The sequence below is a fragment of the Camarhynchus parvulus genome, chromosome 5 (assembly GCF_901933205.1).
Source record: "Camarhynchus parvulus chromosome 5, STF_HiC, whole genome shotgun sequence".
In the NCBI taxonomy this organism is placed as follows: Eukaryota; Metazoa; Chordata; class Aves; order Passeriformes; family Thraupidae; genus Camarhynchus; species Camarhynchus parvulus.
Window position 1 is genome coordinate 51222017 of NC_044575.1, and position 118271 is coordinate 51340287.

At 42.9% G+C, this 118271-nt stretch overlaps 2 protein-coding genes across 6 annotated transcripts in view; both read left to right on the top strand.

Moving 5' to 3' along the window:
- The first annotated feature begins 25360 nt into the window (after window positions 1-25360).
- TRAF3 (TNF receptor associated factor 3) lies at window positions 25361-95094 on the top strand. Of its 5 annotated transcripts, XM_030949276.1 has the most exons (13): window positions 25361-25489; window positions 25725-25859; window positions 26461-26516; window positions 60811-61067; window positions 64241-64292; window positions 66515-66619; window positions 67450-67617; window positions 71817-71897; window positions 74559-74633; window positions 76425-76517; window positions 80918-81058; window positions 85945-86119; window positions 87332-95094. In XM_030949276.1, exons 4-13 carry the CDS (start codon window positions 60826-60828, stop codon window positions 87901-87903), a joined length of 1704 nt encoding a protein of 567 aa, XP_030805136.1. In that variant the 5' UTR covers window positions 25361-25489; window positions 25725-25859; window positions 26461-26516; window positions 60811-60825; the 3' UTR covers window positions 87904-95094. The 5 variants fall into 5 exon arrangements, with proteins under 5 accessions (XP_030805136.1, XP_030805139.1, XP_030805140.1 ...); XM_030949279.1 differs by lacking the exon at window positions 26461-26516; XM_030949278.1 differs by lacking the exons at window positions 25361-25489; window positions 25725-25859; window positions 26461-26516 and adding exons at window positions 45407-45594; window positions 46430-46573.
- A 5602-nt stretch (window positions 95095-100696) lies between these two features.
- Window positions 100697-118271, top strand: part of AMN (amnion associated transmembrane protein) — a 21028-nt gene continuing 3453 nt past the window's right edge. Inside the window, exons 1-9 of the mRNA XM_030950006.1 lie at window positions 100697-100865; window positions 102878-102996; window positions 103106-103150; window positions 112396-112483; window positions 113961-114196; window positions 115672-115809; window positions 115889-115997; window positions 117054-117136; window positions 118001-118187. Of these exons, the coding sequence (XP_030805866.1) occupies window positions 100823-100865; window positions 102878-102996; window positions 103106-103150; window positions 112396-112483; window positions 113961-114196; window positions 115672-115809; window positions 115889-115997; window positions 117054-117136; window positions 118001-118187 (1048 nt within the window). The 5' untranslated portion in view covers window positions 100697-100822. The remainder of the gene's footprint in view (window positions 100866-102877; window positions 102997-103105; window positions 103151-112395; window positions 112484-113960; window positions 114197-115671; window positions 115810-115888; window positions 115998-117053; window positions 117137-118000; window positions 118188-118271) is intronic.

A 118271-nucleotide genomic window follows, 5' to 3' on the forward strand; every position in this document is an offset into this window, starting at 1 on the left:
CAAGGTCTGATGTCCATGAGCTGGAATGGTCCAGAGCATGTGTGCCCTGCATGGGTGAGTGTAGCCCTGTGTGCTGGAGAGCACTGATGCAGCCTCTGAGATAGAACTCACTGCTCTTCTTGCTTCAGGATACACAGGCAAGAGGGGCCAAGCCCAGGTTGTTGAGAAATGTCACCAAATCACAGAGTGGAACAAAAGGAAAGGCTTATCCTGAGGATACTGGCACAGGCAGCCCCCCCAGCATGGGGTGTTACTCCTCCACAGGGTTTCACCCAAACAAAAGGGACCCATTTCTTTTCAGGCACTGAAATCAATTAAAAATAAACAAATAAAAAAAGGTACGAAGGTGTTTTTTTACATTGGAACTTTAAAGCAAGGAAGAAAATCCCTCCATTCAAAAAATAAATCCAGACACAATTCCCAAGGTGGGAGTTACAACAGAAGCTATTTTCCGTTAGCAGCATTCACGGCAGAATTCCCTTTATTGCAGTGTAATGGCCACAGCACACAGTGCACTGGCACAAATGACTTAGTTCAGACAGAAATAAAACTTGTATTCTGAATGTCTTCTAAAGTCATCTGTTGGTTTTGTGCCATCTCCTTTCTTATTTCATCTCCTGCTTTACTTGTAGGAAGAAGAAAAAGACCCCACTCAATGAGCAGGGGTGTGTGTACCTGTGTCCAGTGAGAAATCCCCATTCATAGAGACAGGACTCTGACCCCCAGCAAAGACTGGCAGCCTTTGCTAATGATGAAAGGATGTTTCCAGTTTCAGCACCACACTGCTTTTACTCAAAATAATTAAAATGTCTCTATTTTTCTTGTGTATTCACTGGATAGGTTTGACCACATCACCTGTATAATTGGTTTTGCTGCTACTTTCATGTAAAATCAGCTGGTTTTTTCCCCTTGTAGCTCTGTGTAGATCTTTTCTAGAGCAAGAAGGAAGCTGAGAAAGCAACTGCAGTTATATATCCAGAAAAGCATGCAGTGGAGAGAAAAGGGCCAGGTGTAGCACAAGAAACTGTCTGCATTTTCTACCACAATCCCAACACCAGGCTGAAAATATCCCATGGCATTTACAAGCATCTTAAAATAAATGGGAAAAAACCCCCCACAATATGAAGATTTTCTTGCCTTTATTCAGACTTCTGTCAGTTCAGAAAAACTGCATGTTCATGCTATTCATGCTAATTATTATTCCTGAAACAAAACCCACATAGCACAGTGTTGAGAATTTTTTTTTTCTTTGGGATGTCTTTTGTGGTGAGCATTGTGTTTGCCTCTACAACACATTTTTCTATTTGTTTTCATGTCGTTTCATAACTCCTACCAAAAAAAAAATCCAACTCAAAACAAAATGAATCCAACCAAATCAAAAACCTCCCCCAGAAACACCAAAAACTTTTGATTGATAGCTTAGCACAAATCCATACTTCCTTCTACACTATTTTTCACAGTACAAATGATATGCACAGCTCATCCACTGGTGCAGCCCTGCAGCTTGAAAGGTGTTTGCTGTATTATCTCACTTAGATAATTATGTAGGCACTGGTGAACATCACTTTGAAACAGTCAATAGAGTAAGGTGAAAACCTGAATTATCTTTGTTTTCACACATTTTGGAAGGCTGATAGAAAACTCAAGCAGCAGCACCGAGAGGAGCATTGTACGTGCACATTTAGCTGTGAAGAGTTGCCTCAGCTCAGCTCTGTGGAGCCCACAGGAGCAGTTATGAGACCAGATGTTTTTCTCATTCATTAAACATGCTGGCCAGCATGTAATTCTGAGCAGAAAAATGCTGGGATTGCTGGAGCTACAAGACCTCTTTGTGATGTGAGCTCTGGTTTTACACCTGATCCTGCTGTGTGCAAGGGCTGCAGGGCTGCCCAGTTGGACATGGGGGGTGTGAGCTGGAAATAAACCCCAAATCCAAGGCACAACTGCACACACCTGCCAGCCCCCAGGAGAAAGGGTGAATTTCTGCTCCCACTGAATCTGGTAAGAGTCTGCTCATTAACTTCAGTGTGCTTTACTTTGCCTGTCTGGTTGCTTGGCTCCAAACTCCACATTTTTTATGTCTTGAGCAAAAAGAGTGTTCCTGCAGCTGTTGGTAGTAATAAGTCTCTTCAAATCAGTCACTGGGGAAGAACTTCACTCATTTGTACAAACAAAGCCAATGTAATGCAGGGATGTCAAAAAGCAACCATGGCTGGCACCTGCAGGGAGGCTGAAAAAGTCAATTCAGGATGACTTTAGAGCTGCAGTTCTGTATTGACTTCCAAAGAGTCTTCCCTGCATGTGAATGGTGGGGTTTAGCCAGGAAAATGCTGGAGCCAGCTAGAGGAAAATGCAGTTATAAGTGATGATTATAGATAAGGAGTGTCTCTCAGGACCCCCCTTGCTTTGTGGTCCAGGAGTTGTTTAGACTGGAAAGCAAACAGCATGTAGAGTAAGACATGGTTTTAGACTTCAATTTTCTTTTAAAGATGGCCAATTGTAACACTTCATAGAGATGCCGCAACATCTATGTTTGGTTGGTTGTGGTTTTTTTGTTTTGTTTTGTTTTGTTTTGTTTTGTTTTGTTTTGTTTTGTTTTTTCCCCAAGGGTGAATTTTATTTTTCTTGGAACAATTGAGTTTGGTAGCTTTCTAAGGAAATTAGGCCCAGATATTTTTTCTGCACTTATGAATGGTAACTAAACTAATGTTGCTGGCACTGTGAGGGCTGCTGCTGAGTCAAAGGACAGCAAAGGTTCCTGTGCTTGCCAGCAAAGCTCCCTCTGGGCTGAGTCTGGCTTGGCAAAGAGGGTTCCATGTGGCCCTATATATTTTTATGTATACCTGTACATATCTATATCTATCTCTCTATATCTATTAATGTAGTCTTGTGCGTGTGTATACCTATAGGAAGACAGGAGTTTTTAAAAAAAAAAGCTCTCAAGGAAATTAGCCACTTACCGAGTCACAATGGGCTCTGCTAATTCAGAAACATTTTCATTTAAAAATACTTGTGTTATTTAGAACAAATATTTCCCATGAGATCCAGATTCAGAAGGATTCTCTCAATAGACTGTGTATTTTTTAGGAGCATGGAGGGCATGGAAGGTGAGGTTAAGTTATCAGAAGCATCAACAACACAATATATGAGCATTGAACTGAGTATTTCAAGAGTGGATTGAATTTTTTGCTGGGTTCATGCCTTGCTGAACTGTTTTCACTGGTACCATGATGAAAACCTGCCCTTCTGCCCATATTTTGAATGTGGAACAGAAAGAGCTCTGAGCGTTTCTTGTCAATAAGGATGAATTCTGGGATGGTAACAGGGAATTTTTCCTAGTACATGATGTATGAGGGAAGAGGCAATTAGTTTACCAGCTTCGTGCACTTTGACCCTTTTACACATACTAAGTGGTTTGATGGTAGTTTGAGGATAGCATTAGGATCATCTGTTAGTCACATTTCAAGTTAATTAACCAGCCAATCTGCTCACACTGGAAGGGGCTCGTGTATGATTATGAGTCACCCAGTTGGGTAACTGATATTTGTTTATTTTTAGGCAGACTATGAGGCACCCAGACACTATGGCAATGGGTTCCAGATCAGTACTTTAAATATATGAAATATACTTTGGTGATTTGGACCTTGCAGATGAGAGGAGTGTCTGCTTTCTCACAACCTCTCCCTTTGTGGAAGATGAGGTCACGCTCATCACATGAAGACAAATTCCTTATCCTAAGTATAGTTAAGGCTCATTCCTGAAATATACAGAAAGCATTATTTTGGGATGGATCTGTATGTACTCTTGCAGTCCTTGGTAGGCCTTGTATGTCTAAGTGAAAAAGTTGGTCTTACCTGTGTAGTTGCATAAAATTGTGTGGCAGTGCGTTAATAGTATCCAAATTTTTTTGTGCTTTGGACCTTTATTCTTGAAACGTGGTGCTGAAAGTGTGGGTCCATGAACGTATGAGAGGTTAGCAAAAGTCAGGCAAAGAAAGTACAGTAGGATTTGGGAACCGAGGTGGGGTCTTGGGTGCTGTTGAGACAAGTTGCCTGCCTTTGGAGGCATTAATGAGTGCATCAAACTCCTTTACACACTAAATTAGGCTCCTGTCCTTTCCCACCCCAGAGCCACCAGCTTCTCGCTGCCGCCTTAAATGGATTTGTGGCCAGCTCAGACCCATTTATTCTTGTGCCAATGCTGACTTTCCTTCAGCAGCTTTTCTTATAGGGCACATCCCAATTTCTTTTGTCAAGGACAGGAGGAAAATTTTTCTTGTCTGCATTAATGCATGAGGAATTTGGAAACAGAAGGAAGGCTTTGTCTAATAAGGACTTTTCCAGGGGCTGGTGCCTCCCCCTCAAAAGGAGTAAGTACTTTTGTTAGTTTCACTTTCCTTTCCTCAACTTTTGCCTCCTCCATCCTTTTCTCTATCTCATATTTCTCCCACTGGCCTCCTGTTTTGTTTTGTGTGGCACCTGGCATGTGCATTCCCTGTCCCTTCTGTTCCTTTGCTGCGGGTGGGTGATGGGTTCAGACACAAACCCTGGGGTAAGGCAGGTAATGCCCATCTCCTCTGTGAGGAGGGACAGCAGTGGAGAGAAATGTGGCACAGGATTCATGGAATGTTATTTGCTTTTGGTTCTGGGGAAAGCGTGGGGTAGGGGGACATCAACGTCACCCATTCCTCTGCAGAAGTGACTTTGGACCGAGCAGGATGACAGGAAGAAAGACAGACAGAGTGAAACGAGACCTGGCATCTTGTTCACATTGCTGGAGACCGTGAATCCCAAACATTTATCTGTGGATATGAGATATAGAGCATTAATTAAACTGTGTAAACAACCATTTATTCATTCTTACACTGAACAAAAACAATGTTAAAAATACAAATTTAAGGCATAAATACACAAAAGGGCAGTTCTAAATTAAGTCAACTATTTGCCTAATGCAATTCTTATAAAAATTACACTTCTACAGAAGGATACCTAATTCCCAGCATGTAATTTTTCTCTGCACCAGGCTACAGAGTATTTTGTGTAAGTAGTCACTTAATTAGTAATGACTTCTTTTAACTATTACAAAGATGATTTCCATATTTTATTAGTATTTGTTTTAGCATTGTAACTACATAAGCACAGTCTTCTCTTCTTCTGGAAGCAGCTGCATTTTCATTTTCCTGAAATGGGTTCTTTTAGGATCTTTCCTTGAAATTATTTTGCTCTATACATTTCATATTTGATCACTTCTGCAATGAAATTTAATGAGTTTTCCTTATAACAGTTTCCAGTGCAATGGTCCTGCAGCATCATGATTCTGGTAAATGCAGTGAGGAGAGGAGACTTTAACATAAACTCTTTCTACATTGTGGTTGCAAGAGGACTTGAAGGAAAATTTTGATAATTACGGTGAAATTAAAGCGAGGTGATATTGTGCATGATATCAGACTCTGAGGCACCTTCTCACAGCAGTTTCACCCCAGCTGTGGTGACATGGAATCACATGAAGGAGGTTTTAGTACTGGAAAGGGGTTTCCTGTGAGCCACGGGGGCCTGGCAATGTCAGTGGGATGGGAGAAGCCTTCTGGCTCCTGGCTTGAGCCAGCAGCACACATCTCATGCTATTACAAACAGCCAATTAAATCAGCAGCGCTTTAATAAACAATTTAAAAATATCAGACGTAGCAAAACAAACCTGGGGATGACAGAAACAGTGTTGTTTTTAGAGGTGGCAGAGAACAGAACATCCTTTTATTGGAAACACTACATGTCCAAGAGGAAAGCTGCTCCTTTGCAGTGTCTCAGCTTCCCCAGACACTGCTCACACAGTCTCAAGCAGTGCTGACCCATGTGCCAATTTGTGTTTGTAGAAGCATGGACTTCCCAGCTCCCCCAGGGATATTCTGTCACCTAAATAAAAATTCCTCTTGCAATTCTTTCATGTGAAGGCTAAAAATATTTGGTAATAACCTAAGAAATAAGTAATTTAGACAGAAAAAGAAGGGTTTTTAGTGACCCACAAGCAGTTGTTAAGTTTGAATGTTAGTGGCACATATCATGCCTGTGCCTTGCCTTGTGATCTGTTTTTTAGCTGATGACCAAGAAGTAGGTAGCTGCCATGGTTTCCACCTTGGCAGCTGCAGCTCTGGGCTGGGTTTGGCCACTGATGTGTGAGAAAGGACCACTTCTGGCTGTGTTGATGATTGAGTAGTTTGAAAACATGCTGATGACTCCTTATTTCATAAAGGAACGAGCCAGCCCTCACCGCAAAATCCTGAACATCCCAAACACAGCACAGTGTGAAATAATTTCCCCAAAGTAACCTTCCAAAGTTAAGATGCAGATAAGTCTGACTGAGGGGTGAGAAATGAAGAGACTTAAAGTGGATATTTCCATGGAAGAGCAAGAAATTAACTAAAAGGGGTTGATGTCTTTCTGTGAGTGTTGGCCATTGAACTCCCAGTATCACAGGCATCACCTCTGGGGGCTTGGGGAGAATCTAGAGAGACCAATACATATACTTTAGTCTCTAGATAACTTTTGTCACCATCATATTTTCTGGAAAAATCCCTTCACCGGATTTCTCTCCTGGGAAGCTGAGAAGCCTCAGAGAAAAAGGAAAACAATATGATCTCATTTGCTTCTCCCGTGTTTTGCTGCTTTGGAATGTGGTTTGGAGATTGTTTGTCCAACAGGTGATTGTTTCATTGGTTTCATGTGAATTGTTTTTACTTATTGGGCAATCAGGGGCCAAGCTGTGTCGGACTCTGAGGAGAGAGTCACGAGTTTTTCTTTAGTATCTTTTAGCTTTCTGTCTGTATCCTTTCTGTACTCTTTAGTGTAGTTTAGTATAGTATTCTTTAATATAACATAGTATCATAAAATAATAACAGCCTTCTGAGAACATGGAGTCAGATTCATAATTCCTCCCTTTCTTGGGGGACCTGAGAAAACACAACAACTTTAATTCTTGGACTCTACACTTTGAAAAAAATGCATTAAAAAGTATTAGGTAATGATTTAGTTTTGTCAAGGACTACTGGTTCAATTCTTGGGCTGGTGTGGTCCTTGCCTACCTCTGTGTTCCTCAGCTTTAACAATCCTTCAGCTCTGAGGCACCTCTTGGAGCCATGACCAGGTTATTACAAAAAATGATGGATCCAAAGCAAAACAAAGACCTGGCTGACTCATGAAAATTTACAGGGAGTGGGGGCAAATGTCTGTTTAGCTCTGTTTCAGTTCTGTTGGCATAAAGTTAAGATGTATAGAATGTCCTGGAGGATGAGTCCTTTGGGTGGCTTCATGCAGGTGTGCCACTGAGTGCTGCAGAAAGCCTGTCTGCTTTTCTTTGCTCCTGACCCTTCTGCCCCACCAGCCTCAGCACCATCCCCATTGTCAGCTGCCTCACCTGGACACTGGGCCCTGCTCAGACTCCCCTGTCCACCTGGGGAGGTATTTTAATCCTCCTTCCTTCGCAGGAAAGAGGCAAGAGTACAATAAAAATCAAATCTCTTCACTGGGCAAATATTCGACTCACTGGCCTCTGCAGGTTATTTCTGTTTAATAAAATGCAGCAGAGGAGGATTTCCTAGGAGACTTTCTGCTTCACTTCACACTGCAGGGTCAATATTTTAACAACTTATTTTTCCTTGCATTTGTACTCTTAGAGTAACTGTTTGTGCTGGGATGGGACTGACACCACTGAAATGCAGGGAGAGAGGAGTTGGCAGCTGTGACCCTCAGCCTGTCATACAAAACCACCATGAACAAAATGCCCCAAGCACAGGCTCCAGCCATGGGCAGTGGGGACTTTCTTGGGTGCTTCTAAATGCAGCAGTTTTAAGAGTCCACAACATTAAATTATAGCAGAACTAACTGTGGTTGAATAGAGAGGGGTGAAAATGTGAAAATCAACAGATATAAGGTATTTGGGGTTACCCAGGGCTGAACTCAGTCCCTCCACAAGATTAAAAAAAAAAATAAAAGTAATGAAATTATTAAAAAAACACAGAATTGATTAGCACAAAAGGCCTGTTGTCATGGACTCAGGGTTCTGTAGATTCACATGGCAAACTAAGAGGTGATTAATAAAGGCTAAATAATGAGCGAGTGAAATTTCTGCCCACATTGGGCTTGCAGTGGGCACTGGGTGAAGTAAACATTTCTGGGGGAGTTGTTAACTCTCAGGTCTGCCCTGCCCAGCATTTCTCAAACGCCAAAAACAACAAAGTTATTAAAATGGGTGTCATCTACTTTATCTTAGAAAAGTTATGTAGTTAGGGAAATTGAAGGAAAGGATCTAGCCAGTATCTTCATTGTTGGGTTTCAGTTTCTTACCTCTCCCTGTTTCCTCTTCTCTGTCTGCTTGTCCCCTATTTCAGAGTGTGGATTAGGCAGCCAAGATGGCATTTTTGTTAGAGTGCTGCAAGGGTGCTCAGGAAGGCTGAGCAGGGCCCTGATCAGCCCAATGCTGGTACCAATCATCTCAGAGGAAATGGTGAGAGTGCGAGCTGTGCCCTTTCTTTCACAACGAGATGGGAGGGGAAGAGTCAGCACCACAACAGCTGCTCTCTTCTCTGTTTCTGCACCTCTTCCCTCTTGCCCTCCATTTCTGTGCTCATCTTTTATTTTAGCTCTGGAGAAACAAAGGAGAACAACATCTCCTGTGGCCCATTTAAAATAACCTTTTCCCTTTTTGCCAGAATGGACAGTTGTTGTCACCTCTGGTACCTTACAAGAGCCAGTCAGAGAGTGACTTTCCCTGGGAGTAGGTCATCCTGTAAGCAGGAAAAATAATGAAGCCTGTTTCTCTGCAGATCTATGTTCCTATCATGGAAAGGGCAGTATTGACTTTTAAGTTAATTATACTCAAATCTACTGTTATCTCTGCATAAAGCATGTCATGCCCTGCAACTTCCATGTTCTTCAGCCACTCTGCCTTCCTGACCTCCCCACAGCTGCTCTGCTGCCTTCAGCCTTTCATCCTCCTTTCCATCTTCTCTGCACTTTTCAGCCTCTGTGTTTTTCTGCTGCTCCAGGTTTCTCTTGAGATTGTCTTGTCATTTCCTCCTCCTTTTTAACCCATCCCTTCCCCTGACTTGAACCTTCTCTTTGAGGGGCTGTGTGAGCTGCTGCTGACAGCATAAATAACAGCAGGGCTGTGGTTGAGCAGTCACAACTCCCAGCACTTGGGGAGCTCCAGGGAAACAGGGCAATGCCTCACCCCACTCCTCCACAATCAGTGAGCTCTCAAGGTCTCTCACATCCCATTAACCACTCTCCAGAACTTGCTGTGCTCCAGAGACGGGACCTACCAACAGCCCATCTCCACTGTTGACCATCCATCCAGTGCCCACAATCCAGCCAGGGAATGTCCTTTTCCTGCTGCCTGGCACTGTGCAGCTCTTTCCCACTGTTGTCTTATATACATTTACAACAATACTTCTACATTACATTATCGCAGTTACATTACTACAACATCTATCTCTTCTTGTCGAGGTGGTCACAACACAAAGACCTCAAATGTCCCATTATTGCTAGTTGGTGGCTCACCTACTTCCAGGTGTCTTGATTGGAGGAAATCAGGTCCAGACCTCCTTGTGGCTTCCACCTGCCACTCTCAGCTACACCAACACCGCCTCCCCCACTCCGTCCCAGTGGGTCACAGTTGCCCTATACATTTTGCAGCAATACTTATACATTACAATAAACACTACAACAACAGTACACAGTCCATTGCCTCCAGGGGCTTCTCCTGAAGCACACAGCCAGAAGCATCTGCAGCTAGTCCAGCAGCAATCCAATGAAGGATATTGCTGCTAAACTGCTACAGAGCCCTGGCATGCCCACAGGCTTCAGAGTCCCCTGGTCTTTGCAGCAGCCTCCTCCTGGTGCAGCCCTCTCCTACAGTCTTCTTCTGGCTCTTGCAATCTTCTGACTCTTACTCTGACTCCACCCTTAATTGGTTCTTAATTGGCCCCAGCTGCAACTCATTGGGGGATAAGATTACATACTGTGCCCCCTTACAATTCTCCCTACATCCCACAGCTCTAGGCAGCACAGGGCTCACCCCAGCGCTCCACAGCAGGGACAGTTCCTAACACTGGTACCAGGGCTTACATGACACAGCAGCTAAAGGTGGAAGAACTGAGCCACAGCTGCGCCCTGCTATTCAATCAGCCCTTTGCACTGTGCAGTGCACTTCCTCAGTGGCTGCTATCTCTTATTATACATTTTTAATTGATTAATTTTTCATCCTTATCCTAAGGTCGCACGTTCATGGCAGTCATTGTCAGCACCCTGTGTTCATTTCATGTAAAGCTATATTTAGACATTTCCTGGATGACATATCCCTAATCTACAGTATCCTTTTATGGCTCATATTAAGTCAGATTTCAGACCTTTAGGCCAGGCTTGGGTTAGTCCTTGACTGGACCACAAGGTGGGCTGCTCAGGAGAAGCTTGTTGGTCCCACCAGTGTGACACAGTTACACAGCTACATGAGGCTTCCTGCCTTTTTCACACTGTTTTTGGCATTGCAACATCCTGCCCTATTCCCCTCCTATTGCTATGCCTGTCCATGGCATGCTGCCCAAGGTGGCTGTGAGGATCCTGTCTTTGGCCTTCCCTGAGCAGCACCACAGTGGCTGCTGTGGATGGCATGGGTCGATGCACTGCTGTACTCACCATGGCACTGTGCTTCCCCTTTGCTTTGCCCTTACAACATTCCACACATAATTCACCCCTGACACCCCACTCCCTCCCCTCTCCCCCAAGGATTTTAAAGCAAAGTGATATTCTAGAAATAGAGTGACAGGAGCGAAATCATTAGAGGTCAACTTGGGAAAGTCCAAACCATGGTCTCTGCTTCCTGGCCACTATTTTTTATAAATCCTGTAAAAATTAATTTAAGCCTGAAGGACTTTACTTTCTATTAAGTGCTCTTGAAATTGGCTAATGGGGGAAAGAAGATTGAAGGGTGAGAGTTGTGAATTTCCCAGCTGATCTCACAAGCTTTATTTCTATAGGAAATCGGTATAAAATGCGAAAGGGAGCAAGTCACGTTAAAATAACAGCTGTACTTGATCCTTCACATATCTGATGCTTTTAATGCTTTCTCTCCCTTCCAATACATTGAGGGGGGCACACAGGGCCGAGATGCTCTGCCTGAAGCCTCAGACTTCATTTGCCAAGCTGAAGTTGGGTTAGCACATTGGAGCCTCTGGGGCTGTGCCTTGCATCAGAAGCAGCACAGCTCGTTCTGGTCCCAGCCCTGCTCCTGTCAGTCGCTGCTCTACGTGATGGGGGGTGACACGTGCAGGGAAACAGGGCCTCTTCCAGAATATGTGAAAAGCTAGGTTTGACATAAGATTAAATCAATAAGGCGAAGATGGATGAGCATTCATTACCTGTATTACGGAGGAGATGGTTTTAAGAGAAGGGAAAGTTTACCTTAGGACATTCACTCCCCTCCCCTTTGTTATACAGCTGCTTGTCTGTCAGTCCTTTGGCTGTCACGGTTGGGAGTGTGTGTTTCAAGGTGAACTGTTGCTTATTTCAGTTTGCCTTAATATGTTGCTTGGCAAACCGAGGTAGTTCAGGAGATGATTGGTGAGCAATGAGACAAGCACGCAGCAGGGACAGGCTGGACAGCTGGGATGACTTCAGCCTCAGTCCAGAGCTGATCCTATCATTTAAAGGGCAGGATTGGGTCAAAAGGAAAAGGGATGCTAAAGGAAGAAGAATGAATAAGGGAGAGAAAGAGAGAGTTTCAAAGGCTGTGATACAGTAGTCACCATAGTGATGATGAGGGAGGGAGGCAGAAGAGAGGGCAAAGTCAGTTGACAGTGAAGACATTCAAGGTTTAAAAGGCAGCCTGCTGCCTTTGTGCATGTCTGGGAACCCTAAAGACTGGACAGGCTCCACCTGGCATCTGCAAGCCTTTCTGCTGCTATTGGTTTAAATCTGTAAAGATTCGTTTCAAGTTATTATTTGGATCATCATTTAAGAGCTACATTAACTTTAGTTAAAGAATATTCTCTTTTGATACAAGTGACTCTTGGCTAAACTTGACCAATTTGCAGTGAGATTGGTACAGGGAAAAAATTCCTTGTGGCCTCCTTCCTGTCTTTACTAGTGCCTTGAGTTGCTAATGCATTTTTTTCTGTAAAGGGTGTATTGCCCTTTACAGGCAATCAGGTATTGATGGGGTAATTAGAACACTGAAGGATGGATTGCCCTGCTGATGGGGTAATTAGAACATTGCTGCACACCAGCCCCAGGAGGATCTGCAGGTCTGTGGCAGACCCCTTGGTCCCTCAGTGCATGGGGATGGCAAGGTAACATCAGAAGAAGATCCCAAAACCACTATACTGAGATGCCAAAACTAGGAGGCACAGAAAAGAGGAGACATCCTTGGATATACATTACCACTTTAGAATAAACTGCATCAGTTTAAGACATGATCATCCCTTCAGCTGTTTGAGTTGCTCATGTCTCTGCCCGGGGTTACCATTGTCACATCCCAGCAGCTCACCTGAGCACTCCTCACCTGCCCCAGGGCAAGGCTGGACCAGCCCACCACTGAGGCAGGCCAGTCATGGCAACTCTGCCAGCCCTGCTAAGGGACAGCAGCAGTTTTCAGGCCAGCAGTTGCAGCTGAAGGACAAGGACATTCCTTACGCTGCCACAGTTATATTTGCAAGAGGCCACCTGACCAAAGCTCTAAATCCATCCCTTCTCATGGGAGAGCCATTGACTGCACACCACCAGGCAGTGCCTGCCTCCTTTCAGAATTCAAACTGCAGCCTGGTGCCTGAAACTTTGCTTTATTGTGTTAGACTGTTGTTTGTGCTGTTTGTGTGTCAGCTGCTGGAGATGACACAAGAGGCAGGGGTTGGAGCCCTTGACAAAGAGATCCATTCACCTCCTGTCGATCAGCAGAGCGTTGAGGCAGAGCTGGAACTGTGCTACAAGGGAAGATCCTGAAGGCCTTTCAAAGCTTTTATCTGTTGCACGAACTAATTAGAGATTCTTGAGGGACAACAAAGGGGAGAATAATTGTTCTAGATATTACAGTACCTATCTCTGAGTCTCAGCATCCCAGGCCATCCCTATTAATTTAGCTAGTCATGCCAAGACTTGTTCAGTCTTTGTCTTCTCAGAACTTTATTCCAGACAGCAGGGTTTCTCTGAACTGTGGCGAACGAGACACATATAAGATTAGAGACAAAAATCAGTCTTATTCCAGTTATTACTGAAATACTCCAAGGGCACAAGAATTTGACACTGGTTATTAGGTGTGTTATTGCCATCCCTTTGAAGGCTTCAGGTTATGCTGTATTTACTGAGACCCTTTTACTTGCACCTGTGTCTTTTAATGCTTCATGGTAAAATCATCTGGTGTTGTCTTTTTTTCTCTCTTTCTTTAGAAATTAAGTGAATTTTAGATTTTCAAACCTGTTTTCTTTGACCTTCTTCAACGAGAAAAGGTTTTTGACTATGCCATGATAAGTCTGGGGATTTTTGGGTTTTTGCCTAATTTTTAAGGGTATAGAATGGACCGAGTCTGGATTTACTTCCTGTTAAATAAATACCCTCACCTCAATATTCCCATTTCATTTGGGCTGTAAAATCAAGCCTACTGTTGCAGAAAAAAAAGGTGTCAAGCCAAATTATCCCCATTCCTTTGCTCTCTTCAGCAGATCACAACATTTTAGAATTCTTGATTCTTGAACTCTGCAGTTCTAGACAGATTTCATGTTTCCTGGACCGTCCTATAAATATCTTAAAACGTGCAGGTGAAGTGCACTGCATGATGGACAATGAAACTGTGAACTTGAATCAACAGACAAACACACTGTCTCTTCCTCCTGCATGGTTTTTTATCATGTTTCAATACTTTGTGTTATTTGTAGTTTTCATGCACCAACAAAGGTTCAGACTGCAGCATGGTTGTCTCCAATAACCCATCCCTGGGTGTTTATTTTGGCAAAGGTGTCACAAGGAGAGCTGGTGTGGGGCACAGGCTTAGAGGTGACAGAGATATAAAGGGAAAGGGAAATTGTACAAGTGCAAGGGAGGAAAAACAGGAATGAACATGATTAAAAGATGGCTGGTCTTTGGTGCAAAGGCATTGACAGTGTAGAAAGAGACCAGTAGTTGGATGGAAAATCAAGAGTTGGAGGTTATAATGAGAGAGAGATTGGGATGAGGATGGGATCCCTGAGAAATGGAGAGTGAAGTTAAAACAACAGGAAAAATGAGCAGCATGAGAGGAAGTAAGGTCCCTTTTAGGGGATGCCCATCAAGATGTGCCCCCATCAGGGCATGGAAAAGCATCCAGGCTGCTGAGCCTCACTGTTCTGCTGTGGCTAGACAGCAGTGATGCTGGGGTGGCAGGAGAGGAGCTCTTCCTCCAGAGCACCCAGCATTGCAGCTCTGTGAGCAGCTCTCTCTTAGGTCAAGGAGTAGAAGGCTGTGGAGTGGATGTAAAGAGTCTGTTCTGTCTGAGCATAAGAATATGAATTACTCTGGATGACACAATTAAAAAAAAAAAAAAGAAAAAATGAAAAAAGGAAAAAAAAAAAGCAGTCGTCATTCTCCTTGCCCTCAACCCAAAATAGAAATCCACATGAACAAGTGACAATGAGGTTGAAGTTCAGGTGATTCAGAAATTCAGATGACTCAGAAACATGTCAGAATAAAGACAGTGTTATGATGCAGTCCTTAGTGGGATACTATTCTTTCTGAAGAACTTGAATTTCTTTGATCTACAACACGGACAGAGGACCTCTTAGTAATTGTGTTTTATCTGCAGCATTTAATGTGTGGTGCCCTACATATTTATCTTGTGTTATCCAGGCTTGTTTGAAAAGCCATCTGTTTCCTCCTAAGTAAGGGTACTATATATTTGTTTTTCTCTGGTACATACTTTTTCCTGTCCTTTGAATCTCACCTGGATGATTCTCTTAGGCAGTAAACAGGATTTTAAAAGAGAGTTTGAGGGATAGGTGCTCTTGGCTTTGGAGGATTTGAGAGTAACCATGTAAGACCTCTATTCCTCTTACTTTTTGTCAGTGATGTGCTAGCTCAAGTCCTAAAATTTTCTCTCTAGTACTCATCACTGCTGCTCTTGAGGGCTTCACAAACACTCAATTGATCTTCATATCAGCCTGGCAAGGGTTTCACTTTGCTCTGTTATTTTTGGGAAAAGTTAGGTGGGGTTTTAGAAATAAATTTCATTATCCATCTTTCAACTTTGATTATAGGGTGCATCTATCCAAGCAAAGACCTTGCCAACAGCATTCTGCTAGCAAAATGGATAGCACCTTCTGGTTATGAATTAGAGGACTGCAAGTAGGACTCCTGGATAGTGTTTCTTCTGCAGGTTGCATGCTTTCTGCTTCTCATTGAAGGTGTTTGAAGCACAGCATGTTAAACTCTTTGCAATCCTGGATTCCTTACTAGCTGAGTGTGCAAATACCCACTTTTCACCTACTTTCTGTAGGGCTTGGTTTCTGTAGCACCAAGTTCCTCTTTAAGGACAAAGTGAAATACAGATCTGGAAGGCAGGAGTCCCTCTTGCTGCATGCTTCATATCCAAATCTCTTACTCAGAGAGGTAGCAGATGCTGCGGAAAAAATATGATTGCATCATTAAGGGCTTCAGAATACACATTCAGAAGCAGGGCAGAAGGGATATCAGACAAGCTGAAGTTGTACACACAGGCTTAATATTAGTGCTTCCTCAGTCCCCCAGTCACATTGTTGTTACTAGATTTAGATATAAGTGGTGGAAGTAGAAATGGGATGACAAATACACTTAGCAGAACTGATATCAATTCACTGCAAAATATATAAGTTGTGAACAATAAAGTCAGATTATTTTTGCTGGATTTACTCTGAGTTTACCCTAGTGTAACCCAGAACAGACTGTGGTCCAGTGGGTATGAGAGAAGTGAGACTTTAAAGAAATAAATCTTACCTATTTCAAGTTTTATTAGCTTCTATTTCCATTGTGCCTTTCAATTTTTATATTTGTCTTATACTGGAGCTTGCCTAGATGAAAGCTTTAGTCTTCATTGTGTTACACAGTTTTTGTAAAGGGTAGATGATGTTTTTAAAAAGCTGAGAATAGACAATACATGTAATTGTTTATAGTGAAGTTAGTTTTGGCTCAATTTAGTCTTTAGCGTGACAAAGAATTCTATCCAAGAGCATAATGAATCTATATGGTATTGCCAAGCAGAATAATATAAAAATAATGAGTCAGATCTTTAAAAAAAAGTAAGAAAGGGACTTCTAGTTATAATGTTTAGGAGAGAATATATCTATCTTCAATTAATTTTGCTTTGCCTTCTGATTCCTCAGCCTTTGCAGTATGTGCAGTTTATATTTTTATGCTTCTGTCTATAACCATGAGAGCAGAGAAATTACTGCCTTTTTGTTTAAATGAAAGAAAAATGGGAGTTTTTACATAATCACATCATTCCAAGGGATGGTACTTTGAGGAAAAAGCCTCAAATATCACAAAACTTACAATAAGAATTGTAAGAATTGGCAATTTGTAGTTCCTCAGATGTGTTTGAGGTTTAGAAATGCCCTTCTTATAAATAAAGAACTTCCTGAGGTCTATAAAAGATGCAAAGCTATATTTTAGCAGCAATACCATTGGAAATAACTTCTCTTTCTGCAGGGAAAGATGCAGATTGCCACCTTCTCTCTCCCTAGCCACTGAAATGGGAGGCCCAGCTAATGAAAAATAGTTCTGTTCTCAGCTGAGTTGACAGAGTTACCACAGTATGGACTGGGAGTAACTCCAAGAAAGTGAGTGCAAATACCACAGCTTTCCACTTTGGACCTCAGACCAGAATAAGATCAGAGTTTCCTGATACCTGGGGAAGCTGGAGGAGGGAGGGATACTGGGTTTTAGCTTTATGACTGTGTAGTATCTTAAACAGCCCAGGAGAGGTTTGGAGCTTCTTTCCACTCTGGATTGTGTTGGTGTCAGACCGCAGCAATGGCACAAAGACAAATTAGCATTCCCTAGGTAAGAATGAGGCCAAAGAAGAATTTGCTTTTTGTGGCTTTTCATTCAGTGCAAAGATGACATAAGATTTTGTGCATTTTAAGTTGCATCTGTCTGCAACAGAGGAGCATTTAATTCAGGATGTGAAAGCATTTTTCTTAGCAGCTGGAGCAGACACTGAGGACTGAACTCAGGAAAATAGCACAGGATCAGAAAAAGGCTCTTATCTCTCTGGGATACAAACTAGGAAGGATGAAAAAGAGAAGGACCTGGGAACTGCTGTGGTGTGACCCAGGGAATGGTGAAGTCCCATTGGCTCAGCTCCCTAAGGCTCCTGAGAGTTCAGCTATTCTGTTGGAGGCTGAAAACAGCAGCTCCTTGTCCTCAAACCCACTGACAACATTTGCCTGCTATTATTAAAGTGAGAGGGTTGTCCTTAGAATATTCTGGGGCTCCCTCAGCTCCATCTGCTAAAATTACAAGAGTGTCTGGGCTTGCCTGCAGTTTGACAACAGGTTCTGTTCTATTATTATCTGTTCTTACGAGCAAATAAATGCAAAATTCATTTTGATTTGAAAAGAATCCTTGTTTTCTACACTGGCAGCAGATTACTAAATTTGTCCTGTAAGCTGAGCTCTCCTTAAATCTGCTGCTGCTCCAAGGGTTCTTTGGGGGGCTGCAGCCTAAGGAACCTTTCTGAGTTTCAAGGGCAGCTAGACAAAGTGTCAGCCCCTCTGCCCATTTGTCAGCAGGGAGACGCCTGTGACTGAGACACATCCCATGGCCACAGCAGATCACCCCTGCTGAGAGAAGGAGCTCATTTATTTACTGAGGAAAATCTTCCAGCCAGTTTTGTTGGGCTTACTCCTTTCCAATCATCTGAAGGCTCCAAGGGAATTTTTCTAATACTTCTAGCTCAGACCTTTGCAGAATCTTAGCTGGTATTTCACCACTTCCAACACAGCATCTGGAAGAGCAGGAAGGGCTCCTTCTCTGGGGGACATGGCTCTTGTGTGGGTTGGTGCCAACAGAACTTGGCTCTTATCCCCCAGTACCTCTGCAGTGGGATTGTAGAAGACTATATACAATAATTGAAGACACAGTATCCAACAAGTGGACCCAAAAATCTGAACAGTCCCTCCTGATTAAGAAACTCAAAGTAGTTCCCTTAGCAGGCCAGCTCTCTTCCCAATGTTGCACACGAAAGACTCACAGCTCCTGAGTCATTGCTGCCTCATGCTAATCATTGGAACTGGGTTCTTTCTAGCTCTTGTTAATTACTGTCTAGCTTATATATAACCCTCTCATATTGCAATCACAGAGATAGTAAAGATTATGCAAATGCTGATTAGGGTGTAATGCACCTTGCAGAGCATTCATCATAACCAGTTAAGAAGGGAGAAGAAGGGAAGCTTGATTCATAGGGGCTAGGCTGAAATTGTCCTGAGAGCACTTGGATTTTACTTTTTTTACTTGAAAACTGAGCATATTTGATATAGAGAATGCTGGAACTCAACAAGGAAAATATTTGAATATAATCATGCTTCCCTGAAGATCCATTTAAACTAGATACCTGCCCTTGGGTTTTAACAATGCAGTATGTGGGGGTTGCTAAGACAGCCAGTTGTTTTCAACCCAAGACAGCCACTCTCTTCCCAATACCACCTGGAGCACTTTTAGTCACTTGGTTCATATGCACAGGTTGGAAACCTCCCCAACCCCTGTGGTAAAAAATTATAGATGAAAGTGAAATCATTCTAAATATCACCCAGTGAATATGCTGATGTCTCCTAACTCTCAAGACCCAGGTGGATAAACAGAATCCAGCTCAGAGGTGTCTTCAGACCAACAGCTGGATAATTATTGCTTCTCTAGTTACCTCATTTTATGCATGCTGTCATGAGACAGAATGAATGGTACCTGGGAAACTGTAAATCTGAATTACCATTTTCCTATTCAAGGTGAGAAAATTGCTAAAAACAGTGGGGAAAACTGTGGAGTCACTAGAAGCAGATCAACAAGGGACTACAGGCTTTGAGGTAAAAGCCAGAGAAGGACTTTCTGCTGTCCTACAGGCGTGCACATCTTGAATACCACAGTGTGGATCCACTAGAGGGCTGGATGGATGCTAAGACAAAGGAAACCACTGTGACAAGGGAAGTGTTTTCCTCCAGGCTTCTAAAACAACTGCTCTTTATATGGTGATTATCCTCACTGGATACTCTTCAGGAATCTGCCAGGGCAGCAAACACAGAGGTTCCATCCTGTGTAATCTCTTCAGTACTGAAGTCTGGCTGGTCTGCCTGTGTCAGGCTGAATGTGAATTCAGGACAGAGTACTTCAGGCTTTGGAAATGCACCTTTTATAGGCAGTTTACTTACAACAAAAGAACATCCAGAGGCTCAAACAACCTTCCAGAATACTCTAAAATATCCCTTTAGAACTGCCTAGAGCACTGTCAATAAAAGGGAGGGTGAAAAATCCTCTCAGACCCGTTCTGATGCTCTGACAGCACTGGGAGTAAGGCACAGAGCTAAGCTGGCAGCCAGGAAAATTATGATACAGTGACCACTTCCCAATCATCTCAAATGCTCAAATTATTCCTAAGCCTGATTCTCACAGGTTGTTTGGTGTTCCCATGACTACATGCAGAAAAGGTGAAAGCAGAAGTAGTTACATCACTCTGAAGAAAGAGCTACTATTGATTACTGAAGAAGAGCCTGTAACAATTTCTACAGTAATGAAAGACTCTCAGAAAATATACCAACCTGGTCTTTCTGACAATGTTAGGTAAGGCTTTTTCTCTGGTATGATTAGATTCTGAGATTCTTGATGGACAAAAGATCCTAGGAATATCAGGATAACCTAAAGATGTTTCATCCAGAAGATGAGGGCATCTGAATAAATCAATACAGCTGTTATATTCATGTCAGCCTTTTACTTTGCCAGCTTTCAACAGAATCCTTGCAGTTGCTAGTTACAAACTAGCATAATAACTGACACTTTATGTCTGGAGAAATCTTTTGGACCAAATCCTTCTTCCTGATAAAGCTTCTTTGTGCTGCTCTGAAGGCACAAAGCAGCCTTTAAGATGCCTTTATCAGTTATATTCAGATTCAGCTGTCACAGGGAAATCTCCATATGGTGGAGGGCTGATCTTGCTGAGTTTGCACTCTTCCCACCACAGCTCTGATTTTGCAGCCATACTGAGAGGCAGAGGCATGGCTGAGGCATTGCTGTGCCCTAGTAACTCCCTGCTGTGGAGCTGTATCTTGTCTCTTTTTCCAGGCACAGCTTTGAGTTCACATGAACCACTTTGGCCTCTTTGGGAACCCACTGACATGCCCTCCAAAAGTTCATTTCACTCCAAAGTCAGTTTGGCATGGGTACAATGGTAGTCTTGATTATAGGGGAGCCTGGGGACCTCAATATATTTTTAATAGTCTCAACAGGAAAGCCCTAAGATTACTAAGACACAATTGTGTTATGCCATACTAATATTCCTTGTCAAGTAGCTCTATAAGTTGACTTGGGAATTAAAATTAACTTGAAAGAAAAGAAAAGAAAAATGTTACATAGCAAATGCAGAAAGGCATCTATAACTTACTTCTGGAAGAGTTGGGAAATGTTTCACCTTAAATGCTTGTCATCTGGAAAACCATCACTTTTTAGGAAATTAAAGTAGAAAATCATAGCTTGGGCTGGGGGAATTTTTTTCCCCTAAACAAATGGGCTATCACATTAGACATTATTGCTTAGTAGCAGTTGAAATAAACCCTAGGGAACCCCCATCTCATGTATGGGATGCAACAAATGGATGTGTAGTGCCACAATACAGGTCCTCATGGGCATTGCTTCAGCAATAAGAAAAGAATATAAATGTAATGATTTTATTATTCTGTTAATAAGCATCTTCAGTCCAGAGCAAAGAATGAGGAAGCTGCAAGTCAAGAAACTGCCTCAGTGCCAGAAATGTAGAAACTCCTGCTCCTGCTAAGTGTTGCTCAGATCCACAATAGGTATTGATTAGAAAAAAAGTCATAACCACCTTCTGCAGAAACTGTGGAGAAGCCATGTGAAGCACACAAACCACGACATTTAAGAGTTAGCATTCCATACAGAAGCAGTGCCAAATTGCACCTGAAACAGCAGGGTTAATAAGGATGCACTGTACCATTCCAAATTACAAATGTTCAGCTGAATGACTGTTAATTGCAATAAGCAAATTCACACAAGAAACAATGGTTTGCTGCCCTCTTTCCCTCTCTCAGGTTTGCTTCCAGAATTAAAAATAACCTGTTGATGCCACCTCTGGGAAGAAGGACTGGGAATGATCCCCCTTCTACAAACATATAATGGCCATTTTGTTTAGGAGATCTCAGAGCAATAACTTTTCTGCATCCCCACTCATCAAGAGTCACCAAACCCTTTTTGGTAAGAGGTAATAAAATTAAGTACTGCAGTAATAAAAAAGGTGAAACCTCTCAAGCACAATATCAGAGAGGACTATAACCAGTACCCATGCAACAAGATATTTACCAAAAGATCTCCCAGAAGATTCTGAGAAGGTGGCAAGGGGAACACAAGGCAGTTCTTTGCCAGGCTCACCTGAGGGAAAAGGTTTTGTGGTGACACAAATCTGGCAATCACAGTATAACTGTGAGCAAGATCCACCACAAACCACCTGATGACTTAATGTCACCAACCTTTTCTGCATCCTGTCTCTGACTAATTTCCAGTGCCTCAGAGGCAGTTGAAAAAAAACCTCACAAGCCAAATGTAGATGGGGCAGAGGACCATAAGTAGGCCTGGAACTCAGGAATGATTACTGCACAATGTCAAAGGTCAGCAGCTCAGCTGCTTCAGATCCCCTTTGGACATAACAAAGCATCATGCCCTGATAGAAAACCAGGTAGGTGTTTGTTCCTGAAGTTTGTTTGCTCTTGGAATGGTTAGAAAGCTTTTCAATCTAAGTATACTCATGACCAATTTATGACCATGCATCACTGTTTTAACATTAATTTAAATGATACTCTTTCCTTGATATTTACTGCCTGAATCACACTATTTTGGCTTAATTTGGCTAGTTGAGGAAGCTAAGTTTGCTTGCTTGCAGCTCCCATTCAAGAATAGATACTCTGCTCCTTGTCACCCCAGTATTCCTCTTCTGCACCTGTGGCAACCTGAGTCAATCTTTTCTGATCCTAAGTCACCAGAACTGGACACAATTTTCCAAGCAAGGTTCCTCAGCTCTACTGTGTAAAGCCTTATTAATACTTCCCTCTCTCTACTAAAAATACCATGCTTTGTGCATCATAGACTCAAGTGAGTCTTTTCCATAGCCATTCTGCTGGCAGCTCACAGTCATTTTTCATGGAGGAACTCACCCCCATAGCAAGGTCAGAGCAGCAGACCCAAGGCTACCAGCATCACCACCCTCCTTCTTTCAACTATCCTGTTTTAGGCACAGGGTATTGCTTCTAGCCTTTTTAACCTTGAATGAATGCTTGCTTTGGCAATTGTTATTTGCTGCTTCTCCTGATATCTCTAAGTAAAAATCATCATTGGGTCCATCCATCATGTCAGCCTCAGGAATTTTCCCCATTCCTCTAAGCTTGCTGTTCTGCAATTCCAAGTCTTAGCCAAATATCTGCATTTGTCCCTCTTGCAGTTTAACTTCAGCTGGATTAGTTTGTGATCACTCAGTTCATGATCAGTTTCAACACTCTGGCCTTCTACAAGGTCCTTGCTGCTTATTAATACCAGTCCTAAAATAGCATCCTCTCTCATGGACTGTTTGCCTGAGAAATCGAGTTTCTACAACACTCCAGAACATTTAAGCCCTACCAGTTCCCAGTGGTACCTTCCAGTCTGTAGCTGAGAAATTAGTTTCCCATAATCACATGCCATTTGCTCTTCCATGCCTTCCAAATAGTTTTTGGAGATAAGTATCCCTGTCCAAGTTTGTAAGGGATTATCACTATTCTCTCAGTGGATTTTTTAAATTCTTTCCTCTCAGGTGATTTTCCAATGTAATGCACTATTATTTTACTTCTTCAAACAATTTACTAAAATACAGAGCTACTCCATGGTCTTTACTATAATTTCTGGTGTTTTAAGTAGCTACCCTTTCAACAACTATATTTTAAATAATACTGCCAAGCAGAAGTGTTCAGCATATCACAGCAGCCTTGAGACAACACTTTAAGCCCCAGAGGAAACATTGCTTATAACACAGAATTCCAAACCAATTAAAGACTAAACAGTGGTGACATATCTTGCTGTAATAATTGTATAAGAAATCTCTAAAATTTTGGAGTTGCAATATGGAAAAAGAAAAAAAAACCACCAAAGCAATTGAAATGCTAGGTATTTCATCAAATCATCACTTTATCCCTTCGTCAACAGACATTTTTTCAAACGTGGAGAGGCTTCTGACATCTTTAAATGGTATAAGATTTTGTTTCCTCTCTTTGGGGAAGAATACATCAGCATAGCTGCTAGAGCTACAGGCAATGGAATGCTATTATGTTTTCTCCATTTTTTCTTTTTTTTTTAGGGCAAAACGAGAGGACACATATACAACAGCAAAAAGAGTGGCAAAGGAGAAAATTGCAGGTTTGTCTCTGATAGAAACTTATTTGCAGCCCTGCTTCTGGAGAAATCCTGGCTTGGTGCACAATCCTTTCTGCTGGTCCAGAGCCAAGCAGTCTTGAACAAGTGATGAGAACATGTAAGACATCCGTCTGAGACTGTCTTTCTGATGGCAGGTTCACGGCATCGTTTCAAAAGCCGCAGTTGTCTTGACAGCTAAGCCAGGCTTTGACTGGGGACAGCAGCAAAGGCGGGAGAGAGGGGGAAAGAGAGAAAGCACAGAAGTGGGATGAGGAGAAAAACAGCGCACAGGAGGGAATTAGCAGTGCGGCCAGGCTTCGTGATTTAGCGGCTGGTGAGGACAGTGCCGGAGCTGGAGATGTTTAGGTTTGCAGGGCAGCGTGGCGTGGGCGGCACGGAGAGCCGGGGGAGATGAACAGCGAGGAGGGTCAGGATGGATTTCGGGACGCGCGGAGATGCTGCAAGCGGCAACTATGACGCAAAGCTTGTCCGTTCAGGATCACGCATCCAACTGTTCCTCCCTAGTGATCCCTCGATAAACAACGTCCAAAAAGGACGGTGACCTCATCCCACTGAAATTAGCCAAACACCACACATTTCTCCGTGTTCAGCTCTGCACATTCCTCACAGCTGCGGCTCTCCCGGCTGCCAGCCCCATCGCTGCACCCAGGGCTCCGAAGGCCCCTGTGGGGCAACTCCTCCAGCCCACCATGGACCAAGGGTCCGGCTAAGCCCCCATCCCCAGCTCCGGCTGGGCATTCCCGGCTCCGGCTGAGCCCCCGCGCCGCTTCTGCGCCAGAGCCGCTCTCCCCCTCCCTCCTTTCCCTCCCTCCCTGCCCGCAGCCCGGTGAGGCGGCGGGAACACGACACGCCACGACAGCCAACGATGCCCCGTGTAAAAGCGTGACCGCCGGTACTGGCGGAACACATGCCCCGGTCGGGACACGCTGCGGAGCTAGCGGAGCACGACGCAGGCATATATTTCACCTGGCTGCCGGGAGCGACAGGTTCTACGGGCTGCCAGCGCCGCCCCTTTCCCCGGTGGCCTGCGGAGGGGACGCGGGTGCTGCTCGCACCCCCGGGGCGCCGGGCAGGGAACACCTGCACCCCCTGCCCGCCGCCGGGACGCGGGGCTGGCACCTACGGCCGGCGGCTGCCGGGGCGCCCCGACCGGCCTGTCCCGGGGGCGAGCGGCTCTGGCTCGCTGCTCTTTCCTGATCTCTTCCAGACCCTTCTCCCGCTCCCAACTGCTGTTTTCGCTCCCTCCCATTCTTCCCAGTGGCATTTTCTTTGTTTGATAAACGCTGTTGTGTTCGAGGCGCCTCTTTGAGCGGGATAGGCAAGGGAAGCGAGCGGCTCGCCCGGAGCTCCGCGTCCCGGCGCCATCCCCCGCGCCCTTCTTCCCCCAGGGCCCAGCGGCAGCGCCCGCCCTCCGGCCGAGCCCCCACGGCTCCGCCGGCACCACGCCGGCCCGGAGCGGGACGCGCCGTCCCTCGCAGCCCAGCCCGCGCCTCCTCCCCCGGGCGCGGGGCCCCTTTGCCCGAGTCGTGCCCGCGGGAGGAGGGGGACAGCAGCATCAGGTGCAGCCGGGGCCAGCGGCCAGGGCAAGCCCGGCCCCCAGCTGCCGCCTGCGCGCTGAGCGGCTGTGCCGGGCCCGCCCTCGGTAATTGGGAGGAGCCGGGAGAGCAGCGGGCTTCGCCGGGGATTTCCAGCCCGAGCGGGCGGGAGAGGAAGTGCGGGGCGGGGGGAGACGGCGCACAGCGGTCGGGACTTTCCGCCGGGCTGGCGGTCGCCTTCGCCCGGCTCCAGCTGCCGCCCGCCGCCCCGCTCCCCGCACACGCTCGCAGGTAGGGCGGCCGCGGGGCTCGGCTCGGCTCGGCTGGGCGGCGGAGAAGGAGGAGGAGGGAGGGCGGGAGCTTCGCTGCCGCCGTGGCGGCGGCTCCCGCGCGGGGCTCCGGCACCGGCCGCGCTCGCCTGCCCGCACTCGGGCGCTCCGGGCAGGGGGACGGGGCCGGGCGGGCGGCGGGAGCCGGGGGCGCTCCGGCGGGGGCACTGAGCGCTGACCGAGGCATCTGCTGCCAGGCAGGGGCCGAGCGCGCTGCACCCGCAGCCCGTGCCGGGACCTCGGCGGCGGCCGGTGCCCGGGGACAGATCAGCCTGCGGCGGAGCGGCGCGGACTCTCCTGCCCGGACGCACTCGCACTCCAGGGCTTTGCAGGTGCTCCTTTTCGCTTACTTATTCCTGCCTCCCCCTTCCCTCCCTTGCTCCTGTCGCTCTTTGCCCCGCTCCCCGCGGTGCGTGTGCCTGTGCGGAGAGCGGAGGGAGGCGAGGCCGGAGCGGAGCCGGGAGCCGCGGCGGCGCTTGCGGCGTTTGATGTGTCGTTTGAATGCAGAAGGCTCGCTCGCTCCTGGCTCCCTCCATATGCAGTGCTGGGGGCGGGCCGACGGCCTTTAAAGGGGCATTGCCGGCAGCGCCGCGCCTGGCGCGGAGCGCGGTCCCGGCTGCGCGTCCCCCCGGCTGCCGCTGCGGCGGAGCCCCCGCCGCTCCCCGGCCATGGGGCTGCGCCCGGACCCGCCGGAGCTGCCCCTCAGCGGCACGCAAGGAGTTCTATTTTCGCAAAGTCCGGCTGCCTGCACCGGCGCTGAGCTATCCCCGGCTGCCTGCCGTGAGCGGAAAGAAAAGTGTTTTGTTTTCACGCCATTCATTTCATGCGCTGATTCGCGACGCCGCGTTTTAGCGCGTTGAATGAATCGCCGTGTTGTAGGTCCGAAAAAAATCATGAATGTTTAAAAGTTTATACTGAGTCATTCCTCTGCAGATTAACCTATGACTGGCTCATAATCTGAGACCTGCAGTGGCTTGTAAAATAGGAAGGTAAGGCATTTATGTATTGATTTATTTGTGTCTTTTGAGTGCCTGAGATCTGAATTACCTGTAGAAAAACAGGAGAAATTGTATTAATGTTAAGAGGCATAATCTCATGTTCTGCCGATCAGAGCTTGTGTGTGACGTGACAGACTGTATGTGCTCCTCCGCGTGGATCTTTACCATGCATTAGGGCATCTTTCATCTTTTGCCGTTTCTGTAGTAGTAAAATGTGGGAAGTTCCAGTGATACAATTTGAAATATGCTGTCTCTGGGTCTGTTACTGCTCTGGCTTGTTGAGATCTGAGCCATATATACTTTATATTGTAATTTACGTGTTTTCCATTTCTTGAGTAGAACGGTGTGTTTTTCCTTGCAGATTTGTCCCATAGGATGCACGTAGCATTATTGAGCACTATTCTGGACTTGCATTCACAGACTGGAAAGGAGTTTAGTGCATGATGCAAAGGTGTACTAGCAGTGTCTAGCTTAGACAAATGAAATAGTATAATTTGAAGTAGGTAGTAGTAAAAATCTGCATTTAAAATGGCTATTGACTTGCCTCAAAGCCTGGATTAAAAGGCTGCATTGATGGTTGTTCAGAACTGGAGAGACCATGCCATATACGCCATGCTGTCCTTTTAAATGAGCCATTGGCTCATACCACATATGGATTGAGGTCTAAATGCTATTTGTGGTGATTAGGGAGAGGGCTATTCATTTAAGGTGAGAAATACTTGAACATTTGGACGGAATCAGTTTTTTATGGCTGCACTGGGAAGCCCCTTGTCATAGAGCTTGGTAACGGAAACATTGATGTATCATGAGCTTGGGCATTGCAAGCAGGCAGCACTAGGGGGTTTTAAAAGTTGGGTTGTTCCAGCACAAGAATGGTAGGTGTTTTACTGAAATATGACTTGGTGAGTTGCTTCTAATAATAGCTGGACCTAGAGTATAGAATCATAAAGTGCATTCAGTATCAGCGCAAATTAATTCTAATCCAAAGGGGGTGCTAAATGACTCAGTCTTTAGGCTTTCCTGAAGTCCTCCTGTAATTAAGTTTGATTTTATACGAATTTTGAGAAACCATTCTTGCATGGGTTCAGAGAATTTGAGTATCGTGTAAGCATATTTACGGTTGCTGCATCAGCATTAGTGACCAAAGATTATTTATGAAGTCTTATTAGTCCATGTTAACACAGTTTGTCTTTTAAATGATCTTGGGATCATGTTGTATTTTAGGTCTTTACATTGTTCTTGTCCATAATGAATGCTTAAGGAGAGAAGAGGAGTGGCTTCTTGGTACTGAAGTCCAGCTGTTCTATAGTAGATATGGCAATGCTGAAAACACAAAAAGCCAAAAACCTTGATTTTTGATTGATAAGCAGCTGATCATAGTTCTTCTTCAGATGAAAAGGCAGTTTAAAAATAAGAATGACTTGAATCTACTCCAATACCCTAAACTGGCCTTGTATGAATAGGTACTGTAAAAATACAACATTCTGATCTCTTATCTCTTAGATGATGTAATTACTGGATTTTATTAGAGTTTTTTAATAATGATAGTGTTTCTTAGTTGAAGGTGCTGCATCTTATGATATGTGAAGATTGCTCATTAGATATTGGTTTCTGGTATCTGTATACTGGTGCACAGTTCCTTTAAAGAACTACCAAGGATTGAGTTTGTGTGTGTTTGTTTGTTTTTTTCAGCTGTGGATACTTTCTGAATAGAATGCTTATATTTGAAACCTCCTTGAATTTTTGGTGTTTGGCTCATGAACACGTGAAGTGGTGGGAGAAATTGGAGATTTCAAAATGAAATATGGGTAAAAGAAGCCAAGGGAGGGAGAGTTGTGTGGTTTTGTGCAGCAGAATAAAGGTGGATTATGGCACAAGAGGGAGTGCTGTACTTGCACCAGGTTTTATCTTAAACTTTTTAACCTATGGTGGTGAAATGGTGGTGTAGAAACTAAGTAGCAAAGGGCTGGCAGAGAGAATATAACTGGTTTCCCAGTTCTGCCTGCTGGAATCCCATGCCCTCAGAAATGGGTAATTTAAGGTGAGTATGTTTAGTTTTGACAAATCACAAATGTTTCATTTTTTCGGTCTTTTTTCTTATGGCAGGAGGAGGGACTAGAGAATTGGGAGAAAAAGGGAGTCACCTTATAATGAGCTATCATTAGGTGCCCACAATGTAGGAAGATGTGTTCTCTCTCTTTTTGTAATGGGAAAGAAGAGAAAATGAAATAAATGCAAAAAAGCTCTCAGGATATCTAAAGGAAGTAAGGAAAGTATCCACTGGAAACATCTTAGAACTTAAGGAGAAAATGAAGCAAAAGGTGATTTGGTATTGAGAATTCCATATGTGTGTGAGAGAGGGAGAGATATTTACACAGTCTTTGAGGGGGTGTTTGTTTTCTTCATGTAGATCTTCTCTTCTGGAGCCCTCACGGAAAAATATCGTTGCCACTGTGACTTCAAATTGGTACTGACTGTTGGCTTTGTAACTAGGTTAACAGGACGAGTGTCTCTAAAATTATATACAACAACTGTAGGTCACTAATCCTCTCCACCCCCAAAAAATGTTAAGCCTTTGATTCCCATGCTGTTGTTCTTCCCCGCTGCTTTGCTCTGCATGTATAAAATGTGATTTCAGTAGAATTTCAAGTTCTGCTGTTCATCCAGTCAAGGCAACCTGGGAAGCAAAGTCTCAACATGTTTGTGTGTGCAGAAGCTCAGTATTGTGTGTGTGTGATGGATTCCATCCCCTGCTCACTTCTACCGAAATTTGGGGTGTTGTGTACTTGGGCATCAAGATTTGAATTTTTGCTGGTTGCAGGCTATAGAATCTCAGTGGGCATAGCAGGAACGCCTCAAGTTGGAATATTTCATAATTCTGGTATTATTTTATATAGTTTCATAAAATGTTGATTTGTAAAACAGTTTTCTTTGATGTAGAGGAAACATTCTGTAGATTATTTGCCATGATAAAAGTTGCTACTAATTCTGTAGTAATTTAAATGCTCTGAAGTGAATCTTTTCATGCACAAATAGTAAATGCTTCTCAATAATATTTGTAAAAGAAGTCATGAGTCTTTCATTTTACACTGTTTTAGTGATGACTGTATGGTAGCTCCTAATTAGAAAAAATTAACATTTGGAGTAATAATGGACTTTTGTCTCATGTTTTGGTTTCTGCATTAATATGAAAAACATATTTTTGTAGATAAAGTAAGATATGTACATGGAAGACAAGCTCAAAATGCCATGAGTCTTTACAGCATTCTTAGATGTCTAGGAAAACAAGTAATTTGGATTTCATCTGGCTTGAAAAGTGTGTTGCAGATGCTAGTGTAAGATAAGTGCCTTCCTGGCTGCCGCTTTGTTCCTGCAAGCTTTGACATCTATCAAGAAGGAGAAGATGGTCCACTGCAGGTGCCAGTGTAAAACCAGGAGACCTGGAGGCTGGGCTTTGGTTTTCTGGCATTCCTGTAGATGTGTGTACTGAGGCCTTCCAGTTAGGGCCAAACCAGCAAGGGGCTTTGATGTTGAAGTGCTGAGTGATGTGACATCATGTCCTAGTCCCAGGGGCAGAAGGGGGATTCCAGTCCAAGTTTCCTACTTCCCTGGGGAGCATTCTCATCATCAAACCACAGGCCAGTTGAGAGTAGTGTCACTTCCTTCTCTTGAAGCTTTTTGCCATGCCAGGAAAAATCAAAACTCAGTGTGCCTAAGAAACAGAGTGAGAGGAAGCATGATGTCTCAGTCAAGTGGTTAGTACTTTTGTTAGGATTAGCAGGATGAGTAAAGACTTAGAGTCTGCTGATGCTTCATCCACTGTTTTGTTTATTGTTTTCTCATGCATTTGAACTTGATGTTCTTCCTGAGGTTATCAACCTTGTCAGGATGTTTCCTTAAGTGTGGAATATGTGCTGGGAAAGAAAAGAGAAACCTGGGTGTTGTGCAGGTTTAGGTGGTAGTTATTTTGAGAACTGGGGTTCTGAAAATAACTTTGATGCAGCTAGTGGCTTGTTTTGTGTCTAGCTTCTTGCTCCATATGCAGACCATTTTCCATCTGTAATAACATGGGAATAGCGGTACTTTCTATGATCTGAGGACATAAAAATGATGAGGTGCTGAGACCCAGCAGGGCAGTGCAAGCGTCATCTGTTGATAAAGTGAGTGAATTGCAAGTGCTGAGTGGAGGCATCCAGTCCTGGCTCTCTGCAGAGCTGTGCCATCCTGCACTGTCAGCATCGTGAGACAGGAAACAGCTCTTGCTTTGCTCTTCCATTGATGCCCACAGCAAACATGCAGTGCTCTATGAGGCTGAGTGTACAGGACAGAATTTTTTCAGTGGTAGTTGTTCCCATGCTTGTACTTGTTCCTGGCTTTCTCCTTTGAATGTTCTAGAAAAGTAACGTTTTTTTTTTTTACTTATTTTATGGAGCCAGCTTGCATGGTACTTGTGCCACTTTGCTGCAGCAAATCTCAGCTCATAAACCAAATTTTAGCAATGTGAATGGATTTTGTTTTGTAACCTCATCTCTGTACATGTGAGAGATAATTACAGCAATTATTAGAGGTTTTTATAATGAAGATCTTGTGTGCTGCACCAGATTGACTGTGCCCACTCTGTGTCTTTACGCAGAGAGGAACCTTGTGAGAGTGGGTTGCTTGGTGTGTTGAGGCTTGTAAATTAATGACTCGCAGATGTAAGTCTTGATTTTTGCACAGGAAGTATAACTTCATAATTTTCATTTAACTTGTTCTTGTTTTAATCTCCTTCAAACCATCCCAAGTGACTCCTCTTCCTGCATTTAAGCTCTTCAGTTACCAATGGATTGCTCTTGTCCATGCTGTGCTTCTCTTCCATCATGTTTTTCCAAACAGTATAAATGCTCTTAATTTCTCCAGCTGGTCCTTCTGATTCTTAGAAGTGACTTATTTTGACCTGCTTTCAATCAGATTTCTTGCAATTTTGGAGTTGCTAGTGGCTGACTTTTATTCCAAGGTGGTTTCGTCCTTGCACTTGAGTAAAGTAACTGCAGTCTCCCCTTTACTTCCATTTCTGTAATTCTTTTTTTTCTTGAAATACCTGTTTCCAGGATTGTACCTATTTTCACACTGGCAAGTGATTTCTGTCTGCAGAATCCACTTTTCTTTGACCTCTCTGTAGCTACCTGCTTCTGTGATTCCCTCTCTGCCCCACCTCCCACTCCAGGTGAATTAATGTGCTCTTCTCTTCCAGGTCACCAAAGATACACTGCAGTGTACCCTACTGTTGTCTGAAGTACCTAGGTCTGTGATTCTACACTTGCTCTTATTCCATCCTTTGCACTGTCCTCTTTTCTGTTCATCTCAAGGATGTTGTGCTTGGGAATGTTTTTGTCATTCCAGCTGTTGTGGTTGAACTTGGTTAGGATACCAGTTCCATATTCAGTAGATGAAGGTAAAAATGCTTGTGGTTGTAAAATGCCATGTCCTCAAAATGTTACCATTTGGTAGTTTGAGTAGGAGGAGGTTGGATGCCTAAATAAACAAAGACTGCTGAGTTGCATGTGTGCCTCTCTAGCAGTTTTGGACTCCTTTGATGCAGTAGTATTTTCATTGCGTTCTCCAATTTAATATTTTGGTGGGGAGCAGGGAATAAAGGATTTGTGCTAACTTCATTTGAAATTAACGGCATGCAGTATCCCTTGAAGTCAGTAGTATCCTGTTCTCTGTCAGGAGCTGAATCATGTTTCTATCTACAGAACCTGAGCATGCTATAGTTCAGATTAGCAAATACATCTCACTACTCACCCATGGTGTCAATATGTGATGGAAATGCCAATGAATCCTCTGCTGTAGTTCAGCTAGTAGATATTGCTGTTGTGTTGCTCATACTGTTTGGTAGGTGGTTTCTGTAGCAGTTTGGTTTTGAGCCTGGACAGAAGAATTCTCTTGCAATGTCTAGGAAGATAAAGCAAGTTTATTATTGTTTGAGTATTGAATTTCATCAGATATTTTTCACTAGTTGGCACCATAAATTTCCCCTATTCCTCTTTCCTTCTTGCAAATTCCTGAGAACTGCAGTTTCATTTTGAAAAGGATTGTTTAGACATGCAACTTTCAGTATTTTAGCCAGTAAGATCTTTAGGGAGTTTTGGGGGATTTACTCTTTTGGTAGTTTGTGTGGTTTGGTTGATGTTTGGTGTTTTTTTGTTATTGTTGTGTCGAGGTTTTTTTGTTTGGTTGGTTTTATCTGTGCTTTTGTTTGCTTTCTAAAGACAGATTTAGGACAAGCAAATAAATATCTACCCACTGCATTCTGTGTATTTTTGCAGAGGAGATGTTCTCAAAATAAATGAGAAAGAAGCTTGGAATTATCCTGTTTGTGTAAATAAAGCTTTTAGTACATGTAGCCAAAGTATGATGCTGTAATTTTGCAGAATTAATGACTAAGATTTTGGTGGTGTTTTTGTTTGTTTTTGTTTTTTTTATATGAACTCTCAGTATATTAGTTGACTGTTTTGAGACGAGCTTGGGCAGACAGACTTTGAAAATCCTCTGAGCCATACATAAAAAGGCAGTTATTCCAGAACAAGTGTCCCTGTGCTGAGTTAATTGGAAAAGTTCAATGTAGTTGAACCCTTACTTACAGTGTTGTGATTTATATAATGAACATGGAGGACAAAAGGCAGTGAAGAAAAACTGACTTCTTATGTGTCCAGTTATACATAAGTTCTGTCATGTCTGTTGGCAAGAGATAAATGATGGATGTTTACAGCAGGCATCATGCTGCACACTTTATTGATGCTTATGGTAAATTACTGCACATCTCCCGTAGGGTGTTTTGTAGCAGAATTGCAGCCTGAAGATGTCTGGGAATGCATAACTTCATAACATCATCTTAGGTTGGGGTTTGTCAGTGTTCTATACACTTCAGAGATAGTGACATCTCCGTTTTCCTTTCTGAGGGCAAGTTGAAACATGCCTAAGGTAGGTGGAACTGCTGCACAGTTATTGTTGTTTGGGGTTTTTTATAAGTTTCTAACTAAAATCTTCCTAAAATCTTATCTCCTGGTTAAACAAAGGTCTTGTGTACTTTAGAAATTTCTGTATGAATGTTATGTGGATGTGTGCAGAAAAAAGGACCGTGATTGTCTGTGGAGAAATGGTTTGGCTTCTCTTGTAGCTAATCTGATTTTATAGGTAATGATTAGGCCATGTGCTAAATTACCAGTTGTTAACACTTCCAAACTCAAATATTTGTCACATTAAAGAAGGGGGAAAATTGGTGAGCTCTCCATTAGGTGGTGCTGCTGGGATTGAAATATTTATATACCCAACAGAAGCTGGCTTCTGCCTAGAATTCTTTCCATGTCTCTATTTTTCTTTTTAAGGTCTTATCTTTATTAAAATAAACTTTTCAAAGGCAGGAATACTTGCTAAGGTGTGGGTTTTTTTCAGTTTGAAGTGATTAGATAAAATACCAAAAAGACAGGCTGTCATCATGGGAAGGAGGTATGGAAGGAATCAATCATATGCTTTTTGTGTGGGGGATTTAGATTTTAGCAGCTACCTCTGTTGTAGCTCTCATCTGTGCAAGTGTTGACTCCATTATGTTCCTACCCTGCTGCCATGTAGATGGGGGTACTGTAGCATTAAAGAACTGCAGTCTCAAGAAATATTTGATTTAAAAATCCCAAAATTGATTAGACTATTACAGCAAAAACGCTCTTGTGAATCTTTTGAGTTCCTATGATCTCCTTTACCCTGTCTACTAGCATTTCATTTTAAAGAGCGGTGTTGTAACTTAAGCACATCATGGTGGTATTTCTTTGCTTAAGCCCTGACTGACTACTGGCTTTAGAAAAACCTAAGGGAACAAAGATGGTGCCTGCACACAAAGGCACTGGGTACCATCATAAATGCTGTAGGTGTGAAGTTGATGCTCAAAAAGTATGAGATATGGCTAAACTCTTTATGTGCCAGTTCTACACAGGACTTGGTGTCTGGAATTGTACTAAGCCCCTGTGATTAGACCCTTGACTCTCTCTGCAGTAGTTAGAGCTGAGATACAAACTAAAGTAAAAGTGAATTTGTTCAGTACTCCTTGCTGATGGATTGCTTCAGAGATAACAGAATGAGGTTGCTGAGGTCTCTGAATTCTCCCACACTGCAGGGCTGTAAGTAGAAAAAAACCCCAAACTTAATTTTTAGAAATGGTGTTGGCCAAGAGCAACCAAGTTAGTCACATTGGGTTCTCTTTTCATTACAGGTAGAAGTATTTTTAGTGTGATTTACAGAATCAAGGTACCTATAACCAGCTAGCAAAAAATGTTCAGTAGCATTAAAAAGCACTGAGCAAGAAATGCAAGAGATGCATTTTTTCATAAGAAACTGAGACTAATCCTATTTTCTTTCTTTTGAAGGAGATGTAGCATAGCAAAAATCCACTTCTTAGAATTAGAAAGTTTAAATTATTTCAGATCTAGCAGCTGGAAGCCTAGCTTAACAGTCTTGACCTGAGTTTAACAGCTGATGAAGTGGTGTGAGAGAGCCAGTGGGTGTCACATGCTCTCTTTCTGTTTTCAAAGAGAAATAGAGAAGTTTGCAAAAATCTTGGTTGGCTTTCTAACCTTGGCCAGGATTAAAATGTCTGATTGTCAGATGCTGTTAGTTCCTCAAAATATAACAGTAACTAATATAACAGGTTCAAGTAATAGGCAGGGGGATGATTCTTCTTGATCTTAATAATTTATTTTGGAATAACTCAGTGTGATAAGTGGAAAATGGACAAATTGTTGTGTGAGAGAACTTGGCCGTTAGTGTTTTATCAGTTTGCTAATAATAACTTAGAGCTGGCTAATAATAACCCTTAAAGGGGCAATTAGAAGATAGCAGCTGTGATGTCCAGCCATTCGACATCGTATCAAATGTGAACTTGTCATTCCTTGGTTATGTGATTGGCTTGGTGAGTGTGGCCAAAGCTGAAGGTGGAAACCAATCGGGAATGAAGAAAATTGTGCTTGGTCACCTTGAATAGAAAGCCTTGATTCTGACATTGTCCAGGATGGTGTATGGAGAGAAGGCTAATAGTATTCTGCACTGTCTTAGTAGATACATTAAAATTAACAAAACCCAGCCTTTCTTCCTCCATCCTGCCTTGACTTTCAAGTGGTTAGGAGACTGACCCTGTTTACAGGCTAAGATTCGGCAATTAACATGATTTGTCACTGCATTTTGCTGTGCTCCAGATTGGCATCCAACAGCATATCCTATGTCATGTTGATCAGAGAGGACGTGGTCAGGGCAGGGAAGAAGTGACAACATATTGTAGTGCATTGAGGTTGTGTCTTGTTTATTTTTAGGTGAAGAAGGTAGTGAGGGGAGGCCTAGGGGAAGTGATAAGAGCAGGGTTGTGATACACCCACCAAACATGAGTGGGATGGTATATTTCTGCTAAAAAAAAAGTAGTAAATAAATGATCAAATACAAGATTTTGCATAAATGAAGGATTTTATTTGCACAGGTATTTTTTGAGAAATGAGTACATGTCCCATGCACAAGAATTTATTGATGAGCAGGAAAGGGAAAGCTCTTGGTAATAAATATGGATGGCTGTCCTGAGTTACTGAATGACATGCTAGAGCCTGATGTTAAGACTAGATGCAATGTGTCAGGCTTGATGCTGTTACTGACACCAAAATGAAATCATGTATCTTCATCACTCAGAGTCAGCTCAGAGCTGCAGAGTACTGGAACTCACTTCCTACCTTTAAACCTAGTTTAAATCGCTGCTGAACATGAGTTCTATGTTATATGATGTTGTGAAGTGAACTGTAAAAACCATGATTTTGTCATGATTTTAGGTTTGGATTTGGTTTTGTCTTGTTTTGGTTTTTTTCACTACTGCAAGCACAGTAAATTTCAAGGAAGAGGTGGGAAGGCCAAATAAAGATGTACCAATATCTTAATGTTGTAGTCAGTTACCAGGGCTCAAGCATCAGAGCCTATTGCCAAGTATTACATACATTAAATAAGACAAAAACAAGCGCATTTAATGAGTGTTTTAATAACATTTCTGTATGGCCTTATTCCCTGTTAGAGCTCTATGAGCCCATATGATGCATTCCTTTAACTGATGTCTCTTTGTTCTTCTAGTCTCTACTCATTTTCCTGTAAATAGAAATATTTTAAAGAAAGCTTTAATGTTCAGATACAAGTGACTTTTGAGGTGATGTTTCCCTACAGCTACATTACTTATCCAGATGTTCACTGCAAGAGTAGAGAGGCTGGTGTACAATGGCTGTAAATTAATACAGAAGAGTTCAGCTTCCATTGTTCTAAGATGATGTAGGCTATTAATCTGTTTTCACTAATTAGGGTAAGTGGTGACTTGGGGTCATTCTTCCTGCAGATACCCACTGTGGTCAATCACTCCTCTTTGACAGTACCACAGCTTTGCTGTGACTGTGGCAGAACTAGTTAGACAATCCAGACTAACTTTGGGAAAGCAGGCAGTGTGAGAATTGAAATGAGGCTGGTGAATTTTCAGCATTATGTTAGCTGATAGAACTGATCTACTGCTGATACCAATAAGGGAGAAATGCCTGAGGGGGAATAGATGTTGGAGTATTCCATGTGTTAAACCAGTGACCACTGCCTGCAATCTGCCCAGATGTAGTTGTTTCTGGTGGCTGTCTAAACACAGAGAGGCTTCAGGGCTGTTTCCAGTGTGTACTCAGGCTTGGGGGTAGTTGGACTGGAGGTGTGAAGTCTGGGGAGCCAGTGTGGCATACAGGGCACTTTGTGTGCAGGCAGAGCACTGTAGAAAGACACAAGTGTCCATTACAGAGTTAGGAGTCTTTCAGGTGTGGAGTGGTGTTCTGCCTGCTTTCATCATCTCCTTTTTCTCATTCACCACAGGCTTAGAGCAGGAGCTGTTCTATAGACTGGAACACAGCTGTTTGTTGCTGCTGCAAGGATTTGTTTTTCTAATTCATCCTTTATCTCTGCTCTAGGTTTTTTATTAGTATTTTATTTCTTTTGTGATTGTTTTGTTTGGAGATTTTTTTACTAATTTGCACTGGGAATTTTTTGTTTCAGATTACTGTAGTGAGATTCTTCCCTGTACCATGTGCAGATACAGCATTAGAAAAGAATTACTGAAGCTTCTCTGCCATTATGTTCCTATCTGAATCGAGGCAATGGGTTTTATGGTGTTACCTTAGCTTATAAGAGTAGCTCCAAGGGTTCTGAGCTCTGTAGGGCCATCTTGCAAAGTAGCAGATTAAGCTTGCTCCAGCATGATTTCCAGATGTTTAACATTGTAGGAAAAGCTGTGCTTGCTCTTGAGATTTGAGTGGAAGACCTGAGGCAGACACACAAAGCCTGTTTTTTTCTGGCTGTAGTTTTTTAGTAAGGCCAATCAGGAGTGCAGCCTGCCAGTTCATGGAGGGTGAGGACTTTCATCCATGTGTGGATAAAGATGGGGAAGTCCATGTAAGTGCAGCACTGTCAAGACTGGCCAGAAGAGCCTGGTTGCAGGTGAGGAACAGTGTTCACTATCCCAGGAAACAGCCGTGCTGCTGTTTGCTCTCCATGTGAACTGATGGACACATAAGGAACTGTGCTGAGGACTCAAGAGAATGCTTTGGTAATTACCACATACTGCTTTTTACTTGAGCAGTGCAGCAGCATTGCTGATCTTGGTCTGTGTTGCAGGCATAGAATTTAGGCCTTCAGATGAATGAGTGCATCAGCAGATGACAGAAGGGAGCATGCTTTCTGTTTTCTGTTCTGCATGTGCTTTTTTGTCTTTCCCCATAATTACAGTTGGGTCTCTTGGGCAGTGGAGGCAGCCCCCATCACTAGGTTTCAATTTAAAAAGAAGCTATAGAGACCCTTATATCAATTACTTGAGTCAGAAGACCTTTCTCATTCATTCTTCTGTTACCATCAACTGGCTTTTGCTGGCAAATACATAGGTAAATTGTTTATGAGAAGAAAAATGAGATGGGATGTCTTGATATACTGTGGGGGGATGAGAATGTTTCAGTAGGAGAGAATACTTTAGAAAGGATTTGCATCACCAAAAGCAGATAAAAAAATAAGAACTATAGAAACAGTTGTTCATATATTGCATTATGGAGTGCCAGCACTAAGGGTTGGCTGAATATGAACTTAATTTTCTGAATTTGAGCTTCTGATCATGTGTCCCTCTGAATGCTTTGTGGCCTGCTAGGAAAGTTGTTTTGCACTGTTGTGGTAATAGAATTATGCTACTACAGTACTAAAAGAAATGTGATCTCTGTGCTTTTGAAATTTAACACATAGGCTTTAGTTTATGAGTAGCTTGGTAATTTAAAGTCTCTTTTAGAGCTCTGATCCTGATACTTGTGCCTGTATGATCCATGACATTAATTAAAAAATATTTATTCAATTTCCAACTTCCAAAAAGTTGTGTGATGAAAATGCTTACTATTAAGTATCATTCAAAATATTTTAAAAGCAGCAACTAAAATATAATTTGCATTTTTAAACTGGTAATTTTTTAGCAGATTAAGAGGAATAATGTAATCTGTGCAATGTTTTGAATTTACTTTTTGGTTTTTAAAGATAATCCTTAAGCTGTTATCAGCCTTCATTCAAGCTACATTAGTCTGAGTAAACTGGATTTTATACTGTAGTGGTGTTGCAGCATGTTTTTCCTTGTTAAAAGAAGGAAGGAACTCCTTTCAGTTTTTTATTGACTGATGATTCTTGGCTCTCTTATTAGCTTTTACAAGTAAAGTGAAAATGGAAGAGCTAAGATGGTATCATGCTTTCTTGTAAATACCTTCTGACTGGCTCACTAATTTTCTACAAGAGTAAAACTGGTTCCTTAAACTACTTCAGTTCTTAGTGTCACAGCTCAGAAATGGCAACAACGTGCTAACCAAGGTTTTGTGCTGGGTAATACATTTTAATGCCATTTGACGGTAGTCTAAAAGCTACCTCTGTTTCCAGTGTTCACATTTCCATGCTTTAATATCAGAGTGTCTTTCCTGTGCTGAGAAGGTTGAAGAGCGGTAGAGCTGTGTTGTGAAATGGAGTGTCATCTCAGATAGTTTCTTTTCTTGGTTTTGGTTTAGGTTAACAGAAGTATCTTTACATCTTTGGTTTCTGGAAATTTAAGAACACTGTGAACCTCTGGCCAATAAAAATTTTCCCATTATGTAAAACATTCTCGTAGATATTGACTCACTGATGGCTTCCTCCATGAAGTAAACAGACTTTTGCAATGAATTTTCTAGTGAACTAGTAGGTTTCAGTGTGCAGCTTTTTGATTTGCTGTAGTTTGTTATGGTTTAGTGCAGCCTTTACCTACTATTTTTCTTTTTTTGCCTTCAGGCTTGTGAGAATTGTTTCTGTGTATTAATAGGAGATGCTTGAAACCGACTTGACTTGTTTGTTTCCCAGCAGGAAAGCCTAAGTGCTTAGGCTTTAACTGAATCAAGACCAGCTCTCAGCAGTGGGAAACAATATATTAATCTATCGGAGCACAGACTGCAGGCTTGTGTGTCACTGGGGTTTGTGGTGGGAATTTTTTTCATGTAAACAGGTAGGTAGGAACGATTCTTCTGCTGTGTATGTTTTTGATATGTATGTTGAGAAACCTCATGACAGTTGTGTGAGTTGGGGTTTTTTTTGGTGGGATTTTTGGGTTGTTTTTTTGTTTTTTTTTTTTTAGTATTAGTATCATTGCATGACACCGTAAAGTACCTCATTCTCCTTTGCGTTTTCACATCTTTAAGTTCATGATATTTATTTAACAAATCATCTTCAGTGCCTGGGTTTGGTTTGGTTATGAATGAAGGTGATACCTCAAAAGTCAGAACAAGTTTCATTCTCATTTCTGTAAATAAACCCTCTTGTAGCATTGTTCTGTCTCGTTGTGTGCCTTGCACACAATCACAATGGACTTTTTGGCAAGTTCTGCATTCTGCCTGATGGACTTAAGTTGCATGATAGTATATGGAGGCTGGGTTTTTTTTGTTTCATCAGTTGTACTTGCAAGGAAGGTAAGCAAATTATTATCTCCATTTCACAAAAAAATCTTCCCCTCAGATGTTTTATTTCAAATAGATTAAAAATATGATTAGAACTCATAGGTGGTAACCAGCTTCCTCAGTCAGCCGCAGCCTAATTTGGAAAACTGCATTTAACCTTACTTGCAAGAAGAGAAAATGTCTTGAATCCTTTAGAACAGTACCTTAAATATGTTTGGGGTTGTGCTTTCCTTCCTTGTTCCACTCTGCTTTTTTCTGGAGTTTAAAAACAAATTATGCTTCTAAAAAAAAGTTAGTCCTGTTTTCCTTCAGTTTAAGCTTTAAATTAGGAATGGATAAAAGAAGTGAAACGTGCTCCTTTCAACCTCTTGAAGTGAACATAGGAAATTCTTCAGTCTTTCAGGTGAGTGCTGGAGGTTGTGGCTTTGCAGAGGAGCAGCAGGTGATGCTCTGGGACTACTCTGGGGCTTTTTCCTCAGAACAGGTATAGCTTTATAAAGCTAGAAGGTAGAGAGGCTCTTTCAAAATTCTCTGTGGAAAGGGATAAAAATTAGGCTACACTATTACTAGACCATATGTTAAGTACTGTGACTAAGAACTTCTTGTTGGTAATAAATTATGTGAATTAATGATGGTGTTTATATACAGAAGTTCATGTTCTTGTCACAATAAGTTTTTTTGTAGGTTCACATAACAGTATAACAAGTCCTTTTTAGGTTGTGATCTAGAAGTAGCATCTGAAGGATGCAGGAAGAGGAAGTAGTCTGCTGGAATAGTTGAACACTCTTTTGGCCTTTTCTCTTTCTCTTTTACTCTCCCACACAGGACCATGAACAGTTTATGAAGCAGACTTGTTATCTTTCTGTAGGACTTTTTTTTCCCTTGGCCATGTCTTCTAAGTTGGTGCTAGGTGTTTGGTGGAATTTTCCTAAGAAATCTTGTGTGCCTCCATGCTGGTATGTGAATGCCTGCCAGAAAGCAACTAGGCTACACATAGGTGTCTTGAAGTAATTTTACTGTCCTGAAGCAAAACAGGTTAGAAAGTGTTAGGGTGCTAGTCTTAGACTAACTGCAGAAACCAAAAAATAATTAAAGATCTTATTTTCCTATTTATGTTTGGTTTTTAGGTGAAAGGGATATTTTTAGTCCTTCTTCTTCCCAACTTTATCAAGATATAATTGTTTTTGTGTTCCTTATTTCTAGTTATTTTTTCACTTTTGACAGTTCCCAGCTTAAGACTGGAGCCCTATTATACAAGGTAATACATGTGAAGAGATGGGAACTTGGTAGGTGACCAGGTAAGATCAGAGAAGGGGGATCTGTTGCTCAACAAAGGAGAATAGAAATATACAGAAGTGCATTAAGTCACACAGAAAGTCTCTAAGTCTCTTTTCTGATTTTGTTCTTCTGTTTCAAAGCTAACAGGCCTCTCTTTCCCCTTTTCACATTTGTGATTATGATTTTAAAATGTTGTATGTTGTGTGGTCTGCAAACCAAGGAAGGGATTTGAAGCTGAAGATGACCTTTAGTGGTGAATTCTTTTCAGTAGATAAAAATTGGAAATAAAACCAACTAAAACTTTATTTGGGAGCCTAAACTGGGTATATATTATCCACTAGAGGAATGTCAATGTTAACTAAGCCATGTTAGAAGAAGAATTGTAAAATCAATGTTTCAGTGCATGGGAACTCAGGAGAGCCTGCAAAGAGTAAGCAAAGGACTTGTGCACAGCTTTGAGAAGTTAATCTCCCATCTGTTGGTGGGGGAGTGGGTAGTAGTTGTTTTCATTCTATCTGAGTCTATACCTATGTTGCCCATTATATTGGCATTTTAAGGGAAAGGAAAACCTTCACACATGCCCCTAAAACCAGCCAGCCTTAGCACTGCTTCGAGCCAGACCCCCAAAGGATGCATCTCCCTCCAAACTCTCCCATTTCCTTTGTGCTCATGCCCATATAACACGCTCTGATTGCTGCTACTGCCCCTCTCCTGGGGGCTGCACAGGAGGTGGGGAGGTGCCAGAGGGCTGTGGAGGTTTCTGAGCTTTCCATGTCATTGCCAGCAGGTGCTCAGCCCTGCCTGATGTTCCAGTGAGGCTGAACCAGAGGAGTCTGGGCAGGATGCTCCCCCAAGGAGGACCTGGATCTCCAGGAATAATGGGTTGCTGATGGTAGGCAGCTGGGATGAGCTAAAAGATCTGGCCTTGAGCCTGGCTCTGCAGGATGCAGAAGGAAGGAGGGGTGGAAAGCAGTGATGAGCGTATTGTTTCAAATGAGCCAACAACAGGCTGGTTGACACTGAGGGCTCTTTGTGCTCCCTTTGCTCTTAAACAGCTGTGGAGGGGGATGGAGGTAACTCAAATTAGAGATTAGACTTCCAGTGTCCAGAGAGGCAGTGGGCATAAATTAAGAATAAAAAAGATAAAATTTCATCTGAATACAAGAAAAGCTTTTGGCTGGGGGTGTGCTCGAACACTGCAACAGGCTGCCCACTGTGGTGGTAGTGTCACTCTCTGCAAATCCTCAAAACCCAATGGGTGACTGTGCTGGGCAGCTCTGCCTGACCCTGCCTGGGCGGAGGGGGCTGGCCTGGATGGTCTGTAGATGTCCCTTCCAACCCCACTGCTTCTGTGAAAGCTTCTTTAATATTTGGATGCATTCTTTTGCTGCTGTTGTGGAACACTTGGGGAATAATTACAAATGCCCCTGCTGGGCACTTGTCTCACAAAAACTGCTGTTGTGTAATCACGGCAGTTTTAATTGTATAGGGAAAGCATCCAAGTGCTAAGTAGTTAATTGACTAAACTCCCCAGTTTAACAACCAAAGCAAAAAAAAATCCACCAGTGTCTCCCCCTTCCCTGAACTGAGAAAACACCAAAACATCCTAAACCTTACAAGACATTTTGATTTTAATCCCTTAAAATATTACGGTTATGAGGATTAAAGGTAGCTTTATTATAACAAAATTGTTTATTTTCCCCTCATTCACTCCAGTTTTTCCACAAAGTGCTAGCCTCAAATTATCCTGTGAAAAATGAAATAAAAAGCAGACAGGAACATGAGGAGGAGCAGCAGAGAAAATGCTAAGTGGTCCCACCAAACTCTGCAGTTTTTGCCTTCCAGCCCACGACTAGGAAGTCATGAGATGATCTGAAAGAACTTTGCTGTAGCTGTGTTTCTTTGCTGGGCTCTTTCAGCCCTCCCCCGATTGCATTTTGCACAGCCCTCAGAAAGACTGCAGTGCAGTAGTTGGCAAAGAGGGACTTACTAGGAGGGAAAATCAAGCTGTGATGGCTCCTCTTGCAGTGTGGTGTTGCTGAGATCTGCATTTTGGAGGAGGTAATGAATGGTTGCTGTTGGGTTTCCAATTCAGAAGTCTGGATGCTTGCAAAAAAAAGGATGTGGATAAGTTTCCATTAAATGTCTCTAGATGTGCATGGCATGCTGGACAGCCACTAAGCTTATTGATGCAGTAGTTTGGGTTTTCTTCTTGATACAAAACACCTGCAGTTTCTGCCTAATACTTTGTTTTTAATCCTCTGTGCTCAGACAGTGGAGAATAAGGTAAGGTACTTTTTGTTGACTAACATATAAAGGATAATGGAAGTAATTTCTATATGTTGTAGCATGCAACAATAACTGTGCTTGTTGGAAAGTAAAAGTTTTGATTGCCTTTTTTATTGCTTGTAATTCATTGAAATTCTTTGTAATAATTTCCCTGAATTATCTAGTGTATTCAAGTTGAGAAACAGTTATGTGTACTTCATTAGTATTAAAAGATTCTTTTTTAGTCAGTTTTCACTTTGTTTTTCCAATATAATACGGAATTATTTTCAAGATCAATTATTTTCAATTGTTCTGAGAATGTTCCTTTTTTATGTTAATCTTAGGAGCTAAATCCCCAGTCCTTTCTATGTCTTACCAATATCTTTGGATTTTTTTTTTAATGCCAAATTTTTAGGGGCGTAGCACTGTCATAATGCTGCTGTTCAGCTGTGGAGTGCACTTGTTTAGTAAGAATGAAATAAGAATTAAGGCACTTTGTAGGCACCTTATTCTCTGTGGTTTGGAAGGGGTTGGTTGATGTCTTGGGAGGGAAAGGAGAGGCTGAAAGTACAAAACTCCCTGCATTAAGTTTGGATTTATACCTAAGAATACAAAGGAGCAGTGGCCCAGGGTCATTGATATGATTGGTGGCTGAAGTCAATATCTGAGCTAAGAGTTTTAGAACTTCAGTTTTTTGCTGAGTTAATATGTAAATGTTTAGTACAGAAATTTGTGCTACTTTCATGACACCTGTAGGTATAATGGGCTGACTTGTAATTTATATACTGCTTTGGTGGGGAAGGCATACAGTTGCAGATCTCCTTTTTCTTTGAGTAAGCATTTATTCTTAGAGTTTTCTGTAAATCTCAGTGCTGGGCTATTTCTCCAGGTACTGTGTTTCTAGAATGAGCCAGATTGAGCTTTCATTGGCCTGTGTGTGTTTTGCCAGAATCTGTAACCACTCATTAGCACGTTACTTACTATGATTGTGGTCCAGAGTAGCATTGCTGCTACTTTGTTAGCAGCAGTAGCCTTTCCTTTCCACTTCCTGAGGACCAAAGGTGAATTGTAACACATGACCAAGATCAAAAAAAAATCAGCCGCAAAACCCCAGTTTTGTAGCTGTGCAAGTTTGTGGCATTCCTCCTTTGTGGCTATCTTGGTCTCGTGTTACAAAGTCCCGCACTTCAGCTGTGGCAAGGGGAGCGAAATCCCGGCGCGTGTAGGTTCAGGTAAGCATTTCTGTGACACTGTGACCTTCCGTAGCCAGCTGTGTGACTGCTGAGGCCGAGCTGTGTGGCTGCTGAGGCCCATCGGTGTGACTGTGGCTGCTGAGGCCCATCCTGTCCCCAGCTGTGTGCAGGATGGCAGCGGGGAGCGCGCTGCCCGGCCGGGCCCTCGCTGCCGGCCTGCCCCGGCCCGCCCGCCAACGTCGCTGCCCTGGCACCGCGGAGTAACCGCCCGGCGTGGCCACAGTGCCCTCCTGGACTCGGGGCTAGGTGGGTGCAGAGTGCACTGGCAAGAGTTGAACTGCTGAAATTCCTGTGAAATTATGTGCTTTGGCTCTGTATTGTACCTGGCCAGGTGAGGTTGCTGCTGTGTGCCCTCAAAATTTGGCCTTGATGCGTAAGGTGAGAGATCCAAGGCTGTGGGGATGTCAGACTTTGTGTGGTGGTGACCTGGGCATTGTGGAGCATTTGTTGAACCTTACTGTCACGTTGAAGAATGCACATAGATATTGATGAAGATTTCTATTAATTATGCTCTTGGACCATTTTCTTCTTTTTCTCTGTGCTTGTAAAAATTCCAGGATCAAACAAACTTCCCCAAACTAAGTTGCTTACTTGTAATGACCTTTTGGAATATTGTGGGGTGTTCTATTCTGCGGAACACTTAATTACTTTCCCAGAATTGAGCTGGTGTTTTCAAATGGAATTTGTCAGACTTCCCAAGAAAATGGCACTGCTTTGGAGGTTTTCTATAGTCTGTAATGACCTGCAGTGTATCTGGGTGGAGAAGTTTTGGTGTGTGCGTGAAAGCAAGAAATTACAGCTGTGATTTTTTAACTGTGCATGCCCTCTTTTAATGCTATTTTGTTGAGTCATTTGTGAGCAGTAGTGGAGAAGAAGAAAACAATAGTTTAAAAATCATGTTGATATGCTTTGTGTACTGTTCTTTGTTATTTATGTTATGCATAGGTTATTTTTAAAGCTCATCATTAAGAATTAGTTTGATGGTGTAATGAAACTAAAGAAGTAACTTGATGGATTCTGAGAAACCTGTTACAGTGTTTTTGAATGAAGGTAATGTAACTCAAACTCTTTCTTTCTTCAGGGCAAAGAAAGAAACCAGGCAGACTGTAGCAAAGCTCCCTTTATTGGCAGGAGTAAAGAGAGCCCTATCAGAGCATTGAGAAAGCCTATTCTTCTTTCTTCTCAAGCCGCGGATCAAATGAGATTCAAATAAAACGAAGGAAATGTAAGCAATCAGAGAGTCTTCCAAATTTGGGGGAGGTGTGGGAAGAAGAGAAGTATATAGATTTGATCAAGAAAGCTGCTGCATTGACTTTGGAAATCAAGAGCTTTTATTTAAGCTAACAACTCTGTTTTTAATATTATAGTTTCTTCAGTTGTCTGTGAAGGAGAATTGTTACCTATAATTTCCAGACTGATAGAGAGTTTACCTGTTAGCAGGTAATTAGGGAAGAGATTAGAAAAAGCAATAAGAACAGAAGCTGGGCAAAGAACTGTGAAGGATTTCAACTTTTATGCCATTCTGGCAGCATCTGTGGTACTGAAGAGGTATTTAAATGGGAAATGTCCTGTAACCTGTTCTTAAGGTGAACCTTTTCTAAAGGTTAGAGCCTAAGAAAATACATACATTTATTGGAATTGTGTTACTGTGAGTTTCGACACTCACCTTTAAACTTCTAATGCTTGTCACTTGACTTGTGTGTTACCTGAAATTGTATTCACATATATGGCTTGTTCTTCAGTGGCAGTGCCACTGCTTTCTGTGGCTCTGATATGGTAAAACCCTTCCTTTTGTTTTTTTGGCTGCTGGGAAAATTCTCACATTTGTCAAGCATGAAAAATTGATGGCATTGGATAAACTCTGAAGGAGAATTATAATTTTATATACTTCCTCTCAAAGGTTTCTTTTCCTTGTGTTGGAATGCATGGCTGAACTGGGCTGCACTCAATCCAAACTTCATAAGCTTGCTAGGTACTGGTTAGGAGACAAATTGCTGTTACATTTATTAAGGATATAATGATTTTTTTTTCCTCCTAAAGCCTGAATATTTGTAGAAGAGAACATTTTACCTAAGCAGTCTTACTACTGCCATGAAGTAGGTGCTTGGAAATCTACTTTCCTTTGGTTTTAATTCTAGTCATGCACATAATATTTCCTCCTCTACTTCAAAAATGCAATACAGTTTTTTGTGAGAATGAGCAGTTATTTTGATGACCTTGGTCTGAATTTTTATGTGCAATCCTTTCAGCAATTCATCATTGCACTGCTGATAGGATGAAAAATAGATTTTTACAATATATTCTCCTGGCATCTGTGGTGTTGATTTTTTTTTTGTAGTCCATTAAAGTAAACCTTGAATGTGGTAGTGGAGAGCTTGATTGAAATTACTGGTCAAAACTGAGCAGGTGAGAGAAAAAAGGGGCTATATAAAGGAAAGTGTATGAATACAAAAAGTTTGTACTAAGAGAGATTATCTCTTATGTGCCTATTACATTCAGTTTAGGCCACTTTTAAAAATAAAATTATCTGGAGATGGTTTTAAAAAACTGGGTGATGACATATCATTAGAGATGTAAAATTTTCTTGTGGGAAGTGAGAGGATAATTTAGGATTGTCCTCTCTCAGCTGAACTTAAGATACCATGGATTTGCCTTATTACAGTTGTTGCCAGTCCTCTGTGTTGTGTTAGTGCACTGATGAAGTCCCTTATTTCACTGAGATACAGAGGCTGTTTGGATTGATAACAAAACTCATCCTTGTTCCAAAGTGGAGTAGCCTTCACTGTAACTAATCTCAGCTATCACCAGCACAGCTGTCAGTGAATAAGTATAACTCTGGTGCAGTCGATACCCTGGAGAATAAATTAGCAAAGTAGTAAGACCATATAAAGATAAAAATGCAGTGTGAGTTTACATATACCTAGTTTAATGATTTTCTTTTTTTCCCCCTGAATAAGTGTCTTGGAAAATGGAAAATTGTTTTTAAAAGCCCCAGTACAAAGAAAACCCACTTTTTGACACTGATGCTTGTCTAACCTGTAGAACTCACTGTTCTGATATAACACTAAGAATTTTTTACTCTTGGCCTCAAAATAATTGCTTGTCAATTTAGCAGATGTATAGAGGAAATGGGAATCATGCTTAACAGAATCTTTGGAGTTACCTTTCCCCCCCCTCTTTTTCTCCCCTCTTGCCTATCCACTAGTGTATTGTAGATACTGTATAATGATGGAGAAGAGTTCCAGGAACTGGATTGAGCCTGGCTTGATGGATCAACATTATAACATTTTTAATGTATTTTGTGACTTTATGCTAAATTGCAGGAAGTGCATTTATATATATTCTGAATTGGATTAAGTTTGACACTCCTTTGGGATCTTCTAAAGGCAGCCATAAAAGAACTTCCAAAACAGTGGGAAGCAGGTTGAAGAAAGAAAGGATTCTTCTCAGAAGCATTTATAATGTTAAGGTGGTAGTTCTCCTTATGTAGAGAGATGTAGATTTGTCTTTAATATTACACCTAGTGTTTTCAGGTCCTGAAATTGCTTCCTAAGATAACAAAGGATTGGTGTACAGTTTAGTTGGTAAGTATCATGTTGAAAAAAAAAGAATCTCTTATGGCTGCTAAGAAGTATGGGCGAGTTATTTCTTTTTATCCAGACTTCTAGAAGGGTTTAGAGTAGTGACAAATCTCACTAGAAGTGTCCAAAAATAATACTTCCTACTGATGTAGAACACTTCAGGCCAGGGATGGTATAAAAGGTAAGCAATGTTTTGCTTATTATACGCTTTAGGGAGAAATAAAGTGATGAAGTCTTAAAATCACGTACAAATTTTGTAGAATTGGTGGGGAAAAAATCTAAATCACTGCTGTAATATTGGAAGCTTCATTGCCTAGATACAAGTTATTTGCAGGAAGTGGGAATCAGCACTCTTTCCTCTGAAGTGTCATTAGCAGTGCAAGATCCTGTAAGCTCTAATCTTAGGATGTAAACCCCTTACTCTGTCAGTGAGTGTCCTCTGCATACTTTTAAATCTGGCATTTGCTCCATTTGTAAATTATTCTTTCCATTCTGCATATCTAATCTGTGCCTATGTGAATCTTTATAACAAGCAGATAATTCTTTATGAGCATAAATTTTCCAAGGAATCTGAGTATTCTCATTTAGTTTCTAGAGTAACACCTGGAGGCTTTCAGGTTGGAATTTTGAAAAATAAAAGTGCATGTTTAAAGGTTAGATTGCCATTAATGCATTAAACAGAATTGCTTTATTAAGTATTTATTTGGTAGAAGTGAACATGATTTCATTAATATTAACTAAAGAAGCCCTCAGGCTATAAGCACGCAAAAAGCATTTTCAGCTAAAACTGTCAACTTTGTATTCCAAATCTGGAGACACATCTCTTTAAGGCCTTGTGGATGGTGTGGAATGCACCACTTTTAATGTGCTTCTGAAGCAGCAGCAGTACTGTACAATTTTATCAGAAGGTTCTTTGAAAGGTTGCTATTGCTTGTGTTCGACTTTTTTGGCTGTGTAACAGTGATAAACACTTGGTTCTGGGTAATAATGTGAAGTTCAGTCAGAAAAATTTATAAGTTACTTTTACAACCTCCTTTCTAGGTATGTTGAAGAAGGATAACATCCTCATTGATTTTTGTTAATTCTCTTAATCCAGTACAAGGGAAACCTTCAAAGGGACCTGGGGTTTTTTGGTCCTTAGTCATGTCCTGTGTGACCCAGGTCTGTAAAGGTGGCTTGTTCTCAAGATGTCAATGATATTTATTGATCTGAAACCTCCAGAACTGCAGTTGGTGTAAATAAAACATTTTAGGTTGGCACGACAAAATAATACCATAGTTTGTTATCTGGCAAAGTAATCACAAAGAAGAGGTAGAAACTGTGAGAGAAATGAGGAAATTGCATGTAGGCTCCAGGTAAAAGAGTCTTTTAATGACACTTTACAGTTGGAATAATGAGCACTGTCATACACCAGCAGGCACTTGTGTCTTACATGCACTTGGCTTCCAGTAACACATTCCTAAAGTCTGTTAACTACAGGAGGAACCAACCTGCTCCTTCCTTTCTTACATTGCTGGGAAACACGTTTTGTGAATCTAAATTTTCAGTTAGGGAAAGCACAGCTTTCTCCATGAACACCTTAATAAAGGTAAAAAATGCTTTAGATAGCAGTGAATGAGAAGCTGGGATTATGAATGCTGTGCCGAGTCTGGGTAAAGGGTCTGTGACTTTCTCCTGAAAACTCAACCTCAGTAATACTTTTTTACTAGAGCAGTAGAAACTGAAGTTTCTAGTATAACTAGAAGTTCTAGCACGAGTGGTTTAGAGGGTTTTAAATTTTTTTAATGTATTTTTTTTTCTTCTTCTAGATTCTGTTTGCAAATTTTGGGTTTGGTGGTTGGGGGTTTTTTTCCATCTAATATAAAAATCTTAACAAAACTCCCACTTTTCTCCCAAACCCTAAGGTGTTGGTCATAGATAATACAATCTAACATTGTAGTGTACAGTGTAGACATTGAAATGATTGAAGTTAAACCTGCTATAACTTCATTAAATAAGTTTTTCCCCCTCACATTCTGATAAATAATAAAATATAGGCAAATGAAAAGAGAGTTACTGTTATTCTCTTTTTTCCTTTTCCTTCCTGATTAAGAAGCATTGGGTTCAGACAAAGCTGAAGACATCATATCAAATGGTGGGAAATTTCACTCAGGATTAGTGAGAGGTTGAATTCTGTGCATGAGTAAATGTCTTCCATGCAGTTTAGTGTTCAGTAAAATATTCTGATGTCACATGCTGTGTTAATTTCTAGAGTTTGATTAGTATTTGGGGCAGTATTTCTTTCTTACCTGTGTTCATGGTATGCTGTGTTCACTGGGATAAAATGGAAGAGCAGGAAATGTTTTATGAGAGTGAGTTAATTTCCATGAAAGACAGGTTAGATAGAATTTTTTTGCATTTTGGATGTAGGCTTAGAAAATTTAGTTAGAGTGGAACAAACTTCATGTGGAAGTGAGAGACTGTGGTTTTGAGTTTTCTGGTATGGTCATGTCTATTTGCACAGCACTTCATTTCAGTGTTGAGTTCAAAAAGTGCTGAGCCATACTTGAAGTTGCATTCTCTTTCATTTACCAGATTCCTCTAAACTCTGCTGTGTTCAGAATTTCCTGGGAGGACTATCTTTCTTAAAGATAAGCTGCATTTTAAAATTAATTAAGTTGTATTTTGTAGGTATTCTTGAGAAGGCAGTTTTGCAGTAATTATTTATAATAAGCTTCTTGAAGTGCTTTGGTTTTTTTCTTTTTATTTGCTGGTCTCTGCCACCTTTGCCTTCACATACTTTCTTCTAATTGTAGAAGATAAGGTACTACCTCTTTTTTTTTTCCTCTGCTGAGATTTCAAGGCTGGATTCATTAAGAGACAGCACAGACTCACTCTGTCAGGAATTGGCAATGCAGAAATATTCTTCATGCATTTGGCAGACAGCAATGTAGATAGGTAGACTCTGATTTGAGGAATATCTTCTGCTGTTCTGATAGACTTGAAATTTTGTTAGATTTAAAGCCGAGGATCTCTTTGACTAACAAAGTAAAAGAATAACACTGATCAATAGGTCTTGGTTCAAGAACGAAGAAAAGGTTGACAAAAATACTGCAGTAATTTTTTGATCTCTGCTTGGTGATTTCAGAGATGAAGAGACTTTGTCTTAAGTTGCTATAATTGATAAGCAACTTGTTACTGATTATTCATGCAGCAGATTTTTCTTGAAGGCACACCTTGGGAGGAAAAGGGGGCTGGACTAGGTCACTAGAGGATGAGCCATCATTTTCTAGGACTGCATGCCAGGGTGAAAATGACTGGGACATGCTCTTTGCCTTTACCCTTGTTGATCCTTGCTGGGGTTTGTTGTTGCCCAGTCACAGCAGGCAGAAGTGAGAATCCTAGTGAGCAGCTGGGCTTTTGGGTGTCTGTGATTTGACACTTGTATCATGTGAACCAAAGATCTGTGGTGTGCTGTGCAGCAAAAGTAAAGCATTAGACCTGTTGTAAAACAAGAGTTGGAGGAAATCTGGATTGATGGAAATAGCTTTCCACAAAAACAGAGTACTTCTAATGCAAATATAAGCTGGTTTTTTTCTAGTTCTCTCTTCAAAGCACTTGTAAAACCATTTTGAATGATGAAACTACCTTTAATTCCAAATATGATTTTCATGGTGTTTCTGGGAATATTTTATCTGAGTATATTTCTTTTGCAGAAGATAAAATGGTTTCTTTGTAAACAGAGCCAGAAGTTAAAAAAATCAAAAATTCATAGTGTTCAGCCACTTCCCCCACATAGGACTGTCATATGTATCTCAATCATGGACTTCCCCTAAACAGCAGAGGAAGAGATTAAAGTATACTTTGTTCTGTGATCATCTGATTATCTTTTGATCTTTCCTGTTCTTTATCTGCTTCTACTAAAAGCCTGGTATAGAAATACAGATCACAGCTGGGGGTTAACTTCATAGATGAAATGCAATAGCTTTGTCTAGGGGTGCATGAGAGAGGAGAGGAAATGTACAGGAACCTGAATTGGAAATGCAGAAGAATACTCATCGTGAGCTTGGACAGCATTTCTCTTATCTGTTGTCTTGTGACCCAGGCTTTCAAAGCTTAAGAGGTCTTTTGATTTCTAAAAGATGCTTTTGATTTCTTGCACTTCAGATGACTTTATACTGTATTTTGCTAGCCCAGTGAGATTAGGAAGTAATTACTGAGAGCTGTAGATAGCAAGTGTAAGTCAAAATACAAACACTTTATTTTTACTGCTGCCTCAGGCTGAATCTTAAAGCTGTTTTGCCAGCCCATGTGTCATGATTCAAAGGAATGCTGTAAACTTTCAAAAAAGCAAGAGTTGAACATAGTGTCACATAAAAATGAGCTTTCCTTAATTGCACTGACTTACCTTTTCTGCTGTCTTTTTAATAGATAAAATTTAAGCCCTTTAAAAGTTGTGTTTTTTCTTTTCTCTCATCCGGTGAAATTTGTGTTTGACTAAATGTTAATTGTATTCAGCCTATTATTGGATAGTTACTAAAAGTGTCAGTCCCTGACTTCTTGGGCATTCTGAACTATTTTAATACTATGTTATGACTTATAAATCTTACTAATCTAACCTCTTAGAGCTGATGTAATTACTTTCCAAATCTGTCCTTTATTTAGAATCAGAAGTTTGTTACACTGCGCAGGAGGGAGTATATGCTAGAGCTCTTTTCATGACAGCATAGTCCAGCAGACTTGCTAAATTGAGATCCCTTGTATGGAGATAGTTTTGTTTAATCCTCTAAGACACTTCACATGACTGTGTAGACTTGTTTTTGAAAGAAGTACAGCCAAGGAACTAGATAAGTTAAAAGAATAAAACAATGTAAAACATAACTTACCTTTTATTTTCAACTCTTCAGTCATCTTGCAAACTAGAACATGGGAAATGCACGTTTTTGATTAAAGTGACACATGGTTGTTCTTTTGCAAGAATATCATGATAGCATCTTTTGATTATGCTTCTGATTTTCTAGGTCAGATAGGAAAAGAAGGAATAGCCTGTACCTTCCAAACCAAAAATAGTTTCCCTATTTGTTCAATAATTTCTACAGGCTAGAGCCTGTGGAGATTGTGGTGAAATATGGTTTAATTGCTTGAGATCATAGCAGTTCAAGTATCAGAACAGGCCTTTTTGCTGCCTGAGAATATCACATCATAATTGCTGCAGTAAAAACTCCTGACAGGGGGGTGTTAAGTGCTGGGAGAGGTTGCTGGGAGAGGTTGTAGTTTCTTCACCCAGGGAGTTTTGAAAACTCAGCAGTGGACCTGACCTGACTTTGAAGATGGTCTCCTCTGAGCAGGAGGCTGGGCTGCATGACCTCCAGAGGTGCCTTCCAAGCTCAGCGCTGGGAAACTGCGCTGATGAGTGGCTCTGGAGAGCTTGTAAGTGGCAGTAGCTTCCTGTGTGGAGGATACTCAGTGCACATCTTCTCTGTGTTTTCAGATGTTTGGCTTACTTGCTTCTATCTGATTTTTCCTGTTGGTCTTCATCTGTTCTATTATATGTATGATCTCCAGGTCTTCTTCACAGCAAGGAAGGTGCATGCTTATGAAATCTTAGGGCAAAGTTTAAAGTATTTAAAATAGCCTATTTGTTTTAGCACAGAGAAAAAAAGTTTTAAATATCAATGGTGCTTTCATTTCTGTACAGGAATCAGACTTAGTATTTGAGTGTAAATATAAAAGAAGATGAGGAGTGGTCTCCTATTTCTCACTGTACGAAGTTGTATCAGTGTGGGTCACTTAGCAACCCTTCCTTACCCTCCTCAGAATATTCTCTCAGAGCATGTCCTGGAAATACCTAAACCTCTGGTTAGTTGGTCCCATATATATATATGCTCTGGAGAAATAGTAAATAGCACTTCCAGCATGAAAAATGCATGGAGGTAAAAATAAATAAATCAGTAGTTCCCCTGTGCAAACAGCAGGAGTGGACGTGCCAAGACCTCTGACCTCACACAAAACAAATTTGATGGATGATTGATTTCAAACCTGCCACTCCAGTGGTGCCCAGTCATGGCCTGAGTCTGTCTTTGGAGTGATTCAAGCCATTTGCATTTTATTGATCTGTTGTTCAGTGCCCCTGCCCAGACCCAGCAGTGGGTTTTGCCAGAAGGCCAGGCTGAGGTGTGGTGGGTGTTGTGAGAATGATACTCTGCAGTTGGACCCCTTCATGCTTGAGAGCTCCAGAGTAAAGATTTCCATGGCAGCCTTGTTTTAATATTTTTGACAGGTGTGCCCTGAGTAAACTGATAATATGTTGTCACCAATATACTGCTTTCAGGTTGCATTACTGTTCTAACAAGACATCAGAGTATGCCAATGTATGTTGCATATTTTAATAGCACTTGGAAACAGAACCAACTCAGAAGACTTGTCTAAAAATGGTGAAAGAAAGATGGACATTCTTTTCAGTATGTTCTAGGAATTTATTAGAAGCTATAAAATGCTGAAATATAAGACCGAGAAAAAGTTCAGATTGTTTTAATAATTTAATTTTAAGATAAAGGTTTCTGTGTGCTAACTTGAAGCAATAATTCTTGATGATAGAAAGCAAGTGAGCTGGAAAGACTGAAGATCTGGAAATCCCTCTCCTGATACCTGGTCATGTGTCTCTCTGAGGATATCCTGTGGAGTAAGGAAGAAAATTCTGTGAAGAGCAGTGAAACTGATGAAGTTTGTTTTCCTACTAATCTGTGCTCTACATCTTTTTTTTTAACCCCTACTCCCCCCTCCTCAAAAAAATACCCAAAAAAAGCAATAAAACAACAAAAACCCCTAAATCTTCAGCCCAGCCCTGCTTTTATGGTACAGGAGGAGACTGAGGCCATGAAGCTTGGTGGGAAGGGAGGGAGCAGGTGTTCCTGGCTGGTTTGTGTGTGTCTGTGCACTGACTGACTGATAGACCATGGGGGTGCACTTTTATGGCCTCTTGCTCTCTGGGACACTGCATTAAGTTTCTCTTTCTGTTCCCCTCATAGCTGTTCATTTTCATGGCAACACTGTCCAGTTGGTTCCAATGTGGTTTTGGGAGGCTGAGAGTGGAGACAGCACAATCACAATCCCTTACCTCATTAAAAGCTAGACTGAAAAATTATACCCCAGGCTACCCAAAAAAATGACCTAGTTAGGATGAGATGCTGAAGTTTGTGTGCTTTTTACACGTTTTAGATACAAAAATTTTTTGAAGAGGAAAGGTTACTTTTCTGCTCTGATCTTAAGATCCCTGTCCCACTTTAGGTTTCTCTTTCACAGCTTAATTTAGATATTGTGCATGCAGTGCTGTTCTGTTTGAGGCATTCCTGTTCTCAGTGCAAACTGTAATTTGATCAAAAAGCTTTGCTGTCCTGTAGTAATAACCAAATTAAACAGTGGCATGCATTATTCTCTTCCAAGGTGCTGTAATGAAAACATTTATTTCTAATAGCTTTTTGCTCTTTTTGAATTTTAAAGCTGTGACAAAAGCTTATTTGCTTCATATTGTCAATATACTGAAACTGTCTTCATGCAGAGTCTTTTAGGTTCCAAATCCCATGGTACCTAGTACAATCAAATTTTTAGGAGTGTTTTAGATTTATATCAGAATTAATCTTTTTTCTGTTTTCATTAGGATGCAAATTTATTTTGAATTTTTATAGAAGCTTTATTGTGTTTCAGTGTCACAAACCAGCTTTATTCCCTAAGAACAAATCATAAAGATATGTGTTAATACAGAACACAAGTGCAGATTTTTAGGATGTTTGCTCTTCGTGCAGTGAGAACAACACTCTTGCTTGAGTAAGGAAAGAGCAAAATGCCTTTTGTTTGGGAATTCCCGTGCTTCCTAATTCTCGGAACAACTTTGTGGGTAAACACGCTTTTGCTTCCAGTTTCTAGGTTTCTGTACTGATACTGATTAGTTAAGCACCAACAAATTGTTCTGACCTTCACTGCAGTATATACAGCTTGAAGTATCAGTTGGGGTTCAGCCTCAGTGGCTTGAATTCCACTTGTATTGAGCAAGAATAGTGACCAGACTGGAGCAAGCAGTGTCACAGTGTCACCCATCTGGTGGCCACAACCATGTCCATTCAAGTGTGAATATTAGCATATGCTGGCTGCGGGAGAGGTGGCTGACAGACAAGCAACAGTGGACAGAACCAACTTTGGTGACTGTGCTTCTGTTTTTTATGTGCTTATCTGTCCTGAAAAGTGATTGTCCAGGTTTTAACAGTTTTAAAAGACATCTAAAAGTCATATACTTTTATTGTGATAATCTTTTTCCACAGATAAGAAACTGGAGTGTTAAGAGCTAGCTGATGATTAAGTAGGCATTAAGATATAGCTTGCTGAACAAGTACCAGAGTCTTTGGCTGGATGGCACCTTGCCATGCCTTTAAGAATCAGAGGCCCCCACCAGTACAGGCCCATCCTAGATACCTGGCTAGGCTCTTCTCCCTGCTCTCTGGAAGGATGTTAACTTCACTGCCATTAGTGCAGAGTACCTTACTGGGGTGTGACTTCAAAATTGCTTCTTGTTGGCAGTTTGAAACATGATTGTGGGGGAATAATCCAAGTGCTGCTGTTAAAGGTTCCTGCAAAGGAAGAGAAGCCATTGCAGCTGACACCCTGGAGTGGCATGGAAGTCATAACAGAATGTGATTTCCAAAAGGATGGCAGCTGAAATGTTTGTATTTTCTGTGCTTGTGTTCACTGATCCCACATGCAGGGGTAGGAGCATGTAACTAACATGCATGAAGGCAAAACTCTGTGCAGACAGACAGACAGACCTCATTTCTCCCCATCCCCTTGTTAAATACAGCTTGTTCATTATAACAAGGTTGTGGTGGTGTTGCAGGCTCAATGCTGTGTTGTATTTTATGATAGTACTTCATGTATGGCTTCCCAGTTTTGCTGCACAAGAAAATGCTGGCATTCAGAGTATTGTGGAAGAGAATTCTTCACCAATCTGGCTGCTCTATTGCTGAGCTTGTTTAGCTTTTCTGGTCTGACATACTTCTTCATAAAATAAATACAAAACCCAAGGCAGACAAATCTGTTAAGCATGTCCCATAGTATGTTTTATTTGTCAGTGTGCTTTCTGCTTCTTTTCTGTGACAAGGTATCCAAGATATCAGTTCCAAAAGTGGAGTCCTGTGGCACCCTGTGCACTTTATTCTGGTGTGAAATCTCTCTTTGACAGCTGACAGTCCAGCCTGGAGCAGTTTCGGATCTCTGTGAAACTCTCACCTGCTGCTCATTTGGCATTCAGTGCTGTCTGTGTTGTCTTGAATATTCTCCTGTCACCCCTGCCTGCCTTCTTGTGACTTCTTATTCCATTTCCTTGAAGAAATCATGCTTTTGGAAGACTTCACATCTCCAATCATCTTTAGCTTCTTTTTGTTCAGAAGAAACTTAATGGGGAAGCAGACATTCAGTAGTTGTGGACTGTGACTTGGAAGTTTGGGAACTTTGTGCTCTCTTGACTTGACAATTCTCCTTTCAGCATCTCTTTCAGTGTCTCTTTTTCTGTATTTCTTTTGTGGGTTAGAAGCAGGTCATGCCTTGTTTCTTCTGTCATTTTAAGGAAAGTAATGTTCCCTGTGTTGTTCCTACAAATCAACATGCTTGAAGTTGGCCTTTGACTTCATGAATTGCCAGAATACTGGAGGTCTTGAATATGATTTTAAAAAAAATACGCAGCTGCAGAGGGGAAAGAGGTATTAATACCTATAAATCAAGGAACTGAAACATTTAGATTCCTAAACTGCAAGTGCCAAATGAAGCTTTTCCAATCAGACATAGGAAGCAAGTCCCTAGGTAGCTAAGTTTCAGCAGTCTGAACACTTAAGGAGTTGCACTTCTTTCCATCTCTTGCTAATCTTTTCTCTTACAACCACAGAAGAGTGTCAGATCCTAAGCTCATGACTGCATTTCCCCATGTCCAGCCGCTGATGTACAGCAGCAGCACTCATGCCTTGGGCAGTCTTTGAATCTAGACCACCTTTGTGAGCTGCTGTCCTTTCTCATTCATGGCGCTTCTGTGAACCTCCTTGTCTGAATCATGTTCTCCACATCAATCTCATTTCTTTTGTGCTGGTTACAATCTTGAGTTGCTTCTTCAGTGTCATTATTACCTGCTGGGTTTTTATACTTGCTGGTGAAACTCTAGCTAAGGTCTGAAATAATCTGAATTTCCTCATTAATGAGAAGTGTGAGTCACTTTCAGTTCAGCACAGACTTTTTGGTTCTTTCACATATTGTTCTGTCAAGACATAGGCCTCTGCAGTCTTTGAAGAGCAGACAAGGAATAGACTAACATTAATTCAAATTATGAATCAGAATTTATAGTAGCTGTTCAGTTTATAGAACCTGTTGGGTTTTTTTCTCTTTTTTTTCTTCTTTTTTTTTTTAATTTGATGTGTGTTTGTGTTGTTTTGTTGGTTTAGAATAAGACACAATCACTGGGTCTGTGTGTCAAGTTATGAGGATGGGTTCCTTGGGTCTCTCTGAGTTGATGGAGATCAGAGGGGCTTTCCCCTGGGCAAGAGGGCTGTGAAGTGAGAATTCTTCACTCAACACCTCTACCCTTGCTCAGCTGGTGTTGTAAAAATGTGAAATGGTCCCAGCATTAAGTCACAATGGTTTTGTCTTTTGTTTCTGTAAATAATGGCATCAGAAATCAAAGAAAATTCTGTACCCATTTAGTTTGCATGGAGAATTCTGTACCAAAATTCCAGATGCAGAAATTACCTACAAGTAAATATGTTTCATTACAAATGTGTGGTTTTGGGCTTACCAAGGGAAGGTAGTATACCACAAAAACTGTGTACAAGAGGGTTTGTGTATTTGGAATGTGAGGCATTTGACTCCCTTTGTGGCATTTGTGGACATACTTTGAGAAGTGAACTGAGCCTCATTTCTTCATTCTGCTTCCTCCAACTGTGCTTTCTCCTGGATATGCTGAGCCTTTCTAAGAGCACTTACACTTGCTTGACTATGAGATTAGCTGGGAAAGGATTGAAAACACATTTTAAAACTTAAACTATTAAGCGATATCATTCCTCTGTTGCTCTGCTGATGCTTTGCATGCTGACCTAGAAGATGGATTGTCCAAGATAATAGGTACTGTAATTTACTCTTCAGCTGGATTCATTATTTTCTCAGCCACCTGTCAGTTGTGCTTAGCCCTGGTAAATTAATCAAATGGCCATGTTACATAGGCCCTTCTCTGCTGTCAGTTAGACTTTGCTCAGCTGCTCTCTTCAGGTGAAGATGTGCCATGAGAAGGTTGGAAAGTGTCTAATGAGTAAAACCCTTTTGTGGTGTTGTGAAGCAGACTTAAAGCAGTGTGTCTTACACTATGCTATTGCAAAGGGATAGACAGGAAAGGTGGGCAGGGGAGCTGGGCAGGCTCTGGGTACCCTGTGTAGGACACTGGTGGTTGTGTGCTTTTGCAGTGGCATTTGAGCAGGATCACATATGCAGAACTGTACCAGAACACCCTCCTCACCACACCTCTTGCTGCCCCTAATGGTTGGACTTCAACATTAAACAGTACTTTTCAGAGCGAGAGAAAGATATGAGAGAATCCTTTATGTATTCCCAGACTGATGGCCATAATTAACACTTCATTTTCAGGAGGAGGTTTTAATTCTTTACTTTCTAGAGCCTTTGAATATGTAGAGTATTTTACAGATTTGCTATGCTAAATATACTTGGGCAGTAATGTATGTATAATGTCCACGTGATGTGTGGACACAGATCTGTACTTGATGCTTTCTGATTTCATGCAATCTCTCACATGCTCTGTTTGTTTTATTTAAATGGCAAAAGAGATCCTCATTTCTCAGTTTTTCTCACTTTTGATTCACAGAAACTATCTTAGAGCATGGACCCCAGTAAGAAGTCAGAACCCCCTTTATCTGTAGAAATGGTACAGCAGAGGGCCAATCCTGACCGCAGTCCGTCAGCATCCATCTATGTTCCAGAGCAAGGTGGCTACAAAGAGAAATTTGTGAATGCCGTGGAAGATAAGTACAAATGTGAAAAATGTCACCTCATCTTATGCAATCCTAAACAGACTGAATGTGGACACAGGTTCTGTGAAACCTGCATGAATGCCTTGCTGAGGTACGTTGTTTGTTCTGGTAGAGCATGTTGATAACCTTTAGATGTTGTGAACTACTGACATTACTGTGAACACCATTGCAGCTTTAGGAGTATGTTGAGCCTTCCACTGTTTCTTGCTTGAGTATTTGTTATCTGTGTGCTGGTGCAAACATTTTTGCTCTACTCTGGGTCGGGATAAGACAACTGGGTTTTCCATTACTATTGGTGGAGCAGTTGTTAAGGTGGTGTAATCCTGTGTGGAAGTGTATTAGGTAAGAATTTCATTCCCTGTGGAGCCCAAGTGGAGTAGCTGTTTCAGAAGACTTCTGACTTGGGTAATCTGGTGTCAAATACACACAGTAAATTGTCTGTGTGAGGAAGTGAGCTTGTACACATTCCTTAGGGTGATGCTACCTAACCTGGCTGTGGACCCAGCCTCAGAATGGGTGATAGGACCCTTGGATAAATGTGCCTGCTTGTGGAGCAGCTTCCCTGTAGCCCTTCCAGCTGTTTGTTATGGGACTTGCATGACCTGTGGACAGCAGAAGGGTCAGGAAGGCTGGCATCTCTGTTGCTGAGGTGTTTGGGCCAGAGTGCAAAGAGGTGAGTGAATGATAGAGATGTAAAATGAATGCTGAGAGGTGCAGTCTTTTGCAGTCTAGATAAGAATAAAAATGCAATCATTCGGGGAGTATCTGTCTAGGTTTTAAGTGCCTGTGCAACAGTAGATTTCTTTGCCTCTCAACTTTGGTGCATTACTGCTGGTTGTATTTAGCAATGTGATTTCAAAACTTTGTGTAATGTTTGTAGACCATTCAGCACACTTCAGTCTCCTGGGGTACATAAGCACCAAATGTGTTCATTTACTACTGGAAAAGCAGAAATATAGAAGATACCTGGCTTGATGAATGTTGCATACTTGACTACTATCAAAGAGAGCTTTGGAAGCTTTGGTGATCTATTTGCTTTTTGTGACCACTCTGACTCTAGATGCTGGTTTATATGTCACTTGGAAATACTGTCATCTGATATCTAATACTTGTATATCTAAGTCAAGGCTACATGCAGCATGGCAAAAGAGTATGGAAGTTCTTATAATACTCAGTCTCGTGATAAAGAGTAATCTCTGTACTGGGCAAACACAAGGGTCCGTAGCTCACTAATGCACTCCTGCAGGTTTTGTGCCTACAGCATTTCAAATGTAAAACAACAACAAAAAACCCCACCAACTTTTCTTTTGATACACAGTGTGAAGTGAGGTGTGGTATTTAAGAAATGCAGTTATTTCTTATTCAGTATGTGTTTTTGGAATACTCTTACAAGGTTAATAACAGTGACTGCAAAAAACCAAACACCTGCCATGCTTGGATGTGAACAGGTTGGCAGAGCAGATCCTTGACAATCTAAGCAGTAACAATTCTGGCATTGCTAGAGTCTGGGCAATTTTCCTTCCCTGCTGTGAGACATGCACATGTGCTTATTACAGTGTAGCTAGAATATGTGTAATTTTATCTTCCTGACTTTCCAACCAGTCTGTTACTGAAAAGGACACGTGCTTTTAAGGCCATTGAGTTATTTCACTTTAAGTGCTTGTTATAAACAAATCCTTTATTAAAATAAAATTTACATCCCCCCTTTATTTTTTTTAATAAAAAGCATGCCATAAAATTGAGAGTAAAATGGGTTTATGTTGGTCCTGTATTTGGCACAACATTTTTTCATTCAGTGTTGATACACTGCTGCATACACAAACACAGTAATTGTATGCTAGCAACTTCTGTTCCAGGGTTGTTTGAGGACAAGGAACTGGGAGTTAGTGGAGATAGAGCAGTAAAGATGTCTGCTCAGTATGCAAGAGTAGTTTGAAAAAGCAAGTAGGATACTTGAGTGAATTCAGTAAGAGCAAGGAAAGCATGACATTGTATTAAACATTATATGCCCTGATGTAGTTTAGATTACGTTTTTTTCCTGACTTATGAAAAGCATTACAGGTATTGAAGCTTCAAGGTACTTCAGATGCCCAGAAATATGATGAGACACAAAATGGTTGGTTTGAAGAGCAGAAGCCAGTGAAATGATTTGAAATAACCATACAGAATATATAACATAATTGAACTTTTTCAGCCTTTTACATTGATTTGCACTGCTGCTAGCAGCCACAGCCTGTCAGTGAGTTGCTTCATGGAAGAATTCACGCAGCTTTCACCTGGTGCTTTTCGTCTTGGTGCTTTACAAGGGAGATAATTTTGACTGTTCCCATTTTATGTGGGGAAAAGGAGCTAAAAAGGAACAGAATCACTAGGTTGGAAGAGGCCTTCAAGATCATCGAGTCCAGCCCAGCCCTAACACTTGATCTAAACCATGGCACTGAGTGCCCCATCCAGTCTTTTCTTAAACACATCCAGGGATGGCAACTCCACCTCGAAGGAAGCAGCCGCCTCTGGGGGAAGGTGTTCCTCTCCATGGCAGGGCAGTGGAGCCAGATAAGCTTTGCTCTCTTCCAACCCAATCGTTTCTATGATCCTAAGGGGTTTACACTACAGCATTTGGCAGGTCAGAGCCAGAAACAGCTGTAGAAACTCAGGTTTTCTGCACTCCAGTTTCTTGTCACAGTCTGCCCTGCTCCTGATTCTACCTGTTGTCCAAAAGGTCACAAGTTTAATAATTAGTTTACTAAGACAGCTACAAGGCAGTATTTCAGACAGAAGAGGCAGCAAGCATCTGTAACAGTTACTAAAACCAGAACAGACTTGAAGGACATGGACATAAATACTTTTTTACCCTAGAAGGGTGTATAATTGACTGTCAGAGAAAGTAAATTTTCATTAGATATCGTTTGAAAACCAATAATTAAAGAGACAATATGCCTGTTTTCACAGATTGAGAAATGACAACAATTTTGGATCAGGTGCAGACTGAAAGAAAGGGAATGAGTTTTGCCGACTTGAAAACCACTGTGCAGTTGTCTGGAGACATTGTGGTGGTTTTACTTCTTTGAGAATGCCAGATACTTTCCACTGAAAACTCAGATGTTCAAGTTTATTGAAATAATGTTGTATTTTCTCCTTATAATGAACTATATCCACTTTTAATGGTTTTGGAATATATTGAATAATCAAAATGAAGTGCCTCATAAACAGAAATTTCTGTACTACAAAAGTTCAGATGAGCTAAAATAATTTCTTTCTTTTCAGGTCTTCTAGTCCAAAATGTACAGCGTGTCAAGAAAGCATAGTAAAAGATAAGGTATTGTTAAGATAATTTCTTATTCAAGAGTATTGAACTGTGTGGCATACATAAGTTGTGTTACTGTTATGTGGTAATTATTTCATAAACCTAATAAGCTGCCTAGAAAGGTAGGTTGGTCATAAAACTTAAGCCATGCATTTTATAGAGGTAGGTGGCTCATTTTTCCTGTTAACCTTGTGGTAGAAAACACATCAGCTTCATCCCAAAAAGTCCAGACAGGTGTCACATCTTGTATTCATAGTTGGGAGCTGCAGCAACACATTGCACTTTTCCTCCCATCAATCAAGAGCATGATAAGAAGTATTCCATCTCCTGTAGATGCTGGGATGTGACAGGTCTAGCTGAACACTGATTTGGCTCTAGACCAGTGGCTGCTGTTTCACTCCTCTCTTTTACAGTGTGGTGTTCAGTGAATCCCACTGGAATTAAGACTGTAATGGTAATGGATCAGATTCTTTTTAATAGGTATAAGTTATTTCAGTGATACTCTCTTCACTGTTTTCCACATCAAAACTTTTGCTGCCTTTGAAATGTTGAAGGTAGAAAAATTTCTTGGCTTAGTATGTGGTTTATGTGGTTGGACATTATTGCTAAAGTGTTCAGTAAATTATTTGTGCTAGTAGTCTTTCTTGCCTAAATGAATACTTGTCTGTAACCATTTTGAAAAAAAGGTTGATGGATATGTTAATATCTCTTTGTTTTAATCCAAAACAGTTCTCTGAACAGTGCTCAGTGTAATTTACTTTTGACATGGATGGACTCTCCAGGAGCTCAGACTCATGATGCTTAATTTATTTGTTCTTTTAACTCTGACTTTCTGGCTCTCAATATACATAAATACGTACATTTGTTATGAAACTTGAAATATCTTTAAAACAGGACAAGAAGGCCAATGTATACTAAATACCTCTTAGACTAACTGTGCAAATCAGTGTTTTTCATGAAACTGGCCACCTCTCTTCCCACAGAATGCTCAAGTCCTAAATCACAGAAATGCTTTTAGATAGTCTTTGAAAAACTTTAAAGGTTGTCTCCTTACCCTATCTTCAGTCAGCAAAAATCTGCATACTGACCCTGTGAATTACTTTGGAAGAGATACTGCAGCATAGCCAATTGATTATTTAAATGAGACTTGTTGATTCATTAAACTTCCCACACGCTTCTGAAAAGTAAATAGAAATCAGTGACCTGTGTCAGATGGGATCAGATGAGAGTGATTGCAGTGTTCCCTTCTTCACTGATACTGGGGATAGGTTCATAGTCACTGTGGGCAGGTGGATTATAATTCTTGGTTAAGTGTTAGCATGCAGAACCATTCCATAATTACAGGAGTGCTGCAGTGTGCACATTATCACAGGAGTCTGTTTATCAGAAAAGCAGTCATAGGTTGGGCTTGGTTCTTGAGGTATTTCTTAATGGCTATTAAAGCAGTTGAAAAACAATTAGAAGGTTATCTCTGGCTTTGGATTTTAAAATAGCAGTAATGGTTTTCAGTTCTTGTATCTCTCTAGTTCCTGCCTGTTGCAGTTTGGCTCCTTGAGAGTTCAGTTGTGTTGTCTCTTATAGGGTAAAAGTCAAGCCCCAACCTCTCTATTTGTAACTTCTTCCAGTTTTATTGTGGACAAAAAATGCTGAAAGTGCTTAAAAACATTAAAATGGAGAGATAGTTAAAGCTTGCTTATCTGTGAAATAAAAAAACCTCCTTCCCTCCAAAACCTTAGAAAATATCTGTAATTTTACCACTGAAATGCAGGTAGGTATTCCAGCCATCCAATCTGGTAATTTTGGGACCACCATCCATGAAATGCTTCCTCTCCAAACTACTGTGCTTTGAGTCTCTTTTGTTCTATGGTATTGTGTCTAATACAGCAGCTCCCCAGACAATGGAGAGAGTTCTAGCTTGTGCAGGCCTAATATTGGCAAGCAAAAAGCAAATTTGGTCCTTTCTTGTACCTTTCCCTTTATTGTATTTACAGTACAGCTGAATCAGTAGTAGAGTGTCTGTCCAAATACTCTTTCATTGAGCTGCTTCACAGTGGAGGAACCTCAGTATTGTGCACATTCTAGAAAAATAGAATAGCAGGATTTTATTTCTGGCACATAAAGCTAGAATTGAATGACGCTGCTGTAGCTGAATTGCATGGCTTCTACTTTATTTGAACTTGCATATCCTTGAGTGGTTTTCAGTTTCTAAAGTAAAGTTATTTTTGATTTTTCAGGTATTTAAAGATAATTGTTGCAGGAGAGAACTACTTGCCCTTCAAATATACTGCAGAAATGAAAACAAGGGCTGTAAAGAACAGCTATCTTTGGGTCAGTTACTGGTAAGTTAATCTAACAATCATAAGCTTTCTTTTGAGTTAAAGAATGATGAAAAAATTCTTACAAATTAAAATCACAGTCAATTTCTGAACTTATTCTCACTGGTGGTTAATGTGATTTAGAAATGTTAGAATAGATTTAAATTGTTTTAAAACTCAGGTTTTTTATGAACTGTAAGGAATTATAAAAAATCATGTGATTGTCTGGCACTTAAGCATGGAAATACAAATGTATGAACCAAATGAGAACTGGAAAGAGAAATAGAATAGTGAAGAATCTTAATATGTACTTGACAAATGTGAAAAATTTGATTTCTATTTTGGTGTGTATTTATTTATCCTAATCCTTTCATGTGGTGTTTATGCGTGAAATTAAACCTTTGGCTTCTCCAGAGTTGTGTAGAATAAGCTGTAGCTGTTTTGGTGAAGGCATGAGATAGCAGTAATTCAGTAATTCAACAGTTGTGTGGTGAGGCTGCACAGCAGTTTGCAGTGAGATGTGTAGATTCTTGCTTTGAGTGAGCAAGCTCAGGTACCTAAACAACTTAAAGCAGCATCTGTGTTTATGTGGAATAATATACCTTTAAAAAGAGTGCTTACTTTTTCTTTCAATAGCCTGTGTAGAATTTTGTGCTCAGCTGCTCAGGTAAAGGGACTGTACAGTCAGAAATGTATTCCTCAGTAGATTTGTCAGTGTTTGCTCTTGTGTGATGCAGTTCACTAAATAACTCTCCTTACTTTGGTTCTGAGGTTATTGAATGTTGGATGTCTTCAAAGGATGAAAGACATGCACAAAACTTAATTGGATTGACTTTTTTTTTTAAATCTTTCAGATGCATTTGAGGACTGATTGTCAGTTTGAAGAACTCCCATGTCCTCGTGCTGATTGCAAAGAAAAAATACTGAGAAAAGATTTGCCAGACCATGTAGAGAAGACCTGTAAATACCGGGAGACAACCTGTAAATACTGTAAAAGCCAAGTCCCAATGATTATGTTGCAGGTGCAGTATTTTCTTCTATATACATCAAGATTCACTACATTAATGTAGAATAATAACAACTCTTCTTGTCCTTCTCTGTAGCTGGCAAAAGAACTTTGGCCCTTCAGCCAGAATTAATAATTCAAAAAAGAAAATAGGCTGACTTTCAAAACATGTCTTTTTCCAGAAAAAAAAAATGCGTTGAATAGGAAATATTTTCTTTATTCTGATGTTCAGATACTGCATTTTAAAAAGTTCAGATCCACTGCCTGGTATTGATACTGAAATTAATTTTGCTGTGCTTTTTGGATTTTTTACAATTTACATAATAAATGCAACTACTGTAATAATAATAATCAAATATGCAAGAAAAGCATAAGCATTGCAATTGACTAGAAAAATAGCATCTTCTATGTAATCCTTCTTGGATGCTGTGTGATCTGTTATGGGAGGAAGGGAAGAATGTTAAACCAATTCTGTCTTATGAGAGGAAAGGAAGAGTGTAAAAGCAAATTGTACCTTGGCAAAACCAGCAGTGGTACATGACAGGCCTAGGATGAGTTACTGCTGTTCTTGGCATCAGAGTAGCTTGTCTGATAGGCAGCATATTGAGGGTTAGAATTACAGAGCAGAGGTTGAGAAAGTCATGCTTACATTACACATAGAATTTTAACTTGACTGTGTTTGTTATTTCACATGGAAAGATATTATGCTGAATCTATCTTGGTATGATTTTAATATTCTTTTTAAAATTCTGTCTACTTAGTTTCTGTAGTTTGATGGTTTTGGATCTCACACCTTCTTACTACAGTAAGAGTGGTGAAATTTTATTCTCATTTGTGTTCTTGTGTGCTGTTTGTTAGGTGAAGTCTGACAGTGATGAGAAGTGGTCTTTGCTTGGAGATGTTGTTACAAAAAGGCATAGGTAGAAACTTGCCAAGTTCTGGTTTAGATTCAGCTCTGTTATTTGAGTGCACACTTGCAGGGGCTGGTAGTTCAATAACTGTGCCTTACCTAGAATAAGGTGGCTGAGACATGAAAATACACAGAAAAAATTAAGGTCTGCCCTGTATTTATTCTTCTACATTCTGATACAGAGGTGAAGTGTGGTTAGGTAGATTATGGATGCTGTTCTCCCAGAATTACAATTAGCTGGGGATTGGCATGAGGCAAAAAGTGACATCAAAAAATGTGTGATGTCTTAACAGACAGAATCAGTAAGTTTGAACTATGTTCTGCAAACTGGATTGGCTGATATTTTTGGGGCTTTTTTCTAGATTTTTAAAAGTTCAGTGGTTATAGAAATGCAGATGGGCTTCTTTGTTGTGGCCTGACAAAATGTTATCTCACTATACTTTAGTAATAAGAATCAGAAGCTTAATGACACTTTATGTTTGAATCTTAGAATCACAGAATGGTTTGGCTTGGAAGGAACTTTAAAGATCATTCTTGTTCCAACTCTTCTACTGTGGGCAGGGAGACCTTCCACTCAACCAGGTTGCTCAAAACCACATCCAACGTGGCCTTGAATGCTTCTAGGGACTAAGCATTCACTATTTCTCTGAAAAATCTGTTCCAGTGCCTCACCACACTCACAGTCTAGAACTTCCTAATATCTAATTTAAATCTGCCCTCTATCAACTTAAAGCCCTTCTCCCTTGTCCTATCTCTACCTGTGAATAAAGTCCCTCTCTGGCTTTCTGTAGGCCCCTTTAGGTACTGTAAGGTTTCTTCTGACTTCTCATTTGAGTTTTGTCACCCCGTTGACAAAACTGTATTTTTAGAGATGAGCTTGAGTTCATTTCTGGGTGCTGTAGCCTAGAATTTTCTCTAATGTAATAATGACTGAAGCTGGCCTCAGTGACTTGAACTGAAAACAGAGGTAGGGGGAGCAGACTGAGAAAAAAAGATATGCAAATGGAAACAAAAAATTTTACTGGAGAGCATGTGGTTCATAGAATCCCGTGACTGGTGGGGTAGGAAATCCCCATGGTTGGAGGCAGCCTCCAACAAGTTAACAATGTTAGTAGAAAGCTTTTTTAGACTGCATTTGTCTTGCCTGCATGCTCACTAGGTGACTTTGCCTCCTAATGTCCTTTGTTCAAACCATCTAAAAATTTAGGGTTTCTTTTTTGTCACAAACCTACCTTTTCCATCCTCTACCTCCTGACAGATAAAGATGGTGCATTGTTAAAATGGAAATTAGTAGTATGAAATGCTCCTGGATTACTGTATTTTTCTGTGTGTAATCCACAAAGCTGCTTGGAAGTGCTTGTCCTGTAACATAGATATTTAGACAGCAGTAGTGTGACCGGGATCTGGAAGGACAGCACTGTTTTGTCCCTGGGCTCCTCCCTGAAACCCTGGCCATAAACCAGACCCTGCCAGGACAACCTGGGCTCTGCCCCATGGTCTGAATCACAGCTGAGCTGACTGGGGTAATGTTGGGGATGACCCCAGACATTGTCCCTTGCTCCCTGTCACTGCTTTGGAGCTAGACATGTTCCTCCTGTGGCCCTGGCTCTTCTGGGAGCTGTGTTAATATCCTGCCCTCACCTGTGCTGGGGGCCCTGTGGTTTGTGCTGGATTTGGTGTTTGCCTTTATGTTCTCAACTGGGTAAATTGAGACTGGGAGGGAGAGAGTTCTGCCCCTGAACTGGGGTTATTCTGGTATCTCCTGAAGTCTCTGGAAAGGCTTGCCATGGCTTCAGTGGGTGGACACTGGGATGTGGTACAAGGAGAAAAACATGAGAGAATGCTGAGAAGTTGCATGCTGCCTTCTTATCATGAACCAAGGCTCAGTGTCACAGCCTTTGTCAGATGGTTTGGGTAGGTTAGGGAACAGGGTTATGGAATTAAAATTAGAGAATAAGCATTAGAAGGGAGTATTACTCGTCTGGGTTTGTAGTTGATAAATAAATAAGGACGTGTGTAGGGTATCAGGCTCCTAAAGCCACATGGTTGTGTGAGATGTCTCCCTTCAGCAGAATTCCAGGTGTGTTCAGAATGAGAGGCCCAGGTCCAACTCTTGACTCTGAGCAGGAGTGGTGCTTTGGGGCTCCTCTTGTCAGAAGAGCATCGCTGCCACCCTGACAGGCTGATCTGAGGAGAGGGGCTGGCACTGCTCCTGGCTGGGTACCCTGGTGGGGATGGACTGAAGGTGGCTCGGGAGCTGTCCCAGCTCTCTGGCTGAGCTGAGGGTTCCTGTCACTGGGGCTGTGCCACAGCCCAAGTAAGCGAGTGTGAATGGGGAGCATGGCAGGGCAGATGGCTCAGGACAGCATCTGATGGCCTACTTTAAAAGGAGGAGATACACAACTTCAGACAGTGCCAGGAGATCTGATCTTGGAGATCAGATCTCCTTTACTTCTCTGTTTTGTTTCAAAAAATAGACCTGGTTACTGGGCAAAAAGGGCATGCTATTTGTTCTTCCCTTTCTAACACGCTTATAAATCTAGAGCTTTGTTTCCTTTGCTTTTCTTTAGTACCAGAAATGAAGCAGTGTGTTTCAAGTTGAATGGGACGTGTCACTTGACGAGAAACAGATTTTTCATTTTGTTGAGAAGACAGAGAGGAAATGTAAATTTAGTTATCTTGGGCCTGACTTTGTTCCCTCACTGGGGTAGTAGGGTTTGACAGCTATGCTGAGGTACTTGTCATCTGGGTTCAGGTTAAAATCCCTACCCAGCATTGTGAGGTCTAACAGTGAATCTTAGTATCAGGAGTTTGGGAATCAAAATTAGAAAAGAATTGGAAGGGAATATCCATACATGGGAAAGAGAATCTCTAAGAGTGGGCAGTGTACATTTCTAATGAACTTTTCCATGCAGTATATGCCTTCACTAGAAAGGACATCTAGACTGGTTCTGCTTTCTCTTAAAGATGTCCAATTTTGTGAGTAATTGTTGGGGATTAAAACTTGACTTTGACTGCTGTTTCATTGTATGAAGTAAAACCAATAAAATGGTAAGCAAATAGATTTGCTTCGCATGGGAGAACACACGGAAACCATTGGTTTTGCTTCAAGATATCAACACCTCCATCAAAAGTATAAAATTATGCTTAAGCAATTGCAGTTCTCTAACTGTGCAGCTGGGAATAACATTGAAAAAATCTTGTGGAATTTTTAATTATTGTAGGATGCTTTTCTTTGCAGGTAAGTCCTCCCTTAATTAAAGAGTAAGGTCTGATTTGTGGTTGTTTGCTTTTTTCCTCTGTAGAAACATGAAGATACAGACTGCCCATGTGTCATGGTTTCATGTCCTCATAAATGTAGTGTTAAAACACTCATGAGGAGCGAGGTAAGAAGTCATGCCCAGTGTTGTGCTGAAAATTAAATAATGTCTTTAGTAAGATCTCGCAAGAATTTTGCCAGAAGCCATTTCCTTGTTAAGATGTGAGATCTAAGGAAAAGCTTTTTCTACCACACAGTTAAGTGTGATAACACTCAAATATTTTAAATTATTTCTTGAAAAACTATTTAAAAAGAAACAATTTATTAATTTTGAGTCATTATTACACTTGGCTTGTCCAAGATTAGCGCATGTCCTCCTTGCTTTTGTTTTTACTAGCTCTCCCCCGCCCTTCCCTTGTTTCAGCACCACAGAGCAGCATCGTGGGGTAGTTAGCTTATATTAAAATAAAAATACACAATTAAAATTCAGTCCACGTTGACAAGAGTTAGTAAAGACTACAAAAATACAGATGTGTAATTTCACGGAAAAACTTAAATTACTATTAAATTGATTAAATTTTGAGGGGAAAATAGTAACTGATACTTAGAGAAATGGTGTAAGATTAAGGTTGAGTACAACACTCCAACAGCAGATGCAACAATGCATAAAAGTTTCTCCTGATGTGTAGAAGCTTCCAGTAATTAATATGTAGATGAAAAAAACTTAAGCCTGGCTTTGAAGGGATCCATGTTCTTGTACATGAAAAGATAAAAGTAGCATCTGTCAAAATTGAGGTACTTCATTTTTCCCTTAAAGTAGAACTTACTTGCCAAGGATAGAGAAGAACTTAATGAAATCTTCATCACTCAGTAAGCCTCTTTTAAGGAAAGTGAAGTTTCTGATCTGAGGATGAGCTTTTCTCTTTCCTCTGCTATTTACTTCCCAAGCTGGATTCATACCATTTTTTAGTTGCACTTGTAAATTATTAATGGTGGCAGAGTGCAGAAGGCACATAAGACTCCTGCCAAAGCAGTCTTTTCCTCCAAGATAATGAAATACAAAATATATGATAGATACTGTATTTATTAAGAGAAATTGAGCTGTTAAGAAAAGAGAAAATACATATACTGGCCAACCCTACCAGTGCTTACTGCCAAGACTAGATCCTGGTTCTGGAGCACTTTGGCTTATTCTTAAAGCCGGACTTCAGCAGTTACTTTCAGAAGAGGTGTGTCTGAGTGCTTGTGAGGGCTGCACCATTAAAGGCTGGGTTGTTACACACAGAGTCAGAATGGGGTTTGAAACCATGGGTAGGAACAGAACTTTAAACAGCCCTTTGCCCTGCATCATCTGTTGCTGTATGTTGCTTAATTTTTTTTTCTAATACTGTGAAAATGTATGTATTTCTTGGTTGCATGATTAGGGACAAGAAGTCTGATGCAGAAAATGGGAAAATGCCTGCCTAACAGTTTGAGAAAATTCTGTAGTGTACAAGTGGATATCTTACTGTAGAATAAAAGGCAATTTTCATGTTTAATTCATAACTCCTTGGCAGGTTTTCAGAAGTTGAAAAACGTGGCATTCTTGTAAAACCTGTTAGACCACATGTCCCTTTCTTACTTCATTTTTTTTCCTCCACTACATGTCTTTTGAAATGATACTGTGAATTTCTACAGGTAGTGTTTAGAATGCAATAGTTGTGAATCGGAGATGAGTGACTGATGGCATCTCAGTAAGAGATGTTACAGACTGTCTTGTCTGTTTCAGAGCTACACATTGAGAGCAGTGTTGATTCACCACTTCTTTCCAGGGAGGTGGATGAGCTGAGTCATGTGGGGCTTAAGGTGTGGGAATTTCAGATGAGATTCTGCAGCCCAAAAGAGTGATGCCAGCTGAGGAGCCAGGCTCTGGCTCCTGTCTGCTTTGTGGGAAATACCAACTGCAGACTCTGTTTTTGAAAGGAGAGTGTTTGTTAGGCTGTCCTTTCCAAAAATGTCTCTCTGCTCCAACTTTTAGGCAGTTTGCATCCAGCTGCTGCCATCTGTGCTGCTGCTGTCCATGTATATGTATATGCTCCTGTGAACTAGTTTACTTCTAAATGAAAAGTGGTCTGTGCTTGTAACAATCCAAGATATTGGACTAAATCTCAATCTGTGAAAAATGCAGGCATTTTACTAATCAGTTTTAATCTCATGTACTGCATTTTTTTAAAAGTTACTTAACTGTACTTATTCTAAAACTCTTTGTCTGTTTCATGCAGTACTTGTTTAGTCTTTTTTGTGTAATTTAACTGTTAAATTTAGGCATGGAGAATTGCATGTTATGTTTTGAAAAGTTGGTTCCTCGTGAAATTAGGATTAGAAAAAAATGTACTTTACTACAGTGAAACTGATCTTAAGACTTGCTCAGAGCACCAGTAAAAAAAAAAAATCACTTTTTGAGAAAAGATGAGCCATTCACTAAAGTCAAATGAAATCAAACAATTATAGAGTATGTTCTTTCTGTTTGTTTTGGTTTTTTTTTGAATTGGGTTGCCCATTGAAATAGTCTTTGGTAGAAGTTTCACTGTATATTAAATGTATCACACTGTATACTGTATTGGCATGTGTGTGTGGTTTACCTATGTGTATATACAGAATTAGCACTTGAGATCAGACTGGAGAAAATATACACATGTGTGTTGTATGTTCTGCAAATGGCACACAATACAAACCTGATGACCTTTGCCCTTTATGTTATCATGCAAAAGTCTTTTTGCCAAAAACTCACATTTTTTTCCTATTGCAGTTGAATGCACATTTGTCAGAATGTATTAATGCCCCAAGTACCTGTAGTTTTAAGCGTTATGGCTGCACTTTTCAGGTCAGTATATAACAATTATACTTCCCAATTGATGAAAGTCTGCAAATAGAACCTAATTCTTTGACATGAAAGTTCTGGGCTTCTCTAGTTTCAGTTAAGAAAATCATCCAGTTGCACCAAGTGATTATACAGGAGATGTTTGATTTTGCATTTTAAAATAATCAACATGAAAAGCCCACACATTCCTGCAGTGGTTTGTGAGTTCAGTTGTTAGGTGTATCTTGCTGAAACAGGAATATGAACCATTTGAAGAACTTCTTAACTGAGGATAAGAGGAAAGTCTCTTTAGTTCTTCAGAGAATAGACTAGTAACTTTAGTTGTTTCTATGAAAGCATTTTCTTGAACTAAGTATGTTTATATTTTCTCTCATTTGTGTGTCTTAATATTTTTAATTGAGGTTACATGTAGGTTAGCACACTTAAAACATGTATTTTTATGTGCATTAATATGTCTGTGTGCACACAGGTGTATACTCAAAGCATGAAATTTATTTTTTAAAAAAAGTTTTAGGTTTTAATCCTGGCAATCCCTGCAATATTAAAAGAAAATAAAGTCAAACCTGAGAGTTTAGTTCCAGTAGTATTATTCCAGTTTCTTCAAATATTCTGCTTCCCTTACCATAAATCCTGGGGAATTTGGATGCTTATGTAATAAAAATATTAGTCAGGACATTTCAGAAACCGCTGACAGGAAAAAATGGCATTTATCTGATAGAATGATTCCTGTGTTAGCCCATGCCTATTTAAAAGGACAAGGACTCGCTGAGGAGCAACACATCTCTATAGATGATGTCCTGCAGGTATTTCCAGGTTCTTAAATAATGAGCATTCATCTTTTTAAGTGTTAACAGTAATGCTCTTAGTGGTAGGACTGATCAGTGCTGTAAGCCTGCCCACTGTTATGTTGTACGTATTGCCATTCATTTTATGTATGTATATGTGTGCATATATGTACATATATCCACATATATATTTTTAGTACTTTATATAGAGTACATACCTTGAGGATCATTGAAACCCTTTCAGTTGCTTTGCAGCACTATCTACCATCAAAGCTAATATTCTCTGCATTGCAAAGCACTTACTGAAGTAGGTGTAAGCAGCACAATACAAATGAAGTAAGTAATGTGGTCTGCATCTTATGTACTCTGTATATAATCTATGTGTGTTCTGTAAACTATATAGTGATTATTTGTAACAGCACTTATAGGTTGTGCAGAGGCAGCATATCTGAGTATCACAGAACAATCATGGTAACATCTTAATGTGACAAAATAGGCTTTGTAGTAACTCTCAGTGTAGTTTATAAAGCTGGCAGTTTCCAGTGATAAATTTATCTTAAATATTTGTCTTTAATATTCAGCTGAAGGAAAATGTAATGCTTATGAAGCTGTTCATGAAATGGAACAGAAGTTTTAAATTACAGTCAGTGGAATTGGAAGTTTGAGATTTTATATGACTCAGGGGTTTTATTGTGCTTTGTTTAGTTCTAAGCTACACAAAAGACTCTAAAATACAACTCATTTTGTAAATCTTGTTCATCTTTATTGTTTCTGAGTTATCAAGCACACTGGATGGAGATACATAGCAGTTGTATAAAACACTTGCTATATTAAATGTATTCCTGATTTTTGTGAATTCCCAAGTAGATTTCCCTCCTCTCTACAGTTCTGCAACAAGCACCTGTGAACCAAAATATGTAGTGTTGGTTCGATGTCTTTATATACTCTTTCTTTGTAGGTTTAAAAGAAGTGGAATTGGCTAAAATGTATAAATTCTTTGTTGTCACAGGGAACAAACCAACAAATTAAAGCACATGAAGCCAGCTCAGCAGTGCAGCATGTTAACTTATTGAAAGAGTGGAGCAATGCTCTAGAAAATAAGGTATATCTTCTACTCACTTCTAATTTCATTGACTTCTTTAAATCATACAAAAGTACTGGAAGAAGCGCTTTTTTCCTGTTTTACAGCTGTTCAACATTACAGCTAAAGCACTAGTACTCTTCAAAAGCTATCAAGCCATTTAGCATATCTTTGTACCTTTGTTATATAATAAAATGCTGTGAGAAACTTGGCTTCGCAACTCCATGGACAATTTTCCTCATTGATAATTTAATTAAAACACTTTCTTCAGATAAATAAACAGTCCAGCATTATACTTCCTCTCTGAGCTGCCTTCTTACAGAACAGAGAGTTCAGAAAGCCATGGCAGCAGCACTATGAGCTGTATCTTTGCTACTTTGTCATCTTTGCTGACATAACTTCAGAAGTGTGTAATAAACTGGTTATTTATTTTATTTATTTTTGTTCTTGCTCTTCAGACGTAAAGGGCTGCACAGATTAATTACATTAAATATATTGTAACTCATGGGCATGATGATGTCTGCTTTAGTGCTAGACCAGCATGAAGTTCATGTTGCAGTGTTTCCTTGGGACTCCAGATTTTAAATTGTTTGGGATTTGGGAGATGCTGGGAGTTGTATCAGCTATGATCTTATGAATAAGCTTGAATGACTTAACCACGTGTTGTGTGAATAAAATTCAAGCCTTTGATTTAAAAAATGCAAAATTTCAGAACAAATTGCTGTTTTCTTAAATCCTTTTGAAGAAGTCTTACGTAGACATCAAACTGATGTTTCTGTAGTTTGAAGGGAAAGAAGATCCCAGAATTACCAAAGTATTCTACAAATGCAGGCACAAGAGTGAGGAGCCCCCTTCAGACTTTTCTCAAATGAGTTCACAAGTAGCAATTCCAGTGTAAGCTCAGTGGCACTTAGGATATGATTTCTGTCATCTCAGAGCAGATCACAAGCAAACTCTGTCTAGAAAGCACATTCCCTTCTTGGCCTACAGAGATCTCTTCTGCCTGGGTCTCCAGCAAGGTCATGCAGTTGCAGGAATTGTAGTTTTAAAGCAGACATTAACTGAAACAGTGTAATGTTTTTTGCCTTCTGCATGGTTGTTCCTGACCTGTTTGGTTTTCAACTTGACGCCTCTTAAGGAAGCCATTGAACCTGGCAGAGTTCTAATACAGATTTTTTTAGATACAATTTTTCTACGTGTATAGGTAGGTCTTAGTTTGAGGATCCATAACATTACTTGAGTTTGCTTTTGCATCTGAAACTTTGTCAATGTAGGAACTTTACATTTTTCGGTTTTGAGAGATACAGATTCATATCCTTAGTTCGTTTTTCATTAGTCTGATGAAAACTACACAATTTATTTCACATCATAGGAAAAAACCCACTTTCCCTGTGACTTGCAAAATAGATCATGTTCTGCCTTTGCTCAGTGTCCTGAGAGGTGCTTTGTCATTTAAAAATGCCCAGTGGTTCTATGTTTGTCTCTTACAGACATTAGAGATGATACACTTCACTACTGTTTTATGCTCGACTTTTGTTTCAACTTTCATTTAGGACATAACTGCTTATCATCATATGTCCATTTTTTTTTCTTTTTACTTCCTGCTTTATAGACTTCTTCCTATTCATACTAAAGAGTTGAATCACTGGAAATCCCAAGCCAGTGCCAAGTTACCAGAATAGCTAACCACATGTCATATGTCAGTGACTTTACTCTAGGGAAGGGTAATAAAATTATTTGTAACTTCATTGCTGTGCTCTTCTTTGAGGAAAAAATTAATCAATGCACTGAAGAACAGCAGTGCCAAGTCAAATTGGCTGCTGGTTATCTCAGAAATCTTAGCCCTGCGGAAGCCAGTGGAAATCTTCTTAGTTTATATAGGGTCAAGATTTCGTTTGGGGTTGTCTCTGTGGAGGGGTTCTCTCCTCCCAGTCACCACATTCTTTAACAGTGCATGTGGAGTAGGCAAAACTGGAAGTCTTCAGAGCTGCAAAGCTTGTGCTAAGTTAGGAGTTTGGTATTGAATGGTGCTGCTGGCAAAGAGTAGTAAGAGAAGGTCAGATGTAAAGTCTTGAATCAAAACTTTGTGGGGGGAATTAAAATTCAGTGCTTTTTTCCCCTCTGTCATGATGTAGAATTGCAGACTGAACTCCCACAGTTTTGTAATGTTGGAAATAATTAGTTGAAAGTAATTTTGCGGCTCCATCACATTCTTACAGAAAACTGGTATAAACTTTTTTTTTAATATGAGACTTAAGTATGGAATCTGTTTGAATACCGTTTCTTGTGGCATACAGTTTTTTCCATTCTTCTTTAGTAAGCAACAATAAGCAACAGCTTAATTTGCAAAATTGCTGAATAAGAGCATGCTTTTTCCTAGGAATATTTCAAATATGCCAACTAAGTAAAGGAAGCTGATGCAATTTGTAATTAGATGCTGTGTTTCCTTCACCCTTTTTTAAACTGAAGTTCCAAAGACTTATGCTGAAACGATAGTTGGGAAACTATTTAATGTTAAATTTTTTTTTTATTCACAAATTACAGCCAAACTACAATTGCTGACTTAGTAATGACAGTTCTGTCTGATTAAGGACTGCAGGACATAATTCTGCTTTTCTTGTGTTCTGTAAAGCTGCGTGGAAAAATCTCAGTACAAAACAGGTCCACGTTTTATAACTTGTACAAAAATGGAAATGCAATGCTTAGTGACCCAGACCATAACTGCCTTGTGATTGGGAGGCCTGGGGAGGAAACAGTGAGAAAAGGGAAATGTAAAGATCACAATTAACTAAAGAACTCTGATTCATTAAGGAAATGGAGGATGCAAAAAAATGAAGCATCCACCCAGCAGATCTTAAATATCTGGGAGACAGAGGTACTGGTTTAAATTTAAATTTTTTCTGGTACCTAGGCATTCCTTCAGTCTCAATATTGCTTCTCTCTCTGCACTGACAAACTTAGCTTTGTCTCATTTCTGTTGAGTTTCTTTTGCCAGTTTTTCCATGTATAAAGTGCAGAACTGTGTGTGTATGTGCACATGTACTGCACTGTACTATATTGAAAAGTAGATACCCACACATATATTACGGTATCTCTGTATTTTTGGACCCCATGTAAAGAACTTGCTGAATGCCTGCGGACTTTGACAGTCCTTTGTCTAGTTTAGGCTGGTTCAGAGATTTAAGATGAATTACCTTTTCAAACAGGCTGGGTTCTGCTAGGAATGCAGTGACACATAAGGGATTTGGTGATGGCGTCTGATTAGAGGGCAGTTAGGGGGATGGAATTCTGCAGTGGCACCCACATCAGAGGTGAAGATGGCTGAACCTCAAACTAGCACCTATAATAGAGGCCAGGAGTAGATTTTTTTTGAGAACATGAAACTTCCAAGTAATTGGTCATGATGTGAAATATTTATCAAGATTTTTTGGGTCTGAAATGGTGCTGTGTCATATCCGTTTGAAGATCTATCTGTGCAATAGTCAGGGCATGTCCAAACATCATCTTGTGCCAAGTGTTTGTTTTCTGCATTTTTGCTGCTGAATGATCTTGCCTGGGGGAAAACTGCATTTCTCAAAAAAGCAATGCACCATCACCAAGCAGCCCCCTTCTCCAAACCACATTAATGAACAAGCACTAAGCAGTATGACAGAAAATATTTACTGTATTAGTTTCATCCCCAAGGAGATATATAATATGATATTCTTTTAACAAGGCTCATGTTTTAAAAACAGAATGAGTCACTAATGAATAAATTCATAAAATGTCAGTACAGAGAGAATGTAATTCACAGTAGTAGTTCTTTGGTCTTTTCTACTAGTCGGCACCATTGGATTGTCCTTCAAATGCATGGATCCTTTCTATATTCATTCATTTCAAGAGTTTTCGTTGCCATCACATTCTTTTAAGCCAAGTCAGTCCCATGCAGATGTTTTTCCTTAAATTTGCTATAGGTCAGGACAGATTGGAGTAGGTGAAGATGATTAGTGTTCCCTCATCCAGCCAGCTCAGCTTGTCTCTGGTGTCCCTTCTGTGCAGGGCTCGAGTTCTTAACACCAATTCAGAGTGAATTAAGTTTTTTCTTCCAAACTCCAAGCAACTCCCAAGTCAGTTGGTGGAAACCAGGAAACCAGGCCATTAAACATCAAGTGAATAAAGAAAATGTTACATTTAGACACAAGTTCTCTGCTGGTTTTGTGTCCCATCTGCACTTTCTTAAGCCAAAGTTGTACCAGTGTCATACATTGGAAGTGCAAAAATAGCTACCAGAAGGTTGGGGTTTATTTATTTATTTGCAATACATGGAGAGAGATTTTATTAGGATCTTACCCCTTTCATGTGTTTAAGATAGTTTTAAAATAACATAGCTATTTTAGTATTTTGATAAACTTTGGCAGGAGTAATTGTAGAATTTTTTCCAGGTGGCCTTGCTCCAGAATGAAAGTTTGGAAAAGAACAAGAGTATACAAACTTTACATAATCAGATTTGTAGCTTTGAAATAGAAATTGAAAGACAGAAGGAAATGCTGCGGAATAATGAATCTAAAATACTTCATTTACAGGTAAGAAATACAGACTCTCCCCATTAAAGCAGAAATGGCAGTAGTTTCTGTTCTGTGCCTTTACACTTGTGAAGTGAGGTGGTATAATTAAAAAGTGGGGGGAGATACTTTACATTATTAGAGAGCCATTCTGATTTTTTTTTTCTGGTTTGTTGTGTAAACCACTGCAATTGCCTAGGCTATGTTAAAACAAATCAAAACAAAAAAGCTTAAAAAGAGAAGAGATTGAAAACAAAATAGAAATCTTATATGAAGATTAATCTTTTTTTTACTTAAACAAACTGCTTAAAGAAGTCCAACTGAAGGACAAGATTAGCACCTTAAAATTGTTGAGTATTACATATATTCCTTTTCTACTTGCTGATAATAAAAACAATATGAATCATGAGTGAGATCAGTCTGGTGTGGGTTTAATTCAAATATAGCATAATGCATTTGAATACACTTTCTAAAAATCCAGATTTCTGTTGTCCTTCTGAGGAAAATGTATCTAGTTATTCCTTTGCTGATAGGTCCGAGTTTGATGTTCTGTGTTTTGAATGACCTGGCCACAAGCCAGCATGAAACTAGAAATCCTCAGTATGCCCTAGCACGGTGGTTAGCCCAAGCTGAAATTCCTTGCTCTGTATTCAAAGCTGACTTGCAATTGGGTGCTGGGAATTTCTATTGGCTTGCATGACACTAACCACAATAAGGGAAACCTCAGGAGGTATTTAGCAAGCAATTGTGGAGGTATCATTTACACATTAATGTAGTATGTCTGCTGCTAGAATATCAGATACTTGTTGTAGCATCCACCTTAAAGGAATGGAAATAAAATTATCTTTTTCACTTACTATTCACTTCACATATAAACTGCAAATGTTGATAACTCAAGAAAGATAAAGGTACCCAAACCAGTGTGTGGCTAAGAGGGTTCAAAGGGTGGCACATTCAGGATCTCAGGGCCTGGAGACCCTTGATGATGGTTTATAAGGAAACCTTCAAGTTTAGCAACTGCAACATTTTTCCTTATAGCAGTAATTTCTTTCCATGACCTGCCCACTTAGTAACCAGCTCAGCCTGCCTTAGTCATTGTTACTTGTCTGATGATAGTCTGGGATATGGCTGCCTGCCTGCAATATTGCATTCTGACACTGGGGAGCTAATCCTTGTATGTACTGATATTGCTGATTGAATCTACCAGGAGGTAAGTTAATTTGTAAGCCTGAAGTTCTTACACATGCTGTCTCAATGGCCAGCAGTGAGAGTGGAAATGGAAAAAACATAGATCTGAGTTTTTCATTATTGTCTTAAATGACAGATTGCAATATCTTTTTCCTCGAGCTGTAAGTGTTAGCAAAATCAATTTTCAAGTGATTGGTTTAGGAAAAAAGAAAACCCCAAACCGCTACAAAGCAGCAGATTCCAACAAGTGGCTTTGTGATGGTAATAAGTACTGGAAAAAAATTTTTGCTCTTTTTTCTTTTTTTTCTTTTTCCCTCCTGTTCTTTGCTTCCTCTTGCCAGCTATTTCAATTTAGTTATTTTAAGCCAAAATGTATTTCAATACTATTTCAACCCGTTTCCTTCCACTTAGCAGAATTTCCTGGTTCAGTCTGATTGTTAAGGATATCCTGGAAACATGCCTCAATTTGTTTTTTCCTGGACAACATAATCAGCCTCCTTCTGTTGCCCACCAGGAGTGGAAGGAATTAGTTACCTTTTGTGAGCCATTCTTTCCCTGGGTTGTGTTGAGCAGCTGTGGTTACCTGGGAGCCACAGATACTGCACTAACCAGTTCAGCTCTGAGCAAGGGGTATTTGCTTAGTCCCCCAAGGCCTACAAATGCTCCTGATGTCTAGTACAGTTCCAGTATTGGCTGTCAGGTGACCTTTTTGGCTGGGGAGTGGCTGAGTGGAGCTCAGCATCACTGAGCATCATCTGCACTGTGAGGCCTCTGACACAGCCAGTGTAAATGCAGCAGGGGAGTCTGGGCACTGGCAGGAGCCTCAGCCTAGAGATGTTTTGTTTTCAGATGAGTTTTCTATATATTGGTCTCTAGGGAAAGTGTTTTTACCAAGGGTGTGTGATACTTTTTTTGGCTGCTGTCATGTGGAGAGGAACTTTCACATGCAGTGTCCAGTCTTTCATATGGAAATGGAAGCATGTGAGTAATCCCATTGTAAGCAGGGTGGAGAAGTGAGGTACTGAGGGACAAAAGAAACAGTGGCCTTATGAACATAAAATGATTTGATGAGTAATACCTTCCTACAGAGGAGAAGGACACATGATTTCCAAGTCAAGCAGTACCTTTTCTAGTCTGTTCTTTAGCTTTTCAGTTTCGCCCTATCAGTTGCAATGGAAAGGTCATTACAGCTCTTCAGTTCCTCATGACATTGTCTGAAATTCTTTTAGTAAGTATAGTGCTAAAATTCTGGAAGTTGGTAGAAATACTAAACAGAACCCTATATGAAAATCAACATCAAAAGGAGCTCACAATGGTTTGCCAAGCACATAACTCGGGATTAATGATCCAGAGAGGTCAGTTGCTAGAATGAAAAGTGCATGCAGAAAATTGATATCTACTTGAAAATTTATGAGTACAGTGTGAGACATCTGTGTGCTTTCTAATGGAATAATTAGAGTGAAAATCTCCACTGCTGCATTAAATTCAGATTTAGTACATCAGTATCTCCCAGCAGGAGGGAGGTTGACTCCCTGTAGGGTAAAAAGATAGAGATCCTACTGCTTTTTAAAAATTAAATAGAAGTCTTATTTCTGATTATTTTATATCACTTGAATTCCCATGTCAAGGTGCAGTAGATAAAAATGCTACATATTTGCCAATGTGAAACAGAAGCAGCTAAACCAGAATTGGTTATGCGTGTACAAAGGTGGAATGTTGCACAGGTTGATGGAGAGATGTGGGTCCCTAGTAACAACTTTGGGTAAACTTCTCCCAAAAGAATAGCTTACAATTGTTCTGCATGTTTAACACTTCCCCTTTCATATAAAAATGTGATCATTTATTTTGTTTGATGCTGTGTTAGCCCAAAGAGGTGCAAGCTGTGAGGCATTGTGCAAACCCCAGCCACATTACTGTTCTTGCCTTGGAAAGTTCATGTTTGGTATGAGTAAAGGAAAAATATCAGACTTGGACATATTTTGAGTTTCTTTTGCATGTTAACTGTGAACTAGTGGCCAAATCCTTTGGTTCTGCTCTCACAACATGCAGTCAGGCTATGCTGTAGTATGTTTCCTTATTTATATGGGTAACAGCCCTTCCCTGCTCTACTGTCTGATTACCATCAGCCCAGGTGGGAGGGTGTGACTGGGTTGGTAGATGGTGCTTCATAAGGCCAGGCAAGCTGCTTCATATATTTACTGGGCCCATACCCCTGGCATTTATGATTCAGTGCACAGCTTTCCTTCACAGAGCCCTAATTCTGGATGTGAGAGATACATAACTTGTTTTAAAACAGGAGCATAGAAATAAATAGTTAATCCTGAAATAGGTTAGATTGCTCAGTTGTTTTGAGACAAAAAATAAGACTCCTAGAACCTGATGTTGCTAGTTGGCTCATCAAATTGACAACCTTCAATTAATGGTTACAGACTTTCAGTATAACTGAAACCATGTGATTAAAAGCAAATGGCTCAAAGGGCAAAAGGGTTTCCCCTTCAGTGGGGAACACTGAATCCACATGGCCAACCAGAAGGCAAATGCAAAAGAAATTTATTTTCTTGTTTTGTACTCAATTGCCACTTTATTTTTGTGAAGAAATGAAAAATTATTTTTACCTTTGTTGCCTCTATATGATGATAAACTATAAAGCTATAAAGTTAGATTTGGAATTTAACTGTAGGTGGTAGCAAAAGTAGTTTCTTCTCTCAGATATTTTTGTTATCATTTGAACTTCACAACTGATTATAGGGTTCTGGCTAAAATTCCTGCTAGTCCAAATTAGCTGTGATAATGTGAAGTGCTGTGTATTTCTTGCATCAGATTTGAGGTAGACTGGGAAATATGTTCTTTATATTTTAATATACTGAGGTGCTTGCAATGTCCCTCTTCAAGAGAATACTGGCCTTTCTGTCTATTTGTTTATGGAGTGTTATATTTCATGCCTTTCCAAAACCAGCTGGGCTATTTTTTTTTGTTTGTTTTCTTAAAAAGACTCAACAGAAAATACCTTCAAAATGCATGGGTTACTGAGTTTAGGAAGTAAGAGTGGGAATTTTAAAGGTACTTAAGGGGACAGAAGTGATCATTTTGCTTACGTTCTTGAGGGCTTCTGATATGGTTGTGGGCACATAATAACTTAGGCTTTGATGACTGATTAATATGAGCTGGGAGCTTGCACATGTGTGTACTTGTGTTCCATGTGTGCAAGAATAATGATATTTTCCTGAAGGCATAACTTATTTTGCTGTAAACCAATATAAACCCGTGCACATGGGCAGCCATTTGATCCGCACCACGTGAAGCTGTGCCCATATTTTGTTGCTTAAGTAGTGTCCCATGAAACCCAACAGGTATCAGCCCATAATACCAATGTAGAGACATTCAGAAAATTGTTCTTATATTGAAAGGTTTAAAAAAAACCCAAAAAATCAAACTATCTTAGACAAGAAGTACATACTAACAAGTCCCTTTTTTTAAAATAAGGCTATTGCTAATTCTGATAGTGCTCTACCTATGCAGCACTAAATATTTTTGAAGTGTTTCATAAATACCTGGGCTATTCCTTTAAATTTTCAAGGTTTGTGTTATTAAAATACTAGGCAAAAGCAAAAATTGTTTATATTGGAATTCAGCCTTATTACCAACATATAATCTTTGTTTAACTTGCATAAATGAATGTCTTTGTGTTATTTTAACTTATATGCTGTTATTTTGTAAAGCGAGTGATAGACAGTCAAGCAGAGAAACTCAAAGAACTGGACAAAGAAATCCGTCCCTTCCGACAGAACTGGGAGGAGGCTGACAGCATGAAGAGCAGCGTGGAATCCCTCCAGAACAGAGTGACTGAGCTGGAAAGTGTTGATAAAACTGCAGGGCAAGGAGCTCGGAATACAAGTGAGTGTGAGCACAGTGGGCTGCGGTGCTGTTGCGAGGAAAACGGTGTCCCTTGAGTGGCACTCCCATTGTGACTTTTATATGGAAACATCAATAATGCTGATTCTTCTGATTTTTGAGTAGGAGATTGTGTATTTCATTTGTTGATGGCGTGGCATTGCTTCCATGCTTTTTCTTAGGCTTGATTATTGTCTTCTCTTTTGTTTTATTGACTCTTGTCTTGACTGCATTGTTAGCTCATTATTAACAGTTTCTCAATTGATCTTTGATAGCTAATAGCTTTCAGCAACTTCTTTAAATATAGTCTTCTTTAAATATAGTCTATAGTATCGACATTTTTAATACTCTTCTCCCCTGTGAATGGATCAGTATGGTTATCCACCCAAAACCACCCATCCTGATTCTGGTAGACAGTATTTGATCCTAAGAAAGCTGAGATCTGCTTAAGAATGAGGTTATTATACTTCTTAATAAAGACTGGAATTCAGCAGGACAGTGTAGATCACATGCAAGCATTTAAATGATTGTGACAAAGAACATTTAAATAGACCTATATAAGATAAACCTGCCTTATGAATTTATCTGCTTCTCAGTATTGTGTGTTGGCCAATTTTGCCAGTAACAAAACAAAAGAGTAACATGAAAGGGAAAGGGGACACAGAAAACATAGCCCTCCCTCCGAACTAAATAAATGACCATATAATACAGATCCAAGCTTGATTTTTTTTTTGTTTTTTTATGAAGAAATTTACATGGTAGCAGCACTGTGCTTCTGAGACAAATATTGTCTAAAAAGAATGTTTTGAGTGATCGGGAATGCTTCTGAATTTCAGAGGGATTACATAGGATGTGTAACTGCTTCCAAGGTCTTACCTGCTAAATGACAATCTGCAGATAATGCCACCAAGTCTCCTTTCAAAAAATGGAAGCCTCTAGTTATACTGTTTAGTGACCAGGAAAAATCTGTTAGGTGATTTGAATATTTGACTTTTACTACATGTACAATTAACACCCACATTTGTAAAAATCCCAGCTAACCTAGATGCCAGCCAGCAAATTAGAGCCTGTAGAAATTGCTTCATCAGTGCCCAAATGCATTTTGGTTCCTGGGGAGGAAAGTGTTTTCATGCACAGTAGCAGCACTGGTGGTTGGTTTTTAGAGTCTTTAGTAAGCAGCAGGTTTCTCACCCCCATCTTTTGTGTTTCTGCCAGGCCTATTGGAGACCCAGCTGAGCAGGCACGATCAGATGCTGAGCGTTCACGACATCCGGCTGGCTGACATGGACCTGCGCTTCCAGGTCCTGGAAACCGCGAGTTACAACGGCGTGTTGATTTGGAAAATCCGAGACTATAAACGTCGGAAGCAAGAAGCAGTCATGGGGAAGACTCTGTCCCTGTACAGCCAACCCTTTTATACTGGATACTTTGGCTACAAGATGTGTGCCAGGGTTTATCTGAATGGGGATGGCATGGGAAAGGGGACGCACTTGTCTCTGTTTTTTGTCATCATGCGTGGAGAATACGATGCTTTGCTTCCTTGGCCCTTCAAACAGAAAGTGACTCTCATGCTCATGGATCAGGGACCGTCTCGACGCCACTTGGGAGATGCTTTCAAGCCAGATCCGAACAGCAGCAGTTTCAAGAAGCCAACTGGAGAAATGAACATTGCATCTGGCTGCCCAGTCTTTGTGGCTCAAACTGTTCTAGAGAATGGAACGTATATTAAAGATGATACTATTTTTATTAAAGTCATAGTGGATACATCGGATCTACCAGACCCCTGACATACACTGGGGGAGGCGGATTAAACAGAAGGCAACTCCGTTTGGGGGTTTTATATCAGTTTGTCTTCAATCAGAGGTCCTAAAGCTCACAGAACCACCTTGTGGAACAGATGGAAGAGTTTGAAGGCATAACTGCATAGGGTCCAATTGCGAAAGTAGCAACACATTAAGAAATCATACCATGGTATATTTTTTAATAGAACTAGCAACACTTGAGCTCTGACGAATCACTTATCCCTTGTCAGGATAGTGATTACGGTCAGAGAGGATTTTTTTTAACTTATTAATGATCTAGTCAATTGGAGGTGAAAAGACATATACAGTATGTGCTGAATCAATTACTGACTTTTATTTCTTTTAAGCTAGAATACAAGAAAAACCCTTCACATGTGGGCTAGCTGGAAATTGTCAGCATGTTAAAAGAAGATGAAGTAATGTTGCAATTATGATATTCTTTGAAAAACTGAGGTGCAATCTTGTCTGAAATATAGTATATTGTCTTTTTAAGGCCTCATCTGGTCTCTGTTTTAATAATTACTTTGTCAGAAGATCTTGGAAAAGCATCCATGTCTTCTCAAAAGTATCTGAATCGAAATCATATTTTTATTTAAAGTTCTATTGTTACAGAAAACATTTTATTTTAAAACTGTTGATAGACTGATATTTCTTGGAAGAAAAAATAGAAGATATCAAACACTGGTTATCACTTGTGATAGGAAAAAAAAACTATTCAATTCTGTTATTTCTCTTTAGAAATGTAAACCTACAATATATGTCGTAGTTAATGACACTATTTCAAAATTAAGGAAAAATCACTCATGGATGCTGTGCATCATTATCAGATTTATAATTGTTTTCACCCTAAAATAGGGCATTTGTTGAACTTTGGAGTTCTAAACGGAATCCTGTACATTTTTTAAAGTTCTGCCCCATGCTTTCCAATCAAGCTATATATGTTGCACATTATGCTGTCAGCAGTATATAGTATTTTCAGTATTGGGGAGGAGGATTAGTGCTGAAAAAAGCCTCTATGTTTGTTCTGTACTAGCAGCCATTGCTTCAAGACAAAGCAGCAATGTCTTAATACAGTGATGGTGGCTTGCATGCATACATGTGCCTTAGATGTGCTGTGCTGCTTATAAACCATAGCTTTTTATTCAGATTAATTCTGATATCTGAAATGGTAGTTTGATTGGACTTCAGGCATAATGTTTAGCCTTGTCTTCAGAGCCCTTAGGTATCTTGCAATGTATGAAACAGAAGCCAAAGCCCACTCCTTTGGCTCCTGCAGCTTCTGTGACTTGGCCATGGTGGAATCCGTCCCATTGAGGTGCCAAAACGTTATGCTCAGTGCTCCTATGGAGCTTGGACTGGACAGTCTCCATGGCCACTGTGAGGGCAGGCGACATTTCTCCTCTAATGCCTGTGGCTGTAAGGTGGCATCACTTGAAACGAATCCATCTGAGAACTCTGGGGCTGTGAATATGGATGCTCGTGGCAGCTTCTCATAGCAGACAAGCATCCTAATGGGGAATGCATGGGCTTCTTTCTTGTAACAGCCTCAACTGTAGTGAAAAGCATTTGCTAGCCCTGAAACATGCTGATTGCAACCTGCTGTGTTCATCTGCTTCTGTTTAATAGCCTGTGACAAGCAAGTCCAGAGACACAGCCTGACTGTGGTGCTCTTTAAAATCCTGCTTAAGCAGAGCAGGCTTGCACCACTGTGTTTTCAGCCTTCGTGGGCTTGAATAAACCTATTGCATCTCAGCCTTTAACGTCAGGCTGTATCAGTTTTCTGCTTTTTTGAGGCATAGTCACAATTTTTGCCTAAGGTGCAGTTGAATTCATGCCTTTGTATTTCAGCTTGTCTTTGCTGTTGTCTTTTTTGGCTGTGCCTTCACACACAGTGCCTGCAAGAAGTATTTATGGATATACAATGCATGCTAAGTGGTCTTCATGGGTTTTCCAGGCACCTGCTAGAATACTGCCTGCTGCTGACTGTCCTAACTGTCAGCAGCAACTTGTCTTCCTTTTCTTGCCTTCCATTGTCTGGGTACTGTACTCCCTCTATGGTACGTGGCTGTCAACAGGTGCAAGCTCAAATATGGAGGCACGTGCTAGCATTTAATTTCTAGCACGGAAGGAGGATGTTCTGCACAAGAGATAAATATCTATAGATATACCTGCATCTATATCTCTAGATATCATTGTATGGCACTTGCAGTTTTATGCAGGCTGCATAAGTAAACCCATCACTTACGCTTTAGGGCGAAGGTTCGCTCGACTTGTGTCATTTTAATAATTGTGAATGTAGGCAGCTGAGCTTTTGTGTTTGTGCATCACAGAATTTTACTGAAAACAGGATTCCCAAGTGGAAATGTCCAAAGGACTCTCCTCCCATTGCTAATGCATGTCTTGTAAAATTAAATGAAACCGTTTGGCCATCACAAAACAGTTTATATCCTGTTTCAATCTGGGACTTGGAGGAGATTTTGAGTATAAGCAGGGCCCAGCATATTCTGCAGATTTGTGACGACAGTTTCCAACTTCTGTGACAGAATTGCGCTTCTAAATCCAAGCTCTTTAAAAGAGGAGGAAAAAAAGCATTTCCAGCCTTGGTGATTGAAAGAGGACTTTGAATCATGTGAATGTGTAAACCAATAGGGAAGTCTTCCTGAGTCTGCACACAGCCTAAACTAGTAGCTTTAAGAGATCTGAATATCTCGTCTTGGTGGGATATTGACTCAGAAACTTCAGAGAGAAGTTTAAATATGAACACTGCTAACTATCTAAATGCCGATCACTGTAGCAGAAACATCAGTCACTGTTGTATTTCACAGATCTCTATGCTGCTTTCCACATCTCCCAAGTGCCAAAAGCACCAGCTGCCAGAATCTTCAGCTTCACTTGGGCAGCTTTTATAATGCAGTAATGTGCTATCGATATAAAAATATTTTTGCATATGTGCTTTTTATCACAGTTAATAAAACGGAGGCCTACTGCACTTATTTTTTAAAACTACATGGAGCTGCCAGAGAATTTCCAGTTTGCCAACCCTGCGTACTGTGAAATCCAGGATCTTGCTACACAAATGTAGACACCGCCTGCTGTGGAATACCTGAAGCCTTGACTGTAACACCCCTTTCTCCACAGAACTCACAGGCCATCTCTGTAGAGTTCTTACTGTGTACATAGAAATCGGTTTCCTCTGCTTTCCAGCAAGGAGTATGTAGCATTTTGTGAAAACAAGGCCACTGTATATTCTCTAAGTTGAAAGGAAAAGATACCTGGTGCTTTACTCAACACTTTTAAGTTATTTAACTGTTTCTCTCATTGCTGAAATGCCCTTTATCCTTTTTCTCTTTGTTCCTGACTGAGATATCCAAAGTTTTCTAGGGACTATCTGTTTAAAGTGATTTGTGGGACATCACCCTGCCCCCACATATACTCTTGAATCCTGGCAAACTCCTGGGAGCTGCCACTATTGCAAGGGGGTCCCAGAGTATTTGCATTACTTTGAACAGAGTTTGTTCAGTGGAACCATATTGTCCTCTACTTAGTAGTCCTCTATTCTTAGCAGCACACAGCTGAAGTCTCTTGCTGGTGTTCTTTCTTCACGGTGACGCTCCAAGTTATGTACAAACCTCTTCTGTTTCCAGCTTCCTCTGGGGAGATTCCAGTGTGTGACAATCTGGATATTGCCCTTTGTGTACACTCTTCAGCACAGAGTCAGTGCACCTATTAGCTAGAAAGTCTTGAATCCTAAGCAGGATGAAACTATTTGGATGTTTAAAGACCAACCTGCAATTATGATGCATGACCATGTCTGGATTGCTTCTCTGAGCTAATTAATTGGGGTCTTGTTTCAGTTACTGTCTACACGGTACACCTTCAACTGCTGACTTACAATATGCAATGTTGATTTCAGCCTTGTACTGTAAATGTTGTTCTTCACAAAGAGAATGTGCAATAGGAAAAGGGAATGGTGGGTGGCATACTTTTGATGGGAAAAACACGCTAGATTTTTAAAAACATGAAAAAAAATGAAATGCAGTTTATTTCCTTTTCTTGTGGTGTTTTCTACTTGGAAAAGGAAAGATGAAGATATGTGCCTGTTTCTGTGCCTGGTGAATTTCTCAAATGCAAAGGTAATAGAGATTTATGTTAGCTGGGATTTAAGTGTTGAACCCATGAATGTTAGGCTGTGGTTGTATCGCTTCTGTTTCCTCAGCTTGCCACAATTAAGGCTTGCTGAACTGGAGTTTAAAAGCTACCACCTATTTGTATTTGTATTCCATCACCTGGGATAGGCATTTCACCAACAGTGCAGGGTATCTGTTGATGTTTTGTTCAGTTTTTAAAGCACTGGTGCTTTTTGGTCCAAGACAGAGAAGCGTGTAGAGAGTGACAAGGAAAGTTGCCTGCACTGCAGAAGAGTGAAAAACATGACTGCAGTATTGCTGCCTTTGATATGATTTAACTATGCAAATATACAGATAGGTGAGGGGGGGAGTTCTTGGGTTGCATACCTAATCTCTTAGATTTTGCTCTGTAAATTACTTGTATGTGTGTAGGTACATACATATACACACAGACCTGCATGCACATAAATATGCAAAGTCTTTTCTTTATGTAGAAGTGATGAAACAAAACCCTTTCCTCCAAGTTATACTTGATCACTTGGTGCAAATATAACTTGTTGCTGCTAAAGGAGGATCTTGGCTAAGGGCAAACTTTGATTCATGTCTTTCAGGTTTGAAGACCTGTATGTAGCAAACACTTCGTTGAGCTTTTCTGAAGACTCTGAATTGTAATTTAGGATACATATTCTTCCTTATGCTCTGATAATTTGGAGATTCCTGTATATTTAAACAACTATAGTGATGGGCAACTTTTTGACTGCAAATAATTTCCTCTAATTTGGAACAAAAAAATTATAAAAAGCATCTGGACCTCTTCCCTGGAATTTCTGTCCTGTTCAGTCAATAACTTGATATTCTGGTTGACCTAGAAGTCAGAGCTACTGCAATAAAAATGATTGGTTTGGCAGTTTCATCTGAGTTTTTAATACTGTGTACACTGTATAGCAAGTGCTATTTCTCTTTTTTAGAACAAGGAAATCAAAGATGAGATGTGATTTGCCCAGAGTCACAAAAGGAATCTCCTGAAGCCAGGACTGAATGAGAGGTTCCAGTTCCCTAGTGTTATCTCTGAATCATGAGGTTTTACTCTTTTAATACATTTGTCCCTTAAAGGAACTGGAAAATAAGTTGACATACCCTGAAGACCCACATCAGGACAGTAAGGGCTAGAATTAAACATACAAGCTGTCGTGATTTGGGGTTGTACACGTGTGGTGGCCCAGACGTGCGGAGTGAAGGCCAGCACAGCATGTCCGTGTCAGTAACAGCAGCAAAAACCTGTGTCCTGCTCTGTCTGTTCAGAATCGTCCAACAAAACCAGTCTCGTTTGATGCTCCTCTTAACTAAGGAGGAAGAATACCATTGTACAGCGAAGTGGGTTCATCTTTGTTCTACCAGTCAGTGTGACTGACCATTTCTTCCTCGTGGGGCTTTCTCCCTTTTTCTGTAAACCAAAATCTGGAGGGCTTAATTGTTCTTTCTTGCCTCTTAATCCAGGCCTTTGCAGAGAAGCACCAGATAGGAAGGTTGTGGAAAACTTTGGACTGCTGATTCAGGGACATCCTCTTAAGATTTAGAAGAGTAGAATTATACAATGCATAAGGCATCTGACTATTCCTGTTTCTCTTCTAATATATGGTCAAGACTGCAGCTTCTGTCTTCCATTTCATGATGTTAGCGTAGATATTAGGCTGTGTTTTTTCATTATTTCCCCTCCAAGTTAGGATTAGTTCCTTAGGGTTCAAATAAGTTCTGAATTTCACAAAGAAGCACCTGAACCAAAACCCTGGATTCAAACATCCCAGACTTGATGTGGAATTCAAATCTGGATCCCAACTCTGTGGCTTACTAACCTACCCATTCAGGGAAGGGTTTGTTGTCTCTATGTGGTGTTTGTGTTTTTGGTCCTTTGGAACTAAACTTTTAATTTGGTTGCCAGTTCTGCAAGGACTTTTTAACTTCTTAGCAATGCCGGTGTTCACACGCTCCATTGCTGGCAGTGTGATGCGTAGTGATAAAATTTGACTCTGTCTAAGGGTTACTGAGATAAACCAGCATTACCATTCGTAAAGGTCATTTTCTTGCATAGTGTTCTGAGCTTTGTATTTGAATCTAGCTCGCACCTGAAAGGACACATCTTCCAACTATGACCTGCATCACTGGCAGAGAGTTGTGTAATCTGTACTTGTGGAATGGGAAGGTACAAGCTTCCATCGTTGCTGATGCATCGTGTAATCCACCTGTTTTGTTTTTCTTATCGCTGTTGTTCGGTTAATACTTCTTTTTTTTCAGTTTTCTAGAAAAAAAAAGGGGGAAGTTCAGGATTTTTTCTACAAGGTATAAAACTCCAATGAATTAGTGGTGACTAGAGAGCTGTGAAAAATACCCCATTAGGAGATGATGGGCTACATGTAGGTCCATTTCTCTTAGACAAGTAGGATAACCTTTTAAGATGCATGGAACAACATACAAATCGGGAAAACTAAAGCTGACATTTGTTTCCAAGAAATTCTGTGAGAACTATCTATGGAAAAGACATCAGTGATTGAGAATAATGTACAAATTAATGTGTTTGAAACTTGTGTATCCATTTCTTTAATCTCATACTCTTCAGTGAACGGTACACTTGTGTTCAGTTTTATGATCAAAAACAAAGACCAAAGAAGGCCAGCCTCATTTGATTGTGTATATTCTGCCTGTCTTAATTATCAATAGCTGTAAGGATACAGTGCAAGTGATCTGGTAACCAGTGGTTCTCGTCCTTTTCTTATAGGGGGAAAAACAATTTTAAAATGTATAATTTATTGCTCAGCAATAACCATGTTGTTAAAATAATAATAAAAAAAGGAATTAGCAACATGTCTTAATTTCCCAATAGCATTATTATATGTTGTATTTCAGTTTACTGTATATTGTGTTTTTGTATTTATTTGTGTTTGGAGGTCTTGCTATGTCTTTTTGTGTTTAAATGCTAATAAACAAGGACAGTGTGTAAGAGTGTAGAATGCTGAATTCTGAAATGCTAAACTGTGTTATTAAAGGAAAAATAAATAAGTAGGAAATAATATTTTTTAAAAAACCTGGTGTGTTGAATTTGAATGACTGCTGTTGACTTGCAGATGGCCAGGGTGCATCCTTCCTTGCTCCTCTGTGAGCCCACTGCATGGCTGTTCTGTGCTTTGTGCTCACACACCCAACAGAGCTTTTCTGTGGCATTTCCCATCCTCTGCACAGGTAACTTCCCATAACTTCTGTCAGAATCCTATTTTCCATGTGCTAACTCTGCTGGAATAAACCAGGCGGTGGTATTCATCCTAACATCAGAGTTGAGAGCCCTTGTGCAAATAGAGTAGAAATAAATGGAATGGCTTTTCATGCATTTGTTGTACACTGCTTTCCCAAAGAGGTGTGGGAGAGTTGAAGCATAGCTTAAATGTCTAAAGATGTAGATTTCTTATTTTTTCTTCTGTTGTGTCATTAGTGACTCTTCTCAGCTCAGAACTGCATGCCAGGTGTGTGCTCAAAGTCACAGAACGTGATGCAGTCTGTAAAAACACCAGGCTGTTCTGGAATGTGTGGAGAAATATTTCCACCACGTTTCAGATTCAGCCTAGGGATGAAAACCCTGATCCCCTGGGGTTTTGTATGAAGCATGCAACTTCTACTGAGCACCACGCTGTTATTTCTTCCCTATCGTCCCTCCCACCCCTCTCTAACTGAAATTGCAGTTTCCCTTCCCATCGCTGCAGGGGCAGTACTGGGTTTAGCAATGCAGGAATGTCCTGCCTGTGCTCAGACACAAGACCGCAGTGTCTTGGCAAAAGCCCCATCTCCTTGCTGGCCTGGAATGTGAGGACGACCTGGCCAGCCCATACCGGTGTTTGGAACAGGCTCTGAAAGTGCTGGGCAGCTGAGTGACTTCTCCTGATACAGTGGGGATGCCAGAGAAATGGCAAATGCAGGCAGGTGGGCATGGTGAAAGGGGAGGGTGGCTAAGAAGTGCCATTGTCACCTCATGCAGGATGTGCTGAGGTGGATATTCCCTTGGCTGCTGAGAGCAGTCACTGTGCCACTCTGGATGCTCTGGCCTCTTCTGTCCTGCTCGCCAGCCTTTCCACTCACACTCCCGGTGCTGGCACTTGAGGCTGCACTGCCTGAAGCTCTTCATATCTCTGCTGTGGAGCATGAAGGGGTGGTGAGCTGCCTTGTCTTAATGAAGTGGGTTACCTTCCAGCAGAGTCCTCTGGAGAGGAGTCTCCTCCTCCCAAATTGGGGAGCTTGCTGCTCAGATGTGACACTTCCATCATTACAGAGCAGCAGGATAAGCAGAGAGGAAACAAATTGCTTTTAATGTGAAAGCAAACACTAATTCTCTCCTCACTTCCCTGCTCCTCCTCCCCCAGCAAAGAATGATAATCGAAATGACACGTGGGGCCCTTCTCGGCTCCAGTGAGGCTTTATAAAAGGTTTCTCCTTCATGCCAGGTCTCAGAAGGTGACTGTCAGCTTTGTGGGGTGCTTTCCCCCAGTGGACCATCCAGTACTTAGGGTGATAGAAGCAGAGTGCCAGCTCTGGGAGCACCAAACAGCCAGGGAGATGAGGGTGAGGAGCTCCTGGGCTACAGAGGGTGCTGGCTGACAGGAACATTGCCAGAGCCTGGACCTGCTGCTAGGGCCATCTTTTGTAAGAACTGCAGGGGTTTTTAAAAAAGTTTTTGGGAAGTTTTCCAGAGTTTCAAACTTTGGGTTTGCTTGCTGTCTGGTAAAAAGTCAGAGGTTTTCAAAGTGTTCAGTCCTGTGTATCCTGATCCTTGTTTGCTTTGATGTGACCAAGTCCTGGAATTGTCTAAGGAATGGGGAAATATCCAGTGATCAAAAAAAGTGGTGAAATAGGTGGTTTCCCCCAACCTTCCCCAAAGCCAGTTATTCCATGAATCAGTTGTGTGGTTCCTTCCTGCATGCCTGGATTGAGCCCTGAAGGCTGTTCCTGTGCAGTAATGTGTCTGGCTTGTTGTTTGGCCAAAACAGGTGAAAACCCAAGTATTTTCCCTGCCTCCCTCGACAAACGTGGCACCTGGGGAAGCTGAGCTCACTCAGATCTCTCGCTCCTTCAAGAGGGTTTTTGGCAGTGAACACTGGACCTCAGCACATGATCTGGTGTGTTCTGTAGGCACACTAGAATGGGGAATGGCCCAAGCCAGGAACTGAATTCTCACTGGCTGGGCTGGCAAACACAGAAGAGACCTGAGGAACTGAATTCCACCCTGCAGGCTGCACTTTGGGTTAAGCAATGTTTGGGCACAGCTGGTTTGGTTGCAGCTGTGTTTTGGCAGCCTGGCTGTGAGTGGAGGTGGGAGCTGTCTGCAGACACTGCTGTGGACACTCAATGGCTGCTTTGTGCCAACGCAGAAGCTTTGCAGAGATTACTTGGATTTTCCCCAGCTGTGGCCCCTTTAGCAGGTGTCCCTGGGGTAGGTAGTGATGGCTGGTGAAAGACACTCAGTTTTCCGAGGATAAAAAGAAATCTCAGCCATGCACAGGGTTGGATGGAGTGGGTTGGTTCCAGTGTGCAGCTTGGCCCGGGCTCAGGGCTGAGGAGCAAACGTGGCTGCTCACACCCCTGGTTGCTCACACCACTACATCCACACACATCTCACTCTGTAGCTGCCCCTTGTGGACACCCCTAACAGGAAGCTCTTGTTCCCCTGCTTCACACGACAAGATAAGAAGTGAGTTGGGATGTGGCTTCCAGGTACCTCTGAGATCAAATGTGATCCCCTCCCATGACTCCTCCTGCCTTGCTGCCCTGAGGGTAAGGTGCCTGTGTGGGTGCTGGAGGCCTGTAAGCTGGGTGAGTTCCTCTTGCTGAATTGTTGTGGAGCTCCAAAGAGGGATTTAACTCCACAGACTGACTGTATATTCAGCTTCATCTCCTGACCAGCCCTGAAATGAGGCCGTGCCTCTCCCAGCAGCACACACAGCTCCTCTGCCACCAGAGATTGGCAGTATAGATGGTGCTGTTGCACTCAAGACTGTCTTTTTCTTAAATGAAAGGAAATATCACATGGGGATTTTCTCTGGTTGATGCTAGGGTCTGCCTGCTTTAAGGGCAGCCATGAGATAGAAAACAGCTAGAGGGGCTGTCACCTGCCAGGCCATTTCTCCTCATTTATTTAAGCTTAGCTTAGTGTTCAAACCTTCAGCAGTGCTGCACTATGGCAAGGAGGCTGGCAAACATTGTGTGCCTGGGTACAGCCCGGCTCCCACAGGGGGTGGCTTCAGCACTGGGGCTTTGGAGCCAGTTTTTGGCACACCTTTGCATTCTCCCCTCTCTCTATTTGAGGCCATGGCATGTAATACAATTACAACAGAGTAATTTTTCCATGCACTTAATGACTTTCTGGGGATGGTGCCATTGCTGCTTGGAGGGCTGCAGGAAGCATGTGCTGTGGGGAGCAGTCATCCACCTTGGGGCCTGGTGCCCACAGCATCACTGCTTTGTGCTCAGCCCTGAGCTCCCTTTCCAGATGCAAAGTGCTGGGTCTGAGTGCTCATGCTGGGGAAAGTCCCTTGTGTTGCAGGATACAAATTTAAGCAGTGAGGGGAGATGCAGTTGTACAACAGGGAAATTCTGGGAGGTGCTGGATGTCCCTGAAGGGCTTTAGGAGGTGGCTCTGCTGGTCCTCTAAGCGGAACAGTGTTTTTGGCTTTGATGCCTGTTTATAACAGTGCTGGGAAGGTCAAGCATCCGCTGAGTGCTGTTTCCCCTCTGTGGTGGAGATGTTCTTGCCCCCCTCCAGGGGAACTGTGGGCAGCCAGCACGGAGGAGCAGAAGGATGGGCAGGCAGCAAGGAGTAAAATGTGCTGCTCTCTGCATTAGGGCAGCTGCTTTAATTTTGGGGGACTGATTTCTCCTTCCTTTCAATTTTGTTTCACTCTCCCTGTAACCACCTGACCCAAACCTTGCTCCTGTGCAACTTTCCATTGTGCTGTCTGGTCCTGAGTCTCAGCAGCATCTTGGGACAGTAGCAAAAATAAAAGCAGGGATGGAGAAGAGTGTGGTCCACCCATGGGGAGATACCCACAGTGAAGGCTTGGTTATACTGACCAGATTATTCAGCATTGCAGCAATGAACACCTGGCCCCAGAAACAACTTTTGCTGGAATTTCTGTCATTCCTCTATCCTACCCTAATGCTGGAGCAGGGACTGTCCATCCTTGAGCAGAGTTTCACAGGCAGATTGGGGATTTTTTACCTCTGCCAGCTTGCTAGATGAGTTCCAGCTCATTTAAAATCAAGTATCAGCTTTGGTGGCACAAGTAGCACTGAGAAGCAGCAGCTGCAGAGTACAGAAAGTAAAACGAAGGGTGTGGAGCACATCCCAGCACAGTGGGTTTCAGGGGCTGTGGCACAGGGTCCCATGAGCAGTTTCTCCCATCCTGGCTGTGCTGCAGGATGCTGAGGCCACAGACAAGCATGCACGTTCCCTCTGCTCACTGCAGTCCTTTCTCCAAGCTCTAATTGCCAAGTATCCACGATTTATAATTTTCCTCCCTCTATTAAAATACAGGACATCTCACTGCAGCTAGCATTCACCCTGAGAGTCCCCTAGGAGAGATTTGTGAGTGGTAATTAGAGTGCAGGAGCCTTTAACCTCGAGGACATCTCTCAGCATTGAGCTCCCTGGGTAGAAAGTGCTGACTATGTTTTGGCTGATGCCCAAGCTTAGAGCTGCAGCTCTAAGGAGCTTTCTCTCCTGGCACCTCAGTCTGTCTGCCAAGTTGGAAGCTAGGAAGCAGGGGGAGCATGAATGGTGGGATGGGGATGGTTTGCTTCCCACTCCTGCACTCCTAAATCCTTGCTGATGTCAGGTGAGAGCTTCTTGTAGTCTGTGTCCCTTCCACTGGATGACCCTTCCAAGAACTTCTCCACTCTCCTGCTGGCCTCTAGTTTTGGCCTCTAAGACTGGCCCCTGCATTGACCAATCTTCTACCCTTGCCCTGCTGGTACCAGAGTCAGCTGAAGGGCAGCTGAGCCCCACAGCTCTCTCCTTGGCATTAGCCTCTGCCACCATCCCTGCTCTCCCCCCTCCCTTTTCTGCTCCTAACACACCCTTGGTTAAGACCTGGGCCTGGACCGGCATGCAGCGCTGCTCCATGCTGTGGCAGAGGATAGGGATGGTGCGGTCCCCCCTCCTGCTGCATCCCCATGCGCCGGTGCCGCTGCCAGCAGCCGCCACAGGAGCAGCGTGGGGCTGTGCTGGCGCTGCCGGCTAATGATCAAATCAGCTGGTGGCCAAAGTACAATTACGAGTCGTGGCTGGGAGCTGCTCCCTTCCAAGAGAGCTAATTGAAAATACACGGAAGCCATTATTAGTAATTAGGAGGTAGCCGCTGTTCAGCAGGGGACAGTGGCGTGGGATGTGCATGCAGCGTGTTCATCCCGACACTCTCCAGCTGGACCTGGAAGGGTGTGGGGAGCGTGGGGCGAGGTCTGGTGAGCCAAGCTGGGGGATCCCCACTCCTGCCTCCCCAACTGCTTCCTCAGTGGCTCTCTTCGATTCCCAACGGGTTCCAAGGAAACAGGGAGACTGGGAACGGAGCTGAGCTTCTGGGACAGAGCAAGGCTGTGTTCGTGCTGGGGGAAGCCTGCCTCCCATTGTGGCGAACTCCCCGCTCCCTGCAGCCTCCCCGGGCTGAGCCCATCACGTGCGCGGGAAGGTGCAAGGTCCAGCGGGGCAGGGATCGCGGAGCCGAGGGCTGGCAGCCGGCTGCGGGATGAAGTGCCTGCTCTCCCTGCTGGGCATCCTGCAGCTCCTGGGTGAGTACGGCCAGGGCCCGGCCGCCGTGGCGAGCAGGGGTGACCGCTGGGCGAGCTCCGCGTTTCGCCTGTGCTCCAGCAGCCCTGGAGCAGAGCTGCAGGCTCTGTCACTCCCAGCGTAGCTGACAGGCAGCCCTGGAGAAGGCATTTCCAGCCGGACACGGGGAAGGCAGGCAGGCACCGAGGCTGGGACAGCCGTGCGGAGCCTGCTGAGCCTCTCATTTGAAGTCAGCAGCGCTGCGCTGCAGGACACGCTCCCTATTGAATATGCATGTAGCTTTGGTGTTCAAGGACTGCGCTTCCCGGGAGACAGGGCCGATTAAATAGCACACTGATACTTCCAGGGCTGGGGAGGGTGCAGGAATGCAGGGGGCAAAGGGATTAACCTGCGGCCGGAGGAGCCGTGTCCTGGGTAGGCCCGCTGTGAGCCCGCTCGGCCTACGGGACCTGAGGCTTTGTGCCATGGGGCTGGCCGAGCCTTTCGGCTGTAGCTCCGGTCTCTCCATTCCCCAGCTTCCCGGCGGCAGGGCCGCGAGGCAACCGCAGCAAGGACGGAACTACTTGCCATTGCTGTCTGGGTTTTTTTTTTTTCTTTCTTAATCTCTTTTCTGCTCTGAGCTAGGAAGGTGTTTGTGGCCACAACACTGCGAGCAGCTGCTTGGCTGCAGTTCTTACCACCGGTAGTGTTTTTTTCCCTCTCGGAGGGTTTTACAGAGGACACGGCATGGGTGTGTTCGCTCTGCCTGAGGGCTCCCTCGGGCATCCGCAGCCCGGCGTGAGGCAGGAGCCCCTCCGCGGTCGCACCTGGGCTCCAGGACTTTCATTCTGGTTAAAAATACATCGTTTCCTGTTCATCTGGAGACGGCTACTACAGCCAGCGGTCTCGGCAGAGCCCCTGGCAGGGTAAAACAGCGCAAATTGCACCTCACGGTGATCCCTGTGTGCTGATAGAGCCTCTGCAGGCACATCGCACCCATCGCTCGGAGGAGCCGGGCCCGGGCTTTGTGCAGCGCTGCAGTCAATTGAGAGCCCCTCCCGCCCCGGCTGGGCCCGCGTTCCCTCTGCAGTGCTCCAGCCCTTCCACCACGGGCTTTCTACGTACTTTGTAATTTTGTGGGTCTTTCTCCTACAGAAAGGACGATCCATTAAAATTACAAAAGTAGGGGTTTTTTTTTTTTTGGTATTTTCTCTTCTGTGTCTCATACTCACTTGCCTGAAGCCATTTAATTCAGGCTGCTGGAGATTCATTCATCTTCAGCTGAACATGCAACCCCCAGCCAAGCCTGGGCAATGTCAGGTTGGGAGGCTGCTCTGCTGTGCTTGTGCAAACAGAGAGGTCAGAGTGAAACCCCCATCTGCCATATCTTGTCCCTGCCCAGCAGGATCATCCCTGTGGGGCCCCAAGGGCAGGACTGCCACTGTCCCAGGAAACCCCAAGGGGAAGAATCCTGTTTCCCAACATGTTTATGTCTCAGGCTGAAGTACATCACTGAATCCTCCCTCTCCAGCTCCAAACACATGAAACCAGCCTGTACTTGTGCTACATGTCCCACAGCAAATGCCCTTTCTTCTCTTGCCCTGTCTTAGTGGTATCACAGCTCTGCATGCCCACTCTGTACCTTCTGGAAAACAAAGGCTGAAGAATCTTTACTTGTTTAATTAGTCTGAGTGATAACTGAACCACCTGCAAGGATTGCTTAACTACCAGGTGGATGTTATTCTTACCTTTTGCCTGCAGGACACTTCCCTGCCTTCTGTCTGCTTGCTGACCGTTTGTCCCTTGCTTCTCTTACTGTCTGGGTGGCTAAAACCATCACCCAACCAAAAAAAAATCCCCCCTGTAGAGAAGGGCTGTGACTGCTCAGCTGGAACAGCACAGGAGCTGCTCTTGGGTAGAAAATCCCCAAATCTGACCTATAAATGCCAAGCCATCCTAAAGCACATCCCAGAGCAGGCTCCCAGTGCCTCTCATGGACTGGGTTGAACTGGTTGGTTTTTCTGTTCCCTCCCAGCTGCCACCGCTGCCGTGTACAAGCAGTGGATCCCCAACACCAATTTCGAAACCGCCTCCAACTGGGATAAAGGCAGAGTCCCCTGTGCCAGGGATGTGGTTCACTTTGAGAAGGACAAGGTATAGACATTTTAAATTTATTTTTGTTTTCACAAAACACCATCAGGCATTGGAAAAAGCCCCTTTACCTACCAGGGCAAAGCACACTTTATTCTTGCTTTTCTTGCAGGTTGTCTCAGTCTTCGTCGGGTCTCCCCACGCGCTGACAGACATGGTAAGGCATGGAGGGCAGAGGTGCACGAGGGTGGGCAAGGGCAGGGCCAGCTCTGGAGCTCTGCCTGGTGGCATGTTCCCCTGTCCCCCTCTCCACAGAATCATAAAATGGTTTGGCTTGGAAGGGACCGTAAAGGTGATCAGTCCCAACCCCCTGCCACGTACAGGGACAACTTCCAGCAGACCAGGTTGCTCAAAGTCCTGTCCAAGCCAGCCCTGAACACTTCCAGGGATGGGGCATCCACAGCTTCTCTGGGCAACCTGTGCCAGTGTCTCATCACCCTCACAAGTAAAGAATTTCTTCCTAATATCTAATGTCCTACTGTCCTCTCTCAGTTTAAAGCCATTCCATGGACTTTGACACTTTCCTCCATGGTCCAGCCAGACCAAGGATGTCTCAGCTGGGGAAAGGAACAGCAGTCCTACAGTAGCCTGGGTTTCTCTGTACCATGGAACCAAAAAGCCCATTTCTGCTTGTTTTGGTTGGTTGGTTTTGTTTTGTTGTTTGTTTGTTGTTTGTTTTTTTTATTTGCGGGAAATGAGAGTACAGCAAAATCCAATTTCATTTTAAAGAAATTGATTTTTTCTTCTCAAAGGAGGGATAAAACCCCCTCTATGTGATGGAGAGCTTAGCAGTATTTGGCTGAGGAGCACCAACCCACAGCATTGCTGACAGAGCAGGCACTAGCCCTGGGCAGAAGCTAAGTGAAGCTGACATGAAAATACCTTGAAATGAAAACAAACTGTTCTGGGAAATCCCAAAATGTTGCTTGAGAAATTTTCTTTCAAGTGCCATTGGGTTTTGTATTTTTTTGTGGTATGATCAGTCTAGCTGTGGCGGGATGGGCATGACACCCTGCTGAAATGTGTGTGTTGAGTGATATAAGATTGGAGGGGGCTCAACTCACAGGGGGTTTCTGAGTAACCTGGTTTTGCTGCACATGACGAACTCTGCCCCAGAGCAGGCTGACAGGCACCCATGGAAACATGGGCCCTCAATCTCTGTGGCTTGGAGGGTAAAATTTAACAGGGAAGAATTAAAGGGAAAAGCAAAAACTCATTGTCCCACCCTGCCAGTGGGGGATGGGTCACCAGTGAGCCCTCTCTCAGTGCTGGATCAGGAAGAGATGGGCTGGATCTTGTTTGGAAAACCTCCTCCTCCAGACCTGATGAGCTGGTGGATGAGATTCCTCTCTTGGTTTTAGGGCAGCTTTGCTCTTTTATTGGCCATTAAATTTGAAGAAGCCCTTGAAATTTATGTGGTGTAATTTTTTCAGGCTGTCTATGCCACTAATAGTTTTGATGCTTTGATAACGCCATGTGCCACGTTTAATCCCTCTACAAATATTTGGAAAAGATACTTTATTTATATGGCATTTTAAATATGAATTTTTGAAGGAAAGAATGTACTGGGGAAATACGTACAAATATAATGTAATAAATGATGTGGAATTTACCCAGAGAAGAAAAGAGCAAAATACCACTCCAGTAGATTTTATTTTACTTACAGATGAATGTATAATATTTCTAAAGTACTTTCATCAGAGGCCTGCAAAGTGCATAATTGCAGAGCAGCGTCAGTCATTACGGCTGAGCCTCCTGCAGCCAAGCTGGAGAGCAGTGCTGAGCAGCCTGGGGAGAGGGAGATCCACACAACCTTTGCACAACACAAATCAACACCCATGGCCCTGCCCCCTGCTTGGGAGGATGGCTCCTGTTGCCACTGAGGGATGGGTCGATGCCCCAGTGACCCCTGGCTCGTCCCTGTCAAAGGATCCAGAGTGCTGGTGGGAGCACCTGGGGGCCCTCTACTGCCTTGGGGTTTCTCTGGGCCCCTGCTGCTGGCAGGCAGCTGCACAGGCTCCAGGGTTACAGTGAACTTTGTAGTCCCACTGCTGTGTGGATGGGGAGGACTGCTGGGGAGATCCATGAGAGAATGAAGCATCACATGGGCTGTGAGGGCACCATCCTCCTGCTGCACTGAATTGCACTGCAGGTGAGCAGCCAGCCCTGCCTATAACCTGTACTGCAGCTCACACCTTCCTTCTGAGCATCACTGCCCCAGCCATTCCCTGTGAACTGTCCCAGCATGTCTCTTAGTGAGGTGGTTAATATCTCTTTGTAATTTCAGCTCAGGCACTTCCCTCCTGTTCACTGCCACGCTCTGCTGTCACCAGGTGACACAGGGACTGCCAAGGTTAGGGATGAAAAAGGAATGAAACCCACCACCTGAGCCAGGCTGCCACTCATGCAAATGGCATGAAATTTGGCAACCAGCTGGTTAGAAAATGAATTGGTCATGAGGATTTTTGCAGGGAGGCTGGGCTGCACCTGTTCGGCTGCCAGCCACGCGCGCTGGAGCATTAATCACTTAAATCAGCAAGAATGCATTAAGCTTTAGAGTCACCATGGAGATGCTATACAGCCTTTGGCCAAAAAAAAAAAAAAAAAGCAGAATGTTGTTTGCTATAGTACCATAGAAGGAAATTCATGGCTGAGGAGGGATTAGGCTCTCAGTGACTTTCATGAAGATAAGTGCCTGCTGTGGTACGTGTAGGGGAGGATGCTTGGTGCTGGTGGTGGAGGGACAGCATGAGATCTCCCATCCCAACTCCCCAGCTGAGTGTAGTGCCACGCAGTCCTCGTGTGTCACCATCACTCCTCTCCTGGACATTTATGTGAAAGCTCACTTCTGTCTGGTGAGCTCTCCAGCTCCCCTCCCCATCCATCCCATGTGGGCACCGGCCAAGTGCTGGGACATGCTTTCTTGGGAGGAGGCTGTTGGGGCACAGAGCTTGCCTCCCTGCTCAGAGCTCACCCACTGAGCACCCAGCTCAGCAGTTATTTGAAGTTTCAGATGGATCCCTAATTCAGTCACACATTAAATCCAAATCCAGCTTAAAGCGTAAGTGGCTTTGATGCACAACCATTGTGATTAGGCTGGATTTTCTATGGTGTTTAGCTGCCTAAAGATGCAGATCAGTATTTAGCCAGCTTTTGGAGGTGCCTGAGACTAAATGTGCAGAAAAGATGGAAATGGAGGTGATGATGCCTGGCATGGGTGCTCCAGGGCAAGGCAGAATTTGGCTTTGTTTGTCGCCTGATGGGAGAGAAAGACTCCTGAGAGGGAGTGGACCCTCTGGCTATGTCTGTGCTTCCAAAGGGAGCCAGGCCAGGGCATGGCTGCAGCAGTGAGCCTGGTGTTTGCCCCAGTAACACCAGCCCTGGTGCAGTTTGTGCCTGAGCTGGCCAGCACCAACATGTGGGCCAGGGATGGATGCTGCTGCTTCTATTTTCAGGGTGGCAGGAGTCGGGTTTATTCACATGGGCAGAGCAGCCTTGCTCAGCCCCAGGATCAGGATCCAGGCTGGGGTTACTCAGCAGCCCTGACATCACCTTTCCAGCTCTGCCCCATCCCCGAGCTCTGCTGTGGGATGGCATCTGTCCGTACCCCCTCCCTGCCAGCCCCACGAGGGGCTGCAAGGCTGGGCAAGGGTTTGGAGTGGCACTGGGGTCTGACCAGGGACACCTCCCCCAGCCTTATATTTTTAGCTGCCTAATTGTGAGAGCAGAATGTACTCGGCATTGCTGCAGGATGCTCCCGCTCGGTTCCTGGCAGAGATTGATCTTGAAATGCCAATTGCTCTCCAGGGGCACCGGCTCTAATGAATTGCCACAGTTCGCGCTAGTCCCAGGCACCGGTGCTCCCTCCCCTACCTCTTCCCAGACAGCGGGGTAATGAGACAACCAGAAAAGGGATTATTTTTCCTTCCCCTAAGATGAAGATAAAAAATTTCAGGGGAGTGTGTGCCAGCACATAATTTCAAGATGGAATCCTGCGGTCTTTTCTGTGTCAGTGTTTACAATGAAGGTGCATGCAGGAGAGGAGTTTGGTAAAGCAACCATTTACACTCATCTCCCTGAGTCTATTTGCTCATTTCAGGCTGGTTTCCAGCAGGAGGAGTTACTAAAGTCTGATGAGCAGAGCAGCTTGCCAGCATCCTGGACTGTAGCGGATGCTGGAGCCTGTCTGGCTGGGAAGCTGCTCCATGGACCGTCTGCCATCCCTTCTCTGCTGGGCATGGCCCCTCTGCACACACCTCAAGCCTCTTCCTGGCTTTCTCTGACCTTGTCTGTAGGAGAAAGTTCAGGAAAAGAAGCTTAACTAATCTGAAATAGATTTGGCAAATGGCTTTAAGCCTCTCTTGTGTCTTCTGCATCCAGAGCTCAATGTCTTCAGCTACCCAAGGGGCTTCCCATATCCCTGTGACACCTGATTTTTGTACACTGTCAGGACCTGTTCAGCTAGAAGTCTGTACTGGCCATCTGCAATCAAGTTAGTGGGTTTTTTGGGTTGGTTGTTTTTTATCCTCCCGTAGCTTTCACTGGGCCCTGTGGGGTGGTTTGGCTGGGGCTGTACCAGGCAGCACCCGTGTGGCATGGCCAGGAGCTGTGGCTTCTCTGTAGGGACGGGCAGGACCGTGATGTGTTGGGAACCTGATGTGTCAGGCCACCCCTGTGCCAGGGGATGTTGTGGCAAGGCCAGGTTGGGCAGGTGCTGTGGGGAGCCCGTGTGCTGAAACACAACCTGAAACGTGATGAGCAGCCCCAGCAGGGGAGCCGGCTCTGGCGTTAATGACAGCGCGGCTGTGCTGCTGCTGCTGGGCAGGGAGAGCAGCCAAGCACCTCGTTAACTTGCAGGGAATGACACTGAAATGATGATATCCCCTGGCACACTGCTCCTGTGCCTGTGCTCCTGCCTGCTCTGGGTCAGAAGCAGAGGGGTGAACTATTGCTGGGGTCAGAGCAGGGCTGTGGGCATCCCCCAGCACCACTGGTGGGGCCCATGGACAGCAGCACCAGCCTCTGTGCCCCAGGCGTGCTCCACCAGCCTGTGCAAGCATGGGGATAACAGACTGCAGTTCTGGCCTGGTTTCCTTGGGAAGGTAAAGCCCCATTCCTCATGGGACCGTGTGCCTGGGCAGGGAGGTCTTTGGGCAGCAAGGTGCTGCTCCAGCCGCAGGGACCCTCACACATAGGTCTTGGGGTGGCAGAAGGTCATTCTGCCTTACTGTGGACCTGGACTAGCTGCTGTGGGATCGAGGGCCCTGGCAGGAGCAGGCTGGCTCTGGCAGCAAACTGGGGGTGTAGGGTGGCATGTGTGGCTGAGGGGAAGGACACTGTCCTGAGGGAGCAGGTGAAAGCTTCACCTGGACCAGAAGGTGAATAAATGAAGCCTCAGTAATGAACCCAAGAAATGCTGGGCTGCAAGTGAGCCCCTGGCAATGCTCCCGAGTTGTCTGAGGGATTCACCTGTGGGTGATCCTGGCCCTGTGCCTTTCTGGGGTGTCAGCCAACAGCTGGATATCACCCAGGCACCAGCTGCACTGAGACCCCCAGCCCCAGCAGACCCTGGGAAAATCCCTGCTGTTCCCACCTGTGGGCAGCATGGGCAGGGCCCGCCTGTCTGCTGCCCCGGCTGCCTGCTGCTGCCACTGCCCCAGCAGGGCTGTACTGGGAAAGATGAAATGGAAATTATTTCCCTTGTGCATTATTGCTTGTGGTGGGTTACAGCAGTCTGTGTGGGAGCCATAGCCCACCTGCATCCTATCCCAGAGATGTTTTTCAATGGAGGGCCAGCAGCACCAGGGCCAAAGCTGCTCCTGGCCTGGGTGCCAGGCAAGGAGACGTAGCTGGGGGCTGTTGGCTGCTGACCTGCCTGCTGGTGTAGCCATGGGTGCAGCACTGTGGAGCTCAGTGTGCCCAGGCAGTCTTAGTGTTGAGTGATGGGGATGTGGCACCATCTCATCCAAGCAAGGAATTCAAATGCATTGATGTTGCAGATAAAAGCAAGGCTGGGAGAAGACCTGGCTGCAGTTACAAGTGTTGTTCACCCAGGTTAAAGCACAAGTGCTGCATTTTTCCTGGTCTGATGATGGTGACATGCCAGTCACAGTGCTCCTGTCAGTCATCTCAACCCAATGCTTGTGACTCAAGGATGTGCCAGAGACTGGTTCCAATCAGAGGCCACCTGATTGGAAAGCCATCTCTCAGGACTTTGCTATTTTTTATTTCACATTTTGGAGGTTAGTTTCTTTTTCACTTATGCACTGGGGGAGCAGATTCCTTCTGGTAGTGCTGGGGCTGGTCCAAGAGCCACATGGGGTCTTAGCTCTGGTTTTTTTTTTCTTTTTCCCTGACTTTGATAAGAAAAATGATGACTGTGTTTTGGTTGTCATTACACTTGATAATGATAACTGAGGAGATAAGTGATTTACCTGTATCAGGGATGGAAAATGACTAATGGGACTCTAAACACTCACTGTATTAATGGCCCTGGAGTACACGTTGGCAGGAGGAAGGGAAAGCAGATGAAACTTCCAGCTTTTTGGCTTTGGTCCACTGGTACCTGTCATTGCTCAGTTCAAAATGTACTTGGAAAGTGGCCCAACCTGCATGCAATTTCCATACTAAATTCCCAAAGGTAGAAAACCACTGCCCAACCAGAGTGTCTATTTGTCCTCTGCAGTGAGCCGAGATGCTTAACTTATGTTAGGAAAAAAGAAAGGGCAATTTACAAAGACCCACTGGATGATGGAGACACTCCTGAAACGCTGCCCAGTGGTGAGAATCTCAGGCAGGGCTGGTGGTGGATGTGCAGCACGGCTGCCTCAGTGGGCAGGGAGCCATAGCTGCAGGGCCCAGCCCCAGACATTCCTGTGGCGAAGCAGAAGTACAGAGCTCTTCCTGAACTTCGTGTTTGTGGAGATGAGGTGACTCTGTCCCCTGTCTTGCATCGTGTTGTGTCGCATTTTAATTCCAGGGCTGGTGCTTGCAGTGTTTGGGTAATCCCAGGGTGTGAAGGGGCATGGTGTGTGCTCACTCTCATTTCCCTGCCACACTGACACCCACATGAGCAGCTTCCTCTGGAAGGCCAGCCAGCCTGGGATTTTGGCCTCAGCAGTGGAGGAGGATTTCCTGTGCTGGTTGGAGAAGCTGCATCTTGTCCAGAGAGCTCAGAGGCCAATGTCTCCAGAGCACAGGCGCTGCAGGCATGGGGCAGATTTGGCACGAGACAGATTTGGCGTGAGACATTTCTCCCAGCCCTCCTCTTGAGTAGAACTGGCGCTGTGTCCTGCTGGCCCATCCAGACCTGCTTGCCCTCCCAAGCATATGCAGGGTGCCCAGAGCTGACTGCTGTGAAGGTCTGGTACCCTGTGCTGGTGAAAGGATCTGCTGCATCCCATCCAAAGCCCCAGGCTGAGCAGCTCAGATGGCCACCCTTCCTGCCTGGCCCTGCTGTGCACAGCAGGGGACAGCCTGCAAACTGGGAGAGTGCCCAGGGGCTGCAATGGCCCAGCCAGCATGGAAGAAGGGACTGGGCTGGCAGTGCTGCTGGCACTGGCCTGAGCATGGGCGGCAGCTGACTGCTCCAAAATGTCCCATTGCCCACTCCTGCCTGAGCTCACAGGAAAACAAGCCAGGGCACTTGAACTGAAGTACAGCATTTTGTGGTTGAAGCTGGTAGCATTGCCCTCTCCCAGCTGAATGCAGGCCAAGTCCTGAGCCTCAAAACAGATGTGTTTTGATGGCTATTTCATCTGCAGCTAAAGGACATGATGCCTTTTGTATCCTGGCAGACCTTTCAGCCTTTTTCAGTGCTTTGGTATTGGACAAATTTCCTTACTCAAAAGTAATAGAAATTCAGAGAACCTGATGGCAGGACACAAGCTGTGGTCTGATGGAGCAGCGTCCATAGGCAAAGGCTTCTTTCTGGCTGGGGGGAGAGTTCACACCCTTGGGGCGCATGTTGCCCCAACCTCAGTTATTCCCAGTGTCATCCCCTCTTGTCCAGCACAATGTGTGGCATTGCTGGGTCCACAGCAGATGGTGCAGAGGAGCACTGTGGGACTCGTCTTGGTGACAGCCACCCTCTGCTCTCTATCCTGGCTTCTCATGGTTCCTGAGCCAAGAGACAGGCACCAGGGCTAAGGCTTTCAAAGCACTGCACCAACAAGGCGCTAAACTTCTTAACGTAGCCCACCTACAGTTTGGGGGTGATAAGCTTTTTGCCTTGTCCACCTCCCCCATCACTTCCCCATGGTGGCCTCGGAGTGGGACTGAACATCCTCAGGCAAGACTGCCCAGGGACAGAGAGCTGTCATGGCCACCATGCAGAAGTCAGTCATTACTCTTGCTTTCTCTAACCTACATACATATTTAAAGACCAGTTAAGTAGATGAAATCTTAAAATCCTATTTAACTTTTCCTGCCTGAGCACAGGACCCTGTACATTGGCATAACTCAGTCCTGGAGGGCTTTCAGCTGCTGTTGGGAGTGATGCCAAAACACTGGATAGACCAAATTAGAGAAGGATGCCTTGAGCATCACTGACTCTTAAAATATTGGAAGAAACCATGACTTTACCTCTGCAATTTCTAAATGTAAAATAAGATGGGCTGGGCCGAATAACCTGTTTGCTGTGGATGAGTTGCCTGAGTTGATCATTTGTCAGGGCCTGTCCCAGAGTTAGCAGTGCTGGCTGGTGACACATGTGGCCACAGTTTCTTGCTGGAAAGGTTCCCATAACAGAGCTGTGCCTGTTGAGGTTTGTCAATGGGTGGACCTTGCAGGCTGAAGCCAGGTCAGTGCTGTGACCCTGACTACCAGCTGGTGATGTGCTGCCCAACAAGAAGAGAGTCTGGCTATGGCAGGCTGCTCCAAATGCCAGTGTGCATTTCCCTTAGCTTGTGCTCAGTGCAAATTCACTGCCTGACACTGTACCAAGCACAGCCTGGGCCCCTGATTTATATTTTGTGGGGCAAGCACAGCCCATGGAGGTGGGAACCTGTTAAGTGAGGGGGCATCTGGCACTTGCAGAGCAAGGTTGGGTTTTTCTTGGTGCACCAACCATGTATAAATCCATTACTGAGTTGCTGCAAGTGTGTATGAGAAGAGGAAGAAACTGTCAAAGAGCTTATTTTGCTTTTTCCTGTTCTTGCTCCTCCTCCTCTGTGTTATGGAGGATAACATCACACTGCCTCTCCCCATTGCAGGATGCCCATCCATAAAACCAGGAGCTGATATTTCCTATGTTCATGGGGCACGGTAAGGGAAGCTCCTGATAAATGTAAAGTGCCTTGGAGACTGTGAGTGTAATAGGCAGCCTAACAATTAGCAGTGTTATTTGGTAACAAGCCTGGGTGGCTGGCAGCAGGACAGTAACACTCTGCATCCTTCATCTAGTACCTGCCCCTGAACGGAGAGTTCCTGCTGGCAACTGGTGCAGCCTTCACAGCTTTCGATGGCAGCTGGGATCCAGGCTGTGACTCAGGTATTCTGTGCCCAAACCAGGTGCCCATCAGGCTGAGTCATATAAATTCAGCCCAAATACCTCTACAAAGGTCCTACCTCAGGGCAAAGTGAATCACTCCTCTTCAATACTTACCTTTTCTTTGATGACCTCCCTCACATCAGATCTTTTTTTTCTCCTAGATCACCTGTCGTCTTAAAAGGTAATTATAGTAGGGAAGCCTTTGAAGTTGTAGCAGAGAGGCAAATATTGTTTGTATTTTCCCCTGCCTATTAAGCATGTAGCCACATCAAAGCCCTTATTTTCTCTGCCATGGTGTTTCTAAAGAAAACCAGTTAGGAGTTACACACTGGTGATTCAAACCATGGCCACCACAACAAGCTGGCCTTTGGCCCCACACAGGCATCCTCCCCTCCCTGCCCCTCCCCTCCCCAGCCCAGACCATGGCTGAGACAGCAGCTTTGTGTCATTACTGCCTGCTTTTATCTGAAAGCTGTTTTCTAGGGAGGTGTATTTTGGGTGCTTAAGAGCTGCCCCATGATTTCAGTGGCAAGTAACTTTTTAGTTCCTCTAGAGGGAAGGAAGTATTCAAGCAGAGCATCTGCGCCTGCACTCTGAATGGAAAAAAAAATTTAAAAAGAGAAAAAAGAGAGCAAAAGTCTAAATCAGTCTCCCTAGAGGAAGGATTGTATCTGAAGACTGTCTGGAGCCACTCTGAAATCCTTCATCCCCAATAATTTTTTTTTGTTTTGGGGCTGTTTGCCTCCCAGCAGGGATGCTCTGGCATCTGTGCTTGGCACTGGGCTTTGCCTGCTGACCATGCACTGCTCCCCTGAAATCAGCTGGTGTTTCTGGGACAACTTTCACAAATGGACTTCTCTAAAGCATGATTTCAAAATGAATGCAAATAATTCAGTCACTAAGTACCTGCATGCTGGCTGAATTGGTAAAGGTTCAGCTGCTGGGAAGGGAGAGAAGTAATCAGGGCACTGCATGATAAGACTAACCAGCAGGGAGATAGTTAATGGTTAAAGAATTGATAGTTAAATTGAGCATTGGCATTGGGGTTACCTGCTGCAGGGAATAGGGCCTGTCACATTTCTGCAGACTGCCAGGCTGCTGGGAAACTGGGACATGAATTATCATACCCATTTTTATCAGATTTAGCTGTTACTCAGCATTCAGGCAGATGTTTTCCTCCTTAACATCCTCCTTAAGGATGAGCTTTAAAAAATGGGGAAAAAATATCCTGTGGGATCTGGGCCTGGAAGCCTGCAGGCAGATGTGGAACTAGCCCTGAGTTCTGGGAAGCTTTGCCAAGCTCTGGGAAAGGCCTGCAGTGGGTGCCCATGAGTGAGACGCCAGGGCCAGCCCTGGGCTCCCTGCCCACAGGGTGAGATCCTTCACTTCAGGTGAAGGTTTTACCAACCCAGGTGCATCTGCTGGGGCTTTGGATTTGGGTTGTGGTCATGCCCAGCCTTTTCTGTCCCTTTTCCAGGTGGAACAGTGAGGTTTGCTGACGCTGAGCACCGCTCGTGGTTCGACCCCACGCTGTGGCGGGATGTCCTCCCCAGCGGGGAGCTCAGGCCCGGCGGGCCCATCTTCTCCGTGCACGAGGAGCGCGTCCCGTGCCACCACGATGATGTTATCTTCCAGCCCGAAACCTCCTTCCGGGTAAACACCGACTCATCGCAGCCCGTGATTCACCTCCGCAGCATCTCTGTCATGGGCCAGGTGAGGCGGGGAGGAGGAGAAACTGGCTCGGCACCTTCTCAGCACAGCCCCGAGAGGGGGGGCAGCGCTGCGCAGGGAGATGGGCACACCCGCGGGGCTCCTGCTGCTGTGGATGGCCTCCATGGCTTTTTGCATCAACCAGTTTGTTATCGGCTCCCTCCCTGCAGTGTGGGAGTGCAGGCTGTCTCACTATGAATGTTTAAAAAAGGGCCAATCTGCACGGGTCAAACCATCAGGAAATGGCAGCTTCTGTGGCTCCCAGGGGTCGCTCCCTTCCCAGGCACGTGTCTGCAGCCGTGCTGCTCAGGGACCCTCTGGGGACACTTCCCTCCTGCCCCCGACCTTAACATGGCCTGTGGCCCAGTGATCATCTCCCAGCTTTGCTTCAGCACTGCTCTTTAATTGATTGGAGGGATAATTATAGAAGCACTGGCAGCCTGCTGTGCCTCAGCCTCCGAATCAGGCTCCCCATGAGCCCTGTCCCTCCTGGTCAGAGGAGCAGAAGATCACAGGCGCTGCAGCGGTAAACACAGGCTCCTTCCAGGAGTGGGAGATGCGGCAGGCGTTTCATAAGTTATTTATTATTTCTGCTGCTGTGCTGGCTGGGATCTGCCATTTTGGGGCCAGGCATTAGGTAGCTGCTTTTTGAGTAATAGACTCAGTCGGTGCCCAGGCGGGTGCAGGCGAGTCTGAACAAGGCAGCACCCCAGTGGAACTCACGCCAGGCCCACATAGCCCCAGGGATGCAGAGGTGGATGCTCTTGGGTGCTCCCAGTGATGCTGGTCCTGCTGATGCTTCTGACTACCCCACAGCATGTCATCCCACCCAGGGACCACTGCTGGCTGTCCCTCAGGGCCAGGGCTGCTGCTGAGCGATGAGATGGAAGGAGAAGGTGCTTTTTATGAACTGACCAAATAAGCTTTTCTATCCCTTTGTAGCCAGCCTACTCTGTGCTCTGTGGTGACTATTTTCACCCCGGGGCCTGAGAAATCTACCCGTTGTGCCAGAGCATGGAGACACTTCCTGTGGAAGAGAGTGGGTGAGGGAATCACCGGTGACTTGGCAGGATGAGGCTGGTTAGTCCAGCTCAGCCTTTGCTAATGCCAAGCACATAGAAATTCTTCCCAGATAGAAGGAAAGCAGCTCAGACCCAGCACCCTTCCTCCCAGTAGTGAAAAGCTGGTAACTTGAATTCTCTGAGCCAGCAGAAAGATGGAAAGCAAAAGAAGAAAAGGCCCAGCCATCTCGTTGTCGTTGTTTTAGGTTTGAGAGAGTTTTTCTGTTGGGCCAGGGGGAAAGATGGACTGGGTGCATTGTCAGGGTTTTCCTGCTGCATCACTGCCTGCAGTGGGGCTCCCCAGTGATGGCCATCAGATGTGACACCAGGTGTCCCAGCAGCATAGCTGGGTGCTTGGGGCCAGCACTGGGACCTGAGCTGGGATACTCACCTGCTTTGCTGCTCTTCCCTGCACAGGAGCTGAACACCCCATCATCCTGGGCTGGGTATCTGGGGGGCCCCTCTGCCCCACTGCAGTTTCATGGCAATGGCACTCTCCAGGTGACAGGCACTGGCTGTCCTGATAAGTCTGGCTGTGCCTGTGGGAACACCCTGGTGAGTCTTCCCTTTCCCATTTTGGGGGCTCCAGTGCAGTTTGTGGGGCAAGGACTGATGCTGCCTCGCTCTCCTTTAGGATGGCCCCCGCATCTGCGCAGCCCTGCTCAGGGCACCAGGGAGGCAGTGCCCAGAGCCAGCGTGCCAGAGCCCTCTGCAGCCCCTTGGCCACTGCTGTGGGGTCTGTGGTGAGTGGGGAACACAGCCCTATTCCTCCTCCCTGCCATGCCAGCTGCCCCAGGCTGCTTCCCCTGGCTCCATGGGGGAAGTTGGGTGCAGGGAGTGCTTGCTGCTGGTTGTAAGCTGGAGTTTTGCTGTATCACTGCTGCCAAGGGTCTCATCTCTGGGTCCCATGTGCAGATCACATTGCGTCACCTTCCAGCACGTCTTTCTGAAGAGATCCTGACTTTTGGGAGCTTGTTCTGAGTTGCAGCCCTTTGTCCCTGCTTCTGGCTTATCCTGTCAGGATGTCACAGCTCGTCAAGCTAATAGGGCTCTGCTGAGTTTATGCAGCTGAAAACACACAAAGGAAATGCAACCTTTTCCACTGTAATGTCAGCTTCCCAACAGCCAGCTTGTTTAATTTCATTTAAAATAAAAGCATGCAGATTGACAGCATTCTCTCTGCAATGGGTGCTCCTCCATTAATCTGCATGAAATGTTGCTAGGGGCAATTTTTCATGCACAACTGTACCTGGATACTTGGCATCCAATATTTGGTATGTCATACCAAATTCATTAAAATGCCACCATATGTTTCTCCAGTGTGCTCCTAAAAGCATAGTCCCTTACAGTCTTTAGGACAATTTAAAAATTTCAGCAAATGCTTAATTGTATTTTTTCCCCAGGAAAATATTTGTCTCCATGACTGCAGTGCAGTGGTGTGGGGAGCACAGGTGTTCCCTCATCTCAGCCTTCCCCCCAAAGCCAGGGTAGTGCAGCTGCACCACAGCCTCATGCCCCAAAACCAGGGACATGAAGAGCTTCCCAGAGGGATAAGTATGAGAAAACTTTCCAGGGAAAGCTTCTCTCCAGAATATGTTAAAAAGTCAAAAGCCTTTCATCAAACCCAGCTGACAAAAAGACCGGATGGGGAGGTTTGTCCCTGAGCCCAGCCAGAGCAGTTGCACAGGGTACCAGAGGGTCCCCGGTGCCTATCGTGGCAGTCAGAGCTGTGCTGCTGTGGCTGCTCTCTGCCCACACGTGGTGAGTTTGATGTCTGTCTGTCTGCTTTCTGGCTGCAGGGGCCACCATTAACCTGGAGTTCACTCCTGATTTTGACCTGCAGAAGTACCAGGACAAATTGATCGAAGAGTTGCTGAGCCAGGTAACTGAGCCTGTCAGACTGGGAGGGGCTAATGAAACCACAGGCCACTGGCCACATCTGCTGGTGACGTGATGGCTGTGGGACTGTCTGGGGCATGCGGTCCCAGCAGTGCCAGGGGTGCAGCTCACTCCCCGCCATCCTGCAGGGCCCATGCCCCCCGTGTGACCTCTTGGATGTGCCTGCTTGCTGTGGGAGCTGGGTCCTTGTTCCCCACCACAGCCCCACCATCTGCTGAGCTCAGGGCAGGAAGAGCTGCTGGCTTGCAATGGGGAAGGATGCAGGGGGGCTTGCTGCTCTGGAAAACAGAGGAGAGCAAGGAGCTCAGCGCACACAGCTGGGATTGTGCAAACCTGCAGCAGGGCATTCCCTGGCACTGGCCAGCTCTCAGATGCTCTACAAAGCATCACTTCATGCTGCTGCTTGTCAGACACAACATGACATCCCTCTTTGCCAGGGGCTGCTGTGGGAGAAGGTGTGCTCTGCGTTGCACTGGGAGGTTCGATATCAGGGTATTGCTCTATTGATCCAGAGCTGAAAGCTGTCTGCCTGCCCTCCTTACAGCCACACATCTTCATACAGCTTTTAACGGGTGTGATACATGAAATTGCTTTCTCAGCATGCTCTCCTCCCTGGGGGCTCATTGTGTGCTGGGTGCTGGTCACAGCTTGGGAGAGAGGGGACACACAGGCCTGTCCTTTGGGAAGTGGAACAGCACTGCCATGACAGGGATGGCAGCTCCGTGGTGGGGCTCACAGGAAGGTTCAGGTGGGCCTTGCAGCTGCATCCATCGTGGCTGTCTGGAGATGTGACTCATTTGTGCCTACCCTCTCCCTGGCTTTACGTGTCTCCTTGTGTTTTGGGAAGCCCAAATACGCTGGTGTGCAGATGGCCATGTCCAAGGTGCACAGAGCACAGACCTTCCTGGACATCGTGTCCCGAGGCGCCGCTCCTCTCATCCAGATCGTGCTGATTGATGACAGAGCCGGAGCGCAGGCGGGCACCGCTGCGGAGCAGCTGGCAGCAGACATCATGCAGGACGTAGCACAGCACGGTAACCCCCTGTCCTCCTCAGCATATCCCCTGCAGGAGCAGCCAGACCCACTGCTGGCCAGAGATTTGTATTCCCTGCCAGCAG

Excerpts from the sequence above, each read along its gene's own strand:
- TRAF3 (XM_030949276.1), top strand. The coding sequence starts at position 60,826 with ATGGACCCCAGTAAGAAGTCAGAACCCCCTTTATCTGTAGAAATGGTA. Across the intron at positions 64,293-66,514 it reads AAAGCATAGTAAAAGATAAG|GTATTTAAAGATAATTGTTG; the intron begins GTATTGTTAAGA and ends TTGATTTTTCAG. Across the intron at positions 67,618-71,816 it reads TCCCAATGATTATGTTGCAG|AAACATGAAGATACAGACTG; the intron begins GTGCAGTATTTT and ends TTTCCTCTGTAG.